Source organism: Myotis daubentonii, chromosome 11, assembly GCF_963259705.1.
Source record: "Myotis daubentonii chromosome 11, mMyoDau2.1, whole genome shotgun sequence".
Taxonomy (NCBI): domain Eukaryota; kingdom Metazoa; phylum Chordata; class Mammalia; order Chiroptera; family Vespertilionidae; genus Myotis; species Myotis daubentonii.
This window is the reverse complement of record NC_081850.1, coordinates 65,393,671-65,532,132: the sequence shown is the minus strand read 5'-3', so window position 1 is coordinate 65,532,132 and position 138,462 is coordinate 65,393,671. Positions and strand designations below refer to the sequence as shown.

At 45.0% G+C, this 138,462-nt stretch overlaps 9 protein-coding genes and 1 pseudogene across 18 annotated transcripts; 8 read left to right on the top strand and 2 right to left on the bottom strand.

Moving 5' to 3' along the window:
• Nucleotides 1-5,832: 5,832 nt before the first annotated feature.
• Nucleotides 5,833-6,819, top strand: LOC132211727 (olfactory receptor 1J4-like; annotated as a pseudogene).
• A 12,818-nt stretch (nucleotides 6,820-19,637) lies between these two features.
• LOC132211726 (olfactory receptor 1J4-like) lies at nucleotides 19,638-20,624 on the top strand. Its single transcript, XM_059656225.1, has one exon. It carries the CDS (start codon nucleotides 19,638-19,640, stop codon nucleotides 20,622-20,624), a length of 987 nt encoding a protein of 328 aa, XP_059512208.1.
• Nucleotides 20,625-33,339: 12,715 nt separating this feature from the next.
• On the top strand, nucleotides 33,340-48,757 carry LOC132211725 (olfactory receptor 1J4-like). The gene is made up of 2 exons (XM_059656224.1): nucleotides 33,340-33,836; nucleotides 47,770-48,757. Exons 1-2 carry the CDS (start codon nucleotides 33,340-33,342, stop codon nucleotides 48,755-48,757), a joined length of 1,485 nt encoding a protein of 494 aa, XP_059512207.1.
• An 8,199-nt stretch (nucleotides 48,758-56,956) lies between these two features.
• LOC132211724 (olfactory receptor 1G1-like) lies at nucleotides 56,957-57,898 on the top strand. The gene has a single exon (XM_059656222.1). It carries the CDS (start codon nucleotides 56,957-56,959, stop codon nucleotides 57,896-57,898), a length of 942 nt encoding a protein of 313 aa, XP_059512205.1.
• Nucleotides 57,899-67,875: 9,977 nt separating this feature from the next.
• Nucleotides 67,876-68,946, top strand: LOC132211723 (olfactory receptor 5C1). Its single transcript, XM_059656221.1, has one exon. The coding sequence runs from the start codon at nucleotides 67,885-67,887 to the stop codon at nucleotides 68,944-68,946; it is 1,062 nt and encodes a 353-aa protein (XP_059512204.1). The 5' UTR covers nucleotides 67,876-67,884.
• Nucleotides 68,947-74,031: 5,085 nt separating this feature from the next.
• C11H9orf43 (chromosome 11 C9orf43 homolog) lies at nucleotides 74,032-92,247 on the bottom strand. Its single transcript, XM_059657698.1, has 14 exons — nucleotides 91,819-92,247; nucleotides 89,853-90,052; nucleotides 89,600-89,750; nucleotides 84,872-84,950; nucleotides 82,962-83,062; nucleotides 81,336-81,399; nucleotides 79,703-79,866; nucleotides 78,938-79,085; nucleotides 78,506-78,578; nucleotides 78,145-78,215; nucleotides 77,846-77,906; nucleotides 76,568-76,647; nucleotides 75,826-75,892; nucleotides 74,032-75,612 (listed from the first exon to the last, which is right to left on the bottom strand). Exons 1-14 carry the CDS (start codon nucleotides 91,824-91,826, stop codon nucleotides 75,389-75,391), a joined length of 1,491 nt encoding a protein of 496 aa, XP_059513681.1. The 5' UTR covers nucleotides 91,827-92,247; the 3' UTR covers nucleotides 74,032-75,388.
• A 222-nt stretch (nucleotides 92,248-92,469) lies between these two features.
• POLE3 (DNA polymerase epsilon 3, accessory subunit) lies at nucleotides 92,470-95,224 on the top strand. The gene is made up of 4 exons (XM_059657697.1): nucleotides 92,470-92,684; nucleotides 92,786-92,871; nucleotides 93,258-93,376; nucleotides 93,659-95,224. Exons 1-4 carry the CDS (start codon nucleotides 92,619-92,621, stop codon nucleotides 93,829-93,831), a joined length of 444 nt encoding a protein of 147 aa, XP_059513680.1. The 5' UTR covers nucleotides 92,470-92,618; the 3' UTR covers nucleotides 93,832-95,224.
• A 5,135-nt stretch (nucleotides 95,225-100,359) lies between these two features.
• On the top strand, nucleotides 100,360-111,949 carry ALAD (aminolevulinate dehydratase). Of its 8 annotated transcripts, none has more exons than XM_059657690.1 (12): nucleotides 100,362-100,551; nucleotides 106,352-106,525; nucleotides 108,041-108,091; nucleotides 108,581-108,677; nucleotides 108,947-109,082; nucleotides 109,194-109,277; nucleotides 109,378-109,466; nucleotides 109,741-109,796; nucleotides 109,884-109,971; nucleotides 110,060-110,146; nucleotides 110,470-110,599; nucleotides 111,249-111,949. In XM_059657690.1, exons 2-12 carry the CDS (start codon nucleotides 106,413-106,415, stop codon nucleotides 111,305-111,307), a joined length of 990 nt encoding a protein of 329 aa, XP_059513673.1. In that variant the 5' UTR covers nucleotides 100,362-100,551; nucleotides 106,352-106,412; the 3' UTR covers nucleotides 111,308-111,949. The 8 variants fall into 8 exon arrangements, with proteins under 8 accessions (XP_059513675.1, XP_059513673.1, XP_059513671.1 ...); XM_059657688.1 differs by having other exon boundaries at nucleotides 106,340-106,525; XM_059657687.1 differs by having other exon boundaries at nucleotides 100,362-100,556.
• A 1,140-nt stretch (nucleotides 111,950-113,089) lies between these two features.
• On the top strand, nucleotides 113,090-116,016 carry HDHD3 (haloacid dehalogenase like hydrolase domain containing 3). Of its 2 annotated transcripts, none has more exons than XM_059657694.1 (2): nucleotides 113,090-113,175; nucleotides 114,933-116,016. In XM_059657694.1, exon 2 carries the CDS (start codon nucleotides 115,098-115,100, stop codon nucleotides 115,851-115,853), a length of 756 nt encoding a protein of 251 aa, XP_059513677.1. In that variant the 5' UTR covers nucleotides 113,090-113,175; nucleotides 114,933-115,097; the 3' UTR covers nucleotides 115,854-116,016. The 2 variants fall into 2 exon arrangements, with proteins under 2 accessions (XP_059513677.1, XP_059513678.1); XM_059657695.1 differs by lacking the exon at nucleotides 113,090-113,175 and adding an exon at nucleotides 114,177-114,250.
• A 1,936-nt stretch (nucleotides 116,017-117,952) lies between these two features.
• BSPRY (B-box and SPRY domain containing) lies at nucleotides 117,953-138,002 on the bottom strand. 2 transcript variants are annotated; one of them, XM_059657685.1, is made up of 6 exons: nucleotides 137,741-138,002; nucleotides 134,211-134,309; nucleotides 128,135-128,365; nucleotides 126,924-126,946; nucleotides 121,044-121,168; nucleotides 117,953-119,397 (listed from the first exon to the last, which is right to left on the bottom strand). In XM_059657685.1, the coding sequence occupies exons 1-6, from the start codon at nucleotides 137,939-137,941 to the stop codon at nucleotides 118,871-118,873; spliced, it is 1,206 nt and encodes a 401-aa protein (XP_059513668.1). In that variant the 5' UTR covers nucleotides 137,942-138,002; the 3' UTR covers nucleotides 117,953-118,870. The 2 variants fall into 2 exon arrangements, with proteins under 2 accessions (XP_059513668.1, XP_059513667.1); XM_059657684.1 differs by having other exon boundaries at nucleotides 126,924-126,949; nucleotides 137,741-138,001.
• Nucleotides 138,003-138,462: the final 460 nt, after the last annotated feature.

The following is a 138,462-nucleotide window of genomic DNA, read 5'->3' as shown; positions in this document are numbered from 1 at the left end:
AAAAAAATTTAAATTGACACCAAAATTACACTATACATGTCACATATATTATAGATACAGATTATACATATGTGTATGCCATTCTGTCCCCTACTCTACTATGTATGCCAACAGAATTTGTGTCATTTATGTGTCTATGTCTTAAAAGCTAAAAAAGTTGAAAGAACACAAATTCTTTTTAAAAAAACATATTTTATTGATTTTTTACAAAGAGGAAGGGAGAGTGATAGAGAGTTAGAAACATCGATGGGAGAGAAACATCGATCAAATGCCTCTTGCACACCTCCTACTGGGTATGTGCCCTCAACCAAGGTACATGCCCTTGGCCGGAATCAAACCTGGGACGTTTCAGTCCGCAGGCTGACGCTCTATCCACTGAGCCAAACCGGTTAGGGCAAGAACACAAATTCTTAATGTAACTGTGGAGATGGTTGAAAATCTGGGAATGTAAGACTGATGTGTAGATTTAATTAGGAAATGTAGGTAAAGTCCTTAGACCAGCACTCAAACGGTCACCAAAATGTTCAGCGCTACTATGAAAGAGTGTTTGTGGGCTATCTTGGTTTTGGAGCTATTTTGACATCAAGTGGCTTTAAATGGCACCCATCGCTAGAGTGTCCCTGAGTTTACAGGTATGGGTCAATGGGACTGGGTTTCACATTACTTTCAGGCAGAAACAACTGACACAGGTTTGCAGGGGCTGATCTTCTATTTCTGCCACAGTGAATTATTATGCTTTGACGTTGGCCAAACTAGAAATTATCTCTCTGTGGTCATTAACATGTAAACTCAGCCTGGCTGGTGTTTCTCCGTGGTTGAGCATTGACCTATGAACCAGGAAGTCACAGTTCAATGCCCAGTCAGGGCACATAGCAGGGTTGTGGGTTCAATCCCCACATTTCCTAATTAAATCCATAATCAGTCTTACATTCCCCTTGCAGAAGGCAGCCCTTCAATGATTCTCTTGGCATCAACGATGTTGCTATCTCTCTCTCTCTCTCCTTCCTTCCTCTCTAAAACCAATAAAAAAAAAATTTTTAAAGATGTAAACTCATAGAACTTGGTGAATGCCCTCTTGTTTCTGTGCAAGAAGGTCTTGCTGGTTGCTTTAGGGGTGTGATGATTCCTGGAGCCAGACAGAAATAGAGGGAAGATGCATGAAGCCACAGATGTGAGAAACTAACAGGTATGCAGTTAAAATTCATGGTTTTGCCAGAGATTGACAATATGAGATATGATGGCCCTGGTCATCCATTCTAAGTTCCTAAGATTCCCACACCTTCTTCATCCCCAGCAGACAGAAGAGCAGCATGAGGCCTGAGAACCACAGCAGTGTGTCCCAGTTCCTCCTCCTGGGGCTCCCCATCCCGCCAGGGCAGCAGGGCGTGTTCTTCACCCTGTTCCTGGGCATGTACCTGACCACGGTGCTGGGCAACCTGCTCATCATCCTGCTCATCAGGCTGGACTCTCGCCTGCAAACGCCCATGTACTTCTTCCTCAGCCACTTGGCCTTCTCTGACCGTTCTCTCTCCTCTGTCACTGTCCCTAAGATGCTCATGAACATTCAGACTCAGCAACAATCCATTTCCTATCAGAATGGCTACCATCAACATATCAACAAATGACAAGTGCTGGCGAGGATGTGGAGAAGAGGGAACCCTAATACACTGCTGGTGGGAATGCAGATTGGTGCAATCGCTATGGAAAACAGTACGGAGTTTGCTCAAAAAATTAAATATGTAACTGCCATTTGACTCTGCAATTCCCCTCTAGGAATATATCCTAAGAAACTCAAAACACCAATCGGAAAGAATATATGCACCCCTATGTTCAAAGCCATGCAATTCACAGTAACTAAGAACTGGAAACAGCCCTCCTGTAGATGAATGGGTAAAAAAGCTGTTACATTACACCATGAAATACTATGCAGCTGTAAAAAAGAAGGATCTTTTACCCTTTGAGACAGCATGAAGGGACCTGCAGAGTATTACACTAAGCAAAAAGCCAGTCAGAGAAAGACAAGTATCACATGATCTGAAATGTGTACTCTAATGAAAAAAATAAACTAATGAACAAAATAGATCCAGAGACATAGAAGCATGGAACATACTGTCGGATCTCTGAGGGAAGGCGGGCATTGGTTGGTGGGTGGGAAGAGATCAACCAAAGAACTTGTATGCATGTTTCCATAATGAGTGGATCCAGATAATAGTATGCTGAAGGTCTGGGGTAGGGAATGGGGGCAGGCTACAAGGGTTAATGGAGGGAAAAGGGGATAAAAGTAATACTTTCAACAATAAATTTTTTTGAAAATTTGTTAAAAAAGGATAAAAACAATAGCTTTGGAAACATTATCATATGCATTCTGATAACATGTACTGCTATATCAGCTATAAATATAAACCTGAAATATACATACAAACCAGTAGTACCTAAATATATACATACTAGTAGCCCTGCACAGGAATCCGTGCACCAATAGGTCGCTGCAGCCCTCCTGAAGCTCTCAACCTGCTGCCCTGCCCTCCTGTAGCTCCCCCACCCTCCCCTCTTGTTACCCTGCCCTCTCTTGTAGCTCTCCACCTCCTGCTTCCTTGCTGCCCTGCCCTCTCCTGTAGTTCTCCGCAACCCCCTTGTACCTCGCTGGCCAAACTTCTTGCTGATCCGTGATCTGATCGTGACGTGCTTGGTCATTACGCATCAGAGCCTAACAGCTAATTAGCATGTTCCTCTCTTATTATATAGGATACAGACACAGAAGGTAAACATAGTAAAATGTTAACCATTGGGGAATTGGCTGAAGATATTTCAGGAATTCTTAATATTGTTATTACAACTTTTCTATAACTTTGAAATCATTTCAAAATAAAAAGTTGAAAAATTTTTCTTCCCAGCTGGAGCAATGCCGAAGAACAAAGCAGTCCAGGGCATGACTGGAATCAGGGACACTGTCCCCTAGAACTTCAGTCCCTCTTACTCTTGGACACACAGCTCCCAAAGGGCAGTCAGAAATTAGCCACAAGCTTGGGGACTTGTTTGCAGACTCTCATTAGTAGTTAAGTGTCATCTGTGGACTCATTTCTCTGGAGCCAGATAAGATAAAGGAAAGTCTATAGAAGTGCCAAGTCCCCAGATATTTTCTCTGTGTGTCTGATGTTAGGTCTCCTGAAGAAAAGCTGAGGAGATGGGCGATAATCTGCAGCAGAAGGTGTCTGAACTCACCAATGAGCCCAGGTGAGAGGAGCTGGAAATCTGCCTTTGCCGATGGACCTGCCTGTGTGCTAGTGTGTTCATGTGTGAGACTCTGTGTCCATGACCCTGTGTGTGTGCACGTATTGTATATGGTTGTGTATGTGCTATGAATCTGACTCACAGTCTCATTTTACCATATGTGGACCAAGTTCTCAGCCTCCTGGTGTTAGGCTGGGACTCCTGATTCATGTCTGTCTGTAACACTAGCATCACAGCTAAACATCCGGAGTAACACTGTTGTCTGTGCTGCTGGACAAGAGGATGCCGAAGTCACCAGGAACCAAGGTCAGCTCAGAGAGAGCTCAGGCCTCTGCGCAGCAGTGTGTTGTGGTGCACATGTGAGCTGTGCCTGTGGGTGACACTCGTGTATGAGAGCTGGAAGTTATGTTATTGGATTTTCTCTGGGTGTATGTGATCATGTGTGTGTGACCATATGCATGGGTGTTGGTGTTGGTTTAGTGACGGTGCCTGTGACTGAATAGACTTAACTGCCCCATGCTGACTGCCCTCCCCCAGCAAGGGGAAGGTCAGAGGAAGGAAGCTCATTAATTCACTCTCATTAATAGGAGAGTGTATACTATTTGTTGTAGTGAGTGTGGCTGGGTCTACATATGTGTTGTGTTGTGTGTTTCTTGTAAGATTTTTAAATTTTTTGTGGTCTTGTCTGCTTTAGTGTTTGAGTTATGTATATGTGGTGAGGTGAGTGTTCACTAGGTACATCATGAAACAGGAGTCTTGATGTGCATTGTGAGTGTGTTTTGGGGTAAGAGGTGTATTACTGTATGTGTGTATGTCCAACTTCTGTTAATTCTGACTTGTAAGTATGCATATGAGTGTTTATGAGATGAACCATATATTGGCTATTCTTCCTTTAGGATGGAAATTTGGTCAGAGGTGATGTACATTATCAAAGCAGCTGTGTGTGTGAGAGAGAGAGAGAGAGAGAGAGAGAGAGAGAGAGAGAGAGAGAAAGAGAAAGAGAGAGAGAGAGATCTGTATCGATGACTCAAGTATTTCCTAAAGTGTCCTTCTTCTGGGGCACCATTACCTAAGATACTCAAATTCTAAGCAATACCCTGGTTCTTGAAATGGATTTGCTATCATTTTTATGTACATGAATGTGATTGAGTTGCTCAGGATTTTCCAACCTTTCTTTATTTTTACTAGACATCCCAGGGAAACAAACACACTCACTAACCTTAAACTCCAGGCATTATGCTGTGTGAAGGTATTTGGGCACAATTACCATTAAATAGTGATGAGACCTTGAGGAAGTTATAAAATATTGGTCTCACTTTCACATCTATAAAATGGAAATAATTACACTAGTTTTGTGAATCTTGCAGAGGCCCTCAGTAAATAGTTATTGCATAAATAGATCTTAATGTATTTGAGAATTTTTTGTCACTTGGAAAGTAAATAAATAGGAAGGAATAGAATTATCTAGTAAACGGTATAAAAAAATTTTGGACAAATCTGGGTCCTCACAGCTCTAAAACAATATATTCTGCTTTGCTACTAAGCAAGAAAAGGGAAGTTTCCCTATGTAACAGTTAAGAGCATGGTTTCTAATCACACAGACATATTAGAATCCCATGGAGAAGCTAACACTTGGTGATTTTTAATTTATAGAAAATGGTAATATATAGATAAATCAACTTATAAACAGTACCTATCACATATGTAGTAGATACTAATATACACACGTGTATTTGTGTGCCATTCTGTCCCTGCTGTACTGCTGTGTGCCTACATAATTTGTGTCATTTATGTTTCTATTTGTAAAAACTAATATAGGTCCAAGAATACAAATCCTTAGAGCAGCTGTGAAGAGGTTTTAAAATCTGGGAATGTAAGGCTGATGTGTGGATTAAATTGGGAAATGTAGGTAAAGTCCTTATCCTGGTACCCAAATGTTCTTCTAAATGTTCAGCATTATTATGAAATATACTTTGTGGACTATTCTGGTTTTGGAGATATTCTGGCCTCAAGTGCCACCCATTTCCAGAGTGTCCCTGAGTTTACAGCTGAGGGTCAATGGGAGCCGGCAGGTTCAAGGAGGTCTGACAATGCTCCAACAACACCAACTCAGCACTGGGGCTCACGTTACCTTCACCCAGAAACAAAAGACACCACTTTTCAGGGGCTCACCTAACATTCCTGCCACAGTGAATCATTATGCTTTGGCTCGGGCCTGGTGTAGAAATGATCCCTCCATGCTCATCAAGATGTAAATTCATAGAGGTGGGCGCCTTGCTTTTCTTGCTCACAGCTGCACTGAAGTCCTCAGTAGATGTTCCGACACGGACGTGATGTTAAAAGTAATATTTGAATAAACAGCGAACCCCTCTTCTAGGTTATGAGGTCTTGTGACTACTTTGGAGGTTCAATGTTTTCCTGAAGCCAGACTGGGTGAGATGGAAGACGCACACATCCACAGGTGTGAGAAATTAATACGAAAGTATTTAAAAATGAATGGTTTTCCCAATAATGACAGTATGACATGAGATGTCCTGTTCATCCTTTCTAGGTTCCTGAGACTCCCAACCCTTCTTCATCCCCAGCAGACAGAGGAGCAGCATGAGGCCTGAGAACCACAGCAGCGTGTCCCAGTTCCTCCTCCTGGGGCTCCCCATCCCGCCAGGGCAGCAGGGCGTGTTCTTCACCCTGTTCCTGGGCATCTACCTGACCACGGTGCTGGGCAACCTGCTCATCATCCTGCTCATCAGGCTGGACTCTCGCCTGCACACGCCCATGTACTTCTTCCTCAGCCACTTGGCCTTCTCTGACCTTTCTCTCTCCTCTGTCACTGTCCCTAAGATGCTCAGGAACATGCAGACTCGGCAACAATCCATTTCCTATGTGGGATGCATTTCTCAGTTGTATTTTTTCATACTTTTTGCTGGTCTTGACAATTTTCTTCTGGCTGTGATGGCATATGACAGGTATGTGGCCATCTGTCAGCCTCTGCACTACACCACCATCATGAGGGAGGGGCTGTGTGTGCTGCTGGTGGCTGACTCCTGGGTTCTCTCCTGTGTCATTGCCCTTTTGTACTCCCTCCTCTTGGTCTGACTGTCTTTCTGTGCTGACAATGCCATCATTCACTTCTTCTGTGACCTCGCTGCACTCCTGAAGCTGAGCTGTTCAGACACCTTCCTCAATGAGCTGGTCATATTCACTGTTGGAGGAATGATTTCCTTTTTGTGTATTGGTGTTATTTTGGGATCCTATATCCGTATAGGGACGATCATCCTCAGGGTCCCCTCCACTAAGAGACTCTATAAAGCCTTTTCTACCTGTGGCTCCCATCTCCCTGTGGTGTCTTTATACTACGGGACAGCTACTGGTGTTTACTTTTTCTCCTCATCATGGGGTTCTAAAGACATAATTGCTTCTGTCATGTATACAGTAGTTACCTCCATGCTGAACCCCTTCATCTACAGCCTGAGGAACAGAGATATCAAACAGGCCTTAGAGATGTGTGTCAATAGGATTAAGTTCTTTAAGTGGCATTCACTAAATCCTCTGGTTGCAGTCAGGAGCACAGGGAAATATATCTCCTAAAATTACTGAATAGTCAATATCTCCATATACCTTTAATAGAATATGCATTCTGCTGTCATGTAAAGTGTGGTTAATATGTAAACTAGGTCAAGTTTGCTACATGGATCGTTAATAATGTTGTATTCCCAATTAGTAATTTTTGCTTATTCATCATCTCATAAGATATATGCAAAATCTTATGCAAAATATATTGCACAATTATAGTTGTGGATTTGTCTTTTTCTCCTTTGAGATGTGTCAGCTTTTGTTTATGTATTTTTTATACTATGTTATTGATGACATACTGATTTAGCCTCATGATTTGCTTCTGGTGAAATTTTTTTCTACCTGATTCTTTGAGGCTGGCTTTTAATGGCTTCAAGATGATTGTGAGGATCTCTTCCCAACTGACATTCAGTGACATCATGTTGGTAGACTGCAATCAGCCATGATAAGAAAAATTACACTATGAAAAATGGCATATGCTACAAAGTAAGGCTTTTCAAACAAGAGGGTCAGACATTTTTAAAATATATTCAAAAGCACACCACTGCATTTATGATTGTGAGATGTTTCTAGAAATGGGCTTCACCTTAACTACTCATCTACTTCTAATATTACTATAGGTACTTTATATCTATTACTATGGATATAGGTACACAGACAGATATACAAACAGACATATAGGTATAAATATACAGATAGAGAATAGATACTAGTATACAATAGGTAGTAAAATGCAGCTTTCTTGAGGTTAGAGTTTAAATGGTATATTTTTTTCCATCACTTTAAACTTTTCCTTTTCCTTATACTTCTGAGGTGTCCATTATTAAAAATGTAACGCTGGATATTGCTCATTTTATTTAGAGCAACAATTATTGTGTTTCTGGAGAATTTTGTCTCTTTACATCTAATCCTCTATTATAAAGAGGTGATATGCAAGTTAACCCTCATGCCCTCACAAGATGACTGCCTACAACCAGGCTGGCATTGGGATTAGTGAGGGACAATCACATGACTGAACAGCAGGCAGTGTGGGGTGACCAGGCCAGCACGGCGGTTAGTGAGGGTCAACCAAACAACTGAAAACAAGCTTCGTGGGGCAACCAGGCCAGCTGGGGGGCCATGAGGCAATACCAGGCCGGCATGCAAGGGGGGCAGTTGGGGGTGACCAGGCCAGCAGTTGGGGCAGTTAGGGACAACGAGGCTGGCAGTGAGGGGCAGTTAGGAGCAACCAGGCTGGCAGAGTGGTGCAGTCGGGGGCGATTAGGCTGGCAGGGGGGCAGTGAAGGGCAACTAGGCCGGCAGAGAGGGGGCAGCTGGGAGCGACCAGGCTGGCAGGGGGTCAGTTAGGGGTGAAGAGGCCAGCAGAGGGAGGGTAGTTGGGGGCAACCAGGCCGGCAGGGGGGTTAGTGAGGGATGACCAAATGACTAATCAGCAGGCTGCGTGGGGCAACCAGGGTGGTGGTGGGGTTATTGAGGGATGAACCTGCTGGCACGGGGGTAGGAGGGGTGGAAAAATGGGGGCAACCAGGCTGGCAGGGGGGGGCAGTTAGGGGCAACCAGGCCAGCGGGTAGTGGGGCAGTTAGGAGTGACAAGGCTGGCAGAGGGGGGGGCAGTTGGAAGCGATTAGGCTGGCGAGGAGGGAGTTAGGGCAACCTTGCCGGCACCCAGAGGCAGTGAGTGGTGTTCAGGCCGGCGGGGGAGGGTGGCAGTGAGGGGCAACCAGGCAGGGAGGCAGGTGAGCAATTAAGAGCCAGCGGTCCAGGATTCTGAGAGGGATGTCTGACTTCCAGTTTAGGCCCAATCCCCGGAATCAGGCCTAAACCGGCATTCGGACATCCCACAAGGGATCCCAGATTGGAGAGGGTACAGGCTGGGATGAGAGGACACCCCCCTTCCCGCACAAATTTCGTGCACTGAGCCGCCAGCGCAGTGGTTCGCAACCTTCTGGCCCTTTAAATAAAGTTCCTCATGTTGTGACCCAACCATAAAATTATTTTCATTGCTACTTCATAACTGTAATGTCGCTACTGTTATGAATCATAATGTAAATATCTGATATGCAGGATGGTCTTAGGCGAGCCCTGTGAAAGGGTCGTTCCACCGCCAAAGGGCTCGCGACCCACAGGTTAAGAACCACTGCTCTAGTGTAATCATAATACATTTGAATTTATATTTTGAATGTAACTATGTTTTTTATTTGATACATGTTTCACATATATTCTCTCTTGTCTTCCTCCCTTTTGATTAAATGTATATTTTAATCCATTTCCCTCTACAGTAGGTATTCAGTTTACGTCGGAGATCCCTTGCTTCGGCACGGAACCCACCTACAAAAGCACCTACGTCACTCACTTGGAGCACATACACAGCAGTAATGAAGTGAAATAGTAAAAAAAACTTTAAGATAACAATTCCTGACCTTTACTTGTAGTAAATAAATAATAAGAAACATAAAGCACATATGCAAATACATCAAAATGATGGAACTTTATATATAAATAAATGGGAGATGGTGACATAACCATGAAACAACGTATGTCAAGTAACCCGAGGACTGTCTGTATTAACTTAATCATATATTATTATTATTGTTTTATGATTCTTCCCGGTGTTCTTAAGAGATCACTTCTTACACTCTCTTTAATTATTAATTGTAGTTTCATATACAAAACATAACATTTACCATTCTAGTCATTTCAACCATTTAGGACACTCATTAGCAATATCTCATTTTATGACCACTAAAGTAGTCTCCGCAGAATATCAACTGAGTGTTTTGCAACTGTGAAAAAAATAAGAACAAGGATATCTATGAATTAATACGAAGAAATAGTAAGATATATTGGTAAATGAAAAAAAAGCAATGTGTAAAAGAGCATTTATAGCGTGCTACTTCTCATATAAAAATGAAGGAAAATAAAATATCCAACTATCTGCCCATTGAGCAAAAAGAAGCACAGGAAAAATAAATCAGAAACTATTAGGATTTTTTATCTACAGGAGGTGGGGCAGAAGCAATGGGGAGATGGGTAGAATTAGTTGCGTAGTTTTGATTATGTTGCCTTTTACAAGTAAAACATGAATAGAAAAGGTGGCTAGTAAAGCAAAGTAGAATAAATCAAATCAAATGAACATAAAAAAATTTAAATTAACACCATAATTACACTAAAAGGGAAAATAAAATGAATAACCTAAGTAGTCTTAAACCCAGAATTTTGTCCATATACTTTCACAATTTAAAAAAAAACTCAAAACAAAGTTTTAAGCTGTGGTATGTTATTAACTGTGGTATGAGTTCAAGATTCTGAAACAACTTATGTATCAAAAGATTCAGCAAATAAGTAAACACTGAGGAAAAGATAGTGACTCTCACTCTCAGGGAAAGGAGCTCTGTACATGGAAAAGGAGAGGCTGGAAAAAAAAAAAAAACTCTATGGTATCAAACCAGAATTGGAGCTATCAATTCAAACTCATGGGTTTGAAAATGTATAAACAGCTTGCAATTTATTTTTTTATTTATTGTCTGTATATCAACAGCTATATTGTCCCATCCCCCATTATTTGTGTCCCACTCCTGACCCACCTCTGTGGGTAAACTTCCCTTCAGTTTCTTAGTTTCTAGTTTTTACTCCTTTTGTTTCTGTTATAAGTATTTCCCAGTTGGCTTCTCTGAAATCATTTAGAATCCTTGCAACAAATAAAAACACCTAAAGCTAGAAAATAAATAATGGGTTATAATTCAAGAGAATAAGTAAGCATCCATGAGACCATAATGATATGAAAAAACAAACAAACAAACAAATAAATAAATGTGAGAAATAGGATAAATCACTTCTTATAAGAGAATACTAGTACATCTAATAAACATAGAAGAAATAATAGAATTAGAAGAATCGCCATTTGGCCAACACATTTGCAATAATTTTGTCATATAAGAATCACCAATAAATTTTTACAGAGAATTCCTTATGACCTCAGCATATTTTTATAGATGAGCCATATCTCTACCCTCTCATAAACCAGGGAAAAAGTTTGTTCACTTTTTCAACATACAGAACTATAGAAATTTGAAGACAATGATTGTGTGGACCACCCTATACCAAATCTGTTCAATTCAGTTATTTCTACTTATTTGCTGGAAAATAACAGGTTTTCTTCTTTTTTCAATTATATTTACTTTCAATATTATTTTGTATTGGTTTCAGGTGTATAGCATAGTCATTTGACTGGAAATATCCAGAAAAACACTATGTAAAGTATATGATTAGCTAAACACTATGATAGGTTTTCTTTTCTTTTAAATTTTGATTTTTTTACTTTAAATAATATTTTCCTGAGGAGAACCAAGATGGCAGCATAGGTAAACACCTATACTTGCTGCCTCTTATGACCACATCAAAATTACACCTAAAAGGCAGAACAGTGACCACCCAGAACTGCAGGAAAGCTGGCTGAGTGGAAGTTCCACAAGTAGAAAGGTGAAGAAAGCACAGTGAGACTGGTAAGAGATGCTGAGGCGCATACATTCCTGGCACCTGGAGTGCTGCTCTTTTAATCGGGAGGGAGATACAAGCTCCTGCTTGCTCTGAATGGGGACCCAGACACATACAGGGAGAAACTGGATTGTCTGGCATCCAGACAGAAACGCGAGGGCGGCTTTCTCGCAGAGGTGCTCACGGTGATCATTGTTCCTGCACAGGAGGCACAGGACTCAGAGACCCAGGGACCTCTCCACTGCAGGGCTGACTGACAGCCATTGCTGCTTGCTCCACCCTGGTGATTCCCAGAGACCCCGCCCCACACAATTTACAATCCCACCCAAGCAGTGCCCATCGGCTTTTGCATATGAATGGCCTGTCCTTTCTCTGCCTAAAATCTGTCATACTGCAGCTGGGTCAGAGAGCCCCAGAGCTTCCAAAAGAATGTCCAAGGCCCAGCAGCAGCAGCCTGCCTTGCATCACAGCTGGGCCTCGTCTGGGGACATCCAAACCCCATACAAAGTGGAGGAATCTGCAGATGTCTCTATAGATCCTGCTGGGTGGCCCCAGACAGTGGCTGACCTTACACCTCCTTGGAGATCCAAGAGCCTATGTACTCAGCAGTCAGAGTGAGACCATATTGGATTACAACTGTTCACATCCATAACAGACACACTCAAGGGGCAGACTCAGTGAGCACCAAAGCCCAATGAAGCAAGTCCTGCCCCATAAGGGTGTCTCCTGCACAACAGATCTTCCAGTGTAGACACAGCTGGTCATCCCAGCCAATTGGCCTGGAGGTCAAGTCCTCCTAGTGATACCAACAGTAATCAAGAGTTAACTACAAGACAGTGCAAACAGCCCTCAAAGAGGTAGACTAAGAGCGTCCACCTCAGGCTACTGGGGAGGCTGAGCCACTGGTCCCTACAGGACACCCACCACACAAAGCCACTCTATCAACTCAAGGAGACTTAGCAGCTACCCAGTACATAGAAACAACACAGGTAAGCAGAGAAAATGAAAAGAAAAGTCACAAATGAAAGAAATGGTTGAAAGCAAAATGCCTGATATAGAGTTCAAAACCACGGTTATAAGGTTACTCAAGAATCGCCTAGAAACCTCCGAGAAATTTAGTGACACCCACAAGGTTATGAAAAAGGACCAATCAGAAATTAAGCATACACTGACTGAAATAAAGAATAATATACAGAGATCCAATAGCAGACTAGAGGATCCCAAGAATCAAATCAAAGATCTGAAATATGAAGAAGTAAAAAAAACCCAAATGGAAAAGCAAAAAGAAAAAAGAATCCCAAAATATGAAGATAGTGTAAGGAGCCTCTGGGACAACTTCTAGCATACCAACATCCGATTTATGGGGGTGCCAGAAGAAGAGAGAGAGCTAGATATTGAAAACCTATTTGAAGAAATAATGACAGAAAACTTCCCCTACCTGGTGAAAGAAATAAACTGAAAAATCCATGAAGCACAGAGAACTCCAAATAAGAGGAATCCAAAGAGGTCCACACCAAGACACATCATAATTACAATGCTGAGGGCAAAAGACAAAGAGACAATCTTAAAAGCAGCAAGAGAAAAACAGTTGGTTACCTACAAGGGAGTACCCATATGACTGTCAGCTGATTTCTCAACAGAAACTATAGAGGCCAGAAGGGAATGGCAAGAAATATACAAAGTGATGATTAGCAACAACCTACAACCAAGATTATTCTACCCAGCAAAGCTATCATTTAGAATTGAAGGTCAGATAAAGAGCTTCACAGACAAGAAAAAGCGAAAGGAGTTCATCACCAGGAAACCAGTATTATATGAAATGCTGAAGGGTATTCTCTAAGAAGAGGAAGAAAAAGAAAAAGGAAAAGAAAAAAATTATGACAACAAAGTGACAACAAATACATATCTATTAACAAGTGAACCTAAAAATCAAATGAATAAAAAACCTGATGAACAGAACAGACTGCTGAATGTAATAGGATCAGGGGCATGAAGAGGGAGCAGACAGACAATCTCGTGGGGGGAAGGGATGTGGGAGGTGCAGAAGAAATTGGACAAAGAGCTTACACATATGGACGAGGTCAGTGTGGACAGGGGAGACCTGGAGTGGGGTAGCAATCAGGTGGAGGGGAGCTATGGGGGAAAAAAGAGGAACATCTGTAATAATCTGAACAATAAAGAATAAAAAAAAAAGATCATATACCATGATCAAGTGAAATTTATCCAGGGATGGAAGATTGGTGCAATATCTACAAATCAATAAACATGATACACCACATAACCAAAATGAAGGATAAAAACCACATGGTCCTATCAATGGATGCAGAAAAAGCATTTGATAGAATCCAGCACCTGTTTATAATCAAATCTCTCAGAAAATATTCATTGATTAAATGGAAGTTAATGTATATGAAAATTTTTGTCAATTGAAGGTATATACATATGAAGGAAATAAATTAGCTAGTAAAGGGATTAAGAAAATTTTGGACAACTTTTGGTCATCACATATCTAAAATAATACAATGTGATTGACTTCTCTAAACAACAAAGGAGAAGTTTCCATGTGTAATGATTGAGACGATGGGCTATGATCACACACATTAGACTGAATCCCATGAAGTAGAAAATACTTGGTCATTTTTAATTTATAGAAAATGATAACACACATATATATCAAGTTATATACATTACATGTTACGTATATTATATATACAGATATACACTGGTGTGTGCCATTCTGTCCCCTACTGTACTGTGTGTGCCTACAGAATTTGTGTCATTTACGTTTCTATATCTTAAAAGCTAAAAAAGTTGAAAGAACACAAATTCTTAATGTAACTGTGGAGATGGTTGAAAATCTGGAAATGTAAGACTGATGTGTAGATTTAATTAGGAAATGTAGGTAAAGTCCTTAGACCAGCACCCAAACGTTCACCAAAATGTTCAGCACTACTATGAAAGAGAGTTTTTGGGCTATCTTGGTTTTGGAGCTATTTGGTCATCAAGTGGCTTTAAATGGCACCCATCGCTGGAGTGTCCCTGAGTTTACAGGTGTGGGTCAATGGGACTGGGTTTCAAATTACTTTCAGGAAAAAACAACTGACACAGGTCATCTTCTATTTCTGCCACAGTGAATTATTATGGTTTGGCCTTGGCCAAACTAGAAATTATCTCTCTGTGGTGATTAACATGTAAACTCAGTCCGGCTGGTGTGGCTCACTGATTGAGCATTGACCTATGAACCAAGAGGTCACAGTTCAATACCCAGTCAGGGCACATAGGAGGGTTGTGGGTTCAATCCACACATTTCCTAATTAAATCCATACATCAGTTTTACATTCCCCTTGCTGGAGGCAGCCCTTGAATGATTCTCTTGGAATCATTGATGTTGCTACCTCTCTCTCTCCTTCCTTCCTCTCTGAAATCAATAAGTAAAAATTTTTTAAAGATGTAAACTCATAGAACTGAGTGAATGCCCTCTTGTTTCTGTGCAATGAGGTCTTTGAAGTGTGATGATTCCTGGAGCCAGATAAGAATAGAGGGAAGATGCGTGATTCCACAGGTGTGAGAAACTAATAGATATGCAGTTAAAATTCATGGTTTTTCCAGAGAATGACAGTATGAGATGTGATGGTCCTGGTCATCCTGTCTGAGTTCCTAAGATTTCCACAGGTGTGAGAAATTCATATGAAAGTATTTAAAAATGAATGGTTTTCCCAATAATGATAGTATGACATGAGATGTCCTGTTCATCCTTTCTAGGTTCCTGAGACTCCCAACCCTTCTTCATCCCCAGCAGACAGAAGAGCAGCATGAGGCCTGAGAACCAGAGCAGCGTGACCCAGTTCCTCCTCCTGGGGCTCCCCATCCCGCCAGGGCAGCAGGGCGTGCTCTTCACCCTGTTCCTGGGCATCTACCTGACCACGGTGCTGGGCAACCTGCTCATCATCCTGCTCATCAGGCTGGACTCTCGCCTGCACACGCCCATGTACTTCTTCCTCAGCCACTTGGCCTTCTCTGACCTTTCTCTCTCCTCTGTCACTGTCCCTAAGATGTCCTTGAACACTTAGACTCAGCAACAATTCATTTCCTATCAGAATGGCTACATCAACATATCAACAAATGACAAGTGCTGGCGAGGATGTGGAGAATAGGGAACCTAATACACTGCTGGTGGGAATGCAGATTGGTGCAATTATTATGGAAAACAGTATGGAGTTTGCTCAAAAAATTAAATATGGAACTGCCATTTGACTCCATGATTCCACATCTAGGAATATATCCTAAAAAACCCAAAACACCAATCAGAAAGAATATATGTACCCCTATGTTCATAGCCATGCAATTCATAATAGCTAAGACCAGAAAACAGCGCACCTGTAGATGAGTGGATAAAAAAGCTGTGGTACATTACACCATGGAATACTATGCAGCTGTAAAAAAGAAGGATGTTTTACCCTTTGAGACAGCATGAAGGGACCTGCAGAGTATTACACTAAGCAAAAAGCCAGTCAGAGAAAGACAAGTACCACATGATCTCACTTAAATGTGGAATCTAATGAACAAAATAAACTAATGAACAAAATACATCCAGAGACATAGAGGCATGGAACATACTGTTGAATCTCAGAGGGAAGGCGAGCGTGGGTGGGTGGGTGGGAAGAGATCAACCAAAGAACTTGTATGCATGTTTGCATAATCAGTGGATCCAGATAATAGTATGCTGAAGGTCTGGGGTACAGAGTCGGGGCAGGCTACAAGGGTGAATGGGGAGGAAAGGGGACATATGTAATACTTTCAACAATAAATTTATTTTTAAATATTTTTAAAAAGGATAAAAACAGTAGCTTTGGAAACATTATCATATGCATTCTGATAATATGTACTGGTATATCAGCTATAAATCTAAGCCTGAAATATACATACAAAAATATTAGTACATAAATACATACTACCAGTAGCCCTGCAAAGGAATCTGTGTGCCGCCAGAAGGTCGCTGCAGCCCTCCTGTAGATCCCTCCACCTCTCCTTCTTGTTACCCTGCCCTCTGCTGTAGCTCTCCACCTCCCACTTGCTTGCTGCCCTGCCCTGTCTTATATTTCTCTGCAGCCACTTGTACCTCGTTAGCCCATCCTCTTGCTGATCCCTCTTCTGCTCTTCACATGCTTGGTCATTACGCCTCAGGGCATGACAGCTAATTAGCATATTCCTCTCTTATTATACAGGATACACACCCAGAAGGTAAAGGTAGTAAAATGTTAACCACTGGGGAATTGGCTGAAGATTGACCAGGAATTCTTAATATCGCTGTTACAACTTTTCTATATCTTTAAAATCATTTCAAAATAGAAAGTTGAAAAATCTTTTTTCCCAGCTGGAGCAATGCCCAAGAACAAAGCAGTCCAGGGCATGACTGGAATCAGGAACACTGTCCCCTAGAACTCCAGTCCCTCTTACTCTTGGACACACAGCTCCCAAAGGGCAGTCAGAAATTAGCCACAAGCTTGGGGACTTGGCTGCAGTCTCTCATTAGCAGTTAAGTGTCATCTGTGGACTCATTTCTCTGGAGCCGGATAAGGAAAAGAAAAGTCAGTAGAAGTGCCAAGTCCCAAGATATTTTCTCAGTGTGCCTGGATGTTAGGTCTCCTGAAGAAAACCTGAGGAGATGGGCGATAATCTGCAGCAGAAGGTGTCTGAACTCACCAATGAGGAGCCCAGGTGAGAGGAGCGGGAAATCTGCCTTTACCGATGGACCTTCAAGTGTGCTAGGGTGTTTGTATGTGAGACTCTTGTGTCCATGACCCTGTGTGTGTACATGTATTGACTATGCTTCTATATGTGCTGTTTGATAGTTGTATGTATATGTGCTATGGATCCGACTCACAGTTTTGTTTTAGCATATGTAGACCAAGTTCTCAGCCTCCAGGTGTGTCCTTGGGGACTCCTGATTCATGTCTGGTATAGTAAACACTGGCATCACAGCTGAACAGCAGGAGTGAGACTCCGCTGCTGGACAAGAAGATGCCGACCTCATAAGGAACCAAGGTCAGGTCAGAGGGAGCTCAAACCTCTGCCCAGCAGTGTGTTCAGGTGCACATGTGAGCTGTGCCTGGGGGTGACACCTCGTGTATGAGAGCTGGAAGTTATGTTATTGGATTTTCTCTGTATGTGACCATGTGTGGGTGACCACATGCGCGGGTGTTGGTAGTGGTTTAATGACTGTGCCTGTGACTGAATAGGCTTAACTGCCCCATGCTGACTGCCCTCCCCCAGCAAGGGGAAGGTCAGAAGGAGGGAAGCTCATTAATACACTTGCATTAATAGGAAAGTGTAAACTATTTGTTGTAGTGAGTGTGCTGGGTGTGCATATGTGTTCTGTTGTGTGTCTCTTGTAAGATTTATGAATTGTTTGTGGTCTTGTGTGATTTTGGTGAAATGTGTGTAGTGTTTGAGTTACGTATATGTGGTGAGGTGAGTGATCACCAGGTGCATCATGACACAGTTGTGTTGATGTGCATTGTGAGTATGTTTTGGGGTGAGAGGTGTATTATTGTATGTTGTATATGTCCAAGTTTCTATTAATTCTGACTTGTATGTATGCATATGAGTGTTTATGAGGTGAACCACATATTGGCTATTCTTCCTTTAGGATGTAAATTTGATCAGGAGTGACTTACATTCTCAAGTCAACAGAGTGTGTGTGTGTGTGTGTGTGTGTGTGTGTGTGTGTGTGAGTGATCTATATCCATGACTCAAGTATTTCCTAAAGTGTCCTCCTTCTGGGGCACCATTACCTAAGATACTCAAATTCTAAGCAACACCCTGTTTCTTGAAATGGATCTGCTATCTTTTTTATGTACCTGAGTGTGACTGAATTACTCAGAATTTTCCAACCTTTCTTCATTTTTACTGAACATCCAATGGGAAACAAACGAACTAACTAAACATAAACTCCAGGCATCATGATGTGTGAAGGTACTGGGCAGAATTACCATTAAATAGTGATGAGACCTTGGGGAAGTTATATAAAACATTGGACTCATTTTCATGTCTATAAAATGGAACGAATGACACAAGTTTTATGAATCTTGTAGAGGCCCTCAGTAAATAGCTATTGCATAAATAGATCTAATATATTTAAGAACTTTTTCTCAGTTAGAAAGTAAATACATATGAAGAAATAAAATTACCTAGTGACGGGAATAAATAATTTCTGCACAACTCTGGGTCCTCACAGCTCTAAAATAATATATTCTGCTTGGCTCCTAAGCAAGAAAAGGGAAGTTTCCTGTGTAACAGTTAAGAGCATGGTTTCTGATCACACAGACATATTAGACTGAACCCCATGAAGTAGCCAACAGTTGGTAATTTTTAATTTATAGAAAATGGTAATACATACATATCAAGTTATAAACAGTACCTATCACATATGTAGTAGATACTAATATACACACGTGTATTTGTGTGCCATTCTGTCCCTGCTGTACTGCTGTGTGCCTACAGAATTTGTGTCATTTATGTTTCTATTTCTTAAAAACTAAAATAGGTCATAGAATACTAATCCTTAGAGCATCTGTGAAGAGGTTTTAAAATCTGGGAATGTAAGGCTGATGTGTGGATTTAATTAGGAAATGTAGGTAAAGTCCTCATCCTGGTACCCAAATGTTCATCTAAATGTTCAGCATTATTATGAAAGATACTTTGTGGACTATTGTGGTTTTGAAGATATTCTGGCCTCAGTGGCTTTAACTGGCCAGCCATTTCCGGAGTGTCCCTGAGTTTACAGCTGAGGGTCAATGGGAGCCGGCAGGTTCACAGGAGGTCTGACAATGCTCCAACAACACCCACTCAGCACAGGAGTCTCACGTTACCTTCAGGCAGAAACAACTGACACCACTTTTCAGGGGCTCACCTAACATTCCTGCCACAGTGAATTATTATCGTTTGGCTCTGGCCTGGTGTAGAAATGATCCCTCCATGCTCATCAAGATGTAAACTCATAGAAGTGGGCACCTTGCTTTTCTTGTCACAGTTGCATCTCAATCCTTAAAAGAGGTTCTGATACAGACGTGGTGTTAAAAGTAATAATTGAATAAACAGTGAACCCCTCTTCTCTGTGATGACGTTTTGTGACTACTTGGGAGGTTCAATGTTTTCCTGGAGTCAGACTGGGAGAGAGGAAAGAAGCACACATCCACAGGTGTGAGAAATTAATATTAAAGTATTTAAAAATGAATGATTTCCAAATAATGAGACTATTAGAGGAGATGTTTTGTTCATCCTTTCTAGGTTCCTGAGACTCCCAAGCCTTCTTCCTCCCCAGCAGACAGAAGAGCAGCATGAGGCCTGAGAACCAGAGCAGCGTGTCCCAGTTCCTCCTCCTGGGGCTCCCCATCCTGCCAGGGCAGCAGCGCGTGTTCTTCACCCTGTTCCTGGGCATGTACCTGACCACAGTGCTGGGCAACCTGCTCATCATCCTGCTCATCAGGCTGGACTCTCGCCTGCACACGCCCATGTACTTCTTCCTCAGCCACCTGGCCTTCTCTGACCTTTCTCTCTCCTCTGTCACTGTCCCTAAGATGCTCAGGAACATGCAGACTCAGCAACAATCCATCTCCTATGTGGGATGCATTTCTCAGTTGTATTTTTTCATACTTTTTGCTAGTCTTGACAATTTTCTTCTGGCTGTGATGGCATATGACAGGTATGTAGCCATCTGTCAGCCTCTGCACTACACCACCATCATGAGGGAGGGGCTGTGTGTGGTGCTGGTGGCTGGCTCCTGGATTCTGTCCTGTGGCTATGCCCTTTTGCACACCCTCCTCTTGGTCCGACTGTCTTTCTGTGCTGAAAATGCCATCATCCACTACTTCTGTGACCTCACTGCACTCCTGAAGCTGAGCTGTTCAGACACCTCTCTCAATGAGCTGGTCATATTCACCGGGGGAGGAATGATTTCCTTTTTGTGTATTGGTGTTATTTTGGGCTCCTATATCCGTATAGGGGCCATCATCCTCAGGGTCCCCTCCACTAAGAGACTCTATAAAGCCTTTTCTACCTGTGGCTCCCATCTCTCTGTGGTGTCTTTATACTACGGGACAGCTACAGGTGTTTATTTTTTCTCCTCATCATGGGGTTCCAAAGACATAATTGCTTCTGTCATGTATACAGTAGTTACACCCATGCTGAACCCCTTCATCTACAGCCTGAGGAACAGAGATATCAAACAGGCCTTAGAGATGTGTGTCAATAGGATTAAGTTCTTTAAGTGGCATTCACTAAATCCTCTGGTTGCAGTCAGGAGCACAGGGAAATATATCTCCTAAAATTACTGAATAGTCAACATCTCCATATACCTTGAATAGAATATGCATTCTGCTGTCATGTACTGTGTGGTTAATATGTATACTAGGTCAAGTTTGCTACATGGATTGTTAATAATGTTATATTCCCAATTGGTAATTTTTGCTTGTTCATCATCTCATAAGGTATATGGAAAATCTTATGCAAAATATATTGCACAATTATAGTTGTGGATTTTCTTTTTCTCCTTTGAGATGTGTCGATTTTTGCTTATGTATTTTTTATACTATGTTACTGATGACATACTTATTTAGCCTCATGAGTTGATTCTGGTGAGATTTTTTTCTACCTGATTCTTTGATGCTGGCTTTTGATGGCTTCAAGTTGATTGTGAGGATCTCTTCCCAACTGACATTCAATGACATCATGTTGGTAGATTGCAATCAGCCATGATAAGAAAAATTACACTATGAAAAATGGCATATGCTATAAAATAAGGCTTTTCAAACAAGAGAGCCAGACATTTTAAAAATACATTCAAAAGCACACCACTGCATTTATGATTAGGAGATGTTTCAAGAAATGGGCTTTACCTCAACTACTCATCTACTTCTAATATTTAGTATAAGTACTTTATATCTATCACTATAAATATAGCTATACATACAGATATACAAACAGACATATAGGTATAAATATACAGATAGAGAATAGATACTAGTATACAATAGGTAGTAAAATGCAGCTTTCCTGTGGTTAGAGTTTAAATGGCATATTTTTTCTGTCACTTTAAACTTTTATTTTTCCTTATACTTGTGAGGTGTCCATTATTAACAATGTAATGCTGGATATTGCTCATTTTATGTAGAGCAACAATTATTGTATTTCTGGAGAATTTTGTCTATTGACATCTAATCCTATATAACAAAGAGGTGATATGCAAATTAACCCTCACACCCTCACAAGATGGCTGCCTAGGACCAGGCTGGCAGGGGGGTTTGCCCCATACAACCAAACAACTAAACAGCAGGCTGCAAGGGGCAACCAGGCCAGCGGAGGGGCCATGAGGAGCGACCAGGCCAGCATGGGAGGGGAGCAGTTGGAGGCGACCAGGCCAGCAGGAAGGGGCAGTTAGGGGCTACAAGGCTGGGGGGGGGCAGTTAGAATCGATCAGGCTGGCACAGGGGGGCAGTTGGGGGTGATTAGGCTGGCAGGGGGGCAGTTTGGGCGACCAGGCCAACAGAGGGGTTAGTGAGGGATGACCAAACGTCTGATCAAGCAGCCTGTGTGGGGCGACCAGGCCAACAGGTGTTTTAGAGAGGGATGACAAGGCTGGCAGAGGGGGACACTAGGGGTTGACCAGGCCAGCAAGGGTGGCAGTTGGGGGCGATTAGGCTGGCACGGGGGGCAGTGAGGGGCAACTAGGCCAGCCGAGAGGGGGAATTTGGGGGTGACCAGGCTGGCAGAGGGCGGCAGTTGGGGGCGACCAGGCTGGCAGGTGGCGCAATTAGGGGTGACCAGGCCAGCAGTGGGGTGCAGTTGGGGGCAACCAGGCTGGCAGCAGGGGCAGTTAGGGGCAACCAGGCTAGCACGCAGAGGAAGTGAGGGGTGATCAGGAAGGGGGCGGGGGCAGTTAGGGGAAACCAAGCAGGCAAGCAGGTGATCGATTAGGAGCCTGCAGTCCAGGATTGTGAGAGGGATGTCCGACTGCCGGTTTAGGCCCGATCCCCAGGAAAGGGCCTAAACCGGCAGTTGGACATCCCCCAAGGGGTCCCATGTTGAAGAGGGTGCAGACTGGGCTGAGGGACCCGCCCTCCCTGCACAAATTTCATGCACCAGGCCTCCAGTGTAATCATAATACATTTGAATTTATATTTTCCATGTAACTATGTTTTTTATTTGATACATGATTCACATATATTCTCTCTTGTCTTCCTCCCTTTTGATTAAATCTATATTTTAATCCATTTCCTCTACAGTAGATCCTTGGGTTATGTCACGATCTGTTCATAAGGCACAAAACCCACCTACATAAGCAACTATGTCACTCACACGACGCACATACACAGCAGTAATGAAGTGAAACAGTCAAAAAAATTTAAAGGAAAGATAACAATTCCTGACCTTTACTTGTGGTAAATAAAAAATGAAAAACATAAACCATATATGTACATATTTTGATATGACAGAACTTTTTTATATATAAATGAATGGGAGATGGTGGCGTAACCACAAAATGGCGTACGTAGAATCCGACGTAACCAAAGGACTGCCTGTATAAACGTAATCATACATTTTTATTATTGTTTTATGATTCTGCCCTGTGTTCTTAAGCGATCACTTCTTACACTCTCTTTAATTTTTAATTGTAGTCTGATATACAAAACATAACATTTACCATTCTACCCCTTTGAACCATTTAGGACACTCATCAGCAAGATCTCATTTTATGACCACTAAAGAAGTCTCCACAGAATATCAATTGAGTATTTTGCAACTGTGAAAAAAATAAGAACAAGGATATCTATGAATTAATACAAAGAAATAGTGAGATATATTGCTAAATGAAAAAAAAGCAATGTGTAAAAGAGCATTTATAGTGTGCTACTTCTCATGTATAAATGAAGGAAAATAAAATATCCAACTCTCTGCCCACTGAGAAAAAAGAAGCACAGGAAGAATAAATCAGAAACCAATAGGATTTTTTATCTACAGGAGGTAGGGAGGAAGCGATGGGGAGATGGGTAGAATTATTTGTATAGTTTTGATTATGTTGCCTTTTGCAAGAAAAACATGAATAGAAAAGGTGGCTAGTTAAGCAAAATAGAATAAAACAAATCAAATGAAAATTAAAAAATTTAAATTAACACCACAATTACACTAAAAGGGAAAATAAAATAAATAACATAAGTAGTTTTTAAACCCAGAATTTTGTCTATATACTTTCACAATTTAAAAAAAAAAAAACAACCTCAAAACAAAGTTTTAAGCTGTGGTATGTTATTAACTGTGGTATGAGTTCAAGATTCTAAAACAACTCACCATGTATCCAAAGATTCAGCAAATAAGAAAACACTGAGGAAAAGATAGTAACTCTCACTCTCAGGGAAAGGAGCTCAGTACGTGGAAAAGGAGAGGCTGCAAAAAAACACTATGGTGTCAAACTACAGTTGGAGATAGCAATTCAAACTCATGGGTTTTAAAATGTATAAACAGGTTGCAATTTATTTTTTATTTATTGTCTGTATATCAATAGCTATATTGAACCATCCCCCATTATTTGTGTCCCACTCCTGACCCACCTCCTGTGGGTAAACTTCCCTTCAGTTTCTTAGTTTCTAGTTTTGACTCCTTTTGTTTCTGTTGTAAGTATTTCCCAGTTGGCTTCCCTGAGATCATTTAGAATCCTTGCAACCAATAAAAACACCTAAAGCTACAAAATAAATAGTGGTAATGGATTATAACTCAAGAGAATAAGTAAGTGTCCATAAAGATATGAGAAAAACAAACAAATAAATAAATAAATAAATAAATGTGGGAAATAAAGTAATTCCCTTCTTATAGGAGAATACTAGTACACCTAACAAACATACAAGAAATAATAGAATTAGAAGAATCGCCATTTGGCCAACACATTTGCAATAATTTTGTCATATAAGAAGCACCAATAAATTTTTACAGAGAATTCCTTATGACCTCAGCATATATTTATAGATGAGCCATATCTCTACCCTCTCATATACCAGGGAGCAGTTTTGTTCATTTATTCAACATACAGAACTATAGGAATTTGAAGACAATGAATGTGTAGACCACACTATACCAAATCTGTTCAATTCAGTTATTTCTACTTATTTGTTGGTAAATAACAGATTTTCTTCTTATTTCAATAATATTTACTTTCAATATTATTTTGCATTGGTTTCAGGTGTACAGCATAGTGATTAGACTGGAAATATTGAGAAGAACACTATGTAAAGTATATTATTAGCTAAATACTATAATAGCTAAATACTATAATAGGTTTTCTTTTTTTTTCAATTTTTTGAATTTTTTTTTTTTTTACTTTAAATAATATTTTCCTGAGGAGAACCAAGATGGCGGCATGGGTAAACACCTATAATTGCTGCCTCTCACAACCACATCAAAATTACACTAAAAGGCAGAACGATGACCACCCAGAACCACAGGAAAGCTGGCTGAGTGGAAGTTCCATAACTAGAGAGGTGAAGAAAGCGCATTGAGACCGGTAAGAGATGTGGAGGCGCATAAAGCGCTGGCACCTGGATGTGCTGCTCTTTTAATTGGGACGGAGATACAAGCTCCCACTTCCTCTGAACTCCAGTTCCAGGTGAGACTCTGGGGCACACAGACACATATGGGGAGAAACTGGACTGTTTGTCATCGGGACAGGAACGTGAGGGTGGCTTTCTCGCAGAGGTGCTCACAACCATCATTGTTCCTGCACGGGGGGCTCAGGACTCGGAGACCCCGGGACCTCTCCAATGCAGGGCTGACTGGCAGCCATTGCTGCTTGCTCCACCCTGGTGATTCCCAGAGACCCCACTCCACCCAATTTACAACCCCACCCAAGCAGTGAGCATCGGCTTTTGCATATAAATGGCCTGTCCTTTCTCTGCCTAAAACATGTAAAACTACAGCTGGGTCAGAGAGCCCCAGAGCTTCCAAAAGGAGGCCCAAGGCCCAACGCCCGGCAGCAGCAGCCTGCCTGGCTTCACAGCTGGGCCTCATCTGGGCACTTTCAAACCCCATACAAAGAGGAGGAATCTGTTCATGTCTCTGTAGCTCCTGCTGGGCGGCCTCAGACAGTGGCTGATCTTGCACCTCCTTGGAGATCCAAGAGCCACTGTATCCAGCAGTCAGAGTGAGACCATACCAGATTATAACTCTTCACATCCATAAGAGACACACTCAAGGGGCAGACTCAGTGAGCACCAAAACCCCACTGAAGCAAGTCCTGCGCCATAAGAATGTCTCCTGCGCAACAGATCTTCCAATGTAGACAAGCTGGTCATCACAACCAATTCGCCTGGAGGTCAATTCCTCCCAGTGATACCAACAGCAATCAAGGGTTAACTACAAGACTGTGCAAACAGCCCACAAAGGGGTGCACCAAGAGTGTCCACCTCAGTACTGGGGAGGCTTAGCCACAGGGCCCTATAGGACACTTAGCACAGAAAGCCACTCTATCAACACAGGGAAGCAGGCAAAATGCTGAGACAAAGACACAAATCACAAATGAAAGAAATGGAGGAAAGCAAAACACTGGATATAGATTTCAAAACCACAATTATAAGGTTACTCAAGAATCTTCTAGAAACCTCTGAGAAATTTAGTGACACCATCAAGTATATGAAAAAGGACCAATCACAAATTAAGCATACACTGACTGAAATAAAGAATAATATACAGAGATCCAACAGCAGACTAGAGGATCCCGAGAATCAAGTCAAAGATTTGAAATACGAAGAAGAAAAAACACCCAACTGCAAAAGCAAAAAGAAAAAAGAATCCAAAAATATGAAGATTGTGTAAGGAACCTCTGGGACAACTTCTAGCATACCAACATCCGAATTATGATGGTGCCAGAAGAAGAGAGAGAGCTAGATATTGAAAACCTATTTGAAGAAATAATGACAGAAAACTTCCCCTACCTGGTGAAAGAAATAGACTGACATGTCCAGGAAGCCCAGAGAACCCCAAACAAGGGGAATCCAAAGAGGACCACACCAAGACACATCATAATTAAAATGCCAAGAGCAAAAGACAAAGAGAGAATCTTAAAAGCAGCAAGAGAAAGAAACTCAGTTACCTACAAGGGAGTACCCATACGACTGTCAGCTGATTTGTCAACAGAAACTATGCAGGCCAGAAGGGAGTGGCAAGAAATATACAAAGTGATGACTAGCAAGAACCTACAACCAAGATTACTCTACCCAGCAAAGCTATCATTTAGAATTGAAGGTCAGATAAAGAGCTTCACAGACAAGAAAACGCTAAAGGAGTTCATCACCACCAAACCAGTATTATATGAACTCCTGAAGGGTATTCTCTAAGAAGAGGAAGAAGAAGAAAAAGGTAAAGATAAAAAATTATGAACAACAAATACATATCTATTAACAAGTGAACCTAAAAATCAAATGAATAAAAAACCTGATGAAAAAACAGACTGCTGAATGTAATAGGATCAGAGGCATGGAAAGGGAGCAGACAGACAATTCTTGGGGGGAACGGGTTGTGGAGGGTGCGGGAAGAGATTGGACAAAAAGCTTACACCTATGGACGAGGTCAGTGGTGGGGCAGGGAAGCCTGAAGTGGGTTGGAAACCGGGTGGAGGGGAGGTATGAGGGAAAAAAAGAGAAAGATCTGTAGTAATCTGAATAATAAAGATATTTTAAAAAGATCATATACCATGATCAAGTGAAATTTATTCCAGGGATGGAAGATTGGTGCAATATCTGCAAATCAATAAACATGAAACACCACATAAACAAAATGAAGGATAAAAACCACATGGTCCTATCAATGGATGCAGAAAAAGCATTTGATAAAATCCAGCACCCGTTTATAATCAAATCTCTCAGTAAATAGTCATTGTATAAATGCAAGTTAATGTATATGAAAATTTTTGTCAGTTGAAGGTATATAAATATGAAGGAATTAAATTAGCTAGTAAAGGGACTAAGAAAATGTTGGACAACTTTTGGTCCTCACATATCTAAAATAATACATTGCGCTTGACTTCTCTAAACACAAAAGGAGAAGTTTCCATGTGTAATGATTGAGAGCATGGACTATGATCACACACATTAGACTAAATCCCATGAAGTAGATTTTTCTTGGTCATTTTTAATTTATAGAAAATGATAACATATATATATCAAGTTTCCTACATGTCACATATATTATAGATACAGATATACACATGTGTATGCCATTGTGTCCCCTACTGTACTATGTATGCCAACAGAATTTGTGTCATTTACGTGGCTATGTCTTAAAAGCTAAAAAAGTTGAAAGAACACAAATTCTTTTTTTAAAAATATATTTTATTGATTTTTTACAAAGAGGAAGGGAGAGGGATAGAGAGTTAGAAACATCGATGGGAGAGAAACATCGATCAAATGCCTCTTGCACACCTCCTACTGGGGATGTGCCCTCAACCAAGGTACATGCCCTTGGCCGGAATCGAACCTGGGACGTTTCAGTCCGCAGGCTGACGCTCTATCCACTGAGCCAAACCGGTTAGGGCAAGAACACAAATTCTTAATGTAACTGTGGAGATGGTTGAAAATCTGGGAATGTAAGACTGATGTGTAGATTTAATTAGGAAATGTAGGTAAAGTCCTTAGACCAGCACCCAAATGGTCACCAAAATGTTCAGTGCTACTATGAAAGAGTGTTTGTGGGCTATCTTGGTTTTGGAGCTATTTGGCATCAAGTGGCTTTAAATGGCACCCATCGCAGGAGTGTCCCTGAGTTTACAGGTGTGGGTCAATGGGACTGGGTTTCACATTACTTTCAGGCAGAAACAACTGACACTGGTTTGCAGGGGCTCATCTCCGGTATCTACCACAGTGAATTATTATGGTTTGGCCTTGGCCAAACTAGAAATTATCTCTCTGTGGTCATTAACATGTAAACTCAGCCCGGCTGCTGTGGCTCCGTGGTTGAGCATTGACCTATGAACCAGGAAGTCACAGTTCAATGCCCAGTCAGCGCACATAGCAGGGTTGTGGGTTCAATCCCCACATTTCCTAATTAAATCCATAATCAATCTTACATTCCCCTTGCAGAAGGCAGCCCTTCAATGATTCTCTTGGCATCAACGATGTTGCTATCTCTCTCTCTCTCTCTCTCTCTCTCTCTCTCTCTCTCTCTCTCTCTCTCTCTCTCCTTCCTTCCTCTCTGAAACCAATAAAAAAAAAATTTAAAGACATAAACTCATAGAACTGGGTGAATGCCTTCTTGCTTCTGTGCAAGAAGGTCTTGCTGGTTGCTTTAGGGGTGTGATGATTCCTGGAGCCAGACGGAAATAGAGGGAAGACGCATGAAGCCACAGATATGAGAAACTAACAGGTATGGAGTTAAAATTCATGGTTTTGCCAGAGATTGACAGTATGAGATATGATGGCCCTGGTCATCCATTCTAGGTTCCTAAGTTTCCCACACCTTCTTCATCCCCAGCAGACAGAAGAGCAGCATGAGGCCTGAGAACCAGAGCAGTGAGTCCCAGTTTCTCCTCCTGGGGCTCCCCATCCCGCCAGGGCAGCAGGGCGTGTTCTTCACCCTGTTCCTGGGCATGTACCTGACCACAGTCCTGGGCAACCTGCTCATCCTCCTACTCATCAGGCTGGACTCTCGCCTGCACACGCCCATGTACTTCTTCCTCAGCCACTTGGCCTTCTCTGACCTTTCTCTCTCCTCTGTCACTGTCCCTAAGATGCTCATGGACATGCAGACTCGGCAACAATCCATTCCCTATCATAATGGCTACCATCAACATATCAACAAATGACAAGTGCTGGCGAGGATGTGGAGAACAGGGAACCCGAATACATTGCTAGTGGAAATGCAGATTGGTGCAATTGCTATGGAAAACAGTATGGCGTTTCCTCAAAAAATTAAACATGGAACTGCCATTTGACTCTGCAATTCCCCTCTAGGAATATATCCTAAGAAACTCAAAACACCAATCGGAAAGAATATATGCACCCCTATGTTCAAAGCCATGCAATTCACAGTAAATAAGAACTGGAAACAGCCCACCTGTAGATGAAGAAAGAAGGATGTTTTACCCTTTGAGACAGCATGAAGGGACCTGCAGAGTATTACACTAAGCAAAAAGCCAGTCAGAGAAAGACAAGTATCACATGGACTCAAATGTGGAATCTAATGAACAAAATAAACTAATGAACAAAATAGATCCAGAGACATAGACGCATGGAACATACTGTCAGATCTCTGAGGGAAGGCGGGCATGGGTGAGTGGGTGGGAAGAGATCAACCAAAGAACTTGTATGCATGTTTCCATAATGAGTGGATCCAGATAATAGTATGCTGAAGGTCTGGGGTAGGGAATGGGGGCAGGCTACAAGGGTTAATGGAGGATAAAGGGGACAAATGTAATACTTTCAACAATAAATTTTTTTGAAAATTTGTTATAAAAGGATAAAAACAGTAGCTTTGGAAACATTATCATATGCATTCTGATAACATGTACTGCTATATCGGCTATAAATCTAAGCCTGAAATATACATACAAACCACTAGTACATAAATATATACATATTAGTAGCCCTGCGCAGGAATCCGTGCGCCAATAGGTCGCTGCAGCCCTCCTGAAGCTCTCCACCTGCTGCCCTGCCCTCCTGTAGCTCCCCCACCCTTCCCTCTTGTTACCCTGCCCTCTCCTGTAGCTCTCCACCTCCTGCTTCCTTGCTGCCCTGCCCTGTCCTGTAGTTCTCCGCAACCCACTTGTACCTCGCTGGCCCAACTTCTTGCTGATCCGTGATCCGGTCATGACGCGCTTGGTCATTCCACCTCAGGGCCTAAAAGCTAATTAGCATATTCCTCTCTTATTATATAGGATACAGACACAGAAGGTAAACATAGTAAAATGTTAACCATTGGGGAATTGGCTGAAGATTGACCAGGAATTCTTAATATTGTTATTACAACTTTTCTATAACTTTGAAATCATTTCAAAATAAAAAGTTGAAAAATCTTTTTTCCCAGCTGGAGCAATGCCCAAGATCAAAGCAGTCCAGGGCATGACTGGAATCAGGGACACTGTCCCCTAGGACTCCAGTCCCTCTTACTCTTCTTGGACACACAGCTCCCAAAGGGCAGTTAGAAATTAGCCACAAGCTTGGGGACTTGTTTGCAGACTCTCATTAGTAGTTAAGTGTCATCTGTGGACTCATTTCTCTGGAGCTGGTTAAGGGAAAGGAAAGTCTGTAGAAGTGCCATGTCTCCAGATATTTTCTCTGTGTGTCTGATGTTAGGTCTCCTGAAGAAAAACTGAGCAGATGGGCGATAATCTGCAGCAGAAGGTGTCTGAACTCACCAATGAGCCCAGGTGAGAGGAGCTGGAAATCTGCTTTTGCCGATGGACCTGCCTGTGTGCTAGTGGATTCATGTGTGAGACTCTGTGTCCATGACCCTGTGTGTGTGCACGTATTGTATATGGTTGTGTATGTGCTATGAATCTGACTCACAGTCTCATTTTAGCATATGTGGACCAAGTTCTCAGCCTCCTGGTGTTAGGTTGGGACTCCTCATTCATGTCTGTCTGTAACACTAGCATCACAGCTAAACATCCGGAGTAACACTGTTGTCTGTGCTGCTGGACAAGAAGATGCCGAAGTCACCAGGAACCAAGGTCAGCTCAGAGAGAGCTCAGGCCTCTGCTCAGCAGTGTGTTGTGGTGCACATGTGAGCTGTGCCTGTGGGTGACACCTCGTGTATGAGAGCTGGAAGTTATGTTATTGGATTTTCTCTGTGTGTATGTGACCATGTGTGTGTGACCATATGCATGGGTGTTGGTGGTGGTTTAATGACTGACTGTGCCTGTGACTGAATAGGCTTAACTGCCCCATGCTGACTGCCCTCCCCCAGCAAGGGGAAGGTCAGAAGGAAGGAAGCTCATTAATACACTCTCATTAATAGGAGAGTGTATACTGTTTGTTGTAGTGAGTGTGGCTGGGTCTACATATGTGTTGTGTTGTGTGTTTCTTGTAAGATTTTTGAATTGTTTGTGGTCTTGTCTGCTTTTGGTGAAGTGTGTGTAGTGTTTGAGTTATGTATATGTGGAAAGGTGAGTGTTCACTAGGTAAATCATGAAACAGGAGTCTTGATGTGCATTGTGAGTGTGTTTTGGGCTTAGAGGTGTATTACTGTATGTGTGTATGTCCAACTTCTGTTAATTCTAACTTGTATGTATGCATATGAGTGTTCATGAGATGAACCACATATTGGCTATTCTTCCTTTAGATGGAAATTTGGTCAGAGACAATGTACATTATCAAAGCAGCTGATGTGTGTTTGTGTGTGTGTGTGTGTGTGAGAGAGAGAGAGAGAGAGAGAGAGAGAGAGAGAGAGAGAGAGAGAAAGAGATCAGTATCGATGACTCAAGTATTTCCTAAAGTGTCCTCCTTCTGGGGCACCATTACCTAAGATACTCAAATTCTAAGCAACACCCTGGTTCTTGAAATGGATTTGCTATCATTTTTATGTACATGAATGTGATTGAGTTGCTCAGGATTTTCCAATCTTTCTTTATTTTTACTAAACATCCCAGGGAAACAAACACACTAACGAACCTTAAACTCCAAGCATCATGCTGTGTGAAGGTATTGGGAACAATTACTGTTAAATAGTGATGAGACCTTGGGGAAGTTATATAAAATATTGGTCTCACTTTCACATCTATAAAATGGAAATAATTACACTAGTTTTGTGAATCTTGCAGAGGCCCTCAGTAAAGAGTTATTGTATAAATAGCTCTTAATGTATTTGAGAATTTTGTCACTTGGAAAGTAAATAAATATGAAGGAATAAAATTATCTAGTAAAGGGAATAAATAATTTTCCACAACTCTGGGTCCTCACAGCTCTAAAACAATATATTGTGCTTTGCTCCTAAGCAAGAAAAGGGAAGTTTCCCTGTGTAACAGTTAAGAGCATGGGTTCTGATCACACAGACATATTAGACAGAATCCCATAAAGTAGCTAAAACTTGGTGATTTTTAATTTATAGAAAATGGTAATACATACATATCAACTTATAAACAGTACCTATCACATATGTAGTAGATACTAATATACACACGTGTATTTGTGTGCCATTCTGTCCCTGCTGTACTGCTGTGTGCCCACAGAATTTGTGTCATTTATGTTTCTATTTCTTAAAAACTAATATAGGTCAAAGAATACAAATTCTTAGAGCAGCTGTGAAGAGGTTTTAAAATCTGGGAATGTAAGGCTGATGTGTGGGTTAAATTGGGAAATGTAGGTAAAGTCCTTATCTGGTACCCAAATGTGCATCTAAATGTTCAGCATTATTATGAAAGATACTTTGTGGACTATTGTGGTTTTGAAGATATTCTGGCCTCAGTGGCTTTCAATGGCCACCCATTTCCAGAGTGTCCCTGAGTTTACAGCTGAGGGTCAATGGGAGCCGGCAGGTTCACAGGAGGTCTGACAATGCTCCAACAACACCCACCCAGCACTGGAGTCTCACGTTACTTTAGGCAGAAACAACTCACACCACTTTTCAGGGGCTCACCTAACATTCCTGCCACAGTGAATCATTATGGTTTGGCTCTGGCCTGGTGTAGAAATGATGCCTCCATGCTCATCAAGATGTAAACTCACAGAGGTGGGCACCTTGCTTTTCTTGCTCACTGCTACACTGCAGTCCTTAGTAGAGGTTCCGACACAGCCATGATGTTAAAAGTAATATTTGAATAAACAGCAAACCCCTCTTCTATGTGATAAGGTCTTCTGATTACTTTGGAGGTTCAATGTTTTCCTGAAGCCAGACTGGGAGAGAGGAAAGAGGCATACATCCACAGGTGTGAGAAATTAATATGAAAATATTTAAAAATGAAAGGTTTTCCCAATAATGACAGTATGAGATGAGATGTCCTGTTCATCCTTTCTAGGTTCCTGAGACTCCCAAGCCTTCTTCCTCCCCAGCAGACAGAAGAGCAGCATGAGGGCTGAGAACCAGAGCAGCATGTCCCAGTTCCTCCTCCTGGGGCTCCCCATCCCGCCAGGGCAGCAGGGCGTGTTCTTCACCCTGTTCCTGGGCATGTACCTGACCACGGTGCTGGGCAACCTGCTCATCATCCTGCTCATCAGGCTGGACTCTCGCCTGCACACGCCCATGTACTTCTTCCTCAGCCACCTGGCCTTCTCTGACCTTTCTCTCTCCTCTGTCACTGTCCCTAAGATGCTCAGGAACATGCAGACTCGGCAACAATCCATCTCCTATGGGGGATGCATTTCTCAGTTGTATTTTTTCATACTTTTTGCTAGTCTTGACAATTTTCTTCTGGCTGTGATGGCATATGACAGGTATGTAGCCATCAGTCAACCTCTGCACTACACCACCATCATGAGGGAGGGGCTGTGTGTGGTGCTGGTGGCTGGCTCCTGGGTTCTCTCCTGTGGCAATGCCCTTTTGTACTCCCTCCTCTTGGTCCGACTGTCTTTCTGTGCTGACAATGCCATCATCCACTACTTCTGTGACCTCGCTGCACTCCTGAAGCTGAGCTGTTCAGACACCTTCCTCAATGAGCTGGTCATTTACACTGTAGGAGGAATGATTTCCTTTTTGTGTATTGGTGTTATTTTGGGCTCCTATATCCATATAGGGACGATCATCCTCAGGGTCCCCTCCACTAAGAGACTCTATAAAGCCTTTTCTACCTGTGGCTCCCATCTCTCTGTGGTGTCTTTATACTACGGGACATCTACAGGTGTTTACCTTTTCTCCTCATCATGGGGTTCCAAAGACATAATTGCTTCGGTCATGTATACAGTAGTTACACCCATGCTGAACCCCTTCATCTACAGCCTGAGGAACAGAGATATCAAACAGGCCTTAGAGGTGTCTATCATGAGGATTAAGTTCTTTAAGTGGCAATCACTAAATCCTCTGGTTGCAGTCAGGAGCACAGGGAAATATATCTCCTAAAACTACTGAATAGTCAACATCTCCATATAACTTCAATAGAATATGCATTCTGCTCTCATGTACAGTGTGGTTAATATGTAAACTAGGTCAAGTTTGCTACATGGATCATTAATAATTTTATATTCCCTATTAGTAATTTTTGCTTGTTCATCATCTCATAAGATATATGCAAAATCTTATGCAATACATATTGCACAATTATAGTTGTGGATTTGTCTTTTTCTCCTTTGAGATGTGTCAGCTTTTGCTTATGTATTTTTTATACTATGTTACTGATGACATACTGATTTAGCCTCATGAGTTGATTCTGGTGAGATTTGTTTCTACCTGATTCTTTGAGGCTGGCTTTTGATGGCTTCAAGTTGATTGTAAGGATCTATTCCCAACTGGCATTCAGTGACATCATGTTGGTAGATTGCAATCAGCCATGATAAGAAAAATTACACTATGAAAAATGGCATATGCTACAAAATAAGGCTTTTCAAACAAGAGGGCCAGACTTTTCAAAAATACATTCAAAAGCACACCACTGCATTTATGATTAGGAGATGTTTCTAGAAATGGGCTTTACCTTAACTACACATCTACTTCTAATATTACTATAGGTACTTTATATCTATTACTATGGATATAGGTACACATACAGATATACAAACAGACATATAGGTATAAATATACAGATAGAGAATAGATATTAGTATAGAAAAGGTAGTAAAATGCAGCTTTCTTGCGCTTAGAGTTTAAATGGTATATTTTTTCCATCATTTTAAACTTTTCTTTTTCCTTATACTTGTGAGGTGTCCATTATTAACAATGTAATGCTGGATATTGCTCATTTTATGTAGAGCAACAATTATTGTATTTCTGGAGAATTTTGTCTCTTGACATCTAATCCCATATAATAAAGAGGTGATATACAAATTGACTCTCACACCTTCACAAGATGGCTGCCTACGACCAGGCCAGCAGGGGGATTAGTGAGGGACAACCAAATGACTGAACAGCAGTCTGCGTGGGGCAACCAGGCCAGCGGAGGGGCCATGAGAGGCGTCCAGGCCAGCATGGGAGAGGAGCAGTTGGGGGCGACCAGACCAGCAGGGGTGGGGGCAGTTATGGGCTACGAGGCTGGAGGGGGGGGGCAGTTAGAATCAACTAGGCTGGCACAGGGGGCCGGTTGGGGGTGATTAGGCTGGCAGGGGGGCAACGAGGGGCAACTAGGCTGGCGGAGAGGGGCTGTTAGGGGCGACCACGCCAGCAGAGGGGTTAGTGAGGGATGACCAAACGTCTAAACAGCAGGCTGCGTGGGGCCATAAGGCTGGTAGAGGGGTTATTAAGGGACGACCAAACATCTGAAAAAGCAGGCTGTGTGGGGCGACCTGGCCAGCAGGGGGGTCAGTGAGCGATGACCAGGCTGGCAGAGGGGGACTGTACGGGATGATCAGGCCAGCAAGGGTGGCAGTTGGTTGCGATTAGGCTGGCGGGGGGGGGGGGGGGGCAGTGAGGGGCAACTAGGCTGGCAGAGAGGGGGAATTTGAGGGCAACGAGGCTGGCAGAGGGGCGCAGTTGGGGGCGACCAGGCTGGAAGGGGGTGCAATTAGGGGTGACCAGGCCATCAGTGGGCTACAGGTGGGGACAACCAGGCCGGCGTGGGGGGGGCAGTTAGGGGTGACCAGGCCAGCAGAAGGGGGTTGTTTGGAACAACCAGGCTGGTGGGGAGGGGCAGGTAGGAGTGACCAGGCCAGCAGCGAGGGGGCATTTGGGGGTGACCTGGCTGGCAGCAGGGGCCAGTTAGGGGCAAACAGGACAGCATGGAGAGGCAATGAGCAGTGGTCAGGCAAGGGGGCAGAGGCAGTTAGGGGCAACCAGGCAGGCAGGTTAGCTATTAGGAGCCAGTGATCCAGGATTGTAAGAGGGATGTCCAACTGCTGGTTTAGGCCTGATCCCCAGGAATGGGCCTAAACCTGCAGTCGGACATCCCCTAAGGGGTCCCGGATTGGAGAGGGTGCAGATGGGATAAGAGACCCGCCCCCCCCCTGCACAAATTTCATGCACCGGGCCTCTAGAGTAATCATAATTTGAATTTATATTTTCCATGTAACTATGTTTTTTATTTGATACATTTCACATATATTCTTTCTTGTCTTCCTCCCTTTTGATTAAATGTATATTTTAATCCATTTCCCTCTACAGTAGGTCCTCAGGTTACTTCGAGGACCTATTCCTATGGCACGGAACTCACCTACATAAGCACCTAGTCACTCACATGGAGCAGAGACACAGCAGTTGAAGTGAAACAGTAAAAAAAATTTGAGGAAAAGATAACAATTTTTGACCTTTACTTGTGGTAAAGAAATAATAAAAAACATAAAGCACATATGTACATATGTCAAAATGACAGAACTTTATATATATATATATATATGGGAGATGGCGACATAACCACGAAACAATGTACGTCGAATCCGATGTAACACGAGGACTATCTGTATTAACTTAATCTTACATTATTATAATTGTTATATGATTCTTCAATGCATTATTAAGAGATCACTTCTTACACTCTCTTTAATTTTTATTGTAGTTTGATATACAAAACATAACATTTACCATTCTAACCATTTGAACCATTTAGGACACCCATCAGCAAGATCTCATTTTATGACCACTAAAGTAGTCTCTATACAACATCAATTGAGTATTTTGCAACTGTGAAAAAAAATAAGAACAAGGATATCTATGAATTAATACGAAGAAATAGTAAGATATATTGCTGAATGAAAAAAAGCAATGTATAAAAGAGCATTTATGGTGTGCTACTTCCCATGTAAAAAGGAAGGAAAATAAAATATCCAACTGTCTGCCCATTGAGCAAAAAGAAGCACAGGAAGAATAAATCAGAAACTAATAGGATTTTTTATCTACAGGAGGAGGGGCAGAAGTGATTGGGAGTTGGGTAGAATTATTTGCACAGTTTTGACTATGTTGACTTTTACAAGTAAAACATGAATAGAAAAGGTGGCTAGTAAAGCAAAATAAAATAAAACAAATCAAATGAACATAACAAAATTTAAATTAACACCATAATTACACTAAAAGGGAAAATAAAATCAATAACCTAAGCAGTTCTTGAACCTAGAATTTTGTCTATATCCGTTCACAATTTTAGAAACGAATTCAAAACAAAGTTTTAAGCTGTGGTTTGTTATTAACTGTGGTTTGAGTTCAAGATTCTGAAACAACTCACCATGTATCCAAAGATTCAGTAAATAAGTAAACACCGAGGAAAAGATATTTACTCTCAGTCTCAGGGAAAGGAGCTCTGTACATGGAAAAGGAGAGGCTGGAAAAAAACTCAATGGTGTCAAACTAGAACTGGACATATCAATTCAAACTCATGGGTTTTAAAATGTATAAATAGGTTGCAATTTATTTTTATTTATTGTCTGTATATCAACAGCTATGTTGCCTCATTACCCATTATTTGTGTCCCACTCCTGACCCACCTCCTGTGGGTAAATTTCCTATTCAGTTTATTAGTTTCTAGTTTTTACTCCTTTTGTTTCTCTTATAAGTATTTCCCAGTTGGCTTCTCTGAGATCATTTAGAATCCTTGCAACCAATTAAAACACCTAAAGCTACAAAATAAATAGTTGTCATGGATTATAACTCAAGAGAATCAGTAAGCATCCATGAGACCATAATGATATGAAAAAACAAAGAAACATAAATAAATGTGGGAAATAGGGTAAGTCCCTTCTTACAGGAGAATACTAGTACACCTAATGAACATACAAGAAATAATAGAATTAGAAGAATCATCATTTGGCCACCACATCTGCAATAATTTTGTCATGTAAGAATCACCAATAAATTTTTACAGAGAATTCCTTATGACCTCAGGCTATTTTTATAGATGAGCCATATCTCTACACTCTCACATTCCAGGGAACAAGTTTGTTCACTTTTTCAACTATACGAATTTGAAGACAATGATTGTGTGAACCAACCTATACCAAATCTGTTCAATTCAGTTATTTCTACTTATATGCTGGTAAATAACAGATTTTCTTCTTTTTGTCAATTATATTTACTTTCAATATTATTTTGTATTGCTGTCAGGTATACAGCATAGTCATTAGACTGGAAATATTGAGAAGTAAACTATGTAAAGCATATGATTAGCTAAACACTATGATGGGTTTTCTTTTCCTTCAATTTTTTTAATTTTTTTTTTTACTTTAAATAATATAATCCTGAGGAGAACCAAGATATCGGCATAGGAAAACACCTATACTTGCTGCCTCTCACAACCACATCACAATTACAACTAAAAGGCAGAACTGCAGGAAAGCTGGCTGAGTGGACATTCTACAACTAGAGAGGTGAAGAAAGCACAGTGACACAGGTAAGAGATGCCGAGGCGCATAAAGTGCTGGCACCTGGATGTGCTGCTCTTTCAATCGGGAGGGAGATACCAGCTCCCGCTTGCTCTGAACTCCAGTTCCTGGCGAGACTCTGGGTGACACAGACAAATATGGTGAGAAACTGGACTGTCTGGACAGGAACGTGAGGGCGGCTTTCTCACAGAGGAGCTCACAGTGATAATTGTTCCTTCACGGAAGGCGGGGGACACAGAGACCCTTGACCTCTCTGCTGCAGGGCTGACTGGGAGCCATTGCTGTTTGTTCCACCCTGGTGATTCCCAGAGACCCCACACACACAATTTACAACCCCATCCAAGCTGTGCACATCGGCTTTACATATGAATGGCCTGTCCTTTCTCTGCCTAAAACCTGTCAAACTGCAACTGGGTCAGAGAGTCTCAGTGCTTCCAAAAGAAGGCCCAAGATCCAAGGCCAGGCAGCTGCAGCCTGCCTTGCTTCACAGCTGGGCCTCGTCTGGAGACTTCCAAACCCCATACAAAGAGGAATAATCTGCAGATGTCTCTGGACCTTCTGCTGGGCAACCTCAGACAGCGGCTGACCTTGAAACTCCTTGGAGATCCAAGAGCCAGTGTATCCAGCAGTCAGAGTGAGACCATACCGAATTACAACTCTTCACACCCATAAGAAATACCCTCAAGGGGCAGACTCAGTGAGCACCGAAGCAAGTCCTGCCCCATAAGAATGTCTCCTGTGCAACAGATATTCCAGTGTAGACACAGCTGGTCATCACAACCAATTGGCCTGGAGGTCAATTCCTCCCAGTGATACCAATGGCAATCAAGGGTTAACTACAACAAGACTGTGCAAACAGCATACAGAGGGGTGCACCAAGAGTGTCCACCTCAGGTGACTGGGGAAGCTGAGCCACTGGGCCCTATAGGACACCTGGCACACAAAGCCACTCTATCAACACAGGGAAGCAGCCAATATGCGGAGACAAAGAAACATGTAACAAATGAAAGAAATGGAGGAAAGCAAAATACTAGATATAGAGTTCAAAACCACGATTATAAGGTTACTCACGAATTTTATAGAAACCTCTGAGAAATTTAATGACACCCTCAAAAATATGAAAAGGACCAATCACAAATTAAGCATACACTGACTCATATAAAGAATAATATACAGAGATCCAACAGCAGACTAGAGGATCCCAAGAATCAAGTCAAAGATTTGAGATACGAAGAAGCAAAAAACACCCAACCGCAAGGCAAAAAGAAAAAAGAATCCAAAAATATGAAGATAGTGAAAGGAGCCTCTGGGACAACTTCAAGCGTACCAACATCCGAATAATGGGGGTGCCAGAAGAAGAGAGAGAGCAAGCTATGGAAAACCTATCGGAAGAAATAAAGACAGAAAACTTCCCCTACCTGTTGAAAGAAATAGACTGACAAGTTCAGGATGCACAGAGAACCCCAAACAAAAGGAACCTAAAGAGGACCACATCAAGACATATTATAATTAAAAGGACAAGGGAAAAAGACAAAGAGACAATATTAAAAGCAGCAAGAGAAATACAGTTACCTACAAGGGAGTACCAATGCGACTGTCAGCTGATTTCTCAACAGAAACTATGCAGGCCAGAAGGGAATGGCAAGAAATATACAAAGTGATGATTAGCAACAACCTACAACCAAGATTATTCTACCCAGTGCTGGGGTCCAGGGTCCAACCCCAGCGGGTCCAGGGATCCCCAAAGGTGTAGACGGAGTCGGCGAAGAAGGAAGGACACGGAGACAGTGTTCAGTTGATCAGCAGCCTAGCCAGGATCTCTAGCCCAGATCTCCAGCCAAGTTCTGGTCTGGAACTCCAGAGAGGTTCTGCTTAGGATCTCCAGCCAGGTTCTGTCCAGGCTCTCCAGTCAGGTTCAGTGTCCAGGTTCTAGTCAGGTTCTCTTGCCAATTTCTGTAGTCAGGTTCAGTCCAGGATCTTTTGCCATGTTCTCTCGCTAGGCTCCATCTCCAGGCTCCGAGGCCAGCCTCTGTCCAGGATCCTCTGGCATGCTCTCTCCAGTGAAGTTCTTCTGTCTCTAGAGAATGTTCTGTGTAGGTTCTGTGCCTAGGCTCTGTCTCTCTTGGTCCTGTCTTCCAAGCCCTGTGTTCTCAGTTCTGTCTTATAAGTTCTGTGTTCTGAGTTCTGTGTCTTGCTGTCTTGTTACATCTGTATTTATACCAGTTCATTTTAATCCTGTCAATCTCTATTACAAAGGTTAGGGCGTTTCTTATCTCCATTCCAGGGAGAAAAGATTATGTAGTTTAAGCATGATTGTTCGTAGTTAAAGGGATTAATTACCCGCCTGGCACTTAGTTGAGGGGTTTTATTCCCTCCCTAACTTCAGGGGAAAATCCCTACCTGGTGACCTTGGTTAAAACACAGCGCCAAGAAGGTGAGCAAACATATTAAGAACCGTATGCCATATATGCCAGGTCCCTTGAAACAGCAAGGATGGACCGGCTCCCGGCAACCCAGCAAAGCTATCATTTAGAATTGAAGGTCAGATAAAGAGCTTCACAGACAAGAAGAAGAGAAAGGAGTTCATCACCACCAAACCAGTATTATATGAAATGCTGAAGGGTATTCTCTAAGAAGAGGAAGAAAAAGAAAAAAGTACAGATAAAAAATTATGAACAAGTGACAACAAATACATATCTAACAACAAGTGAACCTAAAAATCAAATGAATAAAAAACCTGATGAACAGAACAGACTGGTGAACTTAATAGGACCAGGGGCATGGAAAGGGAGCAGACAGACAATTCTTGGGTGGAAAGGGTTGTGGGGGTGTGGGAAGAGATTGGACAAAGAGCTTACACCTATACAAGAGGTCAGTTGGGGAAGGGGGGGGCCTGGAGTGGGGTGGGAACCGGGTGGAGGGGAGCTATGAGGGGAAAAAAAGAGGATCTTCTCTAGTAATCTGAACAATAAAGATTTTTTAAAAAAAATCATATACCATGATCAAGTGAAATTTATTCCAGGGATGCCAGATTGGTGCAATATCTGCAAATCAATAAACATGATACACCACATAAACAAAATGAAGGATAAAAACCACATGGTCCTATCAATGGATGCAGAAAAAGCATTTGATAAAATCCAGCACTCGTTTATAATCAAATCTCTCATAAATATTCATTGATTAAATGGAAGTTAATGTATATGAAAATTTTTGTCAGTTGAAGGTATATACAGGAATTAAATTAGATAGTAAATGGGACTAAGAAAATTTTGGACAACTTTTGGCCCTCACATCTCTAAAATAATACATTGTGCTTCACTTCACTTCTCTAAACAACAAAAGAGAAGTTTCCATGTGTAATGATTGAGAGCATGGGCTATGATAACACACATTAGACTGAATCCCATGAAGTAGATAATACTTGGTCATTTTTAATTTATAGAAAATGATAACACATATATATATCAAGTTACATACATGTCACATGTATTATAGATACAGATATACACACGTTTGTGCCATTCTGTCCCCTACTGTACTATGTGTGCCTAAAGAATTTCTGTCATTTATATGTCTATGTCTTAAAAGCTAAAAAAGTTGAAAGAACACAAATTCTTAATGTAACTGTGGAGATGGTTGAAAATCTGGAAATGTAAGACTGATGTGTAGATTTAATTAGGAAATGTAGATAAAGTCCTTAGACCAGCACCCAAACGTTCACCAAAATGTTCAGCGATATTATGAAAGAGAATTTGTGGGCTATCTTGGTTTGGGAGCTATTTTGGCATCAAGTGGCTTTAAATGGCACCCATCACTGGAGTGTCCCTGAGTTTACAGGTGTGGGTCAATGGGACTGGGTTTCACATTACATTCAGGCAGAAACAACTGACACTGGTTTGCAGGGGCTCATCTCCGGTATCTACCACAGTGAATTATTATGGTTTGGCCTTGGCCAAACTAGAAATTATCTCTCTGTGGTCATTAACATGTACACTCAGCCCGGCTGCTGTGGCTCAGTGGTTGAGCATTGACCTATGAACCAGGAAGTCACAGTTCAATGCCCAGTCAGGGCACATAGCAGGGTTGTGGGTTCAATCCCCACAATTACTAATAAAAACCATACATCAGTTTTACATTGCCCTTACAGGAGGCAGCCCTTCAATGATTCTCTTGGCATCAACGATGTTGCTATCTCTCTCTCTCTCTCCTTCCTTCCTCTCTGAAACCAATAAAAAAAAAATGTAAAGACATAAACTCATAGAACTGGGTGAATGCCCTCTTGTTTCTGTGCAAGGAGGTCTTGCTGGTTGCTTTAGGGGTGTGATGATTCCTGGAGCCAGACGGAAATAGAGGGAAGACGCATGAAGCCACAGATATGAGAAACTAACAGGTATGGAGTTAAAATTCATGGTTTTGCCAGAGATTGACAGTATGAGATATGATGGTCCTGGTCATCCATTCTGCGTTCCTAAGATTCCCACACCTTCTTCATCCCCAGCAGACAGAAGAGCAGCATGAGGCCTGAGAACCAGAGCAGCGTGTCCCAGTTCCTCCTCCTGGGGCTCCCCATCCCACCAGGGCAGCAGGACGTGTTCTTCACCCTGTTCCAGGGCATGTACCTGACCACGGTGCTGGGCAACCTGCTCATCCTCCTGCTCATCAGGCTGGACTCTCGCCTGCACACGCCCATGTACTTCTTCCTCAGCCACTTGGCCTTCTCTGACCTTTCTCTCTCCTCTGTCACTGTCCCTAAGATGCTCAGGAACATTCAGACTCAGCAACAATCCATTTCCTATCGGAATGGCTACCATCAACATATCAACAAATGACAAGTGCTGGCGAGGATGTGGAGAACAGGGAACCCTAATACACTGCTGGTGGGAATGCAGATTGGTGCAATCACTATGGAAAACAGTATGGAGTTTCCTCAAAAAATTAAATATGGAACTGCCGTTTGACTCTGCAATTCCCCTCTAGGAATATATCCTAAGAAACTCAAAACACCAATCGGAAAGAATATGTGCACCCCTATGTTCAAAGCCATGCAATTCACAGTAAATAAGAACTGGAAACAGCCCACCTGTAGATGAAGAAAGAAGGATGTTTTACCCTTTGAGACAGCATGAAGGGACCTGCAGAGTATTACACTAAGCAAAAAGCCAGTCAGAGAAAGACAAGTATCACATGATCTCACTTAAATGTGGAATCTAATGAACAAAATAAACTAATGAACAAAATAGATCCAGAGACATAGACGCATGGAACATACTGTCAGATCTCTGAGGGAAGGCGGGCATGGGTGGGTGGGTGGGAAGAGATCAACCAAAGAACTTGTATGCATGTTTCCATAATGAGTGGATCCAGATAATAGTATGCTGAAGGTCTGGGGTAGGGAATGGGGGCAGGCTACAAGGGTTAATGGAGGATAAAGGGGACAAATGTAATACTTTCAACAATAAATTTTTTGAAAATTTGTTATAAAAGGATAAAAACAGTAGCTTTGGAAACATTATCATATGCATTCTGATAACATGTACTGCTATATCGGCTATAAATCTAAGCCTGAAATATACATACAAATCAATAGTACATAAATATATACATATTAGTAGCCCTGCGCAGGAATCCGTGCGCCAACAGGTCGCTGCAGCCCTCCTGAAGCTCTCTACCTGCTGCCCCGCCCTCCTGTAGCTCCCCCACCCTTCCCTCTTGTTACCCTGCCCTCTCCTGTAGCTCTCCACCTCCTGCTTCCTTGCTGCCCTGCCCTGTCCTGTAGTTCTCCGCAACCCACTTGTACCTCGCTGGCCCAACTTCTTGCTGATACGTGATCTGGTCGTAACTGCTTGGTCATTCCACCTCAGGGCCTAAAAGCTAATTAGCATGTTCCTCTCTTATTATATAGGATACAGATACAGAAGGTAAACATAGTAAAATGTTAACCATTGGGGAATTGGCTGAAGATTGACCAGGAATTCTTAATATTGTTATTACAACTTTTCTATAACTTTGAAATCATTTCAAAATAAAAAGTTGAAAAATCTTTTTTCCCAGCTGGAGCAATGCCCAAGAACAAAGCAGTCCAGGGCATGACTGGAATCAGGGACACTGTCCCCTAGGACTCCAGTCCCTCTTACTCTTCTTGGACACACAGCTCCCAAAGGGCAGTTAGAAATTAGCCACAAGCTTGGGGACTTGTTTGCAGACTCTCATTAGTAGTTAAGTGTCATCTGTGGACTCATTTCTCTGGAGCTGGTTAAGGGAAAGGAAAGTCTGTAGAAGTGCCATGCTCCGAGATATTTTCTCTGCGTGTCTGATGTTAGGTCTCCTGAAGAAAAGCTGAGCAGATGGGCGATAATCTGCAGCAGAAGGTGTCTGAACTCACCAATGAGCCCAGGTGAGAGGAGCTGGAAATCTGCCTTTGCCGATGGACCTGCCTGTGTGCTAGTGAGTTCATGTGTGAGACTCTGTGTCCATGACCCTGTGTGTGTGCACGTATTGTATACGCTTATATATGTGCGGTTTGATAGTTGTATGTGTATGTGCTATGAATCTGACTCACAGTCTCATTTTAGCATAAGTGGACCAAGTTCTCAGCCTCCTGGTGTTAGGTTGGGACTCCTCATTCATGTCTGTCTGTAACACTAGCATCACAGCTAAACATCCGGAGTAACACTGTTGTCTGTGCTGCTGGACTAGAAGATGCTGAAGTCACCAGGAACCAAGGTCAGCTCAGAGAGAGCTCAGGCCTCTGCTCAGCAGTGTGTTGTGGTGCACATGTGAGCTGTGCCTGTGGGTGACACCTCGTGTATGAGAGCTGGAAGTTATGTTATTGGACTTTCTCTGTGTGTATGTGATCATGTGTGTGTGACCATATGCATGGGGGTGGGTATTGGTGTTGGTTTAGTGACTGTGCCTGTGACTGAATAGACTTAACTGCCCCATGCTGACTGCCCTCCCCAGCAAGGGGAAGGTCACAAGGAGGGAAGCTCATTAACACACTCTCATTAATAGGAGAGTGTATACTGTTTGTTGTAGCGAGTGTGGCTGGGTCTACATATATGTTGTGTTGTGTGTTTCTTGTAAGATTTTTGAATTGTTTGTGGTCTTGTCTGCTTTAATGTTTGAGTTATGTATATGTGGAAAGGTGAGTGTTCACTAGGTATATCATGAAACAGGAGTCTTGATGTGCATTGTGAGTGTGTTTTGGGGTGAGAGGTGTATTACTGTATGTGTGTATGTCCAACTACTGTTAATTCTGACATGTAGGTATGCATATGAGTGTTTATGAGATGAACCATATATTGGCTATTCTTCCTTTAGGATGGAAATTTGGTCAGAGGTGATGTACATTATCAAAGCAGGTGTGTGTGTCTGTGTGTGTGTGTGTGTGTGTGTGTGTGTTTGTGAGACAAAGAGAGAGAGAGACAGAGATCTGTATCGATGACTCAAGTATTTCCTAAAGAGTCCTCCCTCTGGGGCACCATAACCTAAGATACTCAAATTCTAAGCAACACCCTGGTTTTTGAAATGGATTTGCTATCATTTTTATGTACATGAATGTGGTTGAGTTGCTCAGGATTTTCCAACCTTTCTTTATTTTTACTAAACATCCCAAGGAAACAAACACACTAACTAAACTTAAACTCCAGGCATCATGCTATGTGAAGGTATTAGGGCACAATTACCATTAAATAGTGATGAGACCTTCGGGAAGTTATAAAATATTGGTCTCACTATCACATCTACAAAATGGAAATAATTACACTGGTTTTGTGAATCTTGCAGAGGCCCTCAGGAAATAGTTATTGCATAAATAGATCTTAATGTATTTGAGAATTTTTTGTCACTTGGAAAGTAAATAAATAGGAAGGAATAGAATTATCTAGTAAAGGGAATAAAAAAATTTTGGACAAATCTGGGTCCTCACAGCTCTAAAACAATATATTCTGCTTTGCTACTAAGCAAGAAAAGGGAAGTTTCCCTGTGTAACAGTTAAGAGCATGGGTTCTGATCACACTGACATATTAGACAGAATCCTATGAAGTAGCTAACACTTGGTGATTTTTAATTTATAGAAAATGGTAATACATACATATCAACTTATAAACAGTACCTATCACATATGTAGTAGATACTAATATACACACGTGTATTTGTGTGCCATTCTGTCCCTGCTGTACTGCTGTGTGCCTACAGAATTTGTGTCATTTATGTTTCTATTTTGTAAAAACTAATATAGGTCCAAGAATACAAATCCTTAGAGCAGCTGTGAAGAGGTTTTAAAATCTGGGAATGTAAGGCTGATGTGTGGATTAAATTGGGAAATGTAGGTAAAGTCCTTATCCTGGTACCCAAATGTTCTTCTAAATGTTCAGCATTATTATGAAATATACTTTGTGGACTATTCTGGTTTTGGAGATATTCTGGCCTCAAGTGCCACCCATTTCCAGAGTGTCCCTGAGTTTACAGCTGAGGGTCAATGGGAGCCGGCAGGTTCACAGGAGGTCTGACAATGCTCCAACAACACCAACTCAGCACTGGAGGCTCACGTTACCTTCACGCAGAAACAAAAGACACCACTTTTCAGGGGCTCACCTAACATTCCTGCCACAGTGAATCATTATGCTTTGGCTCTGGCCTGGTGTAGAAATGATCCCTCCATGCTCATCAAGATGTAAATTCATAGAGGTGGGCACCTTGCTTTTCTTGCTCACGGCTGCACTGCAGTCCTAGGTAGAGGTTCCGACACAGACGTGATGTTAAAAGTAATATTTGAATAAACAGCAAACCCCTCTTCTAGGTGATGAGGTCTTGTGACTATTTTGGAGGTTCAATGTTTTGAGACGGAAGACTGGGTGAGACGGAAGCCAGACTGGGTGAGACGGAAGAGGCACACATCCACAGGTGTGAGAAATTAATATGAAATTATTTAAAAATGAATGGTTTTCCCAATAATGACAGTATGAGATGAGATGTCCTGTTCATCCTTTCTAGGTTCCTGAGATTCCCAAGCCTTCTTCCTCCCCAGCAGACAGAGGAGCAGCATGAGGCCTGAGAACCAGAGCAGCGTGTCCCAGTTCCTCCTCCTGGGGCTCCCCATCCCGCCAGGGCAGCAGGGCGTGTTCTTCACCCTGTTCCTGGGCATGTACCTGACCACAGTGCTGGGCAACCTGCTCATCATCCTGCTCATCAGGCTGGACTCTCGCCTGCACACGCCCATGTACTTCTTCCTCAGCCACCTGGCCTTCTCTGACCTTTCTCTCTCCTCTGTCACTGTCCCTAAGATGCTCAGGAACATGCAGACTCAGCAACAATCCATTTCCTATGGGGGATGTATTTCTCAGTTGTATTTTTTCATGCTTTTTGCTGGTCTTGACAATTTTCTTCTGGCTGTGATGGCATATGACAGGTATGTGGCCATCTGTCACCCTCTGCACTACACCTCCATCATGAGGGAGGGGCTGTGTGTGCTGCTGGTGGCTGACTCCTGGGTTCTCTCCTGTGTCATTGCCCTTTTGTACTGCCTCCTCTTGGTCCGACTGTCTTTCTGTGCTGACAATGCCATCACCCACTACTTCTGTGACCTCGCTGCACTCCTGAAGCTGAGCTGTTCAGACACCTTCCTCAATGAGCTGGTCATATTCACCGTTGGAGGAATGATTTCCTTTTTGTGTATTGGTGTTATTTTGGGCTCCTATATCCGTATAGGGACCATCATCCTCAGGGTCCCCTCCACTAAGAGACTCTATAAAGCCTTTTCTACCTGTGGCTCCCATCTCTCTGTGGTGTCTTTATACTACGGGACAGCTACTGGTGTTTACTTTTTCTCCTCATCATGGGGTTCTAAAGACATAATTGCTTCTGTCATGTATACAGTAGTTACCCCCATGCTGAACCCCTTCATCTACAGCCTGAGGAACAGAGATATCAAACAGGCCTTAGAGATGTGTGTCAATAGGATTAAGTTCTTTAAGTGGCATTCATTAAATCCTCTGGTTGCAGTCAGGAGCACAGGGAAATATATCTCCTAAAATTACTGAATAGTCAATATCTTCATATACCTTTAATAGAATATGCATTCTGCTGTCATGTACAGTGTTGTTAATATGTAAACTAGGTCAAGTTTGCTACATGGATCGTTAATAATGTTGTATTCCCAATTAGTAATTTTTGCTTATTCATCATCTCATAAGATATATGCAAAATCTTATGCAAAATATATTGCACAATTATAGTTGTGGATTTGTCTTTTTCTCCTTTGAGATGTGTCAGCTTTTGTTTATGTATTTTTTATACTATGTTATTGATGACATACTGATTTAGCCTCATGATTTGCTTCTGGTGAAATTTTTTTCTACCTGATTCTTTGTTGCTGGCTTTTGATGGCTTCAAGTTGATGTGAGGATCTCTTCCCAACTGACATTCAGTGACATCATGTTGGTAGATTGCAATCAGCCATGATCAGAAAAATTACACTATGAAAAATGGCATATGCTACAAAATAAGGCTTTTCAAACAAGATTGCCAGACATTTTAAAAATACTTTCAAAAGTACACCACTGCATTTATGATTAGGAGATGTTTCTAGAAATGGGCTTTACCTTAACTACTCATCTACTTCTAATATTACTATAGGTACTTTATATCTATTACTATGGATATAGGTACACATACAGATATACAAACAGACATATAGGTATAAATATACAGACAGAGAATAGATATTAGTATAGAAAAGTAGTAAAATGCAGCTTTCTTGCAGTTAGAGTTTAAATGGTATATTTTTTCCATCACTTTAAACTTTTCTTTTTCCTGGTGCAGCCACTATGGAAGACAGTATGGAGTTTCCTTAAAAAACTGAAAATGGAACTCCCATTTGACCCTGTGATCCCACTTCTAGGAATATATCCCAAGAAACCAGAAACACCAATCAGAAAGGATATATGCACCCCTATGTTCATAGCAGCACAATTCACCATAGCTAAGATCTGGAAACAGCCTAAGTGCCCATCAGTAGATGAATGGATTAGAAAACTGTGGTACATCTACACGATGGAATACTATGCTGCTGTAAAAAGGAAGGAACTCTTACCATTTGCAACGTCATGGATGGAACTGGAGAGCATTATGCTAAGTGAAATAAGCCAGTCAATAAAGGAAAAATACCACATGATCTCACTCATTCATGGACAATAGAGACCATTATAAACTTTTGAACAATAATAGATACAGAGGCAGAGCTGCCTCAAACAGATTGTCAAACTGCACGGGGAAGGCCGGGGTGGGTTGGGGGGCAGGAGGTAGGGGGGTAAGAGATCAACTAAAGGACTTGTATGCATGCATATAAGCATAACCAATGGACATAAGACACTGGGTGATAGGGGAGGCTAGGGGACTGTCTAGGGCGGGGGGATAAAATGGATACATATGTAATACCCTTTGTAATACTTTAAGCAATAAAAAAAAAAAAACAACTTTTCTTTTTCCTTATACTTCTGAGGTGTCCATTATTAACAATGTAATGCTGGATATCTGTCATTTTATGTAGAGCAACAATTATTGTATTTCTGGAGGATTTTGTCTCTTGACATCTAATCCTATATAACAAAGAGGTAATATGCAAATTAACCCTCATACCCTCACAAGATGGCTGCCTACGACCAGGCCGGCAGTGGGGTTAGTGAGGGACGACCAAACGACTGAAGAGCAGGCTGTGTGAGGTGACCAGGCCAGCAGGGCATTTAGTGAGGGACAACCCAACAACTGAACAGCAGGCTAAATGGGGCAACCAGGAAAGCGTGGGGGCCTGAGGGGCTACTAGGCCAGCGGGGGGGGGGGGGGGGGCGGGGGCGGGGACAGTTAGGGGCAACGAGTCTGGCGGGGAGATTGTTAGGAGTGACCAGGCTGGCAGAGGGGGGGCAGTTGGCGGTGACCAGGCCAGCAGGGGTGCAGTTAGGAGTGAGCAGGCTGATGAGGGGAAGTTAGGTGCAACCCCGCCAGCGGGGGGGGGGGGGGGGGCGGGGGGGGAAGGGGGGCAGTTAGGAACAACCAGGCTGGCAGAGGGAGGAAGTTGGGGGGTTGGGGGTGACCAGGCCAGCAAAAGGGTCAGTTGGGGGCAATTAGGCTGGCGGGGGGGATCAGTGAGGAGAACTAGGCTGGTGGAGAGGGGGATGTTGGAGGAGACCAGGCAGGCAGAGGGGGGTAGTTGGGGGCAACCAGGCTGGCAGGGGGGGCAATTAGGGGTGACCAGGCCAGCATGGGGGTGCAGTTGGGGGCAACCAGGCTGGCAGGGGGGCAATTAGGGGTGACCAGGCCAGCAGAGGGGGGGCAGTTGGGGGCAACCAGGCTGGTGGGGAGGGGCAGTTAGAAGTGACCAGGCTGGCAGGGAGGGGCATTTGGGGGCGACCTGGCCAGCCGGTGAGTGATTAGGAGCCAGCGGTCCAGGATTGTGAGAGGGACGTCCGACTGCCGGTTTAGGCCCGATCCCAAGGATGGGGCCTAAACCGGCAGTCGGACATCCCCCAAGGGGTCCCGGATTGGAGAGGGTTCAGTCTGGGCTGAGGGGACTCCCCCACACACACACAAATTTCATGCACTGGTCCTGTAGTGTAATCATAATACATTTGAATTTATATTTTCCATGTAACTATGTATTTTATTTGATACATGATTCACATATATTCTCTCTTATCTTCCTCCCTTTTGATTAAATGTATATTTTAATCCATTTCCCTCTACAGTAGGTCCTCAGGTTACGTCGGGGATCTGTTCTTACAGCACAGAACCTACCTACATAAGCACCTATGTCACTCACATGGAGCACATACACAACAGTAATGAAGTGAAATAGTAAAAAAATTTAAAAGAAAGATAACAATTCCTGACCTTTACTTGTGGTAAATAAATAATAAAAAACATAAAGCACATATGTACATACATCGAAATGACAGAACTTTATTTTTATATAAATAAATGGGAGATGGCGACGTAACCATGAAACGTATGTCGAGTCCGACGTAACCCAAGGACTGTCTGTATTAACTTAATCATACATTATTATTTTTTTTATGATTCTTCCCTGTGTTCTTAAGAGATCACTTCTTACACTCTCTTTAATTTTTAATTGTAGTTTGATATACAAAACATAACATTTACCATTCTAGCCATTTGAACCATTTAGGACACTCATCAGCAAGATCTCATTTTATGACCACTAAAGTAGTCTTCACAGAATATCAATTGAGTATTTTGCAACTGTGAAAAAAATAAGAACAAGGATATCTATGAATTAATATGAAGAAATAGTAAGATATATTGCTAAATGAAAAAAAAGCAATGTGTAAAAGAGCATTTATAGTGTGCTACTTCTCATGTAAAAATGAAGGGAAATAAAATATCCAACTGTCTGCCCATTGAGCAAAAAGAAGCACAGGAAGAATAAATCAGAAGCTAATAGGATTTTTTATCTACAGGAGGTGGGTCAGAAGAGATGGGTAGAATTATTTGTGTAGTTTTGACTATGTTGCTTTTGCAAGTAAAACATGAATAGAAAAGATGGCTAGTAAAGCAAAATAGACTAAAACAAATCAAATGAACATAACAAAATTTAAATTAACACCATAATTATACTAAAAGGGAAAATAAAATAAATAACCTAAGTAGTTCTTGAACCTAGAATTTTGTCTATATACGTTCATAATTTAAAAACAAACAAACTCAAAACAAAGTTTTAAGCTGTGGTATGTTATTAACTGTGGTTTGAGTTCAAGATTCTGAAACAACTCACCATGTATCCAAAGATTCAGTAAATAAGTAAACACTGAGGAAAAGATAGTGACTCTCAGTCTCAGGGAAAGGAGCTCTGTACATGGAAAAGGAGAGGCTGGAAAAAAACTCAATGGTGTCAAACTAGAATTGAAGCTATCAATTCAAACTCATGGGTTTTAAAATGTATAAATAGGTTGCAATTTATTTTTATTTATTGTCTGTATATCAACAGCTATATTGCCTCATTACCCATTATTTGTGTCCCACTCCTGACCCACCTCCTGTGAGTAAATTTCCTATTCAGTTTATTAATTTCTAGTTTTTACTCCTTTTGTTTCTCTTATAAGTATTTCCCAGTTGGCTTCTCTGAGATCATTTAGAATCCTTGCAACCAATAAAAACACCTAAAGCTACAAAATAAATAGTTGTAATGGATTATAACTCAAGAGAATAAGCATCCATGAGACCATAATGATATGAATGAATAAATGAATGAATGAATGAATGAATGAAGGAAATAGGGTAAGTCCCTTCTTATAGGAGAATACTAGTACACCTAATAAACATAGAAGAAATAATAGAATTAGAAGAATCACCATTTGGCCACCACATTTGCAATAATTTTGTCATATAAGAATCACCAATAAATTTTTACAGAGAATTCCTTATGATCTCAGCATATTTTTATAGATGAGCCATATCTCTACCCTCTCGTATTCCAGTGAACAAGTTTGTTCACTTTTTCAACATACAGAACTATAGGAATTTGAAGACAATGATTGTGTGGACCACCCTATACCAAATCTGTTCAATTCAGTTTTTTCTACATATTTGCTGGTAAATAACAGATTTCCTTCTTTTTTTAACTATATTTACTTTCAATATTATTTTGTATTGGTTTCAGGTGTACAGAATAGTCATTAGACTGGAAATATTGAGAACACTATGTAAAGTATATGATTAGCTAAATACTATGATAGGTTTTCTTTCAATTTTTTTATTTTTTTACTTTAAATAATATTTTCCAACTATAGTTAACATACAATATTGTATTAGTTTTAGGTGTACAACCCAGTGATTAGACATTATATAACATACTAAATGATCATCCCAATAAATCTCATAACCCATGTGATACATATGTAGGTTTTCTTTATGAGGACTAGAATCTGACTTGGAGAGCATAGACTCCATACAGGTTGGTGTAGGGGAGATGGAGCCCTCCCACTCCCATGCCCAGGAAGGGGGTACCAAGAGCAGTGCTCTCAGGATTCCCATGCCTGGTCACACTGAAACAAAGGTGCTCCTCACACTGCTAGGACTCAGGGATCCTGGGCCCAAAGGGGACAGCTGAAAGTTGGACATTTGCCACATCTTGTCTCTAACTAGGAGGTCTGGGATTGGGTCCCCAGAGACACTGCCTGTGAAAAGTCCACAGCTCTTCCTGGCTCCTATGCCTGAGCACTGGTTTCTCCAGCCCGGGTCTTCAGTCCTGTGCTGCTGTTACAGGGAAAAAAGAAAACTGCGTCTTGTAGGGAAGTAGGAAAGAAAAACCAAAGAGAAGAGCAGACCCAACACCTGGTGATGGTGATGGGATCTGAGGATGGTGTGAGGATGATCAGAATTTCCAGGTAAGACCTGAGGAGAGTAGATATGGGAGATACTGGTCTCTATACTGGTGTCTCTCTCTCTCTCTCTCTCTCTCTCTCTCTCTCTCTCTCTCTCTCTCTCTCTCTCACACACACACACACACACACACACACACACACACACACACATCTCCTATCTGATTTCTCCCTCCTTTCCTGCCCCTTCCTCTCTCTCAGCCAGGCATAACCTGGCTCTCTGAACCACCATGAAGAGGGTCTTGATTTAATATTCATGAACTCTCTAAAATTCCAGCCTGAAGTCAATGCTATCAGTCATCCCCAAGGACTTTCTTTGGCCACTGCATTAGAACTGTACAACAACAGTGCTCAGGACCCCTGTGCTATGCATGGACAACTCACTCTCAGCCCATTTGATCATGAGTGGCTTTCAGAGTCATTCTATGCCACCACCCAAGAAGAGTAACCATCTCCACAAAAATCCATAGTTCAGCAAGCCCTGTTCCATGTTTTTAACTTGAGTCTCAGAATTATTTGAGGTAGATTTATTTAAGCTCATTTTACAATTGAGATTCTGAGAAGTTAAACGATTTGATCAAGATAACCCAGCTAGGACTCAAACCTGGGTCTGCACATATCAAAGTGAATACTTTATCTTGGTCCCGCCAGGTCAGAGCCTTTGCCACACAAGGGTCATGATGATGATATTGGTGACAATGGCACTTACAATTCTATATATGAAACTTAACAGTTTTCAAAGCCCAATCTCCCACAGATGGTGACCAAGAGTCCAGTTTACCCAGGGCTGAGAAATGTCCAGTTTTAAAAGCAAGAAAGTCCTAGGCCAGTGGTTCTCAACCTTCTGGCCCTTTAAATACAGTTCCTCATGTTGTGACCCAACCATAAAATTATTTTCGTTGCTACTTCATAACTGTAATGTTGCTACTGTTATGAATCATAATATAAATATCTGATATGCAGGATGGTCTTAGGGCAACCCTGTGAAAGGGTCGTTTGACTGCCAAAGGGGTCGCGACCCACAGCTTGAGAACCGCTGTCCTAGGCAAACACAAAGGATTATTTGGTCATTCCAGAAAGCACCCTCCTTTTGTTAACACCATCAAGAAAAGACAATAATGGCAGAAAAAAACTAGTATCGGACCAGCATTGGATATAAACTAGTTCTAGTGCTGTACGATCCTTATCTGATTTAATTCTCACAACAATGTTACGAGTTAGGTATTGTTCTTATACCCTTCAAGCAGATGCAGAAACTGAGGCCAGAAACACTGAGCAAATTTGTTCGATGTTGCAGCACACAAGGGGGCTGGTGGACAAATGAGGGTTTGTCAGACCCAGAGGGAGTGTGTTTTATCACCGCATCAAAGAGCATGACATCAGTACAGGCTGACACCGCCTGTGTGTTCTTCCTTCCACACCACCTAAACGCATAAAATCTCCCATTTTGATTTTCTATCACAGAGTCTGAAATAAACCTTTAATTGATTCCAGCATTTTCACGCTTTCATCAGTCCTCTACTGTAGGTTTATGTCCACATCTCACAAATTAAGAAAATGAGGTACAGAGGAAGTAAATAATTTGCCCAACATACAAAAAGCAATGAGGATTTAGAGCTGTTTTCTGACAACTTCCAGCACATCAGGAAGCCCAGGTTCCATTTTATCTACCTAGCAATATTAATAACTGTTTTCACAATTTATTGAAAGCCTGCTCTCTGCTAGTGCTTTAAATATGTGACATCCTTGATTATCTACAATAAGTGTACAAAGTAAGCACATAATTTACAGGCCAGGAAGCTGAAGCTCGGGATAAGAGGATGTGTAAGTTGCTGAGGCTAACACAGCCAGAAAGGGTTCCCATCTATTCTACAGGGCACCAAAGCCAACACTCCAAAGAACTGATGACGATGACAGAAACTTTCATTTGCAAATGCCTTTGAGTTTATAAGGCAATTTTATCCACATTAACTCATTTTATGGGTCTTCAAAAGAAAAAGAGGGAAGATACTCCCATCATACCCAGAATATCTGAGTCTCGGCTATGACTTATCTATGTAATTACTTATTTCTTTTCTAACCTTACACATGAGACAGAGAGAAAGAAAGAGAGAGAGAGAGAGAGAGAGAGAGAGAGAGAGAGAGAGAGAGAGAGAGAGAAACAGAGAGACAGAGAGGAGACAGAGACACAGAGACACAGAGACACAGAGAAAGAAACCTGTGCTTAATAATTTTCTAGTAAATACATATCCCCAAGATATCTTTTTTTTTAATCTGCACCCAAGGATATTTTCCATTGATTTTTTTTAAGAGAGTAGAAAAAATAGGGAAAGATAGAGAGAAATATCGATGTGAGAGAAACACATCAATTGGTTGCCTTCTGCATGCGCCCTGACAGTAATCGAACCCAGGACCCTTAGGTCTGCAGGCCGATGCTCTATCCACTGAGCAAAACCAGCTAGGCCAGATATCTTATTTTTCAGATTTCACAAGCCTATCAAACTGATAGCTTGCCTATTAGAAAAGGGGCAGGTGGGGAAGACTAAAACTTAGGAAGTTTCTTCCCATCTGATCTCCAGTTGGACCTCATCCAGGTGGTCTACAGGACAACATACTAGACAGCTAACATGTGAAGGTCACACTCAAAAAGATCTCCCGTTACCACTGTCCATAGGCCTCACCTCTGTACATGTTTACATGCCTGCTGCCAAGAGACATCAGTGCATCTCCGTGACCTCTGAAAAGAATGCAGAAAACAGATGAAAGACTTTGAATGATATAGCTTTTTGGAGTCTATGTATATTTAAGCAAGATTTTCCTCCAAATGTTTTCCTTTAAATGGGGATTAGAAACCAAACCAGTGTCTCTGACTTCCTGCTCCTGGGCTTCTCTGAACACCCAGAGCAGCAGCCCCTCCTGTTCGGGCTCTTCCTGGGCATGTACCTGGTCACCCTGGTGGGGAACCTGCTCATCATCCTGGCCATCGCTTCTGACCAGCACCTCCACACCCCCATGTACTTCTTCCTGGCCAACCTGTCCTTCATCGACACCTGCTTCTCCTGCTCCATTGTCCCCAAGGTGCTGATCGACATCCAGACCCAGCACCACACCATCTCCCACGCTGGGTGCCTCATGCAGATGTATTTCTTCATGGCATTGGCCCTGCTGGACGACTTCCTGCTGGCTGTGATGGCATATGACCGCTATGTGGCCATCTGTCTTCCTCTACACTACACCAGGATCATGTGTCCCCAACGCTGCCTGGGGCTGGTCGCTATATCCTGGCTCTGCTCCCACCTCCTGGCCTTCTCACTCACTCTCCTGATGTCTCAGTTCTCTTTCTGTGCCTCCCATTCCATCCCACACTTCTTCTGTGATCTTCTCCCACTCCTCAAACTGGCCTGTTCAGACACCCATATCTTTCAGGTCATGATGTTCACTGAAGCAGCCCTTTCGGGTGTGGTCCCTCTCACATGTGTCCTGGTCTCTTATGCCCACATCATCCACACTATCCTCAGGGTCCCCTCTGCTGGAGGGAAACACAGAGTCTTCTCTACCTGTGGCTCTCACCTGTCAGTGGTCACTCTCTTCTATGGGACAGTCTTTCTAGTGTATTTCCAGCCCTCATCCTCCTACTCAGCAGACACTGGAAAGGTGGCGTCTGTGCTATACACAATGGTGACTCCCATGCTGAACCCCTTTATCTATAGCCTGAGGAACAGGGACATGAAAGGGGCTTTGTGGAGACTCTCGGGCTGGGGAAGATGTTCCACCCCATAAAAATCTTTCCCCAGAGTAGAAGCCCAGACTTTTCAGCAGGCCTTCCTCGCTGGACTTGACCATTATAAATTCGAAAGACTTGCATTCAAAACAGGATGGATGCTGAGTCTTACAAGCAGATGCAAGGAAATGAAGATTCTGATTTTGCAGGACTGCAATTGGGCCAACAGGCCAAGGACAGAGCTGCAGCCTGGAGAGAATGAGTGACCAGCAGTCCCTACGGGGTGACTTGATGAGTGGGTATATGTGTCCAAGCAGATTCTATCCAGAGTTGGGAAAACCAAAAATGCCAGCAAACCCTTGGCTTCTAGAAGGATACCCAATAGGAGCCTCATGTAGGACTGCGAATTCTTCCCCGACACAAGAAATGAAGTCAAGACGGGGCAGGTCAGGACCTCAGTCAAGTCACTGGGCTTCAGGGACCAATTCTGACCTTGCCTTGGAAGAAACTCACTCATTGGTCTTAATGTGGAGAATATGATACCAAGTACACAGAAACTATGTGTGGCCTGAAAGGACAAGAAGATTCTAGAAAAGGATGCTGGGCACAAAAAAAGATTAAGAAATTTATCTACAGTCACATATCTGGGATTGGATCTCTGCTTCTGACAGGTGATTTCATTTATTTGTTAGCTGTGACCAGCCTTTATTCTTTACTTTTTAAACTCTGTTTTTGTTTTTCTCCAACTGAGAAATCATTTGTGTCATTACAGTGAATGTTTAAATTATAAAGAAAAAATGTAAGTCCCTTCTTTTAAAAGAAAAACACTGTAATACTTTACACAAACTCTTATGGCCTTTGCTCTATATGTTTATCTGATACTGTGAAGATGCTGGTTTTTTCACATGATCTTATAAGATGAATGTTTCCACACTATTATTATTTAATCTTAATAAACATTTCATAATTAATACTATAGCAGAAGCAAGTGCCATATTGATATATAATCTTCCATTTTGAGTTATTAACTTTTTCTAATTATTCTTACTATTATAAGTAATAACACAATGGAAATCATTGTAAATAAACCATCCATATAGACTTCCCCGGGTGCTTACAATAAATTTTCAGACATGAAGTTGCTGGGTGGAACATTTTTCTGGCCCATGTTGCCAAGAGTTCATTAACTATTAATGATTTACATTCCAGTTGACATTCTGTGAGAGTCCTTCTTTCTCTGCATCCTACCAGTACTTTCTGTTTTAATTGTTGACTTAACTGCTGCAAATATAATAAGCCAAAAAATGTACCTCTTTTTTGTTTAATTTTTTTACTTACTAATTAATTGTTGTCTGTAAATAAATTTTATTCTTCTGTTAATTATTTCTTCATGTCATTTGATTACCTTAAAGACTTGTCTAAGTCTTCTCTGTATTAAAATTACACTTTCTTACATATGGTGCAAACTTTGTCCAATAACCTTTCATTCCTCAGTTTCTTTTTGATTTTTTTGACGTACATAAGTTTTCAATTTAAATAGATTAAACCAATTTTAAAATCTCGTGATTCTTCTGCCAGGGTTATTATTAGAAAATCCTTCTCTATGCAGAGTTTATATGAATTTTTTTTCCTTTCAGTGTGATGTGTTATTTTTATTGTTTTATTGAGATATAATTCTTATACCATAAAATTTGCCCTTTTGTTGTCGTTTTTTTAATTTGCCCTTTTAAAGTATACAATTCAGGGGTTTTTAGTATGCAATATGTTTCTTTTTTACTGAAATGTGACTTTTAGAATAATATCAAATATTAAAGTGATTCTCTCCCTCACATCTCTCATTTTCTACAAGAGTTTCCTCCCCATTTCAAGTCACATAATTATTTAAAAATGGGATGCTGACTGTGTCTGAACTCTTATTCACTCATATATACCATACACATATCTCCTCAGAGCCTTTTATTTGAATGCTATTTTCCCCTCTATGGCACCTTCCCCTACTCCAGGCCCACCCTGTTTAAGTCCCACATCATCTGCAAAAAAGTACCTTCTCACACCAGTCCACTCTAACCACCTGGATATGATCATATGATCTGCTTTTCTTGTGAGCTCCTCTATCCCTTTATCTAGCCTTCCTATTCCTTCCCTGATAAGATCAAGAATGACATTAAGATGACCACTCCTGTATGTATGTATGTATGTATGTGTATGTATATATATATATATATATATATATATATATATATATATATTCCATTAGCAATAAAAAGTAATGAAATCTTGCCATTTGCAATAACATGGATGGACATTGAGGGTATTATGCTAAGAGAAACAAGTCAGAGAAAAATAAATACTGTATGATTTCTCTTATACAGTATGTGGAATCTAAAAAAAAATGAATAAGCAAAACAAAAACAGACCCATAGATATAAACAACAAGCTGATAGTTGCCAAAGGGGAGGGAAGTGGAGTGGAAAAAAAACAATTTTAATTTAAAAAATAAAATATAATACTACATTTAAAAAGAATTCAGTTATTTAAAAAGATAATAAGAAAAGAAAGATGTCCACTCTTGCCACTTCTATTCAACACTGTACTAGAGGTTCCAGCCATAGCAGTTAAGAAAAAAGAAATAAAAGGCATCCAAATTGTAAAGAAAAAAGTAAAATGATCTCTATTTGCAGATGTCAGGTGTTATATATTTAAAGATTCCTAATAAACACCAAAAAAAAACCTATTAGAACTAATAAACAATTTAGATTTAATGCAATCCCCATCAAAAATTTTTTTGAAAATGACAGAATGATCCTACAATTCTATGTGAATGCAAGACACCCAGAATAGCCAAAACATTCTTAAAAATAAACAGCAAAATTAGAAGACTTGCACTTTCTGATTTCAGAACTTACTGCAAAATTGTAATAATTAAGACAATGCTATACTGGCAAAAGGCTAGACGTATAGATCAAAGACATAGAATGAAGAGTCTACAAATAAACCTTCACATGTATGGTCAATTTATTTTCAACAAGGCTGCCAGGGACAAAGAGCAGTGTTGCCAACAAATGGTGCTGGGACAACTGGTTATCCAAAGGCAAAAGAATGAAGTTGGGTCTTTATCTCACACCACATACAAAAATTAACTCAAAATGGATCACAGACTTCATGTAAGAACTAAAACTACACAACTCTTAGAAGAAAGCATGGGAGTAAGTTTTTGTGACCTATATTACACAATGGCTTCTTAGCTATGACACCAAAAGCACAAGCATTAATAGAAAACGTGGATAAATGGGACGTCATCAAAATCAATAGGGCCTATGCTTCAAAGAGATCATTGAAAGAATGAATATCAACCCAATGCAAGGTAGAAAATATATGCAAATCATATATCTGATAAGATATTTGTATTAGTATATAAAGAACTTTTACAACTCAATAAAAAGAAAACAAATAATCTAATTTTAAAATGAACAAAAGAAAAGACATCTGTATGACACTTACCAGTGCCTAGGAAATGGATGTCAAGCATAAATCTATTAAATAGATAGCATGGATTAAATGGTTCTTATTTTATAACATTAAAATAAATATGGACAAAGGATTTGAATAGACATTTCTCCAAATAAAAAATACAAATGGCCATTTAGCACATGAAAAATGTTCAACATCCTTAGTCATTAGGAACATGCATATCAAAACCACAATGAGAGACCACTTCACTTTCACTAGGATGGTTATAACAAAACAGCGAACAATATCAAAGTGTTCCCAAGAAATGAGAGAAAGGTGAACCCTTGCTATGTTGGTGAGATTGTAAAATAAAACAGCCACTTTGGAAAACACTTTGGCAGTTTCCCAAAAAGTTAAACACAGAGTTACCATATGATCCAACAGTTCCATTCCTAGGTATATAAACAAGAAACATAGGTCCACACAAAAGCTTGTACCGTAGCATTATTTGTAATAACCAAAGAACACAAAATAATAATAACCAAAGAAACAACCCTAAAAGCACACAACCATTGAAATTTTCTGTTGGCTATAGTATCAGTTCAGGTCCTACATTAAACAAAAGCCGAAACATAACTAGTTATAGGACAGATATATTGGTGGAAAGGCTCGTGAAAGGTAAAGGGAGCTCAGGTGGCTCAGTTGGTTGGAGCATTGTCCTGTACACCAAAAGGTTGCAGGTTCCATCCCCGGTGGGGGTGCGCACGGGAGGCAACCAATCTATGTTTCTCTCTCTCTCTCTCTCCTTCCCCTCTCTCTCTTTCTCTCAAATCAATAAAAACATATCTTGGGGTGGGAATTTTAAGAAAAAAAAGGTAAAGGGAGCCCGACCACGCTGGCTCAGCGGTTGAGCATCGGCCTATGAACCAAGAGGTCACGGTTCACCTCCTGGTCCTGGCACAGGCCCAGTGCGGGCTGGATCCCCAGTGCGGGCTGGATCCCCAGTGCGGGCTGGATCCCCAGTGCGGCTGGATCCCCAGTGCGGGCTGGATCCCCAGTGTGGGCTGGATCCCCAGCGCAGGGCGTGCAGGAGGCAGCCGGCCAATGGTCCTCTCTCATCACTGACGTTTCCGTCGCCCTCTCCCTTCCTCTCTGGGCCATGGGAGGCTCCGCGCCGCCCCTGGCCTTGGACTGGAAGTTCTCCCAGAGGTTCCCACTGCGGGAGCCATCCCTCTCTGAAATCAATGCAAATATATATATTTTTTATTTATTTATTTATTTATTTTTAAGGGGGAAAGACACCCCCACACAAAACCGTCCACCTCCATACAGCTGCCACAGAGGAGAGGAACAGAAAACCCACCTGTTGGTTCACAGACCGATTCCGGAACGCGGAGTTCAGGGGAGGTGAACAGGCACACGCGCCAGGCTGGTGGCGAGTGTAACAAGCGAGGCACTGACCTCGGGTCGGGCTCCTGCGCCGCCAGAGCCTTCACGTTTGCACAGAGGTTCTGAAGGGTCCGTCGTGTGCACCTTCCAGGTGGTCTCAACACCAGGCGAAGTTCCGTCGAGGCCGCGTCCTTGAAAATGGCGCCCGCAGGGGGAACCACGGGGAGAAGCGCGGTCCCAGGCCTGGGCGGGGCGGCGCCTCCCCTGGCCCCGCGGCAGCTCTGGGGTCAGCCTGCGGTCACGCCCGCCCAGCGCCCTCGCTTACAATCTTACGCGCCCCCCACACGGTGTGCCCTGAGCTGTCGGCAAGGGGTGCCACTGGCATGAAGGGTTGATCGTTTGGCGGCTGACTGCACTGGAGGGAGGTGCAACAGTAATAATATAGGCACATGCAAGAGAAAACACAGATGAAGATAATAATTCCCAAAATGAGTAACATTTTTTTCCACCTAGAGCCCCTTGGTCTGATCCAGTGGTTCTCAACCTTGACTGGACATTAGAATCACCTGGGAATCTTTTTAAAATCCTGATTTCTGGGCCTCATCCTCTGGAAATTCTGTCTCTTTGTTACTAATGTTGTGGCCCCACCTCATAACAAAGAAACAGAATTTCCGGAGGATGAGGCCCAGAAATCAGGATTTTAAAAAGATTCCCAGGTGATTCTAACGTGCAGCCAAGGTTGAGAACCACTGGCTCTGATCACTGATTTATGAAGTCCCCCAGGCTGGGGGCAGATTACTCAGGGTTTTCACCTGTGTCCCCACGTGATCTGCTAAAGAAGATGCATTCGCAGACTCATCAGGTCTGAACTCACAGCACCCTGCTGGGATCCTGGCAGAGATGCCTCCTATTTGGAGGACACCTCTCTCATTTGAGACACCTGTGGAGACAGGCTTTGCTGGCTATCCGGTAAGGCTTGGCGGGGGTTTTAGTAAGGGCTTCTATGTGTGCTATCATGCCCCCAGGCCCACAGAGAGAACAAAGCCAGCAGCCAGATGATTCTAAGTGGAAAACAGAATGTGTCCATCTGACCTTAAGGGGAGGGAGGTTGGCAATCTGTTACCATGGAATGAATGGCTTCTCCCCTGTATCCAGGGGAAAACCAGGATACAGCGACCCAACCACTTGGTTGGAAGCCATAGCCAAAGGTTGGATCACCTTTGCAGCTCCCCAATATATACCTGGGCAACACAACCAGTCAGTGCCAGACCTGTCACAGTCCTTTAATGTGAGAGAATGGCTACAGAGTTCTGATAATATCCAACTCATATCCCTGGACAATTGGGCTGGCTTTGTTAGGAGTGATGTTTTTTTCTTTTTTGAACATATGGGTACCCAGGTGCTCAAATGTCCATAACTCAGGGTGAGCCACATGAACCCATCCCAAATCTGAGCATAGCCACCCATGGCTCAGATGGTAGTATTTTTTTTAATATATTTATTGATTTCAGAGAGGAAGAGAGAGATAGAAACATCAATGATGAGAGAGAATCATTGATCAGCTGCCTCCTGCATGCCCCCACTGGGGACCAAGCCCACAACCCAGGCATGTGCCCTTGACCTGAATCAAACCTGGGACCCTTCAGTCCGTAGACCAACGATCTAGCCACTGATCCACACCAGCTAGGACTTCCCTGTGTTTTTATTTAGTTAATTCTGCCTCTTTCTCCCTATAAAAACCATGGAGGGGTGGGGGAGAGACCATGGCTATTTAGTTCATCATTAAGATCTTAAGTTTAAGCCCAGAACATGGTAGAGTGCAATAAACATTATGTCAACTAATGAACACTCTGCTAACATGAATGACAGGTTGGCTATAAGATACAAATAGAAATGAGGGTATTTCAGGTTGCAACTTCCCACTCCATAACCATCTACTCCAATGATGGCGAACCTATGACACGCATGTCAGAGGTGACACACGAACTCATTTTTTTTGGTTGATTTTTCTTTGTTAAATGGCATTTAAATATATAAACTAAATATCAAAAATATAAGTCTTTGTTTTACTATGGTTGCAAATATCAAAAAAATTCTATATGTGACACGGCACCAGAGTTAAGTTAGGGTTTTTCAAAATGCTGACACGCCGAGTTCAAAAGGTTCGCCATCGTTGACAGAGCAGCGGTTCTCAACCTGTGGGTCACGACCCCTTTGGCGGTCAAACGACCCTTTCACAGGGGTCACCTAAGACCATCCTGTATATCAGATATTTACATTACGATTCATAACAGTAGCAACATTACAGTTATGAAGTAGCAACAAAAATAATTTTATGGTTGGGTCACAACATGAGGAACTGTATTTAAAGGGCCAGAAGGTTGAGAACCACTGCCCTAGAGGCTAAGCCACACAGCCCTAACCTCAGGCTCAATTCCCATCTTTTGGGGAGCTGTTCTCAATCCTAGATGGACATCCTAAGGGGTTCTCAATCCTGGGAGCTTTTAAAAATTACCTCTGCCTGATGCCACCCCCAGGGGTTCTGATTTAATTTCCTGAGGGCTAACCTCATGCCTGGCCCTGGCCTCAGGTTTCTTCCAGTCTCCTGCAGCGACAGACTGTTACACTGCATTCCTGTTTCCAGCCAGGTGGTGGAGGCTGAGCCATGGCAGAGGTGGGTGGATGGGACATATTCCAACAATCGTGTCTCCTTGTCTGTGTTGGATCCATGTTCTATATGTATACGCATCTCCAAGATGCGCAGAGGGAAGAGTGGCTCTACCGTAGAGGCAGGAAGGCTTCAAGCTGAAGGTGACCTTTGAGCTGGTTCTGCCACAAACAGCGAGGGTTTTCCAGACAAGGAAGGGGCTGAACCTTTCAGCCGAGAGGGACTATGTAAAGGATTAGGAGAACCACCAGAAGACTTTGTGTTTGTGTAGATCCTAATGCATAATAAACGTATTGATTCCCAAAGAATGGGTGGAGAAAGTGAGCCAAAGGGGCTCCTCTCATCAAGTAGCATGGCTGTCTTCCCCACACAGAGCCTGGGGACCCGCTCAGCCAAACTTCCCAGCCTCTCCAAGCACCAAAGAGTGAGTCATCCCCGGCATTCCCCTGCCACTAGCTGTCCCCAAAGGATGTGGGTAGAGAGTCTCCACGGCATCCCAAGAGCGGAGGAGAGGGAAGGAGGAGTCAGGAGGAAAACAGTAAGAGGCCATTTCCTCAGGGACCAAGGAGAGTATAAGACCCCCCCTGTTCCTACCTCTGGGATGAGACATGTCCCTGTTATCTCCCCTTGCCGTCCTCACCCTGAAAGCTGGCCCGGAGCTGCTCTGTCAGAAGAAGTCCCCACCCACCTCCGTCTTCTAGGTATGTCCTACCAACCCAATAACCACACACCATCATGGGGTCAGCAGCTGGTGTCTGGACCAAGACATAGCAAATGTCTGTGTGCTGGGGAAGCATGAGCTAAGAACTCAAACTTGACAGGAAATGGGCAAGCCACAGATTGAGAAATACCAGGTCAGCCTCCCCAGACTTAAATGTGCTCATGAGTAGAGTGGAGCCTGGAGAGAAAGGATCGCTCCAACCCAGACTGCAGCAGAGAGAAGGGCTGAAAGGCTAAGAGAACCCCCTAGGAAGCTAGAAACCTAAGGTGTCAGAGCTGGAAACGCTGTCCAATATAACCTAAAGCATTGCTACTCAATCTGTGGTGCTCAAACAACAGCAGCAGCAGCACCTGGGAGTTTGCTAGAAATGCAGAAACTCGGGCCCCTGCCCAGTCCTTCTGAGACAGAATTTGCATTTAACAAGAGTCCCAGATGATTCCTATGCACATTGAAGATTGAGACGCTCTGCTGCTCGGGGTCTCAAGTCAAATGCATATCAGAAATCACCAGGGGTGGGGGGGATGGGAGATATCTGTAATACTATCAACAATAAAAAATGTGTGGGGGTTTTTTAAAAAAAGATTCACCTGGAAGATTTTTTTTTCAAGTACAGATTTCTGAGCCCTGCTGTAGGACAGCTGAATAAGAACTTCTGGACACTGTGCACTTTCTTTTTATAAAGCTCCACAGGTAATTCTAACAACAGGAGTCCACAGAGTAGACTGGGAACCACTGACCTGGTGTGTTTTTCTCAATCTAAAGATGAGAGGCCTGAGGCAAGACAGTGGCAACAACAGACTTAGTCTCTATTAAGAGACCTAAAATAGGGATTTTGCTTAGAGACAAAAAGTTCGATTTGGAGCCAGATCTGAGCTCAAGCCCTAATTCTACCCTTTCATCACTGTATATCTTGGGACAAGTCTCCTTCCTTCTTTGGAACTCAGTTTCTTACCTTCAAGGAAAGATACCCTAGATTGTCAGACTCACTCCTCCTGGGCAATAAGGAAACAGATAAATTAATGGAGAATTAACTCTATATGTTAATTCTCTCTCTCTCACACACACACACACACACACACACACACACACACACTTCATAACAGCTACTTAACTGAGGTTTGGAGGTCCTTGAGCTCAAATTTTCCATAGCAACTTAAAAGCCCTGAAGTCTAACTGTTCCCATTTTACAGATGGAGAAATGGAGAGGTGCTCAAACAGCTCCACCCATCACTTTGTGAAGGTAAGTAGTGTTTGCTTTCCATGTGGACAGACAGAAACACATAGGGGTTTGCCACCAACTGACTTCTGGATGCAGAATTCCAGCCAGTCGGCTGGCATCACTCCTGGAGAACATGTAGTTGGGTGGAGCTGGAACCCCAAAGTTTTCTCTTCCCCTACAGGTTGTCTGAACTCCACTAGGGACAACCCCCACCCCCACCCCGCCGCAAGGAAGAGGGAAAGACCCCTAAAATTCTGTGTTCCTAAGTATAGAGGAAAGAATTAGGCTCGGCCCAAAATGCTCGATGAGGTGAGGGACAAACACTTCCTTCATGTAACAAATACCTATTGAACACCTACTACGTGCCAGGCAGTGTCCTTAGAACTAATTCACTTTGGAATGCTTTAAAAGTAAAGTAGACAGACAGGGCTCCTGCGCTTATGAAGGTCAAATAGCGTGATGTCTCAGCGTTAGAAACTCAAGTTTTAAGAGGTGATACGCTTGTGGAAGGTCACACAGCAATTTTGTTGCACAATGAAGACTGAAACGCAAGTGCAGCTGACTCCCACAACAAAGTGCTTTCTCCTCCAAGGTGGTCATGACCTTTCTCTCCTTTCCCTCTTGCTGTGCCTCCCTTTCGTCTCTGTCCAGCAGGATGACTCCAGAGAATGTCACCGGGGCCAGGGTGGTCCCTGCTGAATTCATCCTCCTGGGCATCACAGGTCGCTGGGACCTGCGCCTGACCCTCTTCCTGGTCTTCCTGCCCGTCTACCTGATGAGCCTGCTGGGGAATGTGGGCATGGTGCTGCTGATCCGCGTGGATGCCCGGCTGCACACGCCTATGTACTTCTTCCTGGCCAACCTCTCCCTGCTGGACGCCTGCTATTCCTCTGCCATCGGCCCCAAGATGCTCGTGGACCTGCTGCTGCCCCGCGCCACCATCCCTTACACGGCCTGTGCCTTCCAGATGTTCGTGTTTGCAGGGCTGGCTGATGCCGAGTGTTGCCTGTTGGCGGCCATGGCCTATGACCGCTACGTGGCCATCGGAAACCCCCTTCTCTACACCACGGCCATGTCCCGGCGTCTGTGTCTGACCCTGTTGGGAGCCTCGGGCCTGGGGGGCGCAGTGAGCGCCTTGGTCCACACGACCTTCACCTTCCGCCTGAGCTTCTGCCGCTCCCGGGAGGTCAACAGCTTCTTCTGCGACATCCCTCCGCTGCTGGCCATCTCCTGCGATGACACCAGCCTCAATGAACTCCTCCTCTTCGCCCTCTGTGGCTGCATCCAGACGGCCACGGTGCTGGCCATCGTCGTGTCTTACGGTTGCATCGCCGGGGCCGTGATCCGCATGCGCTCGGCCGAGGGCCGGTGGCGGGCGGCCTCCACCTGCGGCTCCCACCTCGCGGCCGTGGCCATGCTGTACGGGACGCTCACGTTCATGTACCTGCGCCCCAGCTCCAGCTACGCCCTGGACACCGACAAGATGGCATCTGTGTTCTACACCCTCGTCATCCCAGCTCTCAACCCACTCATCTACAGCCTCCGCAACAAGGAGGTCAAGGAGGCCCTCGGACGGACCTGGACCCGATTCTGCTGCCCCCGGCGGGGTCCCCCGGGACAGGCCCGAGGGCGCTGTGTAGGACGGACTGTGACCAGGTGAGGAGGACACTTTCTCGCCCCTGTCACTGTGAGTAAAGGCAGATGTTCCTCTGGCCTGAGTGTCCCTTGTCCTTATTTGAGGGACTGAAAAGGGAGAGAAAAGGAAGCTTACAGAAGGGAGGCAGGAACCTGGGGGGTGACCCAGGGCTACCCCTAGAGCCAGGACCAGCACCGTGTTAATGCTGCCGCTGAGCTGCCTCGGGTTCCTCGGTGTTCAAAAGCTCCCCGATGAGCAGTGACAGGTTTGCCACCGTACTTGTGTCTGGTTCCAAGAAATACCAGGGAAGAGCTGGGTTGGAAGCAGGTGTGTCTAGAGCAGCCGTGGGCAAACTACGGCCCGTTTGAAAGGAATAAAACTAAAATTAAAAAAAGACCGTACCCTTTTATGTAATGATGTTTACTTTGAATTTATATTAGTTCACACAAACACTCCATCCATGCTTTTGTTCCGGCCCTCCGGTCCAGTTTAAGAACCCATTGTGGCCCTCGAGTCTAAAAGTTTGCCCACCCCTGGTCTGGAGTCTCGTCCTTTTAAGATTCTTCGTGACCAGTGAGTCTCTCCTGCCCTCTCTGACCCCAAGAAAACATCTCCAGAACCCACCTGCCAAAGAATGGACTGACTCCGATGAGGCAGACATCCCTCCCGGTTAGTCTGTCTTGCATCTCTTGGGGAAATGGCTGAACAGCACCCGAACACACACAAGCTCCTTCCTAAAATCCCAACAGTTGGTTTAGGATTTGGCCCACGTTAGATAAGCTCAGGCCTAATGCAGAGGTCAGGACAGGATCAGAATCATGGGTGTAGTGAGAATAGGGTTAGGATTTAGGGTTGAGGTGATGGCAATGACTAGGGTTAGGGTTAGAGTGGAGCCAGGGTTAGGTTTAGAATTTAAAAGCAATTGGGAAAATTTAGGATTGGGCTGACATTGTGAAAATGTTGGGATTTGGGTTGATTTTCATTCATAGTAGGTTTGAGGTACATTTAGGAGTCACCGTTTGGATAAACTTGAGCTCCTATTAGAAATATTTTAGGGTTAGTGTTAGAGTGCAGGACTAATTAAGGTTGGAGTTCAGGTTTTAGTTTTATTGCTAGATTAAATTTCAGCTAGAGTTTAGTTCGTGTTAGTTCCATTAGGCTTAAGTTAAGTTGGCATGTGGATAATGTTTGTGATAAGTTTAAATCAGAGTCTAGTTATTGTGATGGTCACCCTAGTTCAGAACTAGATGAGAGTTGGGCTTACAAAGAGCATTTTAAGTGTCAAATTGACATGTTTGGAGCCTTAACTCAAGAATTATGTAAAATTATGGATAATGGTTCATGTTTCCTCACGCTTAGGGTGGAGTTGGTTCCCTGTGGGTTTCAGTTTCGGCATTATGAGCATGCTTACATGCGCGTGTGCTCAGGTAGGGTAAACTGCACGTGTGAGGATGACAACACCCCGAGGCAGAGGTGGGGTTGGGAGAGGGAATGCCACAACACCGGCTTCTTGGGCAAAGTGCCCAAGCCTGAGGCCACACTGGACCTTTCAGACCCACTGCTCTTGCACCTTTCATCCCCGAGTTCACAATTTTGACAGATTGTGTTTCCGAGTCAGTTCCATACAAATGGGCCCAAGGCTCTGCGTTCTGCCTGAGAAGCCCTTCCATGTGGGACAGGATGGACCCTGGGAGTTAACGGCAGGCTTTTCCAAGGGGACGTGGAGCATGGCCAGAGCCAGAGGTCAGCTCCTACCTGGTCCCCTGTTCAGTTCTCCAGATGGTAACTGAGATGAGGCTAATTCTGATAAGGTTTTCCCATTTAAACCTCCTTGAACACCACTTACGAAGACAGGCAATAAAGACAAAGGCAGTTTAGGTGGGGAAGATGGGAGTCTGATTTGGGGTACTTGCCCCTGTAGTGTGTGGGGGTGGGCTTTAGGGAAGAGGCATTCCATGGATGAAGGACCACACACACAATGGCATGGAGGGCAGATGAGCTCGGCTTGCGCAGCAGACAAGGGAAACCCACTTAACTGGCTTGAGAGGGAAAGAAGTGGAAGGAAGTTTGAGGATGGAGGATCTGGGAACAGGAGGACAGCACATGGGTTGGATATCAAGTAGTGGATTTTGGACTCTATTCAGGAGGCAATAGGGAACCATGGAAAGTTCATATGGTAAGAATTCCTTCTTTTTTACTGCAATGTAGTATTCCATTGTGTAGATGTACCGCAGGTTTTTAATCTACTCATCTGATGGGCACTTAGGCTGTTTCCAAATCTTAGCTATGGTAAACTGTGCTGCTATGAACATAGGGGTGCATATATCCTTTCTGATTGGTGTTTCTAGTTTCTTGGGATATATTCCTAGAAGTGGGATTACTGGGAGTTCCATTTTTCTTACCATTTGCAACAGCATGGATGGAACTGGAGAGCATTATGTTAAGCGAAATAAGCCAGTCGGAGAATGATAAATATCACATGATCTCACTCATTTGTGGACTATAATGAACATAAACTGATGAACAAAAACAGATCCAGAGACAGAGAAGCATCGATCAGATCGTCAAACCTCAGAGGGAAGGTAGGGGAGGATGGGGGTAAGTCGGAGAGAGCAACCAAAGGACTTGTATGCATGCATATAGGCCTAACCAATGGACACAGACACCAGGGGGTGAGGGCATGAGTGTGGGGGGCGGTATGGGAGGCCAATGGGGGGATAAGAACACATATGTAAGACCTTAATCAAGAAAGAAAAAAAGGAAGTTCATATGTTCAAAATCAGCCTTCATGCTTGTTTGACACTGTGTCAGGCAAAGCCGTTCCCACTCACAATGCTACACACAGGCACACTCCCTTATGCCACAGTGCACACACAGCAAACCCCCCACACACACACACACACACAGACCCAGTCCCCTGTCAGAAACACTCATGCACACAGAAATACTGTCATAGGGACAGCCACCCACACAGACACAGCTGCACAGGTGGACACTTGCTCAAGCTCATGGATATATTTGGTTGTAGTGACATGATCACTCTCTCTACACCAAGAATACAATTTTACAAACAGGCACAGTCACACACACAGTCACAGTCACTGAGAGTCACACACACACACACAGTCACACACATAGTCACAGACACAGTGACAGTCACACACACAGTCACACGCACAGTCACAGTCACAATGACAGTCTCACACACACACAGTCACAGTCACAGACACAGTGACAGTCACACACACACACGCACATGCAGTCATACATATTGCCACCGTCACCAGAGGCACAATCCCTCCCACATTCTTACACTTCCTATAAGTCAGCAAAAGCTGAGGGACAGGAGGGCTGGCCCCAGAAGCTACTGCTATAGACCCTGGGCCCCAGTCCCTCTACTTAGGGCAGCGGTTCCCAACATGGGGCACACGCCCCACAGGGGGGAGCAACTTGATTTTTAAGGGGGGCAATTCGAGAATGAGTTAACAGTGAATTTTTTGCATTTCTTATGGTTCTAGGGGCCTCATATACAGTATACAAATATATATTGTGACATATTTATGCATTTCAGTTCTCTATTGTTTTGAAACTTTATTTACTAATTTTTCATATCACTTCGTATTATTATTTTTTAACAATTTCTTGGTGATTTCTTCCTCAGTACTTCAACTGTCCTTTCGTTCTTTTCTTTTTCTCTTTCATGGATGCCATGTTCTTTGGAAGCTTGTTTTAGACCAAGTGAATGGCCTTTTAGGCTTCCTCTATGTGAATAGTTCACTTTCGGAATAATAAGAATTATATGTCAGGGGGTGGGGGGGAGCATTAGGATTTTAGAGATGCTTACGTGGGGCATGGCCAAAAAAAGGTCGGGAACCACTGACTAGGGTTAAGCCTGACACTCACTCTAGACTTCACAAGGAGTCAGTCTGACACTCTCTCTCGACTTCACAAGACTTGAGGAGCAACTGCCTCACCATTCATTGGTCTCTTAAATGTCCCAAGTTGTAAGCAGCACCAACCACCCTCTCCCCCATCAAATTGGGCCCTAGAGAGGAAGATAACAGCCCAGCTGTCTCCTGCCCCAGGGGTGAGGGCCAGGGGAAGGGGGATGTTGCCTCTGCACAGAAGGTAAGGTGCTCCCCAGGTCCTCAAACCCCTAAGTGTGGCCAATAACTCCCTCCTTGGACCCTCCAGTGACAGGCTACACCTGCCCCCTCCTGCTGTCACCTCCTGTGATGTGGAAAGGCCACCGAGTACACTTGGAGCCAAGGGCCAGGCTGGAGAGTCTGCAGATCTGTCTTCCTGTGTCTGCCTGAGAGCAGGAGTCATATGTGTGAGTGTGAGAGTATGTGCTGCTTGTGTGAGGCTGCGATTGTGTGTACAATGATGCCTTTGAGGGGGTAGGACCATGTGAAATGGATGTGCCTCCCTCTAGGGTGGCACTTCTCTGTTGTGATCCATCATGAGCCTATGTGAGGGTAGCCATGTGCGTAAAGGTGCAAGGCGGTGTGCCCCCAAGGCTTTGCACGAAGATGTGATGTGACCAGAGAGAGGATTGGGCATGACTAGTTTGCATGAATTAGCATAGGGAGAGTGTTTAACAGCCTACGTGGTCACTGAAAGCATGAATGTGCATGACAGGTCGCAGTAGCTGTCATGGTGCTGTGAGCTTCCTTGAACAGGGGTATGTGAATGATCGTCACCCTCTGACCTCAGGGATATTTTGTTTGCAGTTGACCATCTGATTATGTGTGTGATGAGCTGGGTCTGTGGGTCTATGGTTATGCTGTCTGCCTACTTAGGGGCGAATGCTTGTATTGGGTCCACACTTCCGTATTTGATTGCTCGTGCCCGTGTATTTGCAGAGACCATCTTGAAGCTGCACAGGTTTGCATGCCCACGTGGATGTGTTTGTGATAACATAGGAATGTCCTGCAAACAGCTCAGGGAATTTGAATGATTATTGGAACCAATTTAGACACGGGTGAGAGCAGGTCCAGTTTCCAAAAGCCATTTTACAAGCAGGCTTCCCCGACGCATCCTACCCACTCACCTTGATCCACTTTCCCTCCTGGAAGGTGGAGCACAGTTGGGAATTTCAAAAAAGATGTTCTACTGCAGTGGTTCTCAACCTGTGGGTCGCGACCCCTTTGGCGGTCAAACGACCCTTTCACAGGGGTCGCCTAAGACCATCCTGCATATCAGATATTTACATTACGATTCATAACAGTAGCAACATTACAGTTATGAAGTAGCAACGAAAATAATTTTATGGTTGGGTCACAACATGAGGAACTGTATTTAAAGGGCCAGAAGGTTGAGAACCACTGTTCTACTGGGAGCCAAAGTCAGAGGATTCTTCTTACCCAATGGAGGCAGAAAAGGAAGATACTAGAGTAGGAAGGCCATTTATATTTTTAATAGAGAAGGACATGGAAAGAAATTAGGAAATTATTCCCCTGTATGGATGGCCTCAGCATAGCCTTCAGCAAATCGGTGTCTTAAAACCCCTCTCCTTTTAAGAACCCCTGCTGGAGAATTGTCCAAGATTTCTGCAATGAGACCCAGACAGAAAAAAATGGAGGCATTGAAACAAGGTGCCTTGTTAACTCCTTAGGAGTTAACACTATTGCAACTCCTCCCTTACTAGGGTGCTATTCTCAGAATGTCCACAACAGTGCGCTATTGCAACGCTTGCCTTCAAAGGCGAGAGTCAATTGGTTTTCTTTTCAGACTCCTAGAAATGTTTCCATATTAAAAAGATTAAGGACACACAAAAAAAGTTTAAGGACAAAAATATGAAAAACCTCTTTGCAAAAATCAAGTTCAAGCAATTCTGAGACTCTGAAATTCTGAGTTTTTATGAGTATCAGGGAAACGTTACTGCAGATTCAGTAACTTAGAAACTGGAGCTTTCAGACTCTTTCTGGTTAATTGGAGTCCTGTACACATACTAGTACATAGGAATATTACACATCACATAACCAAAGATTATTGGATGATTTCGTGGATGCCATCCTCAAAATGAACCATTTCCAGAGACTGACAGGGAAAACTAGGGGCACAGCAGGGGTTCCCTCAGGTCAAACTCTTCCTACAACTGGAAATCTTTCAGAGCTTCCGAGAGGAGATAAAGTGACCCAGAAAAAGTGCCAAGAAATATTTCTCCCCATCCCAGAAACAGAATTTTTCTTTTGATTAAGCAGCAACTATGTTTAATTATGAAATTATTCTGGTCCTAATGGAAGAGAAACAATCCAAGTTTAAAAGGAGTGACGCTCTTTCTTCCTCACTTACCTTAGAGGCAAGTAAAGGTAAATGAAGAAAACAGAATCCATAAGCCCAGGCCCTGGTAAAGGCCCCAGGGAGAAGTCCCCACTCCTTTCAGGCCTGTGTCCAAGGTCACAGTCCTAAGATCTCTAAGCATCCTGCTGTGGAGTAAGGCTGCCCCAGTGACACCTTCCACCTATGTCTCCGGAGTCACTTTATTCTGCAACCCAGAGAGTTGGTTCTCCTCAGCCTCATTATCAGCAGTCTGAAAAATCCTCATTATATGGAGCTCAGGATTCCAACTTGCTCTAGATATACTGGATGAAAGGTCCTTGGAGGGCTCCTCTTGGGCTACTGGCACTTCCTCCATCTGAGGACCGAAGTCCTTGTTAGTGGATTCTGTCTTGGATAATTCAGGATCTAAAAGAAGACCAGCCATTAATTGTATCTGTAGCCTTCTCCCAATTAGCTGTGACAAATGGAGGACAGAAAAGGAAGGACTTGGGTGTCTTCGGGACCCTTCTGAAGGATGAAAACTGTGTCATCCAGGGATGTGAACCATCCTGGTCAACACAGGTTCAGCTCTCCCTGTCCTCAGACACTTCCTAAAGTTCCTCCACGCTAGTAACTCACTCTGCTTACTGGAGAAGGAATCCAGGTCGTTCTCAGCATTGCCCACCTGTGGTCTCTCTGTGGAATCCTGAAATTCATTGGAGTAAGTATAAGGAAACTTGAAACTTTAGGAAACAAATGATTTTTTCTAAATGAGGCTTTTCTTAGAAAAATTAACATCTAATACAGGACAAAATCCCACCTCCTGAGACTAGAGAAGCTTGCATCACATGTTCTTTGCCCTCCAGACTAACCAGATGAAGCCAGAACCTACTTTTACCCATTCCCAGTTGTCAGCTAAGAGGAGATTGCCTCCAAAGGTAGCTGCCACAATTCCTCCCATTCCTGTAGGCACATACTGTTCCTTCCATCAAGAGAGGGAGTCTATTTCCTCTTCTCTTGAATCTGGGCTAGACTTGTGATTTTTTTGACCAATAAAATGTGGCACTATGACACCGATCCAGTTCCAGGTCCATCCCTTAAGCAAGTGCTCGCATGAGATTATGATGCTGTCAAGAAGCCCAAACTAGCTACATGTAGAGAACTCATTACGAGAACCAAGGCAATTTGGCCAACAGTCCCAGCCCAGCCTCCGGCTGAATGTGGCTCCATGAGTGACATCAAGCAAGACTACACAAACTATCCAGTCAACCCACAGAATCATGAGAAATAACAAACGACTAAGGTTTCAGCTTCGGGGTGGTTTGTTAAACAGCAGATAACTTAAACCCGGGTCCTAGCAGAAGAGCGCTCAGACACTCACCTGTTTCAAGATGGGCCCATTCTTCTCCATCTGCGGCTGCTGATTGTTGTCACTTTCCCCGCCCGGTAGAGTTCTGTGACCTAGTGACCACAAAGACAGCTCATTTCTCTTCTTATTTGTATTTCATATCCTATTATTGGGCCTCTAGTTGGACCCCTAGTCTACAAGTCACTCCCTATCCAGGACAAGACAGGACCTCAGAGGCAGCTAACAGGGAGTTAGGCTTCCTGAGTTCTAGCTGTGATTCTGCTCACCTGTGACTGCCCATCGCTATTACAGAAGTAGAGATTAAGGTAAAGTGAAAGACCCAGGATTCCTCCAAGAAACCTAAGGGGCAGCTATCTGCACAGCACAGCAGCAAGAGTCCCTAGCTCTACCTTTCCGTTTATGAATACTCCTCTGACCTTCTTGCACCATACCTAATGTACCCATATTGGCTTTTGAAAATGAAACCCCACCCCCCAAAAAGCTCAAGTTCCACAAGTCTTTTGTATCAGCTTTATCCCCAGCTAGTTCTGAAATGTCTTCTTTCCAGTGAACACCTCACCTGAGCCCTCCCAGGGCCCCAGGTTGGAGAGTGAATTCTAATGGTTAAACAATTACTTTCGCATTACAGTTGGTAGTGTCCAGGTTTAGGGGGATTCTTCCTCCCTTCTTCCCTCCCATTCTGCACTCAAGCTGAGAAATGTCAGAGGGACAGTGGTAAGTATATCTTTCAGCTCAGACATAAGAAATCCAAAAAGATGAGAGACACATTCTATCACCAGCATGAACACTAGAGGAGAAAGACCGCCTGTCAAGAATCTGCTAACTGCCTCCTAGGGAGGGTTAGATATATGTTGATCTCAACCTGAGGCTGCAGAGACTAACTTGTGGCAGAGGAAGCAGAGGGTCCTGGACTCTGCTTCCTTAGAACACTCTTGGGCTTCAGTGAGGGGCCCCGGATCTCTGCTTCATCGACCAGTTGACCCGCAGAGGTCTTCTCTCCAGTAACGTGGGCTTGCTCATCCTCCTCACACCACTCTGCCTTTTCTAAAGCAGGACCTGAGAGATGGCTCTGACTCATGCTCACGGCCCTCTCTCAAATCCCATGGGAAGCAGACACCTGGCCCAGCTTGCTTGCTTAGTAAATATTTGATGGAAGGGTGACAGCCAAGCCAAAGGCAGGTTCCCAAATGACAAACACAGTCAGCTTTTCCTGCCCTTGGCCTTATCCTCGGATCTGTCACTCTCAACCCATATTCTCCTTACCATAGCATGGGTCACACCCCACAGTACCTAAAGATTTATGCGAAGTGCTCTGGCTCCTTGGACCTTTCTTGGATTTCTTTTTAGCCTCCTGAAATCCACATGAGGACTGAATTAGAACTTTTAGAAGTGAAGAAAGCATTTCAAAAAAAAGTCTAAAAGAAGGAAGTTAATATCCACAACCAAGTAGGAACTCTGTATCTACAAAGTTCTACAACCAGACAGAGAACAGGGAGAATCCCGCCTCTCATACATCCCTGCCCGTTCCAGGCTGCACCCACGTATCGCAGTCCCAGCAAGTCCTAGGTGTCCCCCCACTGCCACTCTACCGGTTTCTTCGGTTTCTTCGTAGGTGTCTTCAACTTCCTCTGCTGCTGCCTCTGCTGCTGCTTCCGAAGACCTGGAGGTCAGAGAACCCGCTCAATGCTCTTCTCCCTGAGAGCTCCCACCTCCCGCTGGGCTGCTGGCTGTGCCCTGCTTTACAATGGCGACTCTCTCTCCCTGGTCAGGACCAAGCCAAGGCCGGGGTAGTGGTGGTGGTGGTGGTAGTGGCTGCTTCTTGAAATTGCTGTTTCCTGAGTTCTACATGTGACACTGTATGACTGGCCACAAACATAACTGAATTTGGCCCAAGAACAAGTATGAGAATCGTGGGCTGAGGAGGAATGGTACCTGGAGATCTGACAGCACTAGAAAGCCTATCTTCTATGTTCAGGTTATAATATAATTTCTTCAAATGTGCAGGATATTTCAGTGATGGTCTCTGGAGAGAAAAAGGAAAACACAGGTCTTTCCCCAAATGGATCCCCCAAATGCATTTACCTGTCTAATCATCATGCAGTGTTTGAGAACCTGGTGTGTGCGGCATTGTGTCAGGGGCTCTGGAGAGAAGAAAGGTACAGGAAAGGAAGTGCAGAAGAAATAGAGACCATTGCTCTTCCCAGACCCCTCCCCATACATTTGCTTCCACCCATAGAGAGCCCAGCCCTTCTGTGGGGCTTGTGTCCAGAGTGGAAGGATAGGAGGGAAAGCAGAAAACAAAAGCCAACTGTTCCCGCCTTGCAGATGGATGCGCTTGGGTTTGCACGTAGACATCTTGCTCTGGGGCTCCCTAACTCTTACTTGCAGGGTGAGGCGGTGCACAGATAAAAACATCTGGGCAGAAATGGCGCTCTCGGGTCGGCTGTTTTTCAGGGGGTTCTTTTCCCTCGTGGCCAATCGTGTCTTCGTCTCCAGACAAGGCGACCTTTCCCCTTCATCTAACAAAAGACTGAAGGGCACAGAGACAGCTGGGCAATCAGCAACAGCTTTTCTGGAGAGTGTGGCTGAGGTGAAACATGAAAAGGGCTCCAAATTTGAAGAAATGTCCACTTTGGGTCTGAATGGTCTGTACCAACAGGTACTCATTCACTAACAGCTTTCCGATGCGGCTATGATCATTACAGCTACATGGATGAAGTGTTTGCAGTTGGTCAGGCTCGTGTGCCTTATACCAGTGCATCTTCACAACACCCTCAGGACAAGTGTTATTGTCCCCATTTTGCAAATGAGGAAAACGAAGCTTAAAGAGGCTAAATAAAGTACAAAAAAATTCACAGAACCGGTAAGTTTTCCATCCTGCCTCCCATTTATCCATAACTCATCTATAAAAAGAGAAGAGTAACTGGTCTACCTCCAGTGGGGGGTTAAATGAGAGACTATATGTAACGTGCTTGCTTAGCACAGGGCCTGGCAGACGGTAAGCATTGATTAACGGTGGTGAGTGCTGTCACCACCGTGTCCCGGGAAGTCTAAGGACGCAGTGAACAAGTAGGCTGACGGTTTCCCCCTCCCTACTCAGACCCTTCACAGCCTCAAACAGCAGGCAGGCGCTCACATCATACTTACTCGTTCAGGAGATCCTGAGGTAATGCGTCAAACTGGTTCAAGAAAGGTAGGATTTCTGGACTTAGTTGCTCAAAAAAGCGTACTGGGGACGGGGGCGGCACAGTTATCCCTGGAGTGCTCAGCCTTGTTTCTCTGTCCTGCTTTCCCGAGAGAGCCACGGACGACTGGAGGAGAGACAATGGAAAGAGCTCCCTGAAGCACTCTGGTCAGGGCCGCTCTTCCCACCCACCTCCCAGCCTCCCAACACAAGCGGCACATGGAACGCCTTGTTAGCAGGCCTCGTCCAGCAGCCCCTCCCCAGTCTGCACTGTGAGGGCCACCACATGCTTCCCTCTGGCCCCCACCCTACTACCAAATTCAGATCATCTGGGAATTAGTTGTTTTGTTTGGGTTTTCCCCAACATGGTTATTCACTTATTCACTGAACAAACCGAACAAATATTTATTGGCAAACTATGCGCAGGCACAGGGCTAGGGCCAGGGTTCAGCATTGAACAAAATGGACCAAGGCATTATTCTCATGGACATAGCAACCTTCTAGCTCTGGCTCTTCAAGGCTACCTTTACCTAATAAATGGTAGAATTAGAAGTGCAAGCCCAGACCTGCCGGGGTCCAACCCCAGCAGGTCCAGGGGTTCCCAAAGGTGTAGACGGAGTCGGCGAAGGAAGGAAGGACACGGAGACAGTGTTCAGTTGATCAGCAGCCTAGCCAGGATCTCTAGCCAAGTTCTGGTCTCGATCTCCAGAGAGGTTCTGCTGTTTATTGTCTCTTGCTAGGTTCTCCAGTCAGGTTCAGTCACCTGGTTCTAGTCAGGCTCTCTTGCCAACCTCTGCAGTCAGGTTCAGTCCAGGATCCCTTGCCATGTTCTCTCCAGCGAAGCTCCTCCGTCTCCAGAGAAAGCTCCCGTAGGTTCCATGCCTAGGCTCTGTCTCTCTTGGTCCTGTCTTCCAAGCCCTGTCTCCTAAGTTCTGTGTCTTTCTGTCTTCTGAATTCTGTCTCCTGAGTTCTGTCTTCTGAATTCTGTCTGTTGTTGTCTTGTTGCATCTGTATTTATACCAGTTGATTCCAATCCTATCAATCTCTATTCCAAAGGTTAGGGCGTTTCTTATCTCCATTCCAGGGAGTAAAGATTATGTAGCTTAAGCATCATTGTTCATAGTTAAAGTGATTAATTACCCGCCTGGCACTTAGTTGAGGGGTTTTATTCCCTCCCTAACTTCAGGGGAAAATCCCTACCTGGGGATTCAACCTTTCTCGGAGAGGTGACCTTGGTTAAAACACAGCGCCAAGAAGGTGAGCAAACATATTAAGAACCGTATGCCATATATGCCAGGTCCCTTGAAACAGCAAGGATGGACCGGCTCCCGGCACAGACCCATTGTAACTCCTAGGCCCCTGAGTACCCAACAGTTCCTCCTAACATCTCTTCAAGGTACTCTCCACCTTCCTACAGGGAGGAGGTTTGGGAAATGAGTCTCTGAATACAAAATAACTTGGTAGTTATTTCTTAAGGGTTTCTTTTACAAATTTTTGTTCATTTAAAGAGAGAACAGGGGAAGGGGGGAAATATCTGAAAGGAAATGAACTCTTCAGAGTAATATCATAAAGCTTTAGCCAAAACTTCACACTTACCACTGTAGATGTCTTTCTTTTCTTCTTCCCATCCTGGCTGGGAGCAACACACTGCTCAGCTGGACTTGAAATAAGAATAACCAAAACTTATTTGTAGACATCGTAAACAAGAGGACCAAGGATATTTGTGAATGATGTCGATAAAGATTTCTAGTCTATTCAGTATTCAAAAATGGTCATTAGGAGCCCAGAAACTGCTAAAAAAATACCTCCATCCTCACATCTAAATTAGGTTCCCCACCATTCATTCTCTCACACAATCCAGTTATTTACTTTTACTGCATTAATCCAATTAGCAATTATATGCCCAGAGTTGGTGATGTTGATAATGTCTGAATGCCTACCTCATAAGACTGTAGAAGAACAGGGACTAAATCTATCTGGTTCTCCACTAAATTCTCACTGGTTAGCATGAGGAGGTGCTCAAGTATTTTTGCTCTCTTTCTTCCTCCTCCTTTTTACCTGAAACATGGAGATGATGACTGGATCCCTAGCAGTCACGTAGACCTTAAAATCCCCCATGTAGCATCTTAGAAGATGGAAGCCATGGATGAGGATGACGACCCAGAAAGCTAGAAGGAACTCTGGTTTCTGATTACCTCATGGACCTGACATACTAGCCCTGGCCCACCTACATCTGAGCTTCTTTTATATTAAAGGAAATGAGCTCCTATGTTTTTTTTACTTGTTTACACCATACACACAACACACACACGCACACACACACACAATGCATATGTAAAGAAGCATTTACAGGATCAATCTTTATGAAATTAAAATAAATTCTTAAGTTTTATCATCTCTAAACAATCGCTTAACAAGAATCTGAAAGCCTCAACAGTCATGAAAGAAAAACCACTTTCTTCCAAAGTATTAATATTAGCCAGGCTTCAGGCCTTTGCCAAGTGATCTTTGTCATGCTCTGTTTTGTACACAAGTTCTATATGCTAGGCCTTGAAGTTGAGACCGAAGATTTATGTGCTTCACTGTAAACTTTTTCACTCGTTGCTGATGGCTATAAGTATAACTAAACTCAGAAGAATTTGTTTCTTTTCTTTTTTCTTTTTTAATCCGCACCTGAGGATATGCTTTTCATTGATTCTGGAGAGGAGAGGAGGAGATGGGAGTGGAGGAGAGGGGATGGAAGGAGAAGAGAGGAGAGAAAAACTTTGATGTGAGAGAGAAACATCGATTGGTTGCCTTCCAAATGTGCCGCAACCTGGGATCAAACCTGCAACCTGGGTATGGACCCTGATTGGGAATTGAAACCACCATCTTTTCATGCATGGGACAATGTTCCAACCAACTGAATCCCACTGACCAGGGCAAGCGTTTGTTTCTTAATCAAACTTCACAAATACAATGGGCCCTATCTTGTATGCTATTTACTGCCACCTAGAATTTGATGTAGAGAAATCCCAGGACACGAATCTCAAATTGCATTAAAACAGAATTTCAGTGTAGCAGGAGGCAGATGTAAGAGACTACGCCCTTCTCTGCTTGGCCTCCTGCTACTTACATGGAGGCTGCTAAAAAGAAGATCACAGGAAGGAGGCCTGCAGAGAACAGTAGGGCTTTGTAGAATGTAAGAGCTGAAGACCCCCAAGTTCTAGACATGACACTCACCTCACAGACGCCCCTGGTTCTTTTGGGATCCAGACTACAACCATATTGCTAACACCTTGAGGGCGAGGAATGTGTGTCTCATTCAAATTTAGCACTGCAAGCTAAGAGAAAAATATAAAGCCTATGAATGGTTTGAAGATACCGGCTCCTGATGGTACTCAGTATAAGACCAAGGACTAAATTATCTTATTAACCAAAAGAGTACAGTGGCTCACAAGATAATAAATACAGTGCTCCAACCCCCAAAACATCTTTATAATATTCCAAGAAACCAGGTATCAGTACAGGTACTGGAAGAGTGCACATTTATCAGTGAATGGTGTCCCCTGCTTCCCTGGGACATGAGGGTGGCATTTAGCAACTCCCAACCCCATCCCATAGGAGGGTACCTAGGGGCTTACCTAAAGGAATACTACTCATTCTAGCCATTCACTCCAAAGACTTAGGTCCTCTGGGGATATTACAATACAATGTGGGAGCAGGGAGGGAACTGACAGGCAGAGCAAGTGTTCTACTTCTACAGCCTGTCTACTAATATAGGCATCTACACAACAGTGAAAGTCCTAACTCTTTTCACATTTAGCTACTTAAGATACTAGAACACTGATGATGCTCAAGGAAACCTTGTAAGTCATCTAGTCCATATCCCTAGTAGGAAAAAGGGGGTGGTTCAAAGTAAGGTTGTCCCCATGAAAATGAACTGATTGACTCAGGGGAACAGGGGACACTTCTTTGTACCTTAAATCCTTTTCTGCCCTTTGGATTTAGAACCATATATGTGTATTATCTATTCAAACAGTTAATTTAAAACTAATTTAATCTAACCCTATTGTTCTGAAGTGGTCAAAGAGGTAAATGCTTTGTTCATTCATCCATTCAAACCTATCCCCCCTCTCTTAGTTCCTTACATTCTCCACATGACACTGAAAAGTGAAGTATCTCATAAGAAAGGGGTGGGCATCAATAGGACTGCAAAGAATAGCAAATTTCTGCCCTAGCCGGTTTGGCTCAGTGGATAGAGCATCAGCCTGCGGACTGAAAGGTCCCAGGCTCGATTCCGGCCAAGGGCATGTATCTTGGTTGCGGGCACATCTCTAATAGGAGGTGTGCAGGAGGCAGCTGATTGATGTTTCTCTCATTGATGTTTCTAACTCTCTATCCCTCTCCTTAGCTCTCTGTGAAAAATCAATACAATATATTTTTTAAAAAAGAATAGAAAATCTCTCTTATTGTAGATAAGTAAAAGGGATTCTCTTCCTAAACTCTAATTTAGTTCTGCCCCTAACTAGTGTGCTTTAGCAAATCACTTCCTATCTGGGTCTCAGTTTCCTCAACTGTAAAATGTATAAAATAGACCATAGTAATATTCTTCAAACTGTAATTGCAACTAATTCATAGGTCATCTAATCAAACTTGAGTGAATTGCAGCCTACACTGTTTAAAGATGAAATAGAATAGGACAGAGGATATCAGAGTGCATCACCCTTCTCGAGGGTAAGGATTGTTCCATGATGCTTTTGTTGTAAAATGTATTTCTTTCTATAGGTGATAGCTAAAAATGTTTGAAAGGCATCAGAGTAGGTGATCTTAAGGCCCAATTTAGGTTTGCCATTCCAGCACCCTAATATCCTTGTATTATGAGATGACAGTGTTTACTTAGTAGCTAAACACGTTCTATGTAGGATAAAGACAAAATTCTCACCTATGCCCAACTGCCACAAATCAAACCCACTTGTATCTGGGATTTCTGAAAACAGTATAGCATGTAAAGCCATTAGCACAGAGCCTAGTATATAGTAAGGGCCCAACGATAGATAGTTATCATCATTATTGCAGTCATGCCAAGGAACAGTGCAAAATAAAGGCAAATATTGTATTCTCATTAGTGAAGAAAGATGCAGAGGAAGTACCTTTTTCAATATGTGACTTCCTTTGGGAGATCCATTAGTATAGTTGATCAAATCTTTGTCAGGTAAATCCTTGCAAGGCCTGAAAATGAGAGTTTATGAACATGAGACAGAGACACAAAAGACTTCTTGGGCTGATAAAATGAATGCTATGAGGAAAAGCCTTCTTCTTAGGTATAGAAAGCCTTGGGCCGAATGCTTACTGAATAAACGTAGGATCTCACCATCTCCTTAAGTTTTGTTTGTTTTTCCTTGGAACCACTCCCAAACGGACATTGAACATTGCAAACACTTTACAACTATTTGTTGGATCAAACTGAATGCTTAGCCTATGCTCCTCTCTCTCCAGCTATACATCACCATTAATAAAGTTTATTAAGTACCTATGGCATATATGTCCAAAAACATGACAAATAAATAAAATGTGGTACATATACACAAAAGAATATTTTTTAAAGGAATGAAATTTTGACATATGCTATAACACAGATGAACCTTGAAAACATTATGCTAGATGAATAAGTCAGACACAAAAGGACAAATATTGTATGATTCCGCTTATATGAGGTACCTAGAATAGGTAAATTCATAGACAGAAAATGTAATACAGATTATCAGGAGCTGGAGGGAGGAGGAAATAAGTATAGATTTCCTGTCTGAGATGATGAAAAAGTTCTAGAAATGGATAGTGGTGATGGTTGTACAGTACAGTGAATGTACTTAATACTACTGAATTGTACATTTAAAAATACTTAAAGTGGCCCTAACCGGTTTAGCTCAGTGGATAGAGCGTCAGCCTGCAGACTGAAAGGTCCCAGGTTCGATTCCAGCCCAGGGCATGTACCTTGGTTGCGGACACATCCCCAGTAGGAGGTGTGCAGGAGGCAGCTGATCGATGTTTCTCTCTCATCGATGTTTCTAACTCTCTATTCCTCTTCCTTCCTCTCTATAAAAAAATCAATAAACTATATATAAAAAAATAGTTAAAGTGGTAAATTTTATGTCATCTATATTTTATACAACAAAAAAATACTATCCTCTTACATTTTCATATCACTTGCTACTTTACTTTTTAACATGTTAAATGTATAAATGAGTAAATATAAAATATAAGATAAAGACCCAACTCCTTCACCTGACTTATGAAGTCCTACATAATGTAGGCCCCTGCCTTTTACTCCCACTCCCCCATTGGCCATCTCCCATTTCTGCTCTATGTTCCAAACACACTGAATTTTTTTCCTGATACCTAGATTTCCTCTTGCCTTCTGGATTTTGCATGTGCTATTTCTGTAGTCTAGAACTCTCTTCCTGTCCTCCTTCCAACTAAAACCCCCCCCACTTCACTAAACTGCTCTAATTTCAGAGGGCAGTGCCCTGGGTTAGGAGTCTTTCATGTGTGCTGCCACTCACCTAGGGGGCACTCTTCTTACCACATGCATCACCATCGATGGTTCTCTGCCTCCTCAACTAGGCTGAAGGCCCTTCTCTATTCAAACACTGTATCCCCGGTGCCCAAGAAAGTGGACCCCACTATGATATATCTGTGAACTTTAATGAGTGACTAAGCAAATGATAGCCCAGGCTTTGCCCTGACTGGGAGAAGCTGCTGTTTTCCCAGGGTTTGAGTCCTAGAGAACCTGAAAGTTGCCCTATCCTGTTCTATACTATCTTCAGCCTAAGAGAAACCAAGAGCTGCTTAAATCAAACAGGAGACAAGACATCACTGCAAGGGCACCGGTGCTTTGGTTCCAGGCAACAGGGTCTTCACATTTTAAAAATCTAAGTTTTCCAGATACCTTTCCCTTAGCTTCATACATCAGCGAGCGCTATTTAAGTACCTAAACTTTGTAAGATATTCATAAGGAAAAGCCATTGCTTCTTCCTTCAGGAGCTTATAATGTCATACCTAAACATAAAAGATAAGAAAGAAAAGTATGTGTGAACAGTCTTCTGCTGACCCACAGAAGTTAATGAGATATTCCCTGATATGGGCTGAATTGTGTCTCCCAAAATTAATTTGTACCTCAGATTTTGACCGTATTTGGAGACAGGGTCTTTAAAAAGATAATTAAGGTAAAATGAGGTGATATAGGTGGGCCCGCACCCAGTATGACTGGTGTGCTTCTAGGAAGAGGATATTAGGACACAGACACACGCAGAGGGAAGACCATGTTAAAACATAGGGAGAAGATGGCCATCAACAGCCAAGGAGAAAGGGCTTAGAAGAAAGCAGCTCTGCCAACACCTTAATCTTTTTTTTCTTTTTTTTTTTAAATTAAATCTTTATTGTTCAGATTATTACATTTGTTCCTCTTCCCCCCCCCCATAACTCCCCTCCTCCCAGTTCCCGCCCCACCCTCCGCCCTCACTCCCCACCCACTGTCCTCATCCATAGGTGCACTATTTTTGTCCAGTCTCTTCCCGCATCTCCCACATCCCTTTCCCCCCCCAAGAATAGTCAGTCCATTCCCTGTCTATGTCCCTGATTCTATTATAATCACCAGTTCATTCTGTGCATCAGATTATTTATTCACTTGATTCTTAGATTCACTTGTTGATAGATGCATATTTGTTGTTCATAATTTGTATCTTTACCTTTTTCTTCCTCTTCCTCTTCTTAAAGGATACCTTTCAGCATTTCATATCATCCTGGTTTGGTGGTGATGAACTCCTTTAGCTTTTCCTTATCTGTGAAGCTCTTTATCTGACCTTCAATTCTGAATGATAGCTTTGCTGGATAAAGTAATCTTGGTTGTAGGTTCTTGGTATTCATCACTTTGAATATTTCTTGCCATTCTCTTCTGGCCTGCAAAGTTTCTGTTGAGAAATCAGCTGACAGTCGTATGGGTATTCCCTTGTAGGTAACTGAGTTTCTTTCTCTTGCTGCTTTTAAGATTCTCTCTTTGTCTTTTGCTCTTGGCATTTTAATTATGATGTGTCTTGGTGTGGTCCTCTTTGGATTCCTTTTGTTTGGGGTTCTCTGTGCTTCCTGGACCTGTAAGTCTATTTCTTTCACCAGGTGGGGGAAGTTTTCTGTCATTATTTCTTCAAATAGGTTTTCAATATCTTGGTCTCTCTCATCTTCTGGCACCCCTATAATTCTGATGTTGGTACGCTTGAAGCTGTCCCAGAGGCTCCTTACACTATCCTCGCATTTTTGGATTCGTTTTTCATTCCGCCCCTCCGGTTGGGTGTTTTTTGCTTCCTCGCATTTCAAATCATTGACTTGATTCTTGCGCTCCTCTGGTCTGCTGTCGGGAGTCTGTATAATATTCGTTATTTCAGTCCGTGTATGCTTAATTTCTAGTTGGTTCCCCAATATAACATCGAGGGTCTCATTAGTTTTCTTGTAGATCTCATTAAGTTTATCGGCGGCTTCTAAACAGTTCTTGAGAGACCTTAAAAGTGTGGTTCTGAACTCTATATCTTCCATTGACAATTTTGTCCTGTTTCTTTGTCTCCGAATTTTGTTATGCTTCCTTGGTGCACCCCCTAGTGGTCTTTGTGCGCAGTCTTGTAGTTAAGCCTTGATTGTTGTAGCTAATACCAGGGAGGGTTTGACCTCCAGGCCAAGTGGCTGTGAAAATTAGCTGTGTCTGCAGTGAGAGAACTTCTGTCCTCTAGGGAGGTGCTAATCTAGCCTTTGCCTAAGGCTATCCGGCAAATGCCTTTGTGCAGGGCTTGGGCGGGGCGGGTGGGTCTCACAGGATCAACAGGGCGGGCCGGAGAGAGCAGTTATGGCGGCTCTCAGTCCTGTCCCCAGGGGCTCTGCCTCTCTGAGTCCCAGCGACCGCTGCAAACCTCGGAGAGAAAGCTGCACTCGCTCTGACCGAAGCCAGACAGTCCCACTTCTCCCGTTTGAGTCTGGGTCCCTAAAGACTCGCCCGTATCTGGAGCTCAGAGTCTGCGACTCCCTCCCGATTGAAAATGCCAACCACGCCCTCCGCCGCCAGCCCGCTCCGCGCACTCCGCTTTCCTCCTAGTTGTAGGACTTCCACTCAGCCAGCGTTCCTGTGGTTCTGGGTGATGTCCGTTCCGTCTTTTAGTTTCACTTTTGAAGTAGTTGTTCAAGGCAGCAAACTCCAGCGTTAACCTATGCCGCCATCTTGGTTCCTCCCTTTTTCCTTTTTTTAAAGAGGGAAAGCTAGTCCCCAATGGATGACCCTAGCCCAGAATCCAACATCTTAATCTTGAACTCCTAGCCTCTAGTCGTTGAGAAGATAGATTTCTATTGTGTAAGTTACTCAGTCTGTGGTACTCTGTATGTATGGCACCCTAGCAAACTGCCCATTTTAACAAATTCTTAGACCACAAATAAGCATGCTTTGTTTTTTCCTAGCTGGCGTTGCTCAGTGGTTAAGTGTCGACTTATGAACCAATCAAGGTTCAATTCCCGGTCAGGGCACATGCCCAGGTTGTGGGCTCGATTCTCAGTGTGGGGCGTGCAGGAGGCAGCCAGTCAATGATTCTCTCTCATCATTGATGTTTCTATCTCTCCCTCCCTCTCCCTTCCTCTTTGAAATTATATATATATATATATATAGATATAGATATAGATATATATATATGCTTTGTTTTCGTTTCCCACTGCCTATTTACCACTTCTTTATCTGAATTGGAGTTTTTATTTTAAACCCAGCTTTCTCCAAATCTTCTACACGGGAAAAGGAAGTCAACCCAGAATTTTGAGATAGCAAGCTCTTAAAGGTGTATTCCATGATAATTTACCTGCCTTGAAATTTGGAGTCAAACTTTGAACGCTGAGACAATAAAGAGTGAGGCTTAGTGAAGGTAAGTCCTGGTAAATGACCATGAGGACGCCTCCTGGCCTGGAAGCAGGAATCTGAGAGGTTTACAATGGTGAGCACGGGGAGTTTGTCTGAGAAAGCAAACAAGATGAAAACATGTGACATGTTAGAAGGGAGCCAAACAGAAATAGTTCAAAGATCTTGTAAGGGAGGAGACGGGCTGGCTAATTCACCGTTAACGTCCAGAGAAGTTTTGCAGGATGAGCCCAGGATTCGAGGGTGGCCCCTCTCAATGCGGCGGATACTAGCCCAGCATTGCGGGTGCTGACAAGCAGCCAAGTTGCAAGTGGTTTCATCCCACTGGCTCTCATCTGGCAAGTCCATAGTTATAAATGGTTTAGGATAAAAGTCAACCTTGCAGCTTTCTTGCCCTCTGGAGAAACAACCACATAATTAGTGAGTATTATATACGAGCCAGATCTTAATTTGGACTCAAAGCATCAAATGTGTCTACTGAACTCTTATAGGTAAATGGTGGTCGTAGAATAAAACTTGGGTAACAAATAAGTATGAAACTATATAGTGTGAAGTCAAGTAGCAGGAGTTTGGGAGCAGGCTAACTTCAGAAGGTCTCCTAATTCACTATTAAAAGATGGATTAATCCGGGCTTCATTTCCTCATCTGCAAAATGAGGACAAGCCTATTTCACAGGGTCATTACAAAAATCAGTTAATGGATTTTAAAAGGTCCGGCAGAGAGTTCAGAATAAACATCAGCATCCTTCCCTTTCCCCCTTTATTAATCACTAGGGAAAATATATCACCGTCTCCAAAAAGCCTTATCAAATTACAAATACAGATACAGAAGTGCTTTAGGTGGCTCAAAACTTTAAAAGACATGCTTCATTTTTCAATATGCTCCAGTTCTCAGACAGGCAGCTTAACTGAAAATTAATGGGTTTGCTCAAAAAGCAAATCAGTAAACTTAAACTTGCACCAGAGGCCATTGGCTTTTCATTTACTGTCTGTAAGGTCTTGGGCAAGTGATTTAATCTGTTTTAGCCTGTTCCTTCATATAACGTAGGGGAGGGGGAATCCCTAAGTAGGACTGTAGAAGCATTAAATGAGAAAATGTACTTTTACGGGTGGTAATATAACAGGTGCTCAATGAATATTATCATCTCTCTCTAGAAATGTCTTATGCAATCACCACCACTTGATCCATAATAATTTTGTAAGGAGACACTTTCTTTTATTCAACACATTTATTGACGACCAAATATGTGAGGGAACCTGTTATAAGTGTGGAGAACAGTAGTAACAAAATAAGGCCCTATTCTAAAAGACTTTTTAGACCAAAGATAGCAAAATATTGGCCGAAGATTGCACCAGGCCTATAACTTGCTTTGTTTAGCCTGTCCTTTGAGCCATTATTTTAAATGGAAATAGTCCGTAATGTCCAGATTTCTGGGTCATTTTAGAGATCAAAATATCTGACAACGTGGGCCCAATTCTAACAGGACAGCCATTGACTGAAGCTGAGCATCTCCTGACATCTTGAAACCAAGTCTGTTCCATCCACGTGGAGTTTTCCCACCAGACCCTACAGTTTACCATTGAAGCCGTTTCATTTGCTTTTTTAGCCTCAAATTGCTGTAGCTTTTCTTTTTTTTTTTTTTTAAATATATTTTATTGATTTTTTACAGAGAGGAAGGGAGAGGGATAGACAGTTAGAAACATCAATGAGAGAGAAACATCAATCAGCCGCCTCCTGCACATCTCCTACTGGGGATGTGCCCGCAACCCAGGTACATGCCCCCGACCGGAATCGAACCTGGGACCCTCCAGTCCGCAGGCCGACGCTCTATCCACTGAGCCAAACCGGTCTGGCTGCTATAGCTTTTCTCATAACACAGAAATATTTCTCTGAACTCATTATCAAAAGCAGGAAAACCAAAGGGTGGCGAGTAACGTTTCAAGAAGCAGCATTAGTACTGAGTGGCAGCGAGGATAATTTCTAGGTACGTAATATGGTACCATTTAAAAAGCCCCCGTAATGGTGATGTTTTTGACTGGGAAAGATGCTCGACGGACCATTTTATGAACTAAAAAATACATATACAATTTTAAGAGGGTTTGTTTTTGAATGACAACGTGACGTTGCCTTATTCTGACAATCGGCTCGCCGCCCTTTCATTACCTGACCATCCCGAATGGAGTCCCGACCTCTGGTCATGCCCATCTCTATGGCACTGGCGCTTATGCGGGCAAAGTAATGTGCGTTCGAAAATTCTAGGGAACAGTTATCCTGAATACTATTACCAAGCTGGGAGGAAGGGGGTGTAATTATTAAGGACAGACATCAGCTCCGGTGAGAGCTGAAAAAGGATTCCCCGCTTCGTTCTGAAAAGGGGAAGTGGGAGAATCCGGCCTCGGGGGCCGCGATTGCGAGAGGTCCAAGCAGACGCCCGGGCCTGGAGGCCGAAGCCCTCGGGGCAGAGGTGGGTCTGAGCGGGGCCGGGAGGCGGTCTGCAGGCCCCGCACACCAGGCCCCGCCTCGCCGCCTCCGTCGCCTTCTTCGTTCCCCAGGCAACGCGCCACGCCTCGCCGGGCAGCAGCGCACAGCACTATGGGGAAGAAACGGAAGCCCCAGCGAGCCCAACTTAATGTGGTGCGAAAGCTCCAGACGTGGTGGGGACGTAAACCAGGCAGACGAGCTCGGGGAAGGGCACCGGGTGTCGGTGGGGGCCGAACGGGAGCCCAGGAGGGCCGAAACCATCGCGGCGTGGAACGTCGGGCGCTCCGGCCACTAGAGGCGGAGGCGGGGCTGGTGGCGGAGGAGGAGGCCCTAGCGCGCGGGGCAGTATGGGACACCACCGGCAACGTGGGGCGGGACGGAAGCCTCCTTGGGTCAGACCGTGGCGACGCGGGAAGTCCGGACGCTGAAGCTGCCTGGAGAGGAGGCCTGAGTGAGGCTCAGGTCGGGCCCCGGCGGCGGCCATGGCGGAGCGGCCCGAGGACCTGAACCTGCCCAATGCCGTGATCACCAGGATCATCAAGGAGGCGGTGAGCAGCTAGACTGGCGGACGGGCCCGGGGCGGGCGAGCGGGCCGCGGGGGAAGCCGGACCTGGGCCGGCGGCTGAGCTCACCCCCGCCCTTCTCACAGCTCCCGGACGGCGTCAACATCTCCAAGGAGGCCCGGAGCGCCATCTCCCGCGCCGCCAGCGTCTTCGTGCTGTACGCCACGTCCTGGTGAGGCGGGCGGGCTCGCCGGAACTGAGCTGGGATGTGGCCTGAGGGAGGCGCCGGGAGGACCCCTCGGAGTTCGAGGCTCGGAACCCACACACCCCAGGAACTTCCTCGTGGAGGAAGGTTCACATCCCTCACCCCATGTTTGCAAATGATGAGACAGCAGAAGAACTTGGCTTTAACCCTGTGTTACAGGGAAGTGGGACCGGGGGGCGAGGCGGGGGGGGGGGGGAGGGGGGGGAGGTGAGAGTTACCTTATCGCAAACACCCGTGCGTCTCAGATGTGGGCGCTCCCATCCATCCCACCCCCGGGTGCCCCCGTCTTCTGCACCCACAGTCGGCGATAGAGGGTCTGACGGCCCCTCCTCTTTCTTCTCTCCACGTGTCAGTGCCAACAACTTCGCGATGAAAGGGAAACGCAAGACCCTGAATGCCAGTGATGTGCTCTCGGCCATGGAGGAGATGGAGTTTCAGCGGTTCGTGGCGCCGTTAAAGGAAGCTCTGGAAGGTGGTGACCTTTTTCTCTTTTCTCAGCCGAGTAGATGCTTGTCCTGCGTGACCTGCCTGCCCCCCTGGTCCTGCGTCTTTCTCCGCGGGGGTCCCTTCAAGTCCAGCGGGCAGGCGTGGGATGTGATGCAGACACGGGTCCGTGGGCGCCGCCCGAGGTCTGTTCTGTGCTTCCCCGCGGGGGTGTTTCCCCTGCGCCCCGGTTTTCCCCGCTACACCTTCCCGGTGGAATGAGCTGCTGGTGGGATGAGCTGCCTCCTAACCCCGCTTCCTCCCCCCGCAGCTTACAGGAGGGAGCAGAGAGGCAAGAAGGAGGCCTCGGAGCAGAAGAAGAAGGACAAGGACAGAAAAACGGATTCGGAAGAGCAAGACAAGAGCCGAGAGGAGGACAATGACGAAGAGGAGGAAAGGCTGGAGGAAGAAGAACCGAATGAGGAGGAGGAGGTGGACAACTGAATGAACGGGGAGGAGACGGGCCGCGGAAGGGACCACCCGGAGCTGCAGTCTGGGGCTGCGGGGGGCCCTTCCCTCCCTCCCGGGCAGAGCAGTCAGGCCGAAGAGCCGAGAAGATCGAACATGACTTCTGGCTAGAAGTTAGCAAAGCCAGCGCCTGCCAGACTCGGAGCATCTGAGGAGCAGAGCCCTGTTTTGCTTAACCGGTCTGAAGGTTATGGCTTTTTTTGGACAAGAGAGGCTCTGAACTGATCATTCAATCAGCCAGTGTGATCTCATTTGCTTGTGTGTATGATTAGGCCGTTTTTGATTCCCGGGTCCCTCCCACCCCCACCAAAAATAGTAACTTCCATGCCCCCTGCTGTGTTCCAGGTCACAGGGGGCCGTGGAGGCTCAGGAAAAACGGGGGCTTAGATCGCGGCCGCCTGTGTGTACAGTATTTGGCAATCCTGGCTCATTACAGTGATCAAAGCGGCTTCGTTTCAGGAAACGGCCGAAAGGCTGTGGAAGAACAATGAAATCTGTGGTCGCTCCACGTGACAGTAACGTTAATTCTGGTTTCTACCAGCCCGCTTGGCTTGGGGCCCTTCTGTATTGTTGCCTGTAGGCATTTGACCTGTTAGGGGCTGCTCTCCACACATAGGCTTGCTAAGTCCTCAGGACAGCGTGGACGGAGTCAGGCAAGTATGCCAGTGCCTCGATCTTACAAAACAGGTGGTTTCGTCTTCGATGCACCTCCCTGCCTGCCACTGCACAGCTTGAGGATCTGTTGTCACCTCCTGGAAGGTATAAAATCCCAGGCTTTCTCTTCTTGTGGTCCGTGTCCCAGACCTGTGACTGCGGCTTTTCGTTCTTCCAGTTCATGACAAGTTCCAAACTTTATTTCTAGGCACAACTTTCTCCTTCTGTGCGCCTCACTTCCTGTCTCTCCTCTGCTCCCCATCCCCATTCTCCCTCCTTTTCTCCCTCTGCCAGTCCAGAAACTTGGATAACCTAATCTCGTATCTTTGGTGTGTGTGTTTTCTATTTTTTCTTTTTTTTTAATCTCATGTCTTTTAAAAATGGTTTTGTAAACCTCTGTGAAACGTAAAGGAAATCTGATGGTGCTCAGGAATCTAATCCTCTCCCTCCCCTGTCTCGCCCTCCTCCCACCCGCTTTTAACTGCTCCTGAAGTACCTCTGTTGACCTTTCTTCAGTTTGGGGAGTTTTTTCTCTCTTTCCATTTAGTGCTCCAAGCACTTTTTTGCTTGTCTCTAAGGCAGCTGACAGGTAGTGAAGTGTAGTTTGACACTGTTAATTTGTTAAATTAATACAGTGAAAATTTTGTTGATAAATGAGAGAAGAATGTTGAGAAAATTATAAGGCTTTGTACAATAAAAGAGCACTCTTGTTAAATGTGATGACTCCTGTTTCATCCTCCTTGTTTGTAGCGTGCTTTTGGGGAATACCTCCCGATCAGGCCTTACACAGTTTTGGGGCTGTGGACTGGGCCAGACCTTTGTAAATACGGGATCGTTCATTGCCTTGGACGACCAGCAGGTGCTGCTCGTTTGCAGGCCAGGGAGCTGCTCTTCAGCCACCGCAAGAGCTTTCATGGCTCTGCTGACACCCTTTACATCGGGGGTTCCCAGCATGGGGGCGTGTGCCCCACAGGGGGGCAATTCGAGAATGAGTTATGAACAGTGACTTTTTTGCATTTCTTATGGTTCTAGGGGCCTCGTATACAGTATATAAATATATATTGTGACATTTGTGCATTTCAGTTCTCTCTTATTTGTTTTGAAACTTTATTTGCTATTTTTTATATCACTTCATGTTACTATTTTTTTTAACAATAGTACTTCAGCTGTTCTTTTACTTTTCTCTTTCATGGATGCCATGTTCTTTGGAAGCTTGTTTAGACCAAGTGAATGGCCTTTTAGGCTTTCTCCACGTGAATAGGAGGTCACTTTTTGAATAATAAGAATTTTATGTCATGGCGGGGGGTGGGGGTGGCATCAGGATTTAGAGATGCTTAGGTGGGGCATGGCCAAAAAAAGATAGATGCTTAACAACTCCAAAATGTTTATTGAGTGCTGTGTGTCTGGTGTTGTATTACCTAATCTACATAGCTTTCTCAAATCATGAATTTATAAATAACATTTCACAAAGATACAACCCCAAAAGTCATTAGATCCAGTGTGGGTTTTTTTCCCTTCTCCACAGCAGAAATATCATTTATTAATTCCCATGAGCACCACTTGGCTAAGACCTCAAGTCCCATCTGGACTCCTGTGACTTCCTTTGAGTTCAGTTTCCTGCCTCGTCTCAGCTTGCCCTGTATACTGCTTGCCAAGTGGATCTTCCGAGAACATTGCTATTACAGTCACTTGATGTTTCCTATTAAATCCATACTGAAATGTTATTTCATAGCCTGCTTAAAGAAGGCTCACCTTACCATCTATTCTAATCTACTTCTACTCCAACAGAAGGCTGCAGTCAAAAATGAATCCCCAAAGAACCCCACTTCCACATGGCTTTAGTTCTTACCAAACTTTACCTAAGAGAAGTCATGTTTCCTGAGAGTAAGGACTATGACTTAAAACAAGAATTTAAGAATTGGGAAGAATACTTGAGGTAATCCATCAGTTTTTCTCATCTCTTATCATTCCTGTAGCGGTATCTGGATTTTGAAGATTCCTTACTAGGCTAAGGTAATGTTTCTCTCTCTTTTCTTATATATATATATACATATATATATATTGATTTCAGAGAGGAAGTGAAAGGGAGAATGATAGAAACATCAGTGATGAGAGAACCATTGATTGGCTACCACCTGCCCCACACTGGGGATCAAGCCCACAATCCCCAGACATGTACCCCAACTGGGAATTGAAATTCAGCTTCCTGGTTCATAGGTCTACCCTCAACCACTGAGCCATGACAAACGGGCTCTCTTTTTTCTTCTTTTTTTTAACCACAGCCCTTCATGCCTAAAGATTCTAACCTGGATTTGGAGGGTGAGAGGGTTACCATCCTTACCCATGCAAAATTACTTTTGCAGCCTAGTCTATTTTTTTAAAAAAAATATATTTTATTGATTTTTTACAGAGAGGAAGGGAGAGGGATAGAGAGTTAGAAACATCGATGAGAGAGAAACATCGACGAACTGCCTCCTGCACACCTCCCACTGGGGATATGCCCGCAACCAAGGTACATGCCCTTGACCGGAATCGAACCTGGGACCTTTCAGTCCGCAGGCCGACGCTCTATCCACTGAGCCAAACTGGTTTGGCCTATTTTTTTATTTACAGAAAAATTGCAAAGTATGGAGAGGTCCAATTAAATTGGCCAAACTAGTTTGTATTTCATCTGTTTTTCCACTAACATTCTTTGTCTGTTCCAGGATCCAAGCCAAAATACCACATTGCATTTGGTGAACCAATTTATTTTTTTAATCCTTACCTGGGAATATGGGCTTTGTTTTGTTTTTAATTGATTTTAGAGAGAGGAAGGAAGAGAGAGAAAAACATTAATGTGAGAGAGACACATCAATCAGTTGCCTCCCATACTCACCCCAACCAGGGATTGAACCTGCAACCTGGGTATGTGCCCTGGCTGGAATTGAACCCTCAACCCTTCCATGCACAGGATGACACTCTAACCAACTGAGCCACACTGGCCAGGGCACCAATTTTTTTTACATTGAAATTCACAGAACATACAATTAACCATGTTAAATATATATTTTATTGATTTTTTTTTACAGAGAGGAAGGGAGAGGGATAGAGAGTTAGAAACATCAGTGAGAGAGAAGCATCCATCAGCTGCCTCCTGCACCCCCCCTACTGGGGATGTGCCCACAACCAAGGTACATGCCCTTGACCAGAATCAAACCCAGGACCCTTCAGTCCACAGGCCAACGCTCTATCCACTGAGCCAAACTGGTCAGGGCAAAATTAACCATTTTAAAATGAGCAATTCAGTGGCATTCAGCAGATTTAAAATGTTGTGCAACCACTTTTATCTAGTTCCAAAACATTTTCATCAATCCAAAATAAAAACCCTTACCAATCAAGCAGTTACTCCCCATGTTTCCCTCTCCCAGCCCTTGGCAACCACTAATCTCTATTTCTTTAATGGTCTTCACAGCATTTAGCACAATGCCATGTACCTTCCTAGGAAGTACAATAGTGTAGTGGGGGGGGGGGGGGGGGCGCGGGTTGTGGGGTATTTTTATTTTTTAAAAAAATTATACATACTAAAAGATGCAGATAAATTTAGAGGTTGATGAATTTTCACAAACTGAACATATCCATGTAACATACTTAGATCAATAAACAACATGACCAGCACCCTAAAAAAAAGCCCCTTTGGTCTCCCAGTCACTCTCTATCTCCCCAGTAGTAATAGCTATACTGACTTAAAACAGCACAGATTAATTTTGCCTGGGTTTGTATTTCATATAAACGAAATCATAATATGTACTCCTGTTTGACTACTGTTCAATATTATGTTTAATATTTATTCATATTGTTGCATTCTCACTTTTTTATAGATCAGAGTGAAAGATTAAGGTAAAATTTGCAGAGGGTGGGGGTGGGAATAGGTCTTCCAGGCAAAAAAAAAAAAAAAGAGAGACACATGGGAAAAATAGATAACACCAAACAGCAACATTTTAAAATTGTCACCCTGTTTGGGCTCCTAGAGGTAAGGTAGATGGTCCTAATTATTTTCAGTTATCAAACTCAGAGTTGAAACAGGTGTCATGAAAGAAATGTTGGGCAGGGGGTCAAATTAAGGGGGAGGAGGGAGCAGTAATTATCCCTATGAGTTGAGGAGTGTGTTTAGCAAACATTGCAAAGTAAGCTGTGTGTGGTGGGACGAATTTTTTAATCTCCCTGGAAATTGTTTTCCCAATTTGTAAAATGAGGATAGTAACTGTTGTCAAAATCAGATAAGTGAATATAAAATGTATGGTACTGTTTCTGACTCTAATGCACACACACACACACACACACACACACAAAACACATTACTTCCTGTCAACGGGACGCAAATGAATCAGGAGGCTTTGCTAAAATAAATTTTTATTCAAGTGTCTAGGTTTGCGAACCTGAAACACAACTAACACAATAACGAGTTTTGCCCTGGGGCACATACCCAGGTTTCCAGGATTTCTATCTATCTTCTCCCCACCCCCCATCAATTTTTTTTAAAAAGCTTGAGTTTTTGAGTAAAAAGCACATTTTTTTTACAAGAGTCAGTTCTGCATTCTTAGCCTCTGGGTTGATCCAAGATGGTAATCTTCCAGGTCTGGTTTATTAACTGAGTTGCTCAGATGGTTATCTATGGAGGTCATGTATATCCAGGCATGGATGCACAACTAAAAAGTTTTAAGTTCCCAGGCTAGTTAGCAAGAATAGAATCGTTTCCCTGTGCCTCAGCCTACTTGATTTTAGTAATTTAGCACCTTGACCACACTGATTCCATTTTATTTCTTCACTCTTCCTCATTCCTTTCTACCACCTTCCTTATTTGAACACAAATCAGAACTCTAGTAGCTAGGAACTAAACGATGTCCTATTTCCTTAGCATTAAGCCTCTCTACCTCTTTAGCTTGAAGTATAAAACAGGTTTGGGTTACAGATTATGAGAAGCAAAATTTGAGTGTAACTGTAGTACAATCGACTGGCATCTTCACGATTCAAAGTTAGCTTTTCCATGATCCCTGATTCACCTTTATAAAAGCATTCCTTTGCCCTAACGTTTGCCTCAGTGGATAGAGCATTGGCTAGTGGACTCAAGGGTCCCGGATTCAATTCCGGTCAAGGGCATGTACCTTGGTTGTGGGCACATCCCCATGGGGAGTGTGCAGGAGGCAGCCGATCGATGTTCCTAACTCTCTATCCCTCTCCCTTCCTCTCTGTAAAAAATCAATAACACGTATTTTTTATTAAAAAAAGCATTCCTTTGCTAGGGTATTGGTCCCGACCACCACTTCACCCCAGCCCACAAAGCCTCACTAGATTCCTCCCCCCCTGCACGCACTCTGTCCCAACCCCCCCAACCCGCGCCCACACACACCTTTGGTCAGATCTCCCACTGTACTCCTCCTGAGGCCTCAAGTGCCCATGTCATTCAAATCACATCTCCCAAGCCACGGCACAGAGTAGATCCTCGGCAACTACGATGGATTACATTTTCTCTTAAAACTTGGAAGGCGGCTGGTGCTGAAATAAAAAACTTTCAAATGCTCAGTCCGCAAAAACGAACTTAGCAATTGCGTTGGGCATCACGGTGTTGTCTTAACGTCCTTGACGTCGCACTATGTCAACAAATAATTAACCAGCGCCAAGTGTGCTGTGCATTGCGAAGACGAGGACTGCAAAGAGCCCCGCGGGGCTGTCACCGCTCCGGAGAAAGAAAGGTTCACTCCCCCACACCCCTGAGCCTCCCCCGCGCCGATCCCCGCCCACGCTGGTCCCGCCTCACACGCACGTGAGCGCCGGCGCCTAGCCAATCGGGTGTGCCGGAGGGTTGGCGAGCCCGCCCGCCCCTCGCGGGGCTGCAGCTGGTCAGCCCTCCAGCCAAGAGCCCCCGGGGGTGTGGCCTGCTCGCTGGCGGGGCGGGGTGTGAATTGGCCGCCGCTTCCGGGAAGCAGCCCGCCCCTCGTGCACCGGGGAGACTAGATTGAGAGCGAGGGAGCGGTGGCGGGAGCGTAGGCTCGCAGCTCCGAGGAGGTAAGGTAAGCGGGGGCCGGACGCGGGGAGATGGCGGAGGCGGAGGCTGTGGCACCGCGTCCCTAGACCCAGACTGTGCTGTGCTCCTGAAGCGCTGGCAGCGCAGCCGGGGATCCGTCCTTTGGGGCCGGTATTTGGGCTCTAAGAGGTGGATTGCCCGGCTGCAGCCGGGGTAGGGTCTCCGCGGGGCCGTAGTCCTGGAGGGCACGTGTCCAGTCCTTGGTGTTTACTCCCTTGGACACCCCTGGAGCAGACTCGGTGCAGAGCGCGAGGTACTTCGCCGATGTGGGAGAATGGTGGAACTGTATCAGCCGTCTTGTGCTAGGCTTGTACGTACGTGCATTGGCCCATTGAGTCTTTACAACAGCCCATTGAGGGCGATTCAAGTCCGCATTTACCAGATGAGGCAACTGAAGTCACACAGCTGGGAAGTGACAGCTAGAACAGACTCCAAAATCCACACACTTTATTATCATGCTGCCAGCTGCATCCAGGTCCAGAGTCACGGGTCGGCTTCCCTCCCCCACCCCTTCACCCAGAGTTCTCCACAGCCCAACTCTGCTGTGGGCTTTGAAATCTGAACTTAAAGTATCAAGGGGTAATAGCGGGCATTGAAAACTGGGCTGCTGGAGACCTGAATTCTAGCCCTAAATTTGCCACTACCCCCTGCATGATCTTGGGCCTGTGCCTGTCCTTCCTTGAACCCAGTTTCGCCATCATTTCGGTGATGTAATCAACAAGCTTTAAGGACCCTCTTAGCCAAGATGTCTTAGGAGTCTGTGGACCTGGCTAATTCTCTTCATAGCTCCAAATGGCTAAGCCCGGAGGAAACGGCTCTTCAAAGCTCTAGGTCATGGCCCGGGTCTCATTCTTCTCTTTAATTCCTGTGTGTAGCACTGGGACAGGCCTAGAGTAGACATTCAGGAAATGTGAGTTGAATAAACAAGTCGGTCCCTTGTCATAACTGCCTAACAGCTGCTGTCCTGGGCCCCTCAGGGGCTTTGGATTTTTCAGCCCTGGCCACCTTCTACCTAGCTGGCCCCTGACTGCCTCCTCCCCAGCTGGTGGCAGAGGCTGCCGGAGCTGGCAGTAGCTCCCAGCCCTCTGTGCCAAGACCATAACCTCTGGAATCCTCCCCTGAGCACAGCATGGGGGGCTCAGACCCTGCAGCTCTTTCTCAGTCCCTCCTGGTAGCAGCTCTTAGGGCCCAACTTAACTTACTCCCAGGTTGGGGAAGCTGCCTTCTAAGAAAGGAGATACCTTTACAACCAGTTTGAAAAGCTACTTATTCCTCAATGTCCCCTCTTCCCTCAAGCCATCCTTGACTCCCAGAGAACACAGATCCCTCCCACAGCACCTGGTCCACCCCTCGGTTGGAGCATCTGTGTGGTGATTATCCCCCCCCCCCCCCACACACACACACACTGCTGGAAAGCAGCGATCCCACCCCCACCCCCACCTGGGATGTCTTGGAAGACCTTGGAGCCCACACAGGTTTGAATGAAAGTTCTCCCTTCTGGGTGTGTGCAGAGGCACGGGTGTGATGGCACGCCTGGAAATCTAGTTCCAGATCAGTTCTATTCCTAATATAAAAGTAGCTACGTGTTTACTGTGAGACTAGGCACATACCTGTTCACTATCTCTAATCTCTGCAGCTTTGCCAGTTTGATTAACTCCCATTTTATAGAATCTGAAAGGCTAGCAACCTTTCAGAGTCACACATTGAGCACAGACCAGACCTGGGGCTCTTTGACCCTGAAATGTAGTTTTTTTTGGACCACCCTCTACTGCCTTCTAGTTAAAGCTAACCTGTTCTAATATGGCTGAGCATAGGTAGGTGCTGGGTCCCATGGTGACTTGCTCTTGACTTCAGTGAGGTGTGACAGGATTTAAGCAGTGACTTGCAAGCTCCCTTGATTTGAGAGAAGTGCCCTCCCAAGTGTATGAAAATCTCCCAAACCTCCACCTGGCTTTTGCTCTGCAAACAGAGATGCAACTCTGTTGCTCAGGGGTGTTTTTCTACCCCACACATATTGATTCAGCACCTGTTGTGACAGAATGACCATGTGTGGTGCAGGGTATGGCACTGGACTAGAAGCCAGGAGATCCCGTGCTCAAGCCCAGCTCTGTACCTGACTCACTGTGTGATATCAGACAGGCCCTGTTGCCTCTGCATCCAATTTCCACATCAGAATGAAAGCGATAAACAGGATTGGTGATTTTCAACTTAATTTTTTTATTACTGATACCCATTTCTCAAATCAAATCTCCCTCAACCCTAAAATTAAAATACAACAACACACAGATATTAAAGCGGAACTGCCCTAGTGAGGCCTCTCCCTCCCTCGACACTCTCACCCTCCCTTGTCCCTCACCTCCTGCAAAGCTCCTAGGCAGCCCTGCCCTGTTGCTGCTGATAAACAGAAGGCATTTATTTGCTCCCTCAGCCTTCTAAAGTAGAAGCGAGAATGAAGCCAGTGGAATGCAGCTCTGGATTCCAGAAGCTGGGAGCTGCCACAGAGGTTGCTGCTATCTGAGACCTGTGTAGACCCAGCTTCAGAATCTGATTTGACTCCAGAATGACATTGAGCAAGTTAAAGTTACTTAACCTCTCTGAGCCTACATTTCCTTATCTCAATTCTTGTTTCCTTGTTTTCTCAGCTCTCCAGCCACTAATGCAAAGCAAAGATAGTCGAGGCAGAGAGGTGCCTGCTGAATCAAGTGTTTACCAGGACTAGTAGATAAAACCGAGCACTCGTCTAGAACAAATTCAAATTCTGGCTGTTACTAACTAGCTGTGTAGTCTTGGGCAAGTGACAACCTCTCTGAGCTAGGCTAGTCCCTGGCAGACCTGGGAGCAAAATCTTTTTTTTTTTAATATTTTTTATTGATTTTATAGAGAGCGGGAGCGGGAAGTAGAAACAGCAATGAGAGAGAATCATTGATAGGCTGCCTCCTGCACGCCCCCCACTGGGGATCAAGCCCACAACCTGGACATGTAACCTGACTGGGAATCAAACTTTGGACTTCTTGGTACACAGAACAACACTCAACCAACTGAGCCACACTGGCCAGTCTGAGAGCAAAATCTTGCACAAAATAGTCACTCAGGACTTTGTAACTGCTGAATGATTGCTCATTTGGGAGTTGGGACATTTCGGGGAGGCCTGGCTTGCTCCTGTGTCAGATGAGATATGGTGGCTCAAGGGTGGGGTGGTAGGATGGGGCCCCGTGTGGCTCCTGATAACCCCAATCCTGACAGGAAGGCGGGTCAGATAAAAAGAGGCCTGGGAGACTGGGGAGAAAGGCATCATCCGTGTACTAAAGGACTCCCCAGGCCAAGGGAATGTGTAACTTCAGATAAGTCCCTGCCTTTCTCTGAGCCTTGAGATCCCATTCACACAAGGAGAGAGGAGTGGCTCTTGATATTTTTTTCTTCCCTACTTGGCTACTGAGTGTCCCCTCAAGCACCTTGCCTGAAGGTGGAGTGCAAGTACATTAACCACCAATCTGTAAAGGTGTCTTCAGACTGACAAACGAAGCAGGCAAGTTCATTGACTATAACAGAATTTATTATAGGGTCATTTACTTACTGAAGTTTGGGTCAGAGCAGAAGAGACAACCCATCTGACCCTGCAGATTATTAGCTAGACTAATAAACCTTTTGTAGTATAGCTGAACTACTAATGATTGACAAGACTAAAGGACAAAGGATGCAATGAGACAGGTCTTATGATTGCCAACGCATAGTTTGATATTTATCTTGTTTGATGTGCCATTTTGGTCACTTACTGACAGGAATCTATGGTTACAGTATGTGAATTTATAGGACACAGCTAATCATTAACTGTGAGGCTTTGGTGCTGGCTGAGACGAGTTAGGTCAGAGTTCTCAGCATGGAATAACAAAAGCAGGGATGCAAAGATGGAGTCACTTTTGCTCACATCGACATCTGCACACGCCTCCAAAAGGACGTCTCTAAAACGGAGCTCTCTACCTCCTCTCCGAGGTCTGCTCCCCACTACCCTCTTCCTGCCTGGTCCCTGTCTCCATTGCCCTCCAGGTCAGGAAAGCGTCCCCCCCACGAGACTGCCTCTTGGCCGCCTTATGATGGCCCTTCCTTCTCCACCCCTCTGGCTCCGCATCCTCTGTGCGCCTCTGCTTCCCACCTGCTGTGCTCAGGCGGTCAGGATTTTCTTCCTAAAGCCAGGCTCTGACCAGGCCACCCACCCACCCCCATTAGAAACCTTCCTGTCCCCAATCTGCCCCCCTCCCCTCCATACACACCTGGTTCCATTGATTGCCTCCTTAGGTCCTAAGAACAGTCCATAGCCATCCCTCCTTCCCTACCTTGACTCTCTTCTCTTCCTGAGGGAATATTCTCCCCTTTCCTTCTAACTACCTGAACCCACTCATCCTGCAAAACCAGTTCAAGTCCTCATCTTCTTTCAACAAGCTTTTTCTGACCTCCAAACTCACATTGGAACTCATAGTTCTTTTAGGGTAGGTTCCACCTCTCCGAGATGCACTCAATCAGCCCAGGACTGTAGTGCCAACTCAATGAGAAACCCTGTGTGCAAGTGCCCAGTGTGGCCTGGCACACAGTAGGTGCTCAAGAAACAAATGCTACTGCCCCAGCTTCCTTCTGTCTTACATTTATTTAGCATTTAGTACATATTGTCTGGTATTTCATGTAATATTTACTATGTGGCAAAATGTGTGGGGAAGACAAAAAATGAACTCACTATAAACCTGAGAAGCTCTGTCTACTGGGACAAGACAAGATATAGTCACAAAGACCTGTTATATAAGAGAAAGTGTGACCTGGGCAAGAAGAGAGGCTTTAGTGGGAGAGGGAAGGAAGGAGTGCCTTGTGGACAGCCAGGTAGGATTTGGGGCTGGAGGAGTGGAGAGAGCACAAGCCTTCTAGATAAAGGGAACAGGGTGAGCAGAGCCAGAAGCTAGCCACATGTGGCTTGTGCTTGGGAGTAGCAGGAAGTTTGAGGGCTGGAAAAGACGACATCAATGGCCACTCTACAGGGTGTGTGTGTGTGTTGGGAACCACTATTGTTTTTTTTTAATATATTTTATTGATTTTTTACAGAGAGGAAGGGAGAGAGAGAGATAGAGAGTTAGAAACATCTATGGGAGAGAAACATCGATCAGCCGCCTCCTGCACATCTCCTACTGGGGATGTACCTGCAACCCAGGTACATGCCCTTGACCGGAATTGAACCCGGGACCTTTCAGTCCGCAGGCCGACGCTCTATCCACTGAGCCAAACCGGTTTCGGCGGGAACCACTATTTAATCCTCTTAGTGTGTGTCCTGCCTGACAAGTCCACGTATGAAGGGTAGAATTACAGGGAGTTTTTTACTTTGGTTTATCTAAACTTTCTGCCAAGTAGATGGACATTTTTCATGGAATAAACAAAGTACAAATGTTGGCTAGATCAGTGTTCCTCATACTAATTTCCATCCAGCCCAGATTGATTTTTTTTATAAAATAAAAATGAATTACTAGAAAAATATTATTTAAAAAGAAAAAGAGAGGCCATATAAGTATGAGCCCAAATTTTGTATTACTGGGTTCAAATTGCTATGAAAGTTTCTTAAGGCCTACTTTCATTTCTCTACTTATCTTATAGACCAGCAAGGACTGGTGAGCCACACTCAGAGGACACTGAGGTAGAGAGCAGATGCAGGAATCCAGAAGAGCTTGGGAGGTATATGACCACCTCCTGGGGACAGGGACCATGTCTCACCTTCCTCCTGTTGTCCCCACATAGCTGAACACCCAGCAGATACCCCAGGAGCCCTCAGTTCCAACCAGCTGGCTACCCTGTACCCTGACTGCTCACCATGCAGCCTCAGTCTGTTCTCCACAGCGGCTACTTCCACCCATTGCTTCGGACCTGGCAGGCAGCTGCCACTACATTCAGTGCCTCCAACCTCATCTACCCCATCTTTGTCACGTGAGTCCCCAGAATGAGCCGGGTCTCTGATCCACAGGGTGTGGGTGGGACCAGAGCAGGCATCTGTTTGCGGGTGATAAAGTGAGGTGTCAGTTTGGAGCTCAAGGTATGGGTTAAGGACAGCTGTCTTAAGAATGAAACAAGCCTTGAGAAGAATTCAATCTTCCCCTTTGGAAAATAAGAATAAGTCTTACCTGCCATCCTGAGCTTTTGCAGTAGGACAGAAGCTGGGAAGGTATTCTGTAGATTGCAAAGTGCTATGTACATGTAAGAGGTGGTAGTCATGATTATTAATAACTAGAGGCCTGGTGCATGACATTCGTGCGCTGGGGAGGAGGGGGGTCCCTCAGCCTGGCCTGCACCCTTTCACAGTCCAGAAGCCCTGGGGGGGGGGGGTCCTGGTTCACGTGGGAAGCCGACTTAAGCCATCATTCTTAGTGCTGCCTTCTGGCTGAGCGGGGCTCCCCCTGTGGGAGCGCACTGACCACCAGGGGGCAGCTCCTGCGTTGAGCTTCTGCCCCCTGGTGGTCAGTGCGCATCATAGTGACCGGCCCTTCAGTCGATTTGCATATTACTCTTTTATTATATAGCATAGCAACAGCTGACATTTATTGAGAACTCACTATGTACCAGGTACTATGCTAAGCATCTACATCTGTTATCGTTCAGCCCTGACAGCATCCATATGAGGAAAGTATGAATATTATCCCCTAGGTCAAGGGTGGGGAACATGCAGCCTGCAGGCCTACGAGACCTGCAAAATCGTTTGGTCTGGCCCTGCCAAGGCATTAGGGGTGAGTTAATTAAATGTTTGACCAGATCTAGCAGGCTAATTTTTAAATTGATAATTTTTTATGGCCTGCAAATGATCTTATAAATATCCAAATGGCCCTTGGCAGAAAAAAGGTTCCCACTCCCACCCTAGATTGTTATCTCCTTGAGGGCAGGGATTTTTGTCTGCTTTGTTCACTGTTATACTGTCAGAGCCTAGAACAGCACCTGGCACATAATAAGTACTCAGTAAATATTTGTTCTATGAATGAATGAATGAATGAATGAATGAATGAATCCACCCAGGACATAAAAAAAGGGCCTGAGGCTCAAAGAGATGGTACACCCTCATTTAGGCCCTGTGGCCACAGGCGAAGGGACATGGCACCCATGTAAGGTCAAGAAGCTAAGAAGGTCACCCAGTCAGTACTAGTAAGTGACTGTGATAGTAAGTGAGGACCTTCTGACTTAAGAGTCCAAGTTCTTAACCACTTGAGTGTTTCCTATGATTGCTTGTCTTTTAGTAAGGTTGCTCTTGCTGTCACTGTTATTCTTGTTGTTCCTATTATTATTTCAGGCCCTGGGCTTGGCCAGGCAGGGGGACCAGACACTGGACCCTATCCTCCTCCCAACATCTCCACTTCCATATTCCTTCCCAGCTCCCCAACCATCCCCCCTCGTCACCCCCCTCACCACTGGCCCTTTCCACAGCTACCAATCCGTAGCCCACCCCCACTCTTGCAGGGATGTTCCTGATGATGTACAGCCTGTTGCCAGCCTTCCAGGAGTGGCCAGGTAGGAGACATGGTGGGGAGGGAGGGGGATGATGGAGGGAGAGATTTTACAGGTGGAGATGCCAGGAAGCGGAAGCAGAAGCAGAGTCAGGAGGTAGAAGATCCGGAGAGTGTGACTTCAGCTCAGTAGAGAGAAGGGTTTTGTCAGGGTCAAAGTTGTTCCACAACAGAAGAGGCAGCCTTGTAAAGTAATGGGCTACCCATCACCAGAGGCATCCTAGCAGAGTCTTGGAGAGGAGAGCTTAACTTCAAATGGGAGTTCAATAAAAGAACCTTGGAGGGGCCTTTTGCAGCTGAATCCCATAGTCTGCCACTTGGTGCCTCAGTTTACCCATCTGTTTGTTGGGTACGTTTCTGCCCCCACCCCCAGTACTATGGGGCTTGAGCCCTCCTGGTACCAAGTGCCACTTGGCTCTTAGTAGAGGCACAGTGTGGCAGGGTGGGGAGGACCCTTGCCCGGGGCCTGCCTCACTGCAGCCCCTCCTCGCAGGTATGGTGTGAACCGGCTAGAAGAGATGCTGAGGCCCCTGGTGGAAGAGGGCCTGCGCTGCGTCCTGGTATTTGGTGTCCCCAGTAGAGTTCCCAAGGTGAGGAATCGGGGGAGGTATTAGAGGGGCGGTGAAGGGGAGGTTGGGTGAAGGTGAGCTGAGGTTCCACGCTGACCACACCCTCGTGTAGGCCTTGTGCTGGCCCTGGGGCCACAGGCGAATGGACATGGCCCCTGTTATTAAGACAGCACCCATGTAAGGCCAAGAAGCTAAGTGGCACTATGACACCCTGACTGGGCAAGTCTAGTCCCCTGTGCAAAATGGGGAGAGTCCTCACTGTGCCTCCTTTGTCCTTTCCCTGTCACTAGGATGAGCGGGGCTCTGCAGCAGACGCTGAGGACTCCCCGACTGTCGAAGCAGTTCGTCTGTTGCGCAAGACCTTCCCCAGCCTGCTGGTGGCCTGTGACGTCTGCCTGTGCCCCTACACCTCCCATGGTCACTGTGGTGAGTTCCCTCCCTCCACCAGCCCTGCTGCCACCTGCACTCCCACTCCCCAGTTCTCCCCACAGTGGGACAGGCCAGATGCTCCCTAAAATCCAGCTGTCTGACATGCAGGGCTTCTGAGCGAGAATGGGGCTTTCCAGGCCAAGGAGAGCCGCCAGCGGCTGGCAGAGGTGGCTCTGGCCTATGCCAAGGCAGGTGAGTAAGCCACCAGCAGGGATGAGAACCTCTGGGTCAGGGAGGTGGTGGAGTAGACAGGAGGGTCCCAGAGTCCTGAAGGCCATCCTCCCTCCCTCAGGATGTCAGGTGGTAGCCCCGTCGGACATGATGGATGGACGCGTGGAAGCCATCAAGGAGGCTCTGATGGCACATGGATTTGGCAACAGGGTAGGAGCAGGGGGTGGGGGAAGAGGGGGGAATGTGAGGAGAGGAGAGAGGCCTACCCCCACATCTGCCAAGAATCACAGAACTGAAGATGGACAGGACAAGGTCTTTGGGATTGTCTCACCCTCTGCTCCTGAGATAGGGAAATCAAGGCCCAGAGCTCCAGTGGGACTAGAACGCAGGCACTCTGCTTCCCAGCCTAGGTCCCTTTCCTGTACGTGACCCTAGAACAACTGGAAAGGGCTGACTGAGCGCAATCCCCACGTTCTCTCCACAGGTATCGGTGATGAGCTATAGCGCCAAATTTGCTTCCTGTTTCTATGGGCCTTTCCGGTGAGTGGGGATGGGCTAGGGTCTGCTGTTAGAGCCCTGACCCGTTAGCCCAAAGCTGGAGCCCTCCCTGATGTTGCTGCTTCCCAGGGACGCGGCTCAGTCAAGCCCAGCTTTTGGAGACCGCCGCTGCTACCAGCTGCCACCGGGAGCACGAGGCCTGGCGCTCCGAGCAGTGGTGAGTGACCAGGGCTTGAGCCCCGGCCAGCCTGTTCCCCTCTCCCCCCGCCTCCCAGGCACTGCCCACACCCCACCTCATCCCTTAGGACCGGGACGTCCGGGAAGGAGCCGACATGGTCATGGTGAAGCCGGGATTGCCCTACCTGGATATTGTGCGGGAGGTGAAGGACAAGGTGAGCACAGAGCAGAGACAAGGGGGGCTCAGGGAAATGAGAGAGTGTGTCCGCGGGCTCTGGGACCTTAGACTGATGGACTGCATAATCTCAGAGTTGGAAGCAATCTGCCCCTGGACAGGAATCCTCCCCTCCCTGTCCCTGCCCAGGAGCCGCCAGTGGGCAGAAGCCTTTGAACAGCTCTGCTCTAACAGTTTAAGAAGGGGTCCGCAGCAGTGCCCCAGGGCATGGGGCTCAAGATGGTCAAAGGTTGGGCAGGGAACAAGGGACACTCCCAGGGGTACACCCACCCTCCACTTCTGCCTACTGCTGCTTCTCTGCAGCACCCAGAGCTCCCTCTGGCCGTGTACCACGTTTCTGGAGAGTTTGCTATGCTGTGGCACGGAGCCCAGGCTGGAGCGTTTGATCTCAAGGCCGCTGTACTGGAGGTCATGACTGCCTTCCGCAGAGCTGGTAAGCTGGCAGGGGTGGGGTTTTTGACCTGTGACACAGACTAATAGGCAGCTTGCCCAGAAATGGAAATGAAGTCCTGAAACAGCCTGGAGTCTTAGGCCCAGAGGTAACAGTGATCTAAACAGACACAGGCTGAGAGGAAAAGACATGACTGTAGAACGGAACATGGAACAGTGAAGCAAGCAGAGCTCTCTATTATTTTTTGGTTGTGAGACCTTGGCCTAGCCACTTCTCTGAACCTCAGTCCTGTCTATAGTAGAGATAAGATACCTGGTAGGTGGTTGTCATGTGGGCTAAATGAGATGATACGTGTAATTGGCATATGTTCATCACTCCATAAATGCGAGCTGGTTTTATTGGTATGGCACACAGTGTGGAAGGGAACTTACAGCTTATCTGCTTCCCCACTGTGCATTTTATTCATTGGCAAATTGAGGTCCAGAAAGAGAAAATGACTTGTCCACAGTCACACAATCTAGAGAGCTAGGATTGACTAGCACTGGGCTCAGTCTTACATTGTGTCGCCCACTAACTGTGCCTCTTCATAGTAGCTGCCTTCCTCCCCGCTGGCCCTCATTTCCCAGAAGGTATGCCCAGAGCTGATGCCCCCCTGCCCCCCCCCCCCGTTTCCTGTTTCTCTCCCACAAAGGTGCCGACATCATCATCACCTACTACACACCTCAGCTTTTGCAGTGGCTGAAGGCATGATGGAGAGAGTGTGCACGACCCAAGAACTAGAACTTTACAGAGGCCCCGGGGCCTTGGAGAAGTGAAAACCAAAGTAAATGCTGCTTTTAGAACTGTGCCCTTGTGCCCTTTTCCTGCCAAATCTTACCACTGTCAGCCACATCTTCCTGGGCTCCACCAAGCTTCTCCACCCTCCCCTGTGTCAGCCCTGAGGCCACCTCTGCCACCCTAGCTCCTTCCTCTGGTGTTGCTTCCGTTTGAAAGCTCTCGTGGGCACAGGTTTGTGGGGCCTGGGAGAGGAGTTTGGAGCATTAGGCGAAGAGGAAGACAGTTGGATCGTGGATCCTCAGAAGCTGTGGAAAGCCCACGGCCTCTGGCAACATGCCACATCTGCTGGACATCGGGCCTGGGGGCTAGACTGACATTCCTGAGTTCAAAGTTGAGACTTGCTGCGATTCCACAGGAAGGCGATTCCCACACGGCCAGCAGTTGCCAGGCTGCCCGCGATCTGCTCTACTCTGAGCCATAAACCCCAGACAAGAATTACTCATTAACGAGCAGAAACATTGCCAGGGGATCAAAATTCAGAAGCAAAGAGAAAGTTCCTGATTGTTGAAGATGCCACCCATCCAAAAGGCTTTTTATTAAAGAGATATTTTTTGAGAGCGTGTTTTCTGTGCCCAGGCACTGTGCTGGGTACTGAGGATCTAGCCGGACAGCCCTCAGCTTGTCTCTCTGCATGGAAACAATTCCAAGAGAATGGGAGAGACAGGCCACAAGAAAACAGACAAATAAAGCAGTTACAAATTCTAATAAGTGCCTGGAAGAAAATAAAGGGTCTGAGACAGAGAATAACAGATGGGGGAAGAGGGGCCTCCCTGAGGTTCAGGGAAGAGGAAGGGTCCTTACAGAGCAGAGGGAAGCGCCAGAAACTGTGAGGATAACACCAAGTGTGCAAAGATCCCGCAGTGAGGAGCCTGGCCGCACTGCTGCGAGCTGGGCGCTGAGAAGGGTGGTGACAGGGCTAGAGGTTAGAAAGGTGGGTCCCACACCCCTTGGGAAGCTTGGGTTGTATTTTGCATCTGATCCAAAGACAACTAAAGCAGCTCAACCTATTATGTATGGTCCAGTTTCCCACATTCTGCTGCTATGGGAAAAACCGAAGGGTGCGAGAAAAAGAGCCTTGTTAGGCTACTGCAAACCCCAGGGAGCAACGGCGGTGACCTGGACCACGGTGATGGTGGAGAGGGGAGGAAGCCAAGGTATTCGGGATACATTCTAAAGATGAGCATGAATACCTTCTTTTCTTTCACTGAAAAAAAAAAAGGCAGGGGGGCAGTTAAGTTACTACAGAGGACTCTGTCCTCAGCAAATTGTCCTGAGTTAGGTAAGTTTCCAACTGAAAGCAATTCCTTCCTGGTGCCGACAGGGGACGCAGTCCAGAGAGGAGCTTTGCCTTGCCCAAGTCCACACGGCACTCAGCAAGCCTCCCGGGTCCCACAGCCCCTCTTCCCTAGTCAGCCTGAGCCCCTCCCGGGCGTGTCCCAACCCCAGGAAGACGGAGGGGCTGGGAGGGGGAAGCGGGGGTGGGGGGGCAGAGGCACAGAGGGTGCAAGGTGACGGTGAGACGCGGGTTGGGGGCGGAAAGGCTTAAGGTGGGGATCGGAGAGGGGGTGGGAGTTTCCTAGGGGCGGAGAGGGGACCTAGGAGCACGGTGAGGGCGGGTGGCCGAGGGGCGGAGGGTTCAGCGGGCGGGGCGCAGGAAGGAGGGGGAAGGGGCGGGGCCGGAGGGGCGGGGCCGAGGAGAGGCGGCCCAGCGCCGGGCAGAGCTGCGCGCCTCCCACGCCGGCAGGGCCTGCGGTTTCCCTCCTGCGCTTCCCTAGGAGCAGGTGAGTCCTGAGCCCCCGGGACGCGCTCCGCGCTGGAGGTGAGCAGGGGCCCCAGATTGCCGCCGCAGGAGCGGCCTGCGTCCCTAAGACCCTCCCGCCCGGGTCACGCTGTGGACGGCAGCCTAGAGGTCTCGCTCTAACGGCTGGCACACCTGTAATTTGCCGCCACCGAGCCCGAGAGTTGGGGAGGAAGGGTGAGCAGTTCATGCCTGTAGCCCAGAGTCCCCAGCTCCGGCTTCCAGAAATGCAAGACGCTATGGGTCGGGAGCCAGAGCCTTTGTTCTCGGCTCAGCTGTGCCAGTGTCCCTCGCCGGGCCTTCATCTCCCTTCCCGCAAAGTGAGCAGGGTCTTTCGGTGGGTCCCCCTAAGTTCCAAACAGACTTAAAGTCATGTCCTTGACCAGCTTCCTCTAAGGTATGTCCCAGATTCACCAGCCACGTCCCTTCCTCGGCAAACACGTGGCTGCACTCTGAATTCTGGACCCTCAGATCCCTGCAGGAACCCTGACTTAGCTCTGGGGAAAGAAGCTGCGTCCAGCCTGTGGACGACAGGTGGAGGAGTATGTTTCCTGTGCGTTAAGGCAGTAGTTCTTTCACTGCTGTCCACCCAGGCAGGTAGGTGTTCCCTCCATTAAAGATGAAGCTGGGCCCAGCCGGTGTTGTTCAGTGGTTGAGCATCATCCTATGAACCTGGAGGTCACAGGACACACGCTGGCATTGCTGGTTCAATCCCCAGTAGGGGCCATGCAGGAGGGAGCCCATTGATGTTTCTCTCATTGATGTTTCTCTCATTAATGTTTCTCTCATTGATGTTTCTTTCGCTCTCCCTTCCTCTCTCTGAAATCAATAAAAACATATTTAAAAAAAAAAAAAAAAGATGAAGCTGGGGCTCAGAGAGGCTTAAAGGCAGGTAGGACCAGGCAGCTCTGGTCTGCTTTTTGTCCTATGCTGTACAGGTTTGCCAAAAAGATTTTCTTTTTAATTCAATATGCCTAAGCAGTGGAAGGAAGCACTGGTCAAAGAGTGGAAGTTTGGGTTGTAGTCCTAGCTATGCTGCTGACTCACTGTGATCTTAGGTAAATATCTGCTCCTCTCTGGCTCAGTCTTCCCTGCTGAACAGCCAAGGGTTTGGTCAGATGGTCTGCAAGGACCCTTCTGTCTTTGGCATTGCTAACAATAGGAATAGCAATCATAATTGTTTCCTTATCTTGACCTACACAGCCCTGCCTGAGCTGGCCCCTCTCTACCCCAAGCACCAGACTCCTTGCCCTGCCTCAGGACCTTTGCACTTGCTGTTTTCAGTGCCAGGAACACTTAACCACCTCTCTTTCTGCATAGTCATTCTTCAGATCCCCACTGAAACTTCACTTGCCTTGGAGTTTCCCTGACAAAGACCAGATAAGGTCCTTGGATTTATAACTTCACGGTTCATGCTGCATTCATTAAGCCCAAGTGTCTGTGTAGTTCTTTGTATAACATCTGTATCCCCTATTATTTAATGCTATAAATGCCATGAGATCCGGAACCCTGTCCTGTTCCCAGCATCTAGCACATAATCAGTGTTCAGAAAATTGTGCAATGAACGGATAATCTCATTTAGTCCAATAATCTTGCGAGGTTGGGTCCTTGTGTTCTTCCCCATGAAGAGACAGGGCTTCCAAGAGTGATACGCCCAGGGCCACACACTGAGTTGGCAGCACCAGAATTTGAATCCAGTCTAAAACCTGAACTCCCACTTTACTTGCCGTCTCATTCCAGGATCTTCTGCTGTGAAGACATTCCCCAAGTACCAGAAATTCTGACCCACGCAGCCCAGAAAGAGACAACCATTAGGTTGTAGAAGGGTGTGGTCCAACTCGGTTTCCCCTTGGCCCTTGGAACGTAAGGTGGATCTGGAGTAGACGTGGCCCGTCCTGCAGACCCATGACGCACCAGCTACAGATCCGACTGCTGACGTGGGACGTGAAGGACACGCTGCTCAGGCTCCGCCGGCCCGTGGGGGAGCAATATGCCTCCAGCGCTCGGGCCCACGGGCTGAAGGTGGAGGCCCCAGCCCTGGAACAAGCCTTTGGGCAGGCGATCAGGGCTCAGAACCACAGCTTCCCCAACTATGGCTTGAGCCAGGGTCTCACCTGCCGCCAGTGGTGGCAGGATGTGGTCCTGCAGACCTTCCACCTGGCGGGTGCTCGGGATGCCCAGGCTGTGGCCCCCATCGCTGACCAGCTGTACAAAGACTTCAGCAGACCCTGTACCTGGCAGGTGTTGGAGGGAGCCGAGGACACCCTGAGGGGGTGCCGAAAACGAGGTCTGAGGCTGGCAGTGGTCTCCAACTTTGACGAGCGACTAGAGGGTATCCTGATGGGTCTCGGTTTGCGGGAACACTTCGACTTTGTGCTGACCTCTGGGGCTACTGGCTGGTGCAAGCCGGACCCCCGCATTTTCCAGGAAGCCTTGCGGCTTGCTCATGTAGAACCAGCAGTGGCGGCCCATATTGGGGACAGTTACCACAATGATTATAAGGGGGCCCAGGCTGTAGGCATGCACAGCTTTCTAGTAGTTGGCCCGGGGCCTTTGGACCCTGCGGTCAAAGACTCTGTACCCCAAGAACGTATCCTCCCCTCACTGCCCCATCTCCTGCCTGCCCTTGACCGCCTGGAGAACTCATCCACAGGGCTGTGAGTCTGGTGAGGGAAGCGGCTGGGCCCAACAAACATTACAGACAGGAAGCCCTTTCCTTCCCAAGATCTGACCTTTACCCCCTCCCTGTAGACTCCATCATGCATTCTGACTATAAAGCAGTGAGTGTGAGGCTTTCAGCCCTGCCCCACTAACCAGCTCCTGGTCTCTGAGATGGTTCATTCATCACACCTGCGTCCCTTTTTTTCACAAATCTGCCTCACCTCCAACAAGATTTACTAAAGGCCCAACTAGCTTCAAAGTCAGGTATCTTGAAACTTGGTTATAGCAGCAGGGTCCTTTTGTCATGGGAGATCCTATGTGGAACCCCAATATGCAAAACAGGAAAAAAGGAGACACTGCGAGGGTGAAGCAAAGGTCCTAGGACCCCTCATTCAGGCCCTGAAGCCAGTGGTTCTCAACCTTCTGGCCCTTTAAATACAGTTCCTCATGTTGTGATCCAACCATAAAATTATTTTCGTTGCTACTTCATAACTGTAATGTTGCTACTGTTATGAATCGTAATGTAAATATCTGATATGCAGGATGGTCTTAGGCGACCCCTGTGAAAGGGTCGTTCGACCACCAAAGGGGTTGTGACCCACAGGTTGAGAACCGCTGCTCTACAACTTCCCCCACCTGCAAAGTCTAAGGTCAGAGGAGCTTAATTTGAAAATCAGGGTGCTAAATTGTGCTTAAGGACATGTCCTCTAAGACAACATAGTCTAGTCAGATTTTAGACAAAGAACGCCATAATCCCAGTCATGAGAAGAAGCTTGATCCACACACACACCTCCTCCATTGTTAGGTACTCTGCTAGTCCTTGATAGGCATATAGAACCCTCAAAGCTACCTAGTGGGCTTAAGCAGTATGTCTTCCACTTGACAAGGGATTCAGAGGTTTAGCCTGCCTGAGGTCACAGCTAGTACATGAGGGAGCCAGGGTTCCAGTCTAGGCCTGTCTGACTCCAAAGCCCATTCATTGGCTTGACCACTAGTTTGCAAGTAGAAAGGGATCCATGTCCCATGAGACATAGTGCAGCTGAGGTCCTGGAAGAATAGGGATGGTGACCTAAAGGGTGTCATTCTTAAAGGACACCCCAGTCATAGGGGGTTAACAACGGGCAGGAAAGCACAGGGGACAGGGACCAGAGCACAAGGTGGCAGGAGTGTAAATGTGGGGAGAATTACTGGGAATTGAAGAAGTTGTGTTTTAAAAATTCCATGTCTCTTCCTGCCTCTCCCTCTTCACACACCTCTCTACTTGGTAGTTACTGGACACCTCTGTGCCTCAGCCAGTGCCAAGCACAGGGGATACCACAGGTGAAGAGCATGTAGATGGGCACATGCACATTATGTTCTAGTGCCAACAGCCAGGGAGGGCTCTGGAGTGGACCCTGAAGTGGGACTGGCATTTAGGTGGGCAGAATAGGGAATCCCTAGCAGCAGGCCCATGAACTGTGGTCTGAGGGCTGCTACGGGGAGTTAGATTGGTGATTTGGGGAGTGTGGTGTAAGGGCCTTCGGGTGCCATCTAGAAGAATCTGGTATTGACCCAGGTTTGGAGGCAGGAAAGCTCTTCTCAGACACCTTCCCGAGTGTCAGGCGGTGAGGACAGGGTCATGAGCTGTAGTCTCAGAGCCATAGGGGCCTCAGAAGTCATTGCAGTCATAAAAGTTGCCAGTAGGTCTGTGGACTGACTGGATTTGATCCACCCAGTGTTTCAAGTAAATTATTGAGCAAACAGTGGGGAGGGCTCTGGCCTCATCTTTGAGCCCAGGAGCCTGAAGTTGTAGGTAAGATTGCCTTTGAACTATGTTCCCCAAAGAATAAAAATGTGAGGAATACTGCTCTAATGTGACCTCCTTAAAGATCAAAAAAGACCTGCCCTTGGTCCCAGCAGTGCAGGGCACAGAACCGACTCCAGGCCCTTTTAGGGTGTGTATGCTGACCTCAGTCACCCCCTTATATCTGAGAACATGAAATGAGGAAGACATCAAATTTCCAGTAAACACACCTCTAAGATTTGAGCTGGCCCTTGAGGGAGGGGAGGCGGGGCGGGGCGGGTGTTGCCCAATTACCAACAAAGAACATGGAAGAAAATTGTCAATCTTTTAAAACCTTTAATAATGTACACGTTCTCTAAGGCTGGCCCTCTTACCCCCTCAGCTCTTTCTGACTCCAGGTTCTCCCCCCAGGTCCCCACATTGTGTCAGAAGGGGCCACCAGGCGGGGCACTCATCAGCTGCAGCTGGGGGGAAATTAATCCCGGTTACCGCAGTGGGCACAGGCTGGAGGTCAGCCGCCAGGTCCAGGGCAGAGCTGCTGACGGGTGTGTTGCAGTCAGGTTACCTGGAGACAGGATTTTCTCAGTCTTCCGAGTGGCCAGGTAGGCCCTGGTTTAGGCCACAGCCCCCCAGCCAGAGTCCTCTGACCAGGAGCAGCTGGCAGGAGGTCTAGGCCCCTTCCAGGTTGTCCTTGTGTGCTAGAAAAATTCTTTCCCTGTGTGTCATGTCATGGGAAGGACTGAAAGCACTCAATTGAGATGAAAGGACTTCAGCCACAGGCTTTTCTGCCAGAAAACCACTTCTACACGCTCAGAGCTGGGGGCAGGGGGCTGAAAGGCAGTGCTTCCCCAGAAGAGTCTACCACATGGACCCATCCACCCGTCCATCCATCCATCCATCCATCCACCCACCCGTCCATCCACCCATCTCTCCATCCATCTATCCATCCACCCATTCGCTTACCAAATATTCGCTTACCAGGCACCATGCTGGATGCCAGAGATAAAATGGTGAACAAGACACCCTTAGAGGGTGAATTTGAGAGACTAAGGCCCAGGGAGTGGCAGGTTCCCCACAGACACAGCATTTAATGGTTATACCGGATCTGAAATGGATCCCACCCCTCCTAAAGCTGCCCGGTGGGCATGGGCAACATTTGGGAAAAGGATACTGGGTAGAAATGTGGCCTAAAAGGATGGTGGGCAGGCAGATCTAGCCTCCCCAGTGCCGAAGGTCAGTGGACAATGGAAATGGTCTGGTCAGCCACAGCAAAGACTGGGAAGAGGGGCCCAGGGAAGGACGCATGGTGGGTGTGGAGCACCGTGCCCGAGGCTGGATCGTAGAATAGCAGCTCCTGGGCCTGCAAGTCCAAGAGCACACCCAGCTGTGCTGGGCAGCGCAGCAGCCCCAGGGGCACATGCTGCCCGCCGTGTGAGAAACAGAACTCTTGGTCATAGCGGGAGAAGACCCAGGAGTAGGCATTGTGGCCCAGACGAGAGTCACTGCCAGAACCCTTACGGGGCAGCTGGCCTAAGGCCACGCCCACCTTGTAGGCACAACTGTTCTGCACATTTACCATCCACGCATGCAGCCCAGACTGGAAAGAGGTGGCGGCCAGGGCGTTGGGCCAGTGGTCAAAGCGCTCTGGGCCATCTGCACAGGCCTTGGACTTCTTGGCGTTGAAGGTCAGAGTCCTTCCATCATCTGACAATTGCAGGAAGGGGCTGACAGTCCTCTCATCGATGCGCACATCCTCTGTGCCTGCCAGAAAGAACCTCAGAGTTGCCCAAGGTCCACACTCAGCCCTACCCTGGTCCTGCCAGGTAGTGAAGGGCTTCCTTATCACTCACTGGCAGCCATTTACTCTCTCTGAGCCTCAGTTTCCTCATCTGTAAAATGGGGATCAAAATAGGACTTATCACAGGATAGATGTAAGGATCAAACGAAATGATACATGGAAAGTACCCAGCAATAATATGTGTTCAATAAATTGTGGTCATAACAGTCATTATTACTATTTGTAAATAGTAATATTTTCTATCAATTAATTACTATTGATAGAAATAAGGCCCAGAGAAGCAAATTGCCCAAGGTCACACACGAAGTTGGTGGCAGGGACAAAATTAAGACCCCGCATGTTGTTCCTACATCCAGCGTCTAGCACCGGTCATACTGCATTCCAGCTGGGCAAATCTGCAGCCTCCAGATCAGACTTGTCCTAGGGACACCGTGCCCCGGAAGCTGGGAAGCATCAGGTATGCAGTTTCCAACAACCAACTACGTGGGACTGCCAGCAAATCGGGTAATATTTGACACCAGACTCTAGAGCAGTGGTTCTCAACCTTGGCTGCACATTAGAATCACCTGGGAATCTTTTTAAAATCCTGATTTCTGGGCCTCGTCCTCTGGAAATTGTTTTTTTGTTACTAATGTTGTGGCCCCACCCCATCACAAAGAAACAGAATTTCCGGAGGATGGGGCCCAGAAATCAGGATTTTAAAAAGATTCCCAGGTGATTCTAATGTGCAGCCAAGGTTGAGAACCACTGCTCTAGAGCAGGGGTCCTCAAACTTTATAAACAGGGGGCCAGTTCACTGTCCCTCAGACCGTTGGAGGGCCGGACTATAGTTTTTAAAAAAAAACTATGAACAAATTCCTATGCACACTGCACATATCTTATTTGGAAGTAAAAAAACAAATGTTTTCGGCGGGCCGCATGTGGCCCGCGGGCCATAGTTTGAGGATCCCTGATCTAGAGACTCCTAGTGTGTACTAGCATTTTAAGGAGAATGGGGAATGGGAAATTGGGAGGTGGGGAGGGTTAAAATTGAGAAAAATGTCAATTCACTAATTAACCTGTGAATTGTGCAACTACCACAACTGGGAGAATGGAAACTTCCAGCCTGCTCTGAGAACCCCCGCACTAAGTGGGAAAATGTGGAGGCAGGAGACCGTGTCACATTCACCTCTGTGGCCCCAGCATGCAGCACAAGGCCAGGTCCACAGTCAGCCTGAATCAATGTTTGTTAAGTGAGATGAATCCAGGAAGCTCAATTCTCGCTCCCAGTTGGCCATCAATTATCTCTCTTCTCAAAGCGAAACCAGGTTTCCAAGAAGTAATACTGAGCTGTCTCAGTAGGGCAGGGCATAAGGAGGACGTGGTTTACCAGAACAAGATTTATCCTAGACCCAACTACAGAGCAGGTCGGTCTGCTAACGGGCAGGACCTGGCCCAGGTGCCCCAGGCCTTTCCTTGGCTCCATTGACAAACCTGCATCCAGTATCACTGGTTGTTTAAGCTACCATCCCGAATGCACCAGGCCCCAGTGTTGGCCACAGCAAACCACAGACAGACAGACAGACAGATGCCCAGTTGCTCCAACAGGTGCTGGGCTCGAGCTTCTAACCTGAGAGGGAGCCGAGAGCTGCTGTTGCCCAGAGCTGGGTCAGAAGTGGGCTCCAAGCACACGTCTCATTAAAGTTTAACTTTTTCGACTCCTGGGGATCCAAAATGCCCTCTGCTTCCTCAGCCCTTGTAAGAAAGAAAACAAAACAGATTCAGAAAGGTTCTGGAAATGTATCTGGATCAATACAGGGTGATGGGGGTGGGGGGGGGGAAGGAAGGTGACACAAAATCCTCTTCCCACAAGGGTGACACCAAGATTGGCCGCCAGCCTCAGACAGGAGCTGCCTAAAGGGTGCTGGAGCCAAAGGGAAGGTGGAAGTTCCCCCTGTGCACCCTCCACTCCCCCAAGCCTTAATTATGCATGGCAGATGATTGACAAGGCGGTAACTACTTGGCGCCAGTATCATAACTTGGAGTCATTCTGCTCTGTGGACGAAGCTACTCACTCGTCCAAGGATCTGGTACGGGGCAGAGCCGGGGTTAGGACTTGGGCACCTTGGACCTCTGTGCAGCAGTCTTCCCACGCCACCTTCCTGCCCAGAGAAAATTTCACCTCCCTCCAAAACCAATTGCAGCAGTAATGCTGTCCTCGGTTTGATTAGCTGGTACAGCCAACTCCTCTGCTCTTAAAATGCCAACACCCCTGTGGGGTCACACAGGAAGGGACTATCGGTTATTTCCCCAATCACAAATTATTCACAGCACTTTGCTCCCAATAACTACCTCTCCTCAGCTCAGGGCCGGGGACTGAGTTTGGTTGGAGAGGGAATTTGGGAACAAGGAGAACCGCCACTTATTAAGCAGCCAGGCTCTGGGCCTGCTCCTTTCTATACAGAATCTCACGTCATCTTTGGTATAACCTGGGAGGTACTTGTTACTCACTTGACAGGAGAGAACAGAGAAGACACTCAGCTAAAACGGGGATCTGATTCAAGTCCTACCTCCAGGCACCGTTCAACATAATTCTTTCCTTGACCAGAAGTGAAGTCTCAAAGGGAATAGAGCAAAGTGGGGATTTGTAGCCTTTTGAACTGGGTTCTGAGAAAGAACTTCCCACTGCCTCTAATCCTGGTGGCTCTGAGATCAGGCAGCAGTTCTGAGAGTATACACTCTCTGCCCCAAATCTCCCAGCTCTGCTCATTAATGAAGGGGGGAGGGGGCATGTCTCATGGATGCCTGCTCTTGGCAAGACTGTCACTGACTATCCTGGCTTGGGAAGAACGAGGTAAGCAGAGCCCTAGAAAAGCTGAGCGCTGGCTCTAGTAAAAAGAGTCTTTGTGGTCAGGACAACAGAGGGTCTGATGCCTCTTCTCACAGCAGTGAGGCTGGGTCTTGAGGGACCCCAGCCATCAGGTGGGGAGGAAAGAGGACCAGTGTCTGCATGGCTAAGCCATCATCCCAGGGCAAATCTGAGGCCAATCATAGTCACCAGAATCTAGAAAATCAGCTGGTCCATGTGCCTTCTGGTACAGAAGGGAAAGTTCCTGGGAGTGAATTGGGGTCCGGACACAGCAGGGCCCTGGCTGGGATCTGAAGGCCCGGTCTCTGCACAGGACCTGCTGCCATGTGACAGGCTGCAGCGGAACCCAGACGGGGATGTGGAAACAAAATTAGATCCAAAAAAGGCATTTCTCAGACAAGTGAGTTCCCAGCTAGAAGGTGCTTGACAACTTCTGAACACAGTACTTTCTAAAGGCACAAGGAACCGCAAATAAATTTTGACTTCTACGAATGGGTTTGTCAGTAGTATTTTTTTCCCTAAATATATTTGTATTGATTTCAGAGAGGAAGGGAGGGAGAGAGAGAGAGAATCATCAATGATGAGAGAGACTCATTGATCGGCTGCCTCCTGCACACCCCCTACCGGGGATCAAGCCCGTAACCGGGCATATGCCCTTGACCAGAATCAAACCTGGGACCCCTCAGTCCGCAGGCCGACGCTCTAACCACTGACCCAAACCGGCTAGGGCTGTCAGTAGTATTTTGTTTAAGCAATTCTCAAACAACCCTGTATGTATTATAGGACCAAACAAATGAATGACTATATTGCTGTTGTTGGGTGCCAAGGTTCTCACTGTGAAAAAAGAAAGATATAAACGTAGAATGGGAGAAATCAAAGGAAAAATGCTGTAGTGTTCCCTTGGAATTAGAAGTTGTAATACAAACTCATGAATAAAAAAAACACTCATACTTCCCAGCTCTGTCTGTTGTCTACTGAGAAGGCCTGGAAGCAATGATGCATCGGGAGCAAGGCACATCTCCTGCCCAGATCTCAGTTTTTAAATACCACTCCCCACTACAAGGAACCAAGAGTCCCTGGAGAAATAGCTGGTTCCAGGGCTGAGGCAGGAAAAGAACAAGGTGAGCCCGGGCCATTACGTTGTGCTGGAACACAAGAAAGTTCTTAAAGAATGACGGGGCCCAGCCGGCGTGACTCAGTAGTCGTGTCCACCTATGAACCAGGGGGTCATGATCCGATTCCCGGTCAGGGCACATGCCCGGGTTGTGGGCTTGGTCCCCAGTGTGGGGCATGCAGTAGGCAGCTGATCAGTGATTCTCTCTCATTATTGATGTTTCTATTTCTCTCTTCCTCTTTGAAATCAATAAAAATATGTTTAATTTTTTAGAAAAGAATAATGGGGACTTGTCAAAAGGATCCAGGATCCCGCCCCAAGGGACTAAAACTGGCCAAATCTAGGACAGTTTGAAGATCAAAATTAGTAATAGTAGCAGTAGTATCAGATTATAATACACTGAATAAAAAAAGAATTCGCAAGTCTATATTAATACTAAATAAATGAATGAACAAGCAAATAAATAAGTGAATAATTCAGGAATTTAGCATCAATGGAGACGAAAATTATGGGATGAAGTTTGAAGGTAAAGAGGTTATTTATACAAAATGCACCTCCTCACATTGCTTATTCATTACAAAAGTAAAGATATAACTTTATAATGAAGAAACCTGATAGACACCATTTTATCCACGTGATCAAAATTGACATTCCTGATAAGGGACAAAGTGACATCACGTGCCCTCTGACTTGACAGACTGAGAACACATCACTTATGAGATATTCTTGCCAAAAATGCATAACCTGAACCCAATCATGAGGTAACATCAGATGAACTCAAATTGAAGAATGTTCTACAAAACAACTGTCCTAGACTCATTAAAAATGTTTTTCTTTTTTTAAAAAATGAAGGAACAATTCCAGATTAAAAGAGAACAGATGGACCAGGAAAAAACAACAAAAAGAAACCACTAAACACTGTTAAGAACTTTTTTGGTACAATTGGCTGTAGATTTGGATATAAACTGTATATTAGATTATAGTATTATAGCAACATTAAATTTCTGAACTTGATAATTATACTGTGGTTATGTAAGAGAATGTCTTTGTTCTTAGGAGATAAATGCTGAAGTATTTAGGAATAAAATATATTTTCTACAACTTACTCTCAAATAGTTGAGAAAAAAAGGTGTTTTTTTTTTTAATCTATTTTTGTTGATTTCAGAGAGAAAGGGAGAGGGAGAAAAAGAAACATCAATGATGAGAATCATCGATCAGCTGCCTCCTGCACGCCCCCTACTGGAGATCGAGCCCACAACCCAGTCATGTGTGCCTTGACCGAGAATCAAACTGTAACCTCCTGGTTCTTAGGTCGATGCTCAACCACTGAGACACACTGGCCAGGCTATAATTTTTTTTTAAAAGATACTATGCTAGTACAGAGGAGCAATCATCTTGATAGATAGGAAAAGAGAGAGAGTGAGAAAGAGCAAACATGGCAAAATGTTAACACAATTAGTATTTCTAGGCAAAGGTCATTGTAATACTTTTTCTAACTTTTCTGAGTTAAAAATATTCAAAACAAAAAATTTGAAGATCAAACTTTTTTTCAATAATCACATCAACTTGATATTGCAGACAGACTGACTGTATTAGAGGAAGATGATAAAGATAGAGAAAAAAGAGAAGACCAGCAGAAATGTGGGAAGATTACAGGAAGAAAAAAGTAGGAACAAGCCAAATACACATGAAAAGGAGACAGAAACCTGGCCGGTGTTGCTCAGTGGTTGAGTGTCAACCTATGAACCAGGAGGTTACAGTTTGATTCCCAGTCAGGGCACATGCCTGGGTTGCAGACTCGATCCCCAGTGTGGGGCGTGCAGAAGGCAGCTGATCAATGATTCTCCTCATCATTGATGTTTCTATCTCTCCCTCTCCTTTTCTCTCTCTGAAAATATACTTAATAAAAATGTACATTTTAAAAAAATAAAAGGAGACAGTAAGATGAATGTGGTGCATCCATACTGCGGAATACTTCACAGACTTTCCGAAAAGTGAAGTAAGTCTACATGTATTCACATGGAAAGATCCCAAATTAGCCTGATAAATTATAGAACAGCAATTATAAAAATGATCCCATCTGTGTTTAAAAAAATATTTTTTAAGGAGGCAAACATTCTCCTATGATTATATATAGGAAAGTCCCAAAGACATACAACTAACTGTTAAAACTGATCACCTCTAGAGAATGGGGTTGGGAAGAGATGACTCATTTTTAATTTGAATAGTTTTATATTGGTGGATTTTTTTTCCTTCTCTCATACATATGTATTGCTATTGAACTTAAATACAAAAATAGATAAGAATAATGGGCTGTGCTCCTCAAGTACAGCTCTGAAATCTTGCACTGATTAAGAATTTAATTTCCTAAAACTGAAAATGGAACTCCCATTTGACCCTGTGATCCCACTTCTAGGAATATATCCCAAGAAACCAGAAACACCAATCAGAAAGGATATATGCACCCCTATGTTCATAGCAGCACAATTCACCATAGCTAAGATCTGGAAACAGCCTAAGTGCCCATCAGTAGATGAATGGATTAGAAAACTGTGGTACATCTACACGATGGAATACTATGCTGCTCTAAAAAGGAAGGAACTCTTACCATTTGCAACGTCATGGATGGAACTGGAGAGCATTATGCTAAGTGAAATAAGCCAGTCAATAAAGGAAAAATACCACATGATCTCACTCATTCATGGACAATAGAGACCATTCTAAACTTTTGAACAATAATAGATACAGAGGCAGAGCTGCCTCAAACAGATTGTCAAACTGCAGCGGGAAGGCCGGGGAGGGTTGGGGGGCAGGAGGTAGGGGGGTAAGAGATCAACTAAAGGACTTGTATGCATGCATATAAGCATAACCAATGGACATAAGACACAGGGTGATAGGGGAGGCTAGGGGACTGTCTAGGGCGGGGGGATAAAATGGATACATACGTAATACCCTTTGTAATACTTTAAGCAATAAAAAAAAAAAAAAAAAAGAATTTAATTTCCTTGCCTGGCAATTTACATCCTTTTAGCCACTCCTCAGAATCTTGGTTCCCAGCCTTTTGGGACCTAGGTAGGGCCTGGTGGAATTCTTTTCATACTGCACACTTCACATGCAAATTTGAGGAGACAGTCCTGAGACAGGTGTCAGGTGTGGGTCCCAGTCCCAGGTCTGGGGCTTGGGCAAGTCCCTTCCCCTCTTTGAGCCTCAGCATTCGCATCTGGAGATGGGCTGGTAAAACCCTCCAACAGGGTGACAGTACAGTTTTTAATGGGATGATGTTAGACTGTGGCAAGCCTCTGGTTAATAAGTGATTATCTCACTCCCTTACACATGGGTCTAAAGCAGTTCTCCAAGCGAGGAGCAGGAAGGCCCCGTCCATCAAGCCTGGCGCCAGAGAAGCCACTCACAGCTGCACACCCTGGGCTTTCCCCCAGGAGCAGCGGAGCCTGAACGCAGTGAACTATTTAGAGGCCCGAAGGCCACGGTTTCCATGACTGCCCAAGCAAATCAGGGACCATACTCACCTCTCAAAAATCTCCTGCTCCTTCTGCTGTGAGAAAAGAAAACAGAATCAGGCTTGGCACCAGAAACCCAGCAGGCAGTCAAGATCTGAATAGATTCAACTGGCGTGGAGGGCTCCGCGGAGACGGAGACCCTAGGATAAAAATTTCTACTCCTTCTCTAAGACAAAGCACAAAGCTGCATGGGTTCCTCGCATACCTCCCCACCCCCCACTCAGAATGAATCCCTCTGCCCCTGTGCCCCATGGTGTCCTGAGTTTCCTGCACTTACACTTCAGGACAGGTGCATATTTACCCAACACTTTGTCCCCCATCAAGACTGTCAGCAACTAGATGGCTGGGACCCTTTCCTGAATCTTCTATTGTGACTGCCCCAGTGTTTGGGACAGAACATGCTCTGTCCGTGGAAGCTGTGTGACTAAATGAATGCACAATCTAGGGCAGTCATGGAAGCTGTCCTACTTGAACTGCAGTGGTACAGACAGCTCAGTTGTTCTACAGTCTCATTTCTCTGCTTGGCATATTTATTCAGATGTCACAATGTCCCTTAAAACTGCAGATATCTGCATATCTATATAAAATACTTTGAAAGGATAGGTGCCAAAATATTAATCATAGTGATTTCTAGATGGTAGGATTAAAGATGAGCTGTATATTTTCATATTGGACTCCTTGTCAATTCTCCAGATATGGAGTTATCTCTCCACCTCCCATGTCCTTTAACATAGTTGCAACTCTTATCTTTCAGGCATCAGCTTCTAAGTCACTTCATCCGGGAAGCCTTCCCTGACTCCCTCGAGTTTGGCTTGTGGGGTCCCTCGCTCCCAGGAATGTCATCTACCACAGCACACATCCTCCATATCCTAATTATCGGTTTCTGTATTTGTCTCGTCCATAAGGCTGTGAGTCACGGACAGCTGTATACTGCATCTCCAACCCACAGCACAATGCTTAGCACATAGTAGGCACTCCATGAATTTTGCTCACTATTCAAAGAATAGTTACCAGGTGCAAAAAATACATATATCTCATGTTTCTATCTCTCTCTCCCTCTATGGAATCAATAAAAATATATTTCTAAAAATCTATATAATTTTATTCCCCTGACTCATCCCTGCTTCAAATTATCATTATCCACCCACCTCCAACCAATAAACATTCTCGAAGTTTTCAGACTTTTTGGAGAGACATGCCCTCAACCTCGCCTGACTTACAATCAGCTGGAGGTCATCCGTATGGGTGAGCATGTCCACCAGGCTGGTGCGGATGGTGTCGAGCTTCTGCAAAGCCTCAGCCCAGTGTACTCGCTGCGTCAGGATGCTCTGGTGGGCCCGCTCCTCTTCGCCATGCACCTGTTCCAGCAACCGCTGCTCCTCAGTCTCACACAGACTCCTCACCAGACCCAGCCGCTGGATGACCAGTTCCCGCGCTGCGCTGGCCATGCTCTAGCGAGGGATAAAAAACTGTCAGATCCTGGGTTTCGCCCTATCTGGTTTGGCTCAGTGGCTAGAGCGTCAGCCTGCGGACTGAAGGGTTCTGGCTTCAATTCCAGTCAAGGGCACATGCCCAGGTTGCGGGCTCGATCCCCAGTAGAGGGCGTGCAGGAGGCAGCTGATTCTCTCTCATCATTGATGTTTCTATCTTTCTCTCCCTCTCCCTTCACCTCTGAAATCAATAAAAAATATTTAAAAAAAAAAAAAAAAAAGCTTAGGAGGATTTGGGCACAGCCCAAAGGGGTACCGAAATTGATCAGCAATGTCTGTCATGGACACTGTAGTGGCAGTACCAGTGCTTACTTAAGCCATCCCAGCCCTAAGAGTTCCCAACTATGGTTTATATGGTTTAGGGTAAAGAAATGTGAAATCCAGACATCCAGGCTATATCTCACAAAACCAGGTTCCAAGAATGGAAGAGGTGGGCAGGGCCTAGAGATCAACTAGAGTCACCTGCTTATTTCACAGATGGGAATACCAAGGCCAAGGGACCAAGGTCAGAGATCACAGAACTGCAGAACAGAAGGGCCTACAGAGTCATCCCCATCAACAGGATCTGTACCAACAGTGGTCCAGTTGATATTTTTGACGATGTCTGAGAACAAAAACCTTATTATTCCCTAACTGTCCATTCCAACTGCTTCCATGGTAGAATTCTTTCCTGTCACACAGGAGGCCTGAAATCAGTTCTCGGCCAATAAAGTTAATGTGTGTCTCCTAGCAACTAGCACGGTGCCTGCCACATAGTAGGCACTCAAATATTTACTGAATGACTGCTAGGAAATTTGTTCCCAACTTAGTCAAAAATCTCTTGATAGCACTCACATGCTGGGTCAGTGACAGAGCTGGGACTAGAACCCAGTTCTCTTGACTTTCAGTCCAACACTAGCCCCCTGCACCAGTGCCATCTGGGAATCAGTCCTACCCAAAGGTACCTGTTGCATGAAGTGAGACGAGAACAGTCCCCTTCATGCCAAGGTCAAGAGATAGCCAACAGCTTCCTGTGTCCTGCCCCTGAAGACCTGCTTTGTACAGTGCAGATGACAATTATCCCTGTTGAACAGAAGAAACTGAGGCCCATAATTTGCCCAGTGGGGAAAAGGGAGTGGCTCAGTGTACAGTCCAGTGAATCTGGGAGTTCAGAGCCCTCAGTGTTCTCATAAGGCAATGTGACATAGGGGTTGGGAAATTGGGTTTTGGAGGCAGTTCCGCAGTTTAAATCTTAGCTGTTGCACTTATTATATGTGGAACTTTAATCACGTTACTTATCATCCCTATGCCTCAGTTTTCAACTGAAGACGATACCTCATAAGGCTATTGTGAGGATTAAATGAGTTAATACATGTAAAACAAATAGAACAAAGCTGGCACGTGAGTGCTCAGTAACATCAGCTATTGCTCTTCTCTTTGTCCCACTCTGATGCCCACAGTGTCCTGAGTCTCTGCAGCTGTGTTTATACTGTGTGATCAGGATCAAGAACAGACCCTGACCCAAGAGACATCAGATACTTCCTGAGTAGAAGGTGGCAATCAATTTCAACACCCTTCTTGAGTCATTCCCAGAAATGAATAGCCCTGGAAAAAAAGCTTCCCTTTCCGAAGATATGACAGGGTAAACGAAAACCCTCCTAGAACACAGAAATGCTGGAAAAATAACCCAAAGTGAAGCTGCTTTGGCAGCTAATTAAAGGAAATAACCTGGAGTCCAAAAGTAGAAAGGAAACTGGAAACCAGTGTAATCAGGAGCTGAGGACTCAGTTGCCTAGGGTTGGGCTTGTGATTTGCTTTAGAATTTTATACTCATCTAAACCATCATACAAGGGCATACAAGGTCACTATAAAGTGATAAAGGAACGGTTTACCAAGAATATATAACCAATCTAAATTATATACATTTAATATAAAAGGAATAGTTGACAGAATCATAAAGAAAACTAGACAAGTCCACAGCATGATATGAAAATGTAAATAAATGCCCTTTGCCAGTATTCAATAAATCTGACAGATAAAAAATTAGTAAGTAGAGAGAAGATTTGACCCAATTAATAAACTTAATTAGTAGACATATATAGAACCCTATATATTTTTTCAAGTGAATATGAAATGCTCACCTAAACTGATAATATTTTAGGGCATGAAGCAAGTCCCAACAAATTTCAAACAATTGATATCATACAGATTACAATGCAGTTAAGTTAGAAATTAGTAAAAAAAAAAAAAAAAAAAAAAAAAGAATGATGATAATTTAAAGAGTAAAAGCATACACTTGGATATTTAAAAACCTATTTCTAATAACTCATAGCGAAAGAACAAATTATAGTGGAAATTTAAAAATACTTGTAACTGGCCCTAACAGGTTTGGCTCAGTGAATAGAGCATCAGCCTGTGGACTGACGGGTCCCAGGTTTGATTCCAGTCAAGGGCATGTACCTTGGCTTCAGGCACATCCCCAGTAGGGTGTGTACAGGAGGCAGCTGATTGATGTTTCTCTCTCATTGATGTTTCTAACTCTCTATCCCTCTCCCCTCCTCTCTGTAAAATATCAATAAAATATATGTTTAAAATAAAAATAAAAATACTTGTAACTGAATGCAAGTACACCAAGTTTGTGGGAGGTACCTATATCAACACCTAAAAGGTTTAAATGCTCACCTTGAGAAATAAGAAAAACTAAAATGATAGACTGTTCAACTCAGTAAGTTAAAAAAACAAAGTATGTAAAAAAACAAATTAAAAGAAAAAAATTATAGCCTGGCTGGTATGGCTCAGAGGTTGAGCATCGACCTATGAACCAGGAGGTCATGGTTTGATTCCTGGTCAGGGCACATGCTCCTGGTTTGATTCCTGGTTTCAGGCTCAATCCCCAGTGGGAGACATTTTTCTCACCATTGATGTTTCTATCTCTCCCTCCCTATCCCAACCTCTCTGAAATCAATAAAAATATATTTTTAAATAAATAAACAGATAGAAAAATTATAAAGATAGAAGGATATAATATTTTTATTTTTTATATATTTGTATTGATTTCAGAAAGGAAGGGAAAAGGAGAGAGAGACAGAAACATCAATGATGAGAGATAATCATTGATCGGCTGCCTCCTGCACACCCCCTACTAAGGATTGAGCCCCAATCCTATGACAACTTGATCAATATTAAGAATAATTTTATGCATTTAAATTCAACAACAGAAAAAAATAAAAATAAAAATAAATTCAACAACAGAGAAAGTGGATAATTTTCCCAGAAAGAATTTACTAAAACCAAAGAAAACAGAACAGGAAAAAGCCATTAGTTATGATGGAAAATGAATCAGTAGTTAAAAATCTACCAACAAAATACCACCAGGCCCTGATAGTTTTACAGAGGGTGTCACCAAACCTTCAAGGCACAGATAATTCCAATCTTATATAAGCTCCTCCAGTGAAAATAGAGAGTTCTGTTTCCCAACCCGTTGAATAAGGATTATATAATCTCGATAACAAAATCTGATAAGTTTTACAAGAAATGAAACTCATAGGCTAGACCAGGGGTGGGCAAACTTTTTGACTCGAGGGCCACAGTGGGTTCTTAAACTGGACCGGAAGGCCGGAACAAAAGCATGGATTGAGTGTTTGTGTGAACTAATATAAATTCAAAGTAAACATCATTACATAAAAGGGTACGGTCTTTTTCTTTTTAGTTTTATTCATTTCAAACGGGCAGATCCGGCCCGCGGGCCGTAGTTTGCCCACGGCTGGGCTAGTCTCACTCCTGAGCATAGATGCAAAAATGCTTTTTAGAAAGCTATACTAAGGGATCCTTATGATGGAACTGTTCTGTTTCTCAATTGTGGTGGAAGTCACATAAATCTATAGATGTGATACTACTGCATAGAATTAAAGTCACACACAGAAATGAATTGGTGTAAAACTGGTAAAATCTGAAAAGGTGAGCTGTATTAATGTCAATTTCCAGATTATGATATTCTACCACAGTTAGGAACGATGTTAACATTGTACGTGAATCTATAGTGATCTCAAAATTAAAAGTTAAAATAAATATATATATATATTATGATCAAGTTACGTTGGTTTTCCCCAGGAATTCAAGGATGGCTTAGCGTTAGAAACTCTATTAATGTGTTACCATATAAACAGATGATGGAGAACAAAACATATCCATAAACTGACAAATGGCATCTTTAAGAGCCTACAGGGAAGGTGGTAAGTAATGGAAAATAGAAGCATTCAGAAGAGAACTTCAACAAGGTCTGCCCATCACCTAACCATCTACCTGCACCTGTACTCACTCTGCCTTCTCTGTTTCTGTGAATGAACTGCCCATGCTTTTACCTACATCCAACCTTTCCACTTGCTTGCTAGACCCCACCCCTCTTTGCTGTACCCAAATTTCCTCTTTCTCTTGCATCATTAATTTTCCCCTTTCTACTGGGAAATTCCCATCAGCATACACACATAAAGTAACTTCTCCCATCTTAAAAAGAAGAAAATAAACAAAAAACTGCATTGATCCCTTATCTCTCTCCAGGATCATCCAATTTGTCAGCTCCCTTCTATAGCAACGCTCAAGAGTTACCTGTATTAACTATCCCAGATTGCTCTCTGAAACCCACTCCAATCAGGCTTTCACCCCACCACTCTACAAAATTCCTCTTGTCAGGATCTTCAATACTGTGCATGTTACTAAATCCAATGGCCCATTCTCATGTACTACTATGGGGGAATAAGAGGGGGGAAGAAATTCATAGCCCCTGCCCTTGAAAAGCATACTTGAGAGATGTAGGTGTGGCAACGAGTCACAAGGACCAGCAGTGCGGTGCAGCAGAAGGAGCACTGGCTGCAGAGTCAGAAGATCCAGGTCATAGAACTGACTCTGGCAGGAGGATGTGGGACCTTGGTCCAGTCCATTAACCGTCTGGTAAATAGGGATGTTACTGCCACCTACTGCATAGGACAATGATAAAGAATATCCAACAGAAGCGGAAGGAGACGCGGGCCGAGAGCCCAACGGGGTTGCAAAGTGGTGGGCTGGCTGGGGGACTTGGAGCCGAAGTTCTAAAAGAATTGGTGGGCGCGGGTGAGCCACCATGGAGCTCGCAGGCCACTCCTCGACATCGCGCTGCACCGGCGCCCGCAACCAGATTCCTGATAGGCAGACACCGAGGGTGAAAGGTCAAGTTGTGAAAAGCTAAATCCTTTCTGCAAACCGGGGAGCAGACTCCCGTGGCTGGTTCTCTGGAGCACGTCCTGGGAACTGCCGCTACGTGCTCTGTGCGGTAGGTGTGACCCTCTCTAGTTCACAGGCGGACAGACCGGAAGCCCAGACTGGGCAGCCTCCTCGGGCACTGTCTCCAGGGCTCTGTGGGAGAGGGCGGTGCCGCGCCCATCTGTTGATGCCTAGGGCCCCGCGGAGGAAAATAAGACGGTGTTCTCAGCAAGATGATCTTGTACTACTTAAAAAAAAAAAAAAAAAAAAAAAAAAAAAAAAAAAAAAGAATATCCAACATACAAGCCCCTAGGTTATCTGATAATTCTGGGGCTGCGCACAAAATAATTAGATGTTAGGAAAATGCTACCCTCCCTGATCCCTTCCCCTGAAAACAGTCTTTGCACTAGTGTGCAACTCTGCCCAGATGGTAAAACCGAGGCTCAGAGAGAGAAGAAACCATCCTTCCTGGGCATCCAGCTTTGTGCTACAGCACAATGACTTAGTGAGGTTAGGAAGGGACCTTGACTGGTTCAAGCCCCTAAGGCTGGGGTCTGACCCTAGAAGAGGGGGAAAGGGAAGAATTACCTACCACTGCTCTCTGGTTCTTCCCTGGTAGGACCTCAGCCATGTACTTGGTGATGCCAGCACTCTGTAACTGCAGTCTCTCACACTGGTCCACAATCTTGTTCTGCAACACAAACAACACCCATGGCATCTTGATCCATTCATTCCGTTCCATTGATTTGTTTTTATTTTTACCCCTCCTCTGCCACCCACTCCCCTGGTTATATCCCAGATCTCACCATTATGGAAAGCTATACCGCCTCCAAATTTTTCATCTCAAATATCCCATCCTCCTTCCCATCCTTCTAGATCACTAACCCTAGAATTTCCACTCCAACAATCTCTTCAGCTCAGTTGGGGCTGTCTTACCTCTTTTCACCTCTTATTATGGCCTTGCTTCTCTCTTTATCCTGAAATCTCATCTGCCCATTATTATAATCACTTTCCTGCATACAATCTCAATCTTTCTTCACACCCAGGTACCTGACTCTTTACACATGCACCCAAGTAGAAGAACATGGCTTCTCAAACTGCAGTATCCCCCCACACACACTTATTAAACAGCACCATCAGTCATCAACCTTATTGCCCAGAAAAAATAAAAATAAAAAACCTGCAACCTCACATCTAATCCATCAATGAGTCCTACCAGCCCCATCTCCAAAGTCTGTCTCTCTCTCTCTTTCCTCTGGCCACTTCCGGTCACCTCCACTCCTGCCATTCTACCCAGATCACCATTATCTCTCACAGGAACCACTGTTAGAGCCTCCTAACTGGGCTTCCATTCCTGAACCCCCAAGTTAGACACTGCCACCTTCTGTAAGGAAATCAGATCAGGCACTCACTGTCCCTGCGCAGAACTCTCCAATGACTTTCCAATACACCCACAGTGAGATGAGATTAAGCTTCTTATCTCAGCCAACAAGGCCCTACCTTACGTGACTCTGTGTAATCTCCTCTGTGCTACCGCCTACCACTCTCTACACTGGCCTTCTTTCTGTTCCATAGACACACCAAATGTGTCCTGACCTCAGTGCCTTTGCACCTGTTGTTTCTTCTGTCTCTAGCTGTCTTCACCCATATATCTCTATGTCTCGCTCCCTGACATGTCACTTTTTCAGAAGCCTTCCCTGACGATCCACATCTCCATTCCCTTACTTTGCTTACTTTCTCCTTTGTACTATCGTTCTCTGACTGTATACTGTTTGTTTAACTTTTTTGTATCTTTCCCCCCACCACTGGCCATATCTCCTTGGGCAAGTCCCAAGGTAATAGGCACTATAAGCACCATGACTTTGACTTATTTTCTATGCCCAACTACCTAGAAGACAGTTCCTACACAGAGGAGGCCCTGAATAAATATCTGTTGAATGAATGAAACCCATTTCCCTGACGACTGAAGTTCAGCAGTTTACAGCTCCTAAGCCAGTGATGGCGAACCTATGACACGCGTGTCAGAGGTGACACGCGAGCTCATTTTTTTGGTTGATTTTTCTTTGTTAAATGGCATTTAAATATATAAAATAAACATCAAAAATATAAGTCTTTGTTTTACTATGGTTGCAAATATCAAAAAATTTCTATATATGACATGGCACCAGAGTTAAGTTAGGGTTTTTCAAAATGCTGACACGCCGAGCTCAAAAGGTTCGCCGTCACTGTCCTAAGCTGTGAGCATCACCCATGAGAGCAGGGGAGAGTTTTAGAGATGCAACTGAGGCCCACAGAGAAGGATCTTGCCCAAGAGATGTAGCCAGACCCCTGCTTTCCCTCTCCATTTCTCCACAGAACAGTGGGAACCCTTCCAAGCAGCAGCCCTTCCACTCTTTCCCCAAGAGCATTGATTACCTCAGTTCCATCTTCCAGAAGGGAACTCAGCGACCTCTTCTAGGAGGAAGCTGTGATCACCAAACACCACAGACTAAGGGAACAGAGACTAGCCGCTGAAAAGCTACAGGGACAGGAACCCAGAAAGTAAGTGAAAAGTGGTTTGGACTGGTGGTATTTTTGCCCACTTCAGGAATAATCTTGCCCTGGAGTGAAATTTCTTTGCTGGCTGGAGGAATAGAAGAAAAACCTAACCAAAATTGGAGGGAGAAAATGGCAAGAAACCCCTCTCTCCAGGCAAAAAAAAAAAAAAAAAAAAAAAAAGAATATACCTAGTGCCTCTGGAGGGTTCAGGGAAGGAGTCCCAGGCAAAATATATTCCAAAACAAGCATCAGGCTGCCACCCTGCCCCAGCCTTCGCCCTTTCCACCACTCAAATTCAGGCCTGATGGCAACTTTTAAAAAAGGTTTTCATTAAATTCTCACTCCCATTAACGTCACTTCCTCCCTCCAACCACTGAAGCAAAGAGGTGGTTTCCTCTGGTCAATGACTGCCCTAGGCCAGCCCTGACCAGTAGAAACCTGGGAGGATTTACTGTCCGTTCTGGGCCTGGGTTTCCTCATCTGTAAAATGTTGGTAGGACCACCACCTCAAAGGGGCTTGCTCTGGATGGAACCAGATGGTGAATATGTAAGTGCTTTGAAACTTGCAAAGTGTCTAGGCTTTATGGAAGTGTATTCAACTACACTATCCGAGTTTATTTTCGTCATCACTATCGTGGATAGTGGTGACAGGTAGGACCCGCCAGGAGCTTTCGGGTGTCACTGAATAACTGAATCCCTTCTGGCCTCAGCACCCTGTCCGAGGTGTTCCTTACAGCCCAGTCTGAGGAGGCAAGTCTCCAACCAGAGCCCTCAGCCTCACAGCTGGGCAGAACTCCAGGGAGCGGTTGGAAGAATCAAGCCTTTTAATCAGATTGCAAGGAAATCCCCAGGGGCCACACCGCCAGGCTGGAAGGAGGGAAGGAGCCCCAGGGTGAGTTGGACTCCCCAATCTCAGCAGCCCAGGGAGGGGTGGTGACAGGAAGGTGGCCAGCCGGGAGCCAAGGGGAGGTGGAGGGTGGGGAGAAACCTAGGGGAAGGGTTCCAGCAGGAACCTCCAGATACCTGCCCGCCCCTTCCCTTCACGCTGGTGGAACCAGCTTGACGTCCAGTCAAGGCCAAACCTGCAAGGGAAGAAATCACCTCCCCAGGAAGCCTGAGCGGGGACGAGGGGAGGGGTCGGGAGCCCCGAGGTTGAGGAGTGAGGAGGGGCTGGGTTTTCTCCCAAATCAGCTTCCACCTGGGTGGTGGGAGTTGGAGCCGCTGAGCCCTTTCGTGCCCCAGGCCAGGTCCGATTCCCAGCCTCTGCAACAGGGACCCCATTATCTTATTTATGTGGCACAACAACTCTAATAAGTGCGCGCGATTAGTGCCCCCGAGCGACAGATGGGGACACTGAGTCTCCGAGGATTGTGAGAGTCGCCGGGAGGACGCACGGAGGTGACACTCGTACTCAGGTATGCCCGACTCCGGGGCCACACCCTCAACCGCCTCGTTCTACAGCCAGTACCTCTGCGGAGCCCGGGCTCCCGGCCGGGACGGGGTCAGCCCAGCCCCGGGCCCCCGGGTCCCCGCCCCGGCGCCCTCCCTCCGAGCCCCCGCCTTCCGGCTCCCTCGCCCGCTCACCCGCAGCTCTTCGGCGCGCTCCCCCGCCGGGCGGATGCGGTGGCCCCGGCAGCGGCCGCCGAGCTCCGTGCAGGCGGCGCACACCGGCCTTCGCTCGGAGCAGCAGAACCACTTGAGAGCCTGGCCGTGCTCCGGGCAGAGGGGCCCCGGCTCCGGTCCCGGCCCGGGTCCTGGAACCGGTCCCGCGCTCTCCGCGGACATGGCCGAGAGACCGGCCGGCGCCCCGCGCTCCACCTGTCGCAGGTGCCTGCTGGGCGGGGCCTCCCTGACCCCGCCCCGTCCCAACGGGCGGCCCCGCGCTGCCTCCCGCCCCGCTCCCGCCGCTCCTGGGCGCCTGCCCCGCGCCCTTGACCGGACCCTGGTCCAGGTCCCACCCGCTTCAGCAGCCTCTTCCCCCGCTTCCCGCCGCCCCCGGAATTAAGTTGCGTTATATGCGTGATTGTTTTACAACAAACATGAAACACCAACTATTAATGTGACTGTCGGAAACCTGATTGAGCAATTACAAGTGCCAGGCTTTTGCTAAGCGCTTTGCAAGTGTGCTATCGTGTAATACAACAGCCTTGTTTGAGACGTAGCTTTAGACAAGGGCCAGCTTAAAACGAGGTTCTGGTATCAGACTGTCTGGGCTCAAGTACCACCAGGGCCTCCTCTGTAACGTGGGGATAAGGAGGGCACCTACTCCACAGACTTGTGCTGAGGAGCAAATGAGTTAGAACACT

Bases quoted from the DNA above. Each gene is read 5' to 3' on its own strand.
- LOC132211726 (XM_059656225.1), top strand. From the start codon at position 19,638: ATGAGGCCTGAGAACCAGAGCAGCGTGTCCCAGTTCCTCCTCCTGGGG.
- LOC132211725 (XM_059656224.1), top strand. From the start codon at position 33,340: ATGAGGGCTGAGAACCAGAGCAGCATGTCCCAGTTCCTCCTCCTGGGG. The intron at 33,837-47,769 runs GTCTTTCTGTGC...ACAGAGGAGCAG, and splicing joins TCCCTCCTCTTGGTCCGACT to CATGAGGCCTGAGAACCAGA.
- LOC132211724 (XM_059656222.1), top strand. From the start codon at position 56,957: ATGGGGATTAGAAACCAAACCAGTGTCTCTGACTTCCTGCTCCTGGGC.
- LOC132211723 (XM_059656221.1), top strand. From the start codon at position 67,885: ATGACCTTTCTCTCCTTTCCCTCTTGCTGTGCCTCCCTTTCGTCTCTG.
- C11H9orf43 (XM_059657698.1), bottom strand. The intron at 84,951-89,599 runs GTAAATTATCAT...TCTCATTTTCAG, and splicing joins GACTCCAAATTTCAAGGCAG to GCCTTGCAAGGATTTACCTG. The intron at 81,400-82,961 runs GTGAGTGTCATG...TCTTATTTCAAG, and splicing joins GAACCAGGGGCGTCTGTGAG to TCCAGCTGAGCAGTGTGTTG.
- POLE3 (XM_059657697.1), top strand. From the start codon at position 92,619: ATGGCGGAGCGGCCCGAGGACCTGAACCTGCCCAATGCCGTGATCACC. The intron at 92,685-92,785 runs GTGAGCAGCTAG...CCCTTCTCACAG, and splicing joins CCAGGATCATCAAGGAGGCG to CTCCCGGACGGCGTCAACAT. The intron at 93,377-93,658 runs GTGGTGACCTTT...CTCCCCCCGCAG, and splicing joins GTTAAAGGAAGCTCTGGAAG to CTTACAGGAGGGAGCAGAGA.
- ALAD (XM_059657690.1), top strand. From the start codon at position 106,413: ATGCAGCCTCAGTCTGTTCTCCACAGCGGCTACTTCCACCCATTGCTT. The intron at 108,092-108,580 runs GTAGGAGACATG...CCCTCCTCGCAG, and splicing joins AGCCTTCCAGGAGTGGCCAG to GTATGGTGTGAACCGGCTAG. The intron at 110,147-110,469 runs GTGAGCACAGAG...GCTTCTCTGCAG, and splicing joins TGCGGGAGGTGAAGGACAAG to CACCCAGAGCTCCCTCTGGC.
- HDHD3 (XM_059657694.1), top strand. From the start codon at position 115,098: ATGACGCACCAGCTACAGATCCGACTGCTGACGTGGGACGTGAAGGAC.
- BSPRY (XM_059657684.1), bottom strand. From the start codon at position 137,941: ATGTCCGCGGAGAGCGCGGGACCGGTTCCAGGACCCGGGCCGGGACCG. The intron at 128,366-134,210 runs GTAGGTAATTCT...ATCCCTCGCTAG, and splicing joins GGAAGAACCAGAGAGCAGTG to AGCATGGCCAGCGCAGCGCG. The intron at 119,398-121,043 runs GTTAGAAGCTCG...TCTTTCTGGCAG, and splicing joins AGCTCTCGGCTCCCTCTCAG to GCACAGAGGATGTGCGCATC.